At 39.7% G+C, this 144179-nt stretch overlaps 1 protein-coding gene, 1 long non-coding RNA gene and 1 pseudogene across 2 annotated transcripts; 2 read left to right on the top strand and 1 right to left on the bottom strand.

The window, feature by feature from the left end:
• Positions 1-5592: 5592 nt before the first annotated feature.
• Positions 5593-23982, top strand: LOC111172636 (uncharacterized). Its single transcript, XR_016388118.1, has 3 exons — positions 5593-8329; positions 15590-15747; positions 20381-23982. It is a non-coding gene; the product is annotated as an uncharacterized LOC111172636 (long non-coding RNA).
• A 17184-nt stretch (positions 23983-41166) lies between these two features.
• Positions 41167-121184, bottom strand: HECTD2 (HECT domain E3 ubiquitin protein ligase 2). Its single transcript, XM_022569359.3, has 21 exons — positions 120947-121184; positions 108529-108658; positions 81593-81731; positions 80428-80530; positions 79925-80014; positions 76879-76943; positions 74624-74669; positions 72772-72881; positions 71204-71352; positions 70499-70622; positions 68016-68112; positions 64834-64941; positions 64026-64158; positions 63047-63135; positions 59231-59389; positions 55910-55984; positions 55122-55209; positions 54929-55035; positions 46045-46160; positions 45336-45479; positions 41167-43997 (listed from the first exon to the last, which is right to left on the bottom strand). Exons 1-21 carry the CDS (start codon positions 121082-121084, stop codon positions 43877-43879), a joined length of 2331 nt encoding a protein of 776 aa, XP_022425067.1. The 5' UTR covers positions 121085-121184; the 3' UTR covers positions 41167-43876.
• A 131-nt stretch (positions 121185-121315) lies between these two features.
• LOC149747285 (uncharacterized) lies at positions 121316-125264 on the top strand (annotated as a pseudogene).
• Positions 125265-144179: the final 18915 nt, after the last annotated feature.

Below are 144179 nucleotides of genomic sequence, written 5' to 3'. Positions count from 1 at the left end.
GCTCAAGACAAAGCAAATGACCTAGATAAAGACAGGGTTTATTGGCAAATAGTACAACATTTCACAGACTGATGACTGGAAAGGGTGTTCTAGTTGTTACAAGAGTCTTAAAATGAGTCTGTCCTTCGTCCACCAGAAACACCCTGACAGGTGACCAACCAGTAGGTCAAGGGAAGGCCTGGGGCTGTGGTGGCCAAGGGATGCTCAGACACACCCACCCACCCAAGGCAAGGCCAGCCCTTCTTTGTGCAGAACAAAAGCCTCTTTGTTTAATATTCCAAAGGCGTTCCCAGTGTCTCCGGGAGTCCTGTTAATGCCCTGGAGAACTACCAAGGGGTTCTTGGTGGCATGACAGCCTCCTTCCTCTGTAATTTGCCAACCCTTGTGGCACTGGGATGATGAAAAAGCCGCACTTCATGAGGAGAGAAGAGGAAACGGAGCCCGGGTAAGAAACAGAGGGCTTGGGCTTGTGAGATTTCTCACTCACGGGCACGGCTTGCCCTCTCCCTAACAGAGGCAGAAGATGTCAGCGTTGTTGGCAGCTCTGGGCACAGAGCTTTGGAGCTGCAATAATAACGGTTGTCAAGGCCTGGGGAGTGGGCCGGGCCCAGGGACGGTGGCTGTGAGTGCTGGATGTTTCTTTAGATTCCAACCGGGAAGTGCTGGCATCAAAGCTAGATCAACAGAGTCGCAGGAAAGGATCTTAGAGGCTACGTAATCATGGCATTTTAACGTCATGTTCCCTGGAGCGCTAAAAGTTCTACATGAAGTTGGTTCAGGGACTGCCTTTTGCTGAGAGGTCTAAGGGGATGTGGGGCTGGTCCTTCACCCCTTCTTTAGCACCAGTTTGTATCTATTTTATACATTGGGATTCTGACTATGACATTTCTGGAAAGAGTTTTATACTAAAAAATGTTGTTTTCCAACCTCCTCATTTGACAGCTCAGAAAAGGAATGTGGCTTTTCGAGCATTAGAAACTGTTCATGACATAACATTGCGGTATTCACCTCCCCCAGCTGTTGGGGTATCTAGGGTGCTGTAGGTCAAACAGAACCCAAACACTAGGCTGGATTCTTTTCCCTCAGAGTGGCCTATTCATTTTGCTCCATTTCCCCAGTTCCATCCCCACCAAAACCCAAACTAGAGGCCAGATTTACAATATTCCACTTACACCAGGCTCTGGAAAGAGGACTGGCCTGAGGTTTGGTGGGCAAGGTTGCCTGTGGGATGTGACACATGTGGGCCTCAGTCAACCCCCAATAGCTTCCCATCTAACTGAAATTCCCACCATGGGTTAGGCCAGCAGCTTTTAAATAAACTCAGGTGCCAGTGTACCTGGGGAGCCCTGTGAATTATTGACTTAATTCCATCATACAAATGAAAAGCAACTTCACCAGCAGAACAGCTAGCTGTGTTACAAGCATACAGTATAAGATACAGAGACAAACTAGTGGTTGCCAGTGGGCAGGGGCAATATAGGGGTAGGGGAGTTGGAGGTACTAGGTACTGGGCAAAAGATAGAGTCAAGGATGTATTGTACAATGTGGGGAATACAGCCTACATTTTGTAATAATTGTAAGTGGAAAGTAACCTTTAAAAATTGTATAAAAGTTTTTTAAAAAGTTAAGAGTAAATCCAAAGAGTTCTCATCAAAAGGAAAAAAATTTTTTCTTCTTTTACTTTGTGTCTATATGAGATGATGGGTGTTCACTAAACTTACTGTGATAATCATTTCATGATGTATGTAAGTCAAATCGTGATGCTGTACACCTTAAACTTATACAGTGCTGTATTTCAATTATCTCTCAATAAACCTGAAAGAAAGAAAAGCACACAGTTTAACAACATAATCCCACACATTGTGTTAGTTGTTAAGTCTAGTTGCACATATTCTGGTTCTCTTTCCAGGCCCACGGTGAGCTTTTACTTCTCCATTTCTTTTCGTAGGCCTGGCCGTGTACCATATTTTGGCCAAATAAATGTGAATGGAAGCGTTTGAAATCAGTGTATGACTCTCTTTATTCCCTATTCTGTGGTGCAGTCTTTGTGGAAGTCCAAGCTAAGATGGAGCCTCTGTTCACCAGGGTCCTGGGGCTGCTATGAGTCGTATGCCTCTGTCAACCTACGGCCAAGGTGGTGTGAACAAGAAATAGATCTTTGTTTGTTTAAGCCATTAATATGTCGGAGTTTCGTTATCACAGCAAAACCTAGCCTATCGTAACTGATAGAGACACTTATCAAAAATAAACCAATAATCTGTTAAGTGAAACATTGCTGATTTCCTCATAACTTTGCTGTTAATCCAACAGTTCATCTCCAACTTTGGAGGTCTAGTACCAAATAGCCATGTGATTGGAGAATTCATATTAGAAGAATTTAGAACTGTACAGGAAAATTATACTAAATGGACAATGATTATAGATTAGCTGATGAGAGCTTATGAATCACCTTATGTTCATTAAAATAGATCATAAAGACAGCAAAGCAAATGACAGAATCATGATATTTGATATTTAATGATATCAAATACCAAAATCAATGATATGTAATACGTGTTAATTTAGCATCAGTGGGGTGTGAACCATTAATTTCCATTTATCATCCCTTATTCAAGAGGACCTTTTCAGTGTCACTCTTCTTTTTTTTTTTTTTTTTCCTGCGGTACGCGGGCCTCTCACTGTTGTGGCCTCTCCTGTTGCAGAGCACAGGCCCCGGACTGCGCAGGCTCAGCGGCCATGGCTCACAGGCCCAGCCACTCCGCGGCATGTGGGATCCTCCCAGACCAGGTCACGAACCCGTGTTCCCTGAATCGGCAGGCGGACTCTCAACCACTGCGCCACCAGGGCATCTTCTTAACGTGCTAAGAGATTTTTTTCTTGAGTCTGGCTCTCTATTTCAGGCTCCATGCCTTTCTGATTTAATGATAAGTATTGGTTGACATCCATCTCCCTTAATCCTGCCATGGTACCACAGAGCTAAAATAAATTGGATTTTTGTAATTGAAATTATTTTGTGCACCCGTATTGGATTTCCCTCTCAAGCTCTCTTGTTGGTATAAACTCTTAAGTTCTGCTCATGCTAGTGTCACACCAGCTTTTATGTGGCTTTCAAGTAACTTGGTACTAACTTTGGTTTCAATTTCACATAACTGTATGGCTGCAAATAACCAACTCATCCTTTAAGTCTTAATTCCTAATTCCTGAAAGAGAGAGTCTGATTGGCCCAACTGGATTCAGGGGTTTACACTTGGTGCAGTTACTTGGAGTTGGGAGAGGATTATGCGGTACATGGGGTTGCATTTTCCTCTGTGAGGAAGATGGAATTCTAAAGAGAAGGGTGAAGAACATTAAGGGCTCTTTAGCACAGAGAAACTTGTATACTTAGCAGGAAATGCTTGTGGTTACCAAAATACTTCCAAATTACATATTACAGAATTCCATGTGAGGGATTGGAAGAGGTTATTGTTTCATTTCTTACTTGTTTATTTTGTTGATTGCTAGCATTCACTAGTGGGAAGCAGCATTGGGTACCAAAAATATAAGAAAAATTTACTGAAAAACTTAAATTTAAGTAAAGGTTTATCCACCAATTTGTTTTTTGTACAAATTAGGGAGAGCTTAAAAAAGTTTTTTTTTTTATTTTAGTGGCCTGGCCTGACATTTTAGGTTGGCTTGTAGAATATCATAGACGCACTGAGTTAGATAATAAAAGCCCCAAGTGGTCATGAGGGTAGGGATAAAGCAGGGGTTCTGATCCTTTTCTGTCCTTTAGAATCACTGGGGGAACTTAAAAGAATGTAATACCCTCACACACCCAGCAGAATGACCACACAGTAAAACTGATGATACCAAGTATGGGTGAAGATGTGGAACAACTCATACAATTTAGGGAGGGGGGTGTATATTGATAAATCACTTTAGACAATTGTCTCACAGTAACTAAGCTGGACATAGGCATATCCAATGATCCAGCAATTCCATTCTTAAGTATATACTCAAAAGAAATGCACATTCATGTTCACCGAAAGATATGTGCTAGAATGTACATTATTTATAATAGCCCCAAACTGGAAACTACCCAAATGTCCATCAACAGTAGAACGGATCACCACCTGAAGTATATTCACACAATGCAATACTATATTGCATGAGAATGAACAAACTACAACCGTAGCAAGCAATATGGATGAATCTTATAAGCATAATTCCGAGCAAAAGAAATCAGACACAAAAAAGAATATTCTGTATATTTCATTTACACAAAATACAAAAGCTGGCAAAAGTCATCTATGTGTTGGAAATCAGGATAGCAATTATCTTTGGTTGGAGTTTTATGTGCCAGAGAGCTTCCGTTTCTTGGTCTGGGGGTCTGGGTTCATGGGTGTTTGTGAAAATTCATTAACACATACATTTATAATTGGTTCACTTTTCTTTATATATGTTATACTTTGATAAAAATCTTAAAAAAATTAGTGATTGCTGGACCTCACTCCAGACCAATTAAATCTGATTCCCTGGGGGTGGAGCCTGAGTACAGCCCTTTACACAGCCCTCCAGATGATCTCGTCATGTACAGTCAGTGGTGAGATCTACTGTTTAGTGGGATGAGCCCTGGCCTGGGAACTGGGAAAGCTGAGTTTAGCTTCTGGTCTTTGGCAAATCATTCTCATGCTCTGGGCCTTGGTTACCAAGTAGGTTAGTAGGTGCCTGTACGGTCCCTTTCAGCCTGTTAAGCCTGAGGCATTAGCGCAGCTCTGTAGCAGATGAGTTGACAATGATTTGAACAGAACAGTTTCTGTTCACTGGCTTAGCACAATAGTGTCCGAGGGCAGTGACATCAGAATGAGGCTGTGCTGAGGACATGGGAACCTACCTTCATCTCGCTCCCAATTTTATCTGGAGGTGGAACTAAGAAGACACTGAATTTACTTTTTTTCAGTTTGACTTCACCATCCCTTTGGAATAGGCAATGAATAATTCAGGAAATTAAGTTTCAAAAAATGTCAACACTTGATGGAATCCTTATAGATCGTCTGATTTGGTAGTTTGCAACCTTTTAAAAATAAGATCTACCCCCCTTTTTTTTTTTCAAATAAATGTATGCAGAATCCAAATGTACACCCAAATAACAAAAGTGAATGGATTCCTAAGGAGTTAAGATGTTCATTTTTTAGTGAAAAGCTTTTCTTCAGAAACTCGCAGCACACAGAACAACTTATATGGTTTTATAATTGCCCGTGTTATAATTGGGCAAGTGAGGTCCAGCGAGGAGAAATGACTTGTCCTAAGTCACACATTCACTGGTGACACAGCCAGAGCAAATCCTAGTCTCCTGACTCAGGGTTTTTACTCATTCAGCAAAGCATCTGCTGAGCATCTACATGTCCCAACTCCTGTGCCAGGCTCTGGAGAGTTGATGCTGAGCAAGCCACCGTGAGTATGGGGTTATGGGTCCTTCACCTGGGCCTTGTCATTTGGGGTCTGGGCTGGTGTCTGTCACCTTCATCTCTGGTTATTCCATGGGCAGAGCCTGGCTCTCCTGTCACCCTTGTGATGGCATCTATGGCACTTGGCACCGTGGGACTCTGAAGAGGCACTCCTCTCTGAGGATGCTTTGGAGGTAGTTCAAAATGAGCTTGGCTGAGGAGGTGTTAGTGGCGGGAGCCATGCCACCTTAGTTCGCCCATCACTGATGGGAGTTATGCAGCCCGGGAACCAATGCCAAGAAATGGCAGAGCCTTGGAACACTGGCATCAATTAACCCTTGTGGACGTGCTCATACGGACATTAGCAAGCGGCCTGAGAGGGGCACACAGGAGACTTGTGACCCATTACTCTAGTTGCGCCAGTGGTCTCAACCAAGGACAGGGACCCCCTCTTCTATTCTAGGGGTGGCTGTGGTCCAGGATCCTGTGTTAAAAGCCAAGATTCACAAGAAAGAGGGGACTTAGCCTTAGGGTCTATTTCACCAGACCACATCTCCTATCCTAGCAGTTTTTAAACTGTATGTTACACAGTCCTAGTTATTCCTAGGAGACCCCTCAGGACCAACATAGTGGGTGGGGGGGAAGTACAACAGAAGGTCTTGTATTCAAGGCTCAGTGGATCTTGCTGCTGGTTCCCTCCAAACTGCTCATCTTTCTCTAGTCTAAATATTGAGATTCTGTGTAAGCTTTTATTCTAATAAAGATTTCTGTGACTGAAAATGTTTGACAACCACTGCCCTACCCAGTACCTTTCCTGATGACCAGTGAGAATCAGTTCTTCTTCTTATTATATCTTCATGGAATGCAATCTCACAACCTTTCTAGCTAATTTGTGTTAGGAGAGTCTGACTTATATAAAAATTATATTGCTTGTGTGGTAGTTTAGGTCTGCTCTAAGTATCTCTATGACCTTTGCAGTGGAAGATGGGGACAAGCGGAGGCCAGGGCGAGCCCTGGATGTAGACAGAGTGTGTCTTCCGTGGCCCCAGGCTGCTTTCACGCTCCTTCCTGTTGTCCCCACACTGCCCCCCGCCCCTGACACCGGGGTCTCACCTGACGCAGCCTTTGTTGGGTGACCGTTCTCTCAGGGTCCTCCCTCTTCTCCCACATTGCATCGCACCAGCCACCTGCCTCATTGCTGCCGAATGTTGCTGGGGGACACCTTTGCTCATTCCTGGAAAACTGTAATCGTAAAAACTGTAATCACATCTCAACCTCTTTTTTTTCCAGTTAGCTGTTCTAGCTCCTCTGTTCTTAGTAGAAGAAAGTCTGATATCCTCCTCTGAAGCTTATCTCCTTCAAAATTAGCCCCAAATCACAGGTGACTATCAATACTGTTTCCAAATCAGGGCAGAGAGAGGCCTGGAGATCTCTATCATGACATTAGAATCACCAGTTTGTCTGTGGATTCCGTCCTTGCTGTCTGATGCTGCCCAGAGCTCCGATCATAGCAGGACAGTGCTCTGGACTCAAGGCCACAGTACTCAGTTCTCTCATGTGCTCAGTGGATGCTTCCAAAGCATAATACGGGTCAGGAAGGCTGGGGCCCGAGGGACCCGGTATCCTGTGTCTTCATGTGCCACCCTAACTGCTTTAATTTTGTGTTAAACTCAGGACCCCAGCCCAGGGCCCCCTTTACCTTGTGGCAATTTCCTTCTGGGGCCACCAGTGCCCTTCCCTGCTAGCTGGGCCATAGTCAGGTCTATCTACTTCTACCCTTCTGCTCTGGAAGCAGGGGTGTTGTTGTGGTCCCTTTCCTACCGGAAGGGTTCATTTGGGAATGGCCTCGCATCCTTTCCTGGCCCTAGTGCACCAGGGCTCTACAGACAAAGGGGCGGGGAGGAGAAGCCCTGGCTAGAGCACAGGAAAAACTCCCTCTTCCTCCCTTTCTCTGGACAAGGGCTCACTCAAGTGACTTTCACAAAGTCCGCTCCAAGGTGACTTGCCGTCTCCACGTCTGGATGCAGAAGAGGCAGGCATTGCACCAGCCCATCTAGCCAGCCACCGCCTTACAAATCTGCATTCACTCTGGCAGTGACTGGGCTAGCGTGACTCATGGGCCACTGCCCGTGGCGTTCCTGTCCTAGTCAGACAATTTGCTGTTTCTTAAACATACTCAGAACTTTCCTGTTTGCAGGGCTGTGCTCTACCTCCTTCATTTTTTCTCTTTCATAAATGCTCTCTGTTCAATTTCCACCCACACCTGCTGCCTATCCTTCAGAGGCCTGCTCAGAAGCCCCGCTTGCACCCAGCCTTTCATGGATACCTAAACTGAAGGTCACAAAACAACGAATTCTCCCTCTTCTTTGAGTGTCCATCATCGTCTGCTTTTCTCTTTCTCACTGCACTTTGCTCTTTGGTCTGAATCCTGGCTCACCCTTTTTGCCTGTGTGGCCTTAGGAAACGTACTTAACCTTCCTGGCTCTGGTCTATAAAATGAGGATGGTAAATGATTCTTCCCTCATGGAGTGACTGTGAAGCTTAAGTGGGATCAACCTGGCACATAGAAAGTTAGCTATTCATTCAATAAATATTCTTGTGAGCCTACTGTGTGTCAGACCCTGAGGATGCCATGGTGAACAGACCAAGTCTCTGCCTTCATGGAGCTCACATTGTGGGGAAGAAACACAAGAAACAAATAAAAACGATAATAGCTGTCTTGTATTAGGCAGTTTCTACGTGCTGTAATATTTTCATTCATTATTATTCCCTTTGGTCCTCACGAAAACCCTCTGTGCTATGTATAATTACTACCTGCTGACAGACAGGAAATAGAGGTCGGGGAGTCAGCAATTTGTCCCAAGTCACACACCTAGAAGCCAGACAAGACTTCAAACCTGCACGTAAGTATTAGGAAGAAAATAAAGCCAGCAAAATAAAACAGAACGAGGAAGGGGACTGAGGGTGTGTGTGCGGAGGGGACAAGGGAGATCAGGGAAGGACTCTGAGAAAGCGACTTGGAGCTGGGGGAGGTCAGGATAGGCAGAAGGCAAGGCAAACACAGAGACTCTTGGGTGGAGCTGAGCTGGGCCCGTGCGGACCATGAGCTCTAGTGACTGAGGGGAGGAGGGTGCAAGGTGAGACTGAGCTGCTAATATTGACTATTTTAACTGCTATTAGAATATTTTCAGCCATTATAATTACAGGTCTTGCGACTCACATTAGCCTGTGAGGCAGGGACTGTGTGTCTTGTTCACATTTGCATGTGCCCACAGGCCCAGCTCTATGCCTTATTAAATAGTAGGCATTGAACATTGTTGTTGTTGAATTAGATTTTTAGTCTAATTGGGAAAAACATAGGCTCTGCCAATAATAAGAGCCAGGTTTGCATTCTAACCCGGACACTTACTAGCATTTGTAGGCAGTTCACTCTCTTTCTCTCAATCTGTTCCTTCACTTAAACGCAGAGAGGTCACATTTCCTTTATGGCATTTTTTTGGGATGAAGAGAGATACTGCATATAAAACAGCTGGTGCATAGTAGATATTTTATAATCGTTACTTCTTTTTTTTAAAAATAAATTTTATTTATTTATTTTTGGCTGCGTTGGGTCTTCATTGATGCACGCGGGCTTTCTCTAGTTGTGGCGAGCTGGGGCTACTCTTTGTTGTGGTGTGTGAGCTTCTCATTGCGGTGGCTTCTCCTGTTGCGGACCACGGGCTCTAGGTGCACAGGCTTCAGTAGTTGTGGCACACAGGCTTAGTTGCTCCGCAGCATGTGGGATCTTCCCAGGCCAGGGCTCGAACCCATGTCCCCTGCATCGGCAGGTGGATTCTTAACCACTGTGCCACCAGGGAAGCCCCTAATCGTTACTTCTTAACCCTTCCCTTCTAATTCTCTGATCGCTTGCTCTTGAAGCCATTCACCAATCACACGCCAAGAAATTTTTCTTTTAATTCTTCGAATGCTTTGGAAAGCTGCCCTATCCTATACCCCAGCCCTATGGTCTGGGCTCCTGGAAGATTGAGGCATCACCCTGGACAACATGTCCTGGCCAGTCCTTGTTCCACATGTCCTCTGTGGGCATCACCTTGACAATGAGCTAAGATTTCATGACTGTGCATTGCCTCGAAGCTCACCCAGGAAGTGGCCCACCCTCAGCTCACTGATGCTGGCCAGTTGGGGATGGCAAGGGCATCTCTGAGACCCACCACTCAGAGGAGAGCTGGGCTGCAGCTGGGACCCTGCCCAAGTGTGTACACTGTGATTGCCTTCTCCCTGCCAACTGGCCCTTTACGAGACTTCATGGTCTCTCCAGTAGACAAATGATGCTTGTAGCTTGTGGTGAGGTCCTGGATGGTCACATTACCCAGGACACCACCAAATGGGAGGCTACCCCTTTCACCGTTGGTCACTCCTAGCCCTTCAAGGAGCTGAGGCCTTTTGCTTGACTCACCTGTGACCTGAGGCCTAGGACTCCACTCCTTCGTTCCTCCTTCCCCTTTCAACTTCTCTCGTGGTGAATCATCTTAAGAATATGATCCACCCAGAGATAAATTTGACTCCCCTGTGACGAATTTCAGGGTATATGTGTTATGTAGGAAGGCAATTTACAGCTATGCTCTGAAGTCAAGAGTCCAGGTGGGCCCAGCCGTGTGCAATCTACTCGCTGCCCTGTCTGGCCAGCATGTTCGCTCAGCCCAGCGCTTGATAAAGCCCGGTCCTTACCGGCTGGACCTCCAGTCCAGCCCTTTTACAGACACTAAGGGCTATTAGTTCTTTCTCCTGGATTCTACACTCACTTGGAAACCTGTAATATTTCTTCCACCTGGGCCCCCAAACTGGGGGAAAGTTTTATTAACATCCAGGATCTCAATCAAACAGTTATCTTTTTTGTAGGCAGGTACCCACTCACTCCCAGGCCTTCCTTTTTCTTTTACTTCCCCTTCACTCAAAGAGGAATTTACATTTACAAAGCAACTCTATGTATATTAGGATTATTATTTGTCTCAACAAAAACAGGGAAGGTCCAAAATGTTTATTGAACCCGACTATTCATCAGGCCATACATTTGTGGAACTGAATTAGTGTTTTGAGGAGCTATATCCTTTTCAGAAATCCAACCCAATCCTTAGTGGGTACGCTCAGCTAAGATGCTTTCAGCCTTACCACGTCTATACTCGTGTAGGATGGTAGGAGATCCTGTTTCATGGTCCTTCCAAATGGAGCAGGTGCTGATGGGCTGGGGTAAGAAAGATGTTACAGTAATGATCACGGGAAGGCAGAAGCTGGGCTGCAATTTGATCGAAGCTGCAACCTTATCTGTCATCCACCAGATTAACTGTCATAGAGCTAGCAGGCCTTCTGGCATTACAGCTGTGGGCACAGGTCCCTGGCAACTGTCACACTGACAGTGTGACACAGTCCAGTATATTGATAAAATCCAGTGGCTTGGTAGGTTCTGGAGGCAGAGGCTGTGTGGCCCATTTGATGTTGCATCCCTAGTGTCTGGGCCTGGTACATAGTTGGTGCTCAATATATGTTTGCTCGGTAAATGAGTAAATCAAGATATGGACTAGATATAAGCTCTATAGGAATTTTAGAAGAGAGACATTATTTTAGACTTTCTCAGGACCTTGAAAGATGAGATTTGATATGACTGTGTAATAAGTTACTGGGTAGGAGCAATCTAAAAAACAGCTTGGAGTGGGAGGCTGCCAGCATGCCTCCAAGAAGATGGACACGGCTGGTCGCCTTGGTTCACGGAGAGTCCTTCAAATGGCATCTCTCAGTTAAGCAAGTATAAGCAGACCCCTACTGGCCTGAGAGGAAGGTGAAGTGGGGACTTGTTTTCTTTTGTGGCTTAATAGCAGCTGCTCCCCCCCTGGTGTGCAGTGCTCTGAAGAAGGTTGGGTCAGTTGGCATCTGAGGCCCAGGAATCTTCTGGATGGGAAAGGACCAGAGCACCACCTCCTTTTGCAGAGCTTGGAAGTGAGGGGAATCTGATGGGGGTGGCCTGGGGTGGCCAGGACCTTTGACTGACTGGTAGAAAATCACTCCAAGGTCTACAGTGCCTGGCTTTGTGATGTGGGCTCAACACAGGCGGCTGTGGAAAGCCACTGGTATCCAGCTCTGGGGACATGGCTCAGCAGAGAGGTGTGATTATAGGAGCTATAACCTGCGACCTGGGTTGGGACACACAAATGTTCTAAGATGGTTTAGGGGTGATCCTGCAACTGCATGAGGGGACAAGAAGCAAAGGCGGAAGCGAACAGATTCGATTTTCTAGTTGTTGTTTCATTTGTACTTAGAAAGCTCCTGGGGTTCTTAGACAAGTTTTAGGAGAGTATAAAGAGGGAACTACAGTTCTAATAGGAACATACAGGACCTCCAGGGGCTTCACTGAACAAAGAAGTGACAACTCTAGGTTAATGAGGTAGGTTACACCAGTTACAGGTTGAGAAGCAAAGGAAGTTTGTCAGGTGGGATGTACCCAATGAGCAAAGATGTGGAGATGGAAACAAGTCTGCTGCTGTGTGGTTTGTGGTGTGGTGAGAAGTCTTGTCCCAATAGTGAAAAGGGGTGGGTTGCCCAGTGGTCAGATATGAGCCTGTGTGGATAAATGAAGTTAGACGCTGGTTGGGTTACCAGAGTGGCAGCCCAGGAGTGTACACGTTATTCCCACGAGGTCATGACTTTTGGAGCGCTTAGGCTCAAGAAGCCATTCTGATGGTGTCTTGAAGGATGGATGGGAGGGGCAGATGCTGGGATGCAGGGAGGCCAGCAGAGGCTTTGGTCCGGGGGAAGGCTCTCTGATGTCTTGAGCGATTGTGTCTTCTGCATCATGGACGCCCAGCAGAGCATCTGGCACATAGGTATCCAATAAAGATTTGTTGAGTTGAATACAGGAATGCTGTCACACGGTGGGAAGCCGTCTCTAGGTGTCAGGCAGAGCTCCTGATTTCCACAGTCAGGAGAGCCAGCTTCCAAGTTCTGGCTCTTCAGGCCAGTGGGATGTGGTGCAGCTCACTTCACCTTGTCGGATTTCAGTTCCTCAGGTCTGATGACCATCCAGCCGCTCATTCACCAAGCATTTGCTGAGCACTGGTCACGCACCACTTGTGTCAAGTCTCAAAGAGGAAAGACAGGCACTGTTCCACACCCTTGCGGGCATTGGCTCATTCAATCCTGTGAGGTATCTACTTGTAGGATCCCCATTTTCTGGAAAGGGAACTGAGGCACAGAGGTTAAGTAACTTGCCCAAGTTTCCACTGTTAGTAAGCGGCAGAGCCAGGACCCAGTCTGATTGTGGGGTTGGAGGTTGAGGTTCATTGAAGGATTCATAGGGATGTGATGTTTGAACCATGCTTGAAAGCTGAGTAGGCACTTGAAAGATGGAAAGGGGCAACTAGCAGAGAGAATAGCACACGCAAAAGCACGGGAGCCTGAAAGATCATTTGGTTTGCTAGAGAGGAGACTGGTACAGAGACTAGAAAACCCACACCATCATGGGCTTTGAATGCTATATGAGGGAATTTGAACTCTATCCAGGAAAGCTTTCCAGCATTTTCCAAAGTATACAAAGGAGTCTAAGTTCTAAGGGGCATGTCGAAGTGTGTGTTAGGATTCTCCAGAGAAAAAGAGCTAGTAGTAAATGTTTGTGTATAAAGAGATTTATTATAAGGAATGGGAGGCTGAGAAGTCTCAAGATCTGCAGTCAGCAAGCTGGAGACCCAAGAGACAGTATAATTTCCAGTCTGAGAGCCAGCAGGCTCGAGACGCAAGAAGAGATGATGTTTCAGTCTGAGTCCAAAGGAAGGAAAAGACCCATGTCTCAGCTCAGGAAGCCAGGCTGGAGGAGCTCACTTTTTACTCTGCCTTTTCATTCTGTTCGGGTCTTCAATAGACTGGATGAGCTCACCTACACTGAGGCGGTGGAGGGAGCAGCTGCTTTACTCAGTCTACCAGCTCACCCAGAAACACCCTCCCAGACACACCCAGAGTAATGTTTGCCCAAATGTCTGGGCACCCTATGGCCCAGTCAAGTGACACAGAGAATGAACCATGACAGGTGTTGGGTGTAAAAGGGGGTCTGCACTTGGAGTAGATGCTGTGGGCGGCCCACCCCTTCTCCTCTGTCTCCTAACAGAGCTCCAGTTTTGTTCAGAGATGCCTTCCTGCTCCCTGCAGCCACCTGCTTCAGGGGAGCTGACCCACCACCAGCCTGAGGGGGACTGATCAGATGGAAAGGCTGTTCCTTTTGCCAATGGTTGATTCAGGAGTGGACCTGTGACCTAATTCGGGCCAACGAGACCTGAATGGATGCCAGGGTCCTTGTGGGAAAGTTTCTGCTCATGAAGAGATGGTCGTTCTTCCTTCTCTGCCCTGTATCAGGCCTAAATGTGACTCCTGGGACAGCCATCTCATGATTGCCTGAGGTGGAAGCTGACACAGAGGATGCCAGGGTAGAAGAACAAGAGGAAAAGTCTCCAGAGCCTGCTCCACATTTCTAAACAGCTGCTCTGTGAGGCATCAACGTCCTTATTGTTTATCCCAGCTTTGAGTCAGCGTTTCTGTGACTTGCAGCTATGTCCTACCTGATACCATCACAAAATAAGACTAGGGATTTAAAGTGAATGAGGTTTTCTTGATTCCAGGACTTCTCAATGCAGCAGCATTCAGTATGCAGATGTGCATTGCAACTATCCCAGAGTAGCATTTCCCAAACATGTGTGACCAGGCAAATCTTCGCAGGGAGGAATCCCATGAGGTTGATGTTCATGGAAACGCTGCTATAGGCAGTGGAGAGACTTGTGAGACCCGAAAGCAGGAAGATGATAACTCAGTTATCACCCCACCCTTTCCTTTTCCAGCTATGTCTCTGGTGACCATGAAGTTTAAGGAAACTCAGAAGTAGCTCCCCAGAAAAAAGTTACCAGCTCTGGCTTGCTCTACTGATTTCCTCATCTCCCTGCAGTTCTCAAACTCTGTGGGGCTTGTATAATTTGGTACATTCATCTCTGAGCATTGAACAAAGTTTCCTTTCTTTTTTTAGTCACTTGCCAACAACTGTGAATGAAGTTGAAGTTGGTTATATATATCTATCTATATCTATATCTATAGCTATGTATGTATATATATATATATATATATATATATGTACACATTGTACTCAACCAGTCTTTTTCTGGAGTGAATTATTTAAAGTAACCAACTGAATGAATTCCTGCTCCACGGGTCTCTAAAATTCAGTTTCACTCAGGCTCTGACCACATTTTTCATTTCTCTGGTTTTCTATTTTTTTAGTTCAACAGCCCCAGGGAAACAGCTTGAGGTCACAAAGGACAGTGTTAGAATGTTTTCTCTGCAGTTAGTGACAGGGTAGACGAATGGCATAAAATTGAAGCATCTATTCCATCTCAGATGAGAAAAATTGCTTCTGTGGCTCTCCTTGATCTATGTTAAATTCATCATGGTTTTCAAACTGAAACCGATTTGGCCCCAAAAAGCAAAACGAGAAAAGAAAGAGGAACATCTCTGGCAGATGTCTGCGCTAAATGACCGGACGCTGTAAGGATGTGAACTGTGGAACCCTGGGCAGGACAACTACCCTCAGTTTCCTTTTCCACACCATGGGGTGCTGGCCATGAGCTCCCAGGGGATGGCACGACGTCCATGTGAATAAGGGACGTAGCAAACAGCAGAGCGCTCGTGAGGATGAGGTGACGCCGTGTCCCTGCTGTTTTCTGGCCTCATGGGCTGTGATGAAATCACTGCTGAGAACAACCCGGCTCCAGGGTGCAAGCGTGTCTGTGGCAGGAGATGACTTATCATGAGCTGGGAGCCATGGGAAGAAACACTTTCTCTGTCACATCTCTCCTTGTCAGAGGAAAGGCCCTGTCCCTACCCAAAAGCCCAGGACTCAAAGACCTGCACTGGGAATCCTCTTTAATCCTTAGAGGACCGTACCCTGCCGTGGGGGGTCTCATGTTGATCCAGGGCTGCCCAACTCAGCAGAAGTCCCTTACTTCTCTGTTGATTAAGGTCAAATCAATATGGGAGTTGCTTCAAGAAGCCCAGCTAGGGCCAGGAAGGCCAGACAGGTGGGCTTTTATTGTGGGGCAAGGATTGCTTTCTTCTAATAAGGTAATTATCGGTTACAGGACAAGGAGGGAGCCTGATCACCAGTCAACACAGTGAAATTAAAAATTAACATGCTGCTGTTTGCTGAACTGTAATCTTTGAATTAGTCAATGACCAGAGGCTGTGCCAGTTGCTTGATTTGAAGGTGGCCACGGATTCCGCTCACAGACCAGGCCAGGTAAACAGTTACGGCTGAGACCAATTGAGTAAGACCGGGAGTAAGTACTTCTGGGAGGGGGATTCTCACAAAGTGCTTAGGGATTTCTTGCAGGGAGCTGGCATTTGTGGGGCTGGGTATGGGGGGTGGTATGAAAGGACCCAGAGCCCCTGGCTTTCCTGATGGCATTTATTCCAGCCGTCCCTTTCCAAGGAAAGCCAAGGTTACAGGAAACACCTTTCCCTTTTCTCTGCTCTTGTCTGCCCTTTTCTCACTTCCCAGCCCAATATGGCAGCCAGTCGGATGGAGGTATGTGAGCAGCAGGCAGGGAGGGAGCTGGTCAGTGCTGGTGGGAGATTGAGGGGTAACTGTCCCCAACCTGGGGGTGACTCGCTCCCACTCCCTTCTTCATTATGGGGGTGAAAATATCTGTGAAGAAGGGGGTGATGGTGGAAAATTTAGTTATAGTTTAGTATTTTAAACATATCTCTGAGCACAGTTCCTAGAACATAGTAAGTAATCAATAAATGTTGGGTGAATGAAGGAAAGAATGAATGTGTGGACTAGGGCCACAGAAGACTGGGGGTCAGTCACAGGAATTGTAATTTACATTCAACCATTTATATATAGTTCTCTATACCTATGTCTGCCCATCACTATCCCTGCTCTCTTGCTCTCGCTTACTTGTTTCACTCTCTCTCTAGGTGTACAGAACAGTAGTTCTCAACTAGGGGTGATTTTGCCTCCTCCCTCCCATATTTGGCAATGTCTGGCAATATTATTTGGTCGTCACAACTGAGGGGATGCTACTGGCATCTTCTGGGTAGAGGCCAGATACGCTGCTGATCACCCTGCAACAAAGAATTATTTGGCCCCAAATGCCAATAATGCAAGGTTGAAAAGCCCTAGTATAAAAGAATGTTTGCTGCCAAACTGTTAGTAATGGTTACTGGTGGGGAAGGAGGATGGACTTGTGTTTGGGAAAACTTTCTGCTTACTAAGTTTAATCATTTGTGTGTTGTTGGGACTTTATAACAACATGAGTGCTATCACATTTGAAATCAGAATCAATTAGTAAGACATGGAAATATTTACTGTACACTTAGTATATCTCAGGAATTATCTAGACCCTGGGGATGATAGAGATGAGTAAGTAGTAGATGTTGCACTTAATGGACCCACAGTTCAACAGGGATGATCAAAAAGTATCATTTAGCAAGGTAGAAAGTGCTCACAGCTTGCTGAAAATGACGTCTTTTTTTTTTTTGAAAATTAAGAAGAAAAAGTACTTGGGGTCACCAGGTGTAATTACTGTGCAGCACGGTTCTCCAAAGCACCTCGAAGGCACTTCCTGCCTGAGGAGGAAGGTGGTGAGGCTTTGCCCAGGCCTGGAATCCCTAGTCTGGTTCTGGCCTCCAGCGCAGCCTCTCTGATCAGGTTCAGACTCTGCCTCCTGGTATCACCAACTCCCTCCCAGTGCCTCTCAGCCCTGAGGGTGTAGGGAGCAGAGTCCCAGGGGAGTACTGATGTGTGAGGGAGCTCCCGGCACAGAGGGAGTGGCAGGGTTCTCTGACCAAGCCCAGTGTTTGTGCTGGAAGGGGCTGAGGAACATCAGTGCTAAGAGCTCCTCTCCTAACCACCTCAGGGTGCCAGTGTGAGGGTTACGCAGAGACGGAGTGACTGTGTGTGCTCAAGCGTGCACGAGGAACTCGCATCTCCCGGGCAGAAGACCCTGGTCTCTGCGTCTATTCCCTGCGCTTAATCCTGTAGCTCTGCCATTTCTGCCTTCACTTGGGCTTCTCCAATCTGTCCATTTTCTTAGTTCTGGCAGAATTCTCCTCCCTCAGGCCTCCAAACCCAGACCTCCGTTTCTGGGGCAGTGGGGGCGGGAGGCCAGGGTGGGCAGGTCTCCTAGTCATTCTCCTTGTCGCCAGTTTCCTCTGTGCACCTCAGCTGGACCCCGGCCACACCACTGCCCAAGAGCCTGCATCACCTGCCGATGGCCGGCGGCCCTCATCAGCCTCAAACTCTTTGCACTGGTCTGTTTTCAAGATCCCCTCCCCCTTCCCAGCCGCCGGGTTTCCTGCTTTTCTCCCACCAAAGCCACTGGGCTCCCTGGTGAGCCCCCAACAGATTGACTTCATCGCCGTGCTGTGCCTCGCTTTGCTGCAGTTCTTACGCCTCCCATGTTAGTCTAAAGCCCACTCTTCTCTCAAGACCTATTCACGTTCTGGAAGCCTCAGAGAGCCTCCCTGGTCACTTCAGCCCACAATGACAACCCCATTCCCCAAATCCTACTGCATATATGGTTCAGAACACCCACAAGTCTGCTTCTCATTGTTCCTGTCCCCAGCTACATGCAGGCTCCTTTAGGGCATAAACCATGCCTTTTACTTTCTTCTCTCTCTGTCCCAACCCAAGACTGGGATCATTGATTGATTGAAATGGGAGAACGATGGCAAGAGGTCAGAGGAGTCAGAGTGCTTAGATAGCGCAGACTCTTCCACCAAGGTCTTCTTTAGCCATGGCTATGTTCACATGTCTGGGGATCCTAGGTGTCAAACACTGTGGCAAACAGTTGGGTGTTCAGTTGTTTAGAGCCGTTTCTACTTTCTCCTCCTCACATGGACATAGCCCAGAGGGATATACAGAGACAGAAAACACCAGAGTGAAAACAGACTTGGGAGTTATTTCCCCTGCTCATTCTGTGATGAGAGAATCGACCACTGATCTTGCTGCTGACCCAGGTTCTTTTTACCCCACGCGCAGCAAGCCAAAACCCTGAGACACAGAGGTTGGCAGCAAAAAGAGGGGTTATTCGCAAGGCAGCCAGAGGAGACGACAGGAGAAAAAAAAATCTCAAATCCGCCTCCAGGAAGGCAAGGGGCTAGGGTACTTACAGGATAATGAATAAAGCAGCAGGGCGCTCTGAGGCTTGGGGAAAGCTGATTGGAAAAAGTTGTGGTAATCATTCTGCGTAGGCGTAACTAGGCTCCAGGTTTCACGTTCAGAAGGTCACCTAGCGGACACTCGTGCGTGCCCAGTTGGAGGGTCAGTGGTCCCATCCAGTCTTAACCAGCTCAGCTCCAACTAGACACAGCTGATCCCAAGTTCCTGGAAAATAGCTCAGGCAAACATCTTATTGTTTAGGCTACGTCCAGCTTGGAGGACATGCAAGTATTAAAACAACCTTGATTAGTGAAGGCAGGTGAAATGGATTTGACTAATCATTACACGGGGTTTCAGACTGAACCACTGCATCCAATTACAGTGACCAGGAGCTCCCTGGATCTTAAGACCATCTGCTGAATCTCCAATATTTCCGACCGTGGGGACATCCACCCTTATTCAGAGTGCAAAGCTGCCTGCGATGGGGCAATGTGCTGGTCGTCCTGTCCCTGGCATTTGGAATTTTCCCCTATACTTCCTCTCCATGATATTGTGGCTTCTCTTTGACAGAATAAGAGGTCAAAGAGGAGGGTGGATTTGAATGAGATTATCAGTAAGGTTCCTTACAATTTAGATTTCTGTTCCAGTTATGACACACATCTTTATTACCTTTGTAATGAGTCAGGAAACTCTGGTTGCAAGTGACAAAAACCCTACAGATGTTTTCTGGTGTCCATGGCATTCCATTAAGTTAAGTTGGTATGATTAATTGATACTGTCAACGAAGTATCAATATGTCCGGTGGAGTTTTGACATTCCCCACAGCCATTCCACTCATCTTCTCCACTGACAAAGCCCCAGTGTGACCAGCCCCAGGGGGTAAATCTAAGATCCTGGAAGGTATCTGTGTTGGGGGTCCCAAGACCACCCGCATTTCCTGTGATTTGCTAGGAGGACTCACAGGACTTAGTGCAGAGTTGTACTCACGACTAACGTTTATTACAGGGAAAGGATACAAAGCCAAATCACAAAGGGAAAAGGTACATGGAGTAAAGTCCAGAGGAACCCAGGCATAAGCATCCAAGATCTTCTCCCAGTGGGGTCACATAGGACATGCTTAATTCATCCAGCAAGTTATGACAATACATGTGAAATGTTGTCTACCAGTGAGGCTCATTAGAGACTCAGTGCCCAGGTTTGTACAGGAGACTGGTCATATAGGCACTCTTTGCCTAGCAGGTACCAATATTTCAGACTCCCAGAAGGAAAGCAGGTGTTCAACATAAACCATATTATTTTCACACAGTGAGGGCAGGTCTCCATGGGGAGGTCCTGAAGCAGAGAGAAAAGAAAGATTCCTCTTGTGCCACTAGGTCTTGGACGGACCGTAGCTGGTTATGGGCTTTGTCCAGAGACAAGGATCCTCAGGTGGGAATCGAGTGAAAGAAAGTGGTTACCTCTGTGTGGTCTCTGGGTTGTTACTAGGAGAGATGGTCAATTTAGTGAGGGATGCCTGGGGTATGTTCTTCTAGTCAGAATTCATTTGATCCTACTGATACGGGGCCTTCTGAGGATACTGTGTGGCCCAAGATTATTGCCTAAGGTATGAGTGAGTCAGAGTAGCCACAAACCCAACTCAGATTAACTTAAGAAAAAAAGAGGACTTTATTAGCTTATGTAACTGGAGGCTCCAGAGCTGCAAGTGGCTTCAGCTGGATCAAGGGGCTCATGAGGGTTTTCTTTCTCCATCTCCCTGTTCATCTAGTTTCTGTGAAGCTTCATTCCTCCGACTGGTTCTCTCTACATGACTGTCAAGGAAGCTGCTGGCACTCCTGCCAAAAGTGAATCCAATTATGAGGAGATAATCAGACAAACCTAAATTCAGGAACATTCTACAAAGCAACTAGCCTATATTTAAAAAAAATCCAACGTCATGAAAGACAAAGAAAGGCTAAGGAGCTCTTCAAACTAAATGAGACTAAGGAGTCTCACTTTCATTTATGAAAATTAAATGCAATGCACCAACCTGGATCCTGGATTGGATCTTGGAAAAAATTGTTATAAAGAAACGTACTGTATATTAAGCAGTAGTATTGTATCAATGTTAAATTTTCTGAATTTGATCTTTGTATTGTGATTATATAAAAGAACATCCTTGTTCTTAAGAGATAAATGCAAAGTATTTAGGGATAAAGGAGCACGACGTCTGCAACTTACTCTCAAATACTGTAATAATTACAGCGATAACAATATAATATCAGAATAAACTAGACTAGGCTAGACTAGAATAGGATATGCAGGGAAGGGGAAGAGAGAAAGAGAACGATAAAGCAATTTTGGCAAAATGTTAATCTAGGTGAAGGACAAATTAAGTTCATTGTACTATTCTTGCTACTTTTCTGGAAGTTTGAATTTTTTGAAAATTTAAATTTAAAAATTAAAAATAAAATGTTGTTATGGCAGACCTCTGTCTCTCAAAGTCCATGTATCAATCTCATGAAAGAGTCTAACTGATTATTTGCCTGTGTCACATACTCATTTCATGAGGGTCAGACACTGTGACTGACAGCCACGCCAGGGACCTTATGAAATGGGAAGAATTCCACAAAGAATCCAAAGGAAAGAGCATGGGAAGGAATGCTGGATGCACAAAAATGAAAACCATCATATCCATCACAGCTCTCTCTCAGTCTTCTCTCTTCTCACAGCTCCCAGTCTCCCAGATCCTCTTTTGTTGGTCTCCTGAGGTCCACATGTGCACGTGGCTCCATCTTTCCAGACCATCCCGCCCGTCAAAATGGCAGATTCCTCTCAACAAAAAGGTCCACACTTAGGGCTTTTTTTTTTTTTTTTTTGGTATTAGGGCCTCTCACCGCTGTGGCCTCTCCCGTTGCGGAGCACAGGCTCCGGACGCGCAGGCTCAGCGGCCATGGCTCACGGGCCTAGCCGCTCCGTGGCATGTGGGATCCTCCCGGACCGGGGCACGAACCCACGTCCCCTGCATCGGCAGGCGGACTCCCAACCACTGTGCCGCCAGGGAAGCCCTCCACACTTAGGGCTTTTGGGGATTCCTCTCTCCTCTCATCACATCTATCTGGATCGCATTCCTCTTGGTGCTGCTTTCTCTTAGTTCGACGGTAAAGGAGTCTGTGTTCATGTAAAAGTGTTACCAAGGATTAGCTGTGAGCTCTTACTCAGCTTACAGATTCACATTTCTGACTGGGCCTTACTTAATCCAGGCAAGAGAAGCCAATGGCAGGAGTTTCAAGCACAGAAGCAGTCCAGGGAAGATAAGTAATTTGGGGCAGGTGGGCCTCTGGCTTCTTTTGCACCCCACTGCGTGGGTGGCTTCTGCCTTCATCTCAGGCTAGGATTTCTGACAGGGGACTGACTGCTGTCCCTCGCAGTTGGAGGAAGCCAGGGTAGCCAAATGGAGCCAGGCCAACATCACTTCATCTCCCAACAGGCAATTTTGACAATTGATTTATTGCCAAGCAGGAAAGCCGAATTAGCAAAGAGGCTGCTGGGACTCCATCAGTGCAGTCTTGGCGTGGATATCTCTGCATTCAGCCTTCTTGAGAACAAGGCAGGATTTGGGGAACCCATCTGCTGAGGGTGAAACTAGTAAGAAGAAATGAAGAGAATTCATTCATTCATTTATCATGTATTTATTCACTCACTTATTCATTCATGAAAGGCTGAGTAGCAAAGTGGTAAATGTAGCCCCACATGAACCTTCTTAAATGCTGTGCTATGTTCTGCACAACTCCAGGGGGCACTGTTCACAAGGACCATATATGGCAACGCTAGGTTAGGGGCAGTTGCATTGGATTGCATCTCCTGGTTTCCAGCTGTGTGATCTTGGGTAGATTCTTCCCATCTCTGTGACTTAGTGACCTCATGTAAACTAAGGATACCATCTGCCTCAAGGGGTGTTGTGAGGATAAAATGCGTGAATACATTTTTAGTACTCTGAACAGTTTAGACAGCCTCGTAATGATCTGTTCCTGAAGGGTTGGTAGAATTCTCTTGGAAAGTTGCCTGGGTCTGGGGCTTTTCTGTGTGTGTGTGTGTGTGTGTGTGTGTGTGTGTGTGTGTGTGTATGTGTGTGTTTTCCCAGATATTTTGAAAGCAAATCCCAGACAGCATATTATTTCACCCATAAATATTGTATGCGTCTGTAACAGAAAAGGACTAAAGCAAAAAACAAACAACAATGACCACCCACCCATATACAATGCCATTATCACATACACATAGTTAATAATTCCTAAGATCCAGTTCACATTAAAATTTCTCTGATTGTCTCAATTACTTTTTTTTTTCTTTTTGTATTATCCAAAATGTGTTTATTAGGATGGTTTCCCCCTCATCCTGCTGCTTTTAGTGCTGCTTCCATCTGAGGGAGCATCCTTCTGTAAGCCTTGCTTCACCTCCTGCAGGCTGGCAGGGACAGTGCAGTAGCCAACACACAAAACTACCATCTGTGCTTGGCTACAGGCCATGGCAATTCGATAGCATCTGGGCATTTTGAATCCGTGAAGTAGGGTTTGAGGCTCTGAACCAGGCACTTCTTGTGTTTCCTCTCCACATCTGGAGAGGGATGAAGAGATGAAGGAGATCCTTTGAGAGGCATGTTCTTATAGGAAGGTTGTTCCTGCAGGAAAGCTCATAGTTTTCGTAGATGGTTTTCAAATCAGAATCCAAACACAGTTCACAGACAGTATTCATTTGATATTTTACCTGACCTGTGGTATCTGACTACAAATGCCTCAAACCCCTTGCACACACTGTGTCCTGCGCCTTTCCCTGGACAGTACTGCTGGGCGCCTCTTGTTCCAATTTTCCGTTTTGTGAAGGCTCTGTAGACACTTTTCAAGGTTTCTTGCTTTTCTCCTTCCAGCACCCACGCAGACATGGATGGTGGCCCATTTCCCTTCATTTTCTCAAAACACTACTTGCATATAGCTCTCAGGGGATTCGGAGGTGGGGGGGATTGGAAACAGCAGTGGTATGGGAGGAGAACTCATTCAATGGTAGCAACACACAGCACAAAACCCACATCCTGGTTCTTAAATGTCCCTGGTCTTTGCTTCTCTCCAGAATCCTGGCCTCTGCCCGTCTTGCTGGGTCCCCTCTCCATTGCAATTGCCACAACGTCTCTCCATCCCTGGGCTTCCTTTGGGATTGCCCATAGTGACTTCAGCTGCTTCTCACATTATCAGGAAATCAACAGGGCTGCATTATGCTCATATGCAGGTGCCAAGATTCTGCCATTTCGAAAGGGAAAGAGAAAAAAAAGAAAGTGCATCCAAAGCTGCCTAGCTGGTGCTTACAGAAACGTTGCTCTGCAATTTTTCTTTCTTCACGCAGGGGAGAATATGTTTCAAGCCACGTTTCCAGAATTATACAGTTGCATGTGAAATGCCTCAGCTCCTGCTGATGAAGTGATTTCTGCAGAGAACTGGCTGCCTCCCAAGAGGAAGGACGGGCCCCTGAGATGTCTCTGAAAAAGATGAAAGACTATCCGAAAGAGCAGGTTAATGTTGTGCCACGCATGGGATTTTCAGAGTCACGGCTGGTTGGAAAACCATTTCTGGCTTCAAGCCGTTGACTTACTGTCTCCATGACTTGAAGCTCTCAGAGCTTTATTTATTTCCTGGTTACCCAGGGGCGTCTCTCTGCCTTTTTCCTCCCCTGGTCACTCCTTCTTGTTGAGTATTTCCAGTTGTGTGACACTAGCATTTGTCTAAGTGTCCACATAGAATAGAAACTCCACGCAGATGGTACCATATTAGTGCTTTGTCTCTTTGATCCTGCATATAGCTATATCTTCACATGTATTGTTGAGTAAATGAGTCCTCCATCAAAAGGTTGAGTGCCAAACAAAAAAGCATACAGAAGAGAATCCCCTCTCTATATAAAAGAGAACATTGATACCAATCTAAAGCCTCAACTTAAACATGCTTACTCATGCCTGTGTTACGCACAATCCACTTCCTATTGCTGTATGCCAAATTATCGCAAAACTTACTGGCTCAAAACAACAGCCATTTTTATTATGCCCACAGGTTCTCTGGGTCAAGAATTTAGACAGAGCACAAAGGGGATGGCTTGTCACTACTCCGTGACATCTGGGACCTCAGCTGGGAAGACTCAAAGCCTGGGGGTGACTCAACAGGGAGCTGTCGACTGAAAAAAGGCACAACTTAAAAGCTGAGAATTATATTTTACTTGGTGGACGTACTGAGGGCTTAAGCCCAGAAGACAGCCTCTCAGATAACTATGAGGGACGGCTTTGAAGAGGTAAGGGAGGAGCCAGGATACGTAGGAGTTTTTGCAACAAAACCCCAGGTAGTTGGAACATCAAAAGATTACTGTAAATTAAGGAAAAACAGATATTAATAAATTAATTAATTTAATAAAGTTAATACATTTAGTGCTTTTCTATGTATGGGAAGATGCAATAGTCTGGGCTCACTGAAATCATTCCTTTGTTATGAACCTTAGCTATCTAGGGCCAGTATCCTGCTTTTCTCCATCCTGAATCCCCTGAGGGTGCACAGTCTGGGACAGCTAGAGTGGCTGATGACTCGATGGCCACAACATCCTTTGTTTACTGAAAGGCGGGCGACATCCTTCGTCCACAGGGCTGGGATCATCTGCAGTTTCCCTCACTTACGTGTCTGGTACTGGGCTGATTTGACTTCAAGGCCAGGACTACTGACTGAAGCACCTACATGTGGCGTCTGCATGGGGCTTGGGCTTCCTCACAGCATGGCCGCCTCAGGGTAGCTGGACTTCTTACATGACTATGAATTTCCAGTGAGCAAAAGGCAGAAGCTGCATCACTTCTTATGACTCAGCCCCAGAAGTCACAGCATTACTTTCCTGCCTCTCAAGGGGAAGGGAAAGTGATTCTGCCTCCTAATAACATCTTAGCAAGTCTGCATTGTAGAAAAGAATGTGGGACAGGAGAGATTTTTGCAGCCATCTTTGAAAGATTCAATCTGGTACACTCCCCCAAGCTTCCCCTGCTGAGAGGTGGGGAACCAACTTCCAGGCATTGGGTACTGGCGGAAGGACCTGCAGCCAAGGTGATCTCATGTTCACACCAAATCTTTTTTTTTTTTTTGTGGTACGCGGGCCTCTCACGGTTGTGGCCTCTCCTGCTGCGGAGCACATGCTCCGGACGCGCAGGCTCAGCGGCCATGGCTCATGGGCCCAGCCGCTCCGCGGCATGTGGGATCTTCCCGCACCGGGGCACGAACCCGTGTCCCCCGCATCGGCGGGCGGACTCTCAACCACTGCGCCACCGGGGAAGCCTGGGACTTTTTTTTTTTTTTTTTCCAAGAAGAGGTCCCTATCTTTGTCTTCTTAATCAGGATTGATTTTTGGCTTACAAAATGATTTTTGTTTAGATGTAAATAGACAGGCAAGATGAGACCAACCGTTCTCAACTGTGTTCTTTACCATGACGTTGATAAGTGTTTGTTGCGGAAAAAGGACTTAAAGTTTGGAAGAAGTTTAAAAATGATTTTACTCTTAGAAATTAATGCACATTAGAGACTGAGAAGCCCTGCCATAAAGAAACCTTTCAAATTTCAATTTGGGCACCTATTAGGTGGCCAAGAAAATGTTAATTTGGGGAGACCAGAGTCTTATCCCAGGCTCTGCACTGACTGTCTCATGACCCTGGGGAACTTGCTTCCCTTTTTTTGGGCCTCAACTTATCCCATTTGTAGAATGAGAAAGTTAAATTACATGATAATGAAGGTCTGGTGGTCCCCAGGGGCAGCTATCCGTTCCCCAAGCCACCCCCAAATCAACCCACAGCAGTGTGTTCCGTGCACACCAAATTTCAAGATAATCCCCTTTTCAGGTTGCTGACCCAAAGAAATGACAATTTAGAAAACCTAGAGCAGATGCCAAAGGTCCGTCTACTCTTAACCTGCTGGGACAGACTTGCCCCATCAGCCTCATGGGGCTGTTGTGAGATTTGAGTGATGGTGTGTAGCAAAGATGCTGCATATGGTGGACAGATGTTATTCACCATTGTAAATAACATTTATCATAACAGCTCAGAGGCGAGATCAGAGTCCGACCTGACTCGTCTTTAGAGTGGCCAAATTGAGGAGCGGGTGGATGATACATACCATTGATTACTTGAAGCTGAACTTGTAAACCATTCGTCAGGAAGAAAGTTTCAGACAAACAGGTTAGAATTCATGGGATGGAGGTGGGGTGAACAGGAGGGGTGTCGAAACCAGTTGAGCAAACACAAGTTCCCACAAAGCCTTTGTGACTTTGGGCAGAAAGGACCCATTTTGGTGGAAAGACCCATCAGAAGGTTGTGGTTGTGGTTGCTTTCACTGTGGCCCCCGAGAGACCCTTGCCCTGTGTCATTACAGGCCATCTGGGATTTGGGTCGGGGAGTGACATGTACCAGTCAGCCTAGGCTGTATGAGCCCACAAGCTGTGACAGTAGCCAGCATTTATTAAGTGTTTAATAAATGCCAGGGCCTGAGCTAATCGTCTTACAAGCTTGTTGCATTTAGTCCTCCCAACAACCCTCTGAGTTGGGTCTTGTTATCATTCCCATTTTATGGATGAGGAAACTGAAGTTTAGGAAGGCCACATCCTTTACCAGGATTCAAACCCAGGTCTTCTAATTCCACAGGCATGTCCAAATCCTGCTCTGGCCCTTGGCTTCACAGAGTTTACACTATTTGCTCCTTGAAGGGGAAAAAAAATTCCTATTGAGCATCCACAAGGGGGGAAGCACCAAGTACGCAATCTTCAATAAGTCTTCAACAGCCCTGTAAGGGGGGTGTTATCCCCACTTTATAGATGAGACTGTGTACAGAGATATTAACATGGACAAAGAGATACAGCAGGAAGTGGGAGGTTTACACCTGATCTGCCCAACTCAAGAGTCCTTGCTCTTCATCCTTCTATGCTCCTGACCCTCCCTGAGCCATCCCGGATCTGCTCACAGATATGATTGTTCCCTTCTTCGGATTCCATGGCTCTGTGACGATTCTCTCCCACAGTACACCCTGCCATGAGCTCTATGGGACCAGTGCATAGAGATCCCATCTCTACCAGGTGGAGAGCTCTGCCAGGGTGGGGCTAGGTCTTACTTCATCTCTGTTTTCTGTGCCCCGATGCCAAGGGAGCAGAGAAGGCGGTCCAGAGCAGGACTGTATAGAAGCTTGGTTGTAGAGTCCTTGGGCAGAGTTTTGGGGGCTGAGACTAGCAGGAAGGATCCTGAGATCTTATAGGCAGGGAGTAGTAAGTTGGGACAAAGGTCCCATTAATGGAGGGCAGAGGGGTGGAGATCCTAAGTTCTTTGGGGATTAAACACCTGCACAAGGACTTAGGGAGGAGTGGGGAGGTCAGCGAGGGGGTCAGAGATACAAGAGGCTCTGAGAGCTGATGTCAGCCAACAGGCCAGTCCCTAGGGCTTTATAGACACACGTCCCCCACCGCATCCTTGTTGTTTGGAATGCCCTTTAAAAGATGCCAGAGAGACCATTGTGTTTCCCCTGCTGTCACCCCTCTGTCCACACAGTGCTTCATCTGTGTCCTACAGTCGCTCGTTTAGAGGCATCAGGCACAGTGAGCAGAGGCGGACTGGGGACAGGGAGACGGTGAGGGCAGCCCCCAACCCCGCCATGTGTCTCAGCTCTGGGCCAAACAGCACTGAGGAACCAGGGTTACCAAACCCTCTTGCATACTGTCTGGGGCAAGGAATGATGCAACCGCGGGCCTTGCTGCAAGTTGACGTGGCTGCCAGAGCTCCAAGAAATCTTGAAAAGAGGAAGAGCGGCTCAGTAAAGGCTGAGCCACCAGGGGAGCAAGGGCAGAGCCCTGCCAGGACTGTGAGGCGATGGGGCAGATTTTCCCTCCTGCAGCTGCACCCCGAGGGGCTGGATTGGATGGGTGACATTTTCCCCATGGGGTTTTGGAAGCCCTGAGGTTCTGCAAAGAGGCCTCGGGGGAGCTGCAAGACAGAGGCCAGGTGGCCGGAGGCCCGAGTCCCTCACCCCCATGTTACATGAAGCCGCTCTTCTCTTTGGTTTGAGTGCTTGGCTGCAAGCGTCTCTCCCTCCTCCAGCCTGTGCTGTCCAGCGCTCTGCCTTCCTCCCCCGCCTCTGCTGAAGAGCCCATGTGCACATACACATGCACAAGCCATGAAGAAATTCCACTCGGTTCCTTACTGCACGTTCACAGTGACACATTCAAAATTCAGAATCCAGAAGGGGGTGAGGAGATGGCCTCCCCTTAGCGCTGCTCCATACATGCGGGGCCTCGCAGAGCAGGTCCCCGGGATCCCTCATCTCTGCTCACCGCCCTTCTCTCCTCCTAACCTGGACCCTGGCTCCTTCTAGGGGAGTACAGCCCACTCCCGTAGACAGGGAAATCTTGAAGCCTCAGGAAGGGAAGGCGATGCTGTGGTGAGTCATTCGACTCCTGGGAGTGGAGGAGGGAGGGAAGGCTGCCAAGGTGGTCGGGGGCCCAGTGGGGTGCGGGGGAAGCCACCTGCCCTTTCTTGCTTTCTGGCACAGCCTGGAGAGTGAAACTGAAAAGCTGACGTGCAAAGGTGGTTACTCTCCTGAGATGATTCACAGAGCTCTGGGGGCCATATTTGCCATAAGATCATTCATCTCCTTTGTGAACTTGTGTACAAAGTTCCCAATGCTGTGACTCCGTTCCCTCCTAGGTGGTCTCTGAGTTCTGACCCAGCTTAGGAGGTTCCTGGTCCTGTGGGCTCCGACCTCCCTTAAGGTCAGGCTGCCATACTGGCCACGGTAAGGAGGCAAGAAAGAGGCAGGCCTTTAACAAATCAACCCATAGTGATACAGAAAGGACTTCACCATGGTCCCCAGGCATTTGAACAGAGGAACTCAGAAGGAACGAAATGCCTCCATCGGGAGATAGAGCTCCCTGATGTCTCACATCTGCCCTACATGCCCAAGCCTGCTGTCCTGAGTAGGATTCTAGGTGGAAGACCTAGGCATGGGGTGCTTCCTGCTTATCGACACAGGCTTATAAGCTGTGTGTGTGGGTTGGGGGTGGCAGTGGGAGGGAGAATGGCTCCTTTTCCAGGGCCCTCTCTGTGCTCTTGGGTGGGATAGAAGGACCACCCCTCTGGCACAGAGAACAGCTGGTTGTCTTCCCCCACTGGTGAGTCCTTGAAAACTGGGATCAATGAGAACAAAACTGTAGGCGGCTCTGGAGGAGACGCTTCAGTGGTAAAAGAATGCTGATCTGGGGTGGACGCTCCAGTTCTTATTCATCTCACCCCCACAGAACAAAGCACGTGTTTCCGGCTTTCAAGGGCCGGAGGAGGGCAGTAGCTGGACACATGTGGTGTGGCGCTGGGATCCAAGTTCCTTGGAGACAAAGCTTGGTGATTTCCTGGGGTCGGGCTTTGCTCACAGGTGGTGACACCCTGGGGGTGTCACACAGAAGCAGCTCTACCCTGCTCACCAACGTTATGTGTCCCCAGTATCCACCACTGCTTGCCCTGTCCTGGTTGGGGGAGGGGATGGTGGCCACATCAATACCAGCAAAGAGTCTGGGAAGAAAATGCCCGGCAGCATTTCCAAGCTGGTTACCAGCTGGGTACCTTTCTGTCTAGATTCCTGCCCCCTTGTGAGCCCTGGGGCAATTGCCGCTGTGTCCTGTGACCTCCTGTCCTGACCCTCTGGGTGGGTCTCAGGCTTTTCTGTGTGTGAGTCTTCCAGCTCACTTGATGCTTGGTAGGTGATATAAACACCCCTCCCCCCCCCACCCAGTGATGTTTGGAAGCTGCTCCCACTTGTCTGTATTGATAGTCTCAATAGCCAGAACCATCCTGGGATCCATGAGTCATATCATATTTAGGTCAGTCAAGAAAGTGGCCTGGTTGTAAAACTCCACATTTAAGGAGCCAAAATCTACCCAAGAGATCATCGAGACTGCAGTGTTAACCCAGATGGTGCTGGATTGCAGCAGGGGCAGCCCAGCCATTTGTGACATGTTCATCTCTGGGCTGTTTGAGTGACAAATGCTCCCAGTCACTCCCCATGGTCACCAGTGTCCCAGCCCAAGGTGAAGTGGGGCATGAGTGGGGCCATTACTGCACATCTGGGCTCTGCCAGTCTCTGGAGCCCCACGTTGGAATCCCAGGGAGGACCATGTTCAGTGGTTGACCAGGGGCAGTCAAGTGGCAAGGACATGGCTTCAGGAGTCCCATGGACCTGGCTTGCATCCCAGTACTAGTGCTTACTAGCTGGTGACCTAGCTGTGGGCCCCAGGGTACAACGGGGGGCCCTGGCTTTCAGTGACCTCAGCACTCCTCCCCTCGAGAAAGCTCTAGGATTCTGCCATCAAGAATGGGAACTGGCCTATTTTGCCCAAATGTACTGTTTTCCAAAGGAAATAAACCCTGGTTACTAATTACCTGACCTACATGCCCTGTGATTGCAATGGCTGGGGGCAGAGCTAAGATTTCTAAGGAAGAATTGGAAAGGAGGGAATGGACAGCACTCAGGTGAGGCTGAGGCTCACATCAGTTGGGCAGAATACTGAAACTCAGGTTGATGCTATTCTCCAGAAAAAGCTGTATTTTAGAAGCGCCCGTTAGTCTTTAAACACAAATAAGCACTGTTCTATTTTTTCATAGTTACAAAAGGTAAGATGAGTTTATTATATCTATCATATTATGTAATTATACTATTTATGATATGTTATATGTATTATGTCATATTGTTATATTGATATAATATACAGTAACTATATATTATATACGTAAACTTACGATTTTAAGTACACTATAATATATATAATACATATAACTATAATTAAATGTTACAGACATGATGATTTAGAAAGTGAAAATCTCCTGTAGTTCTATGGCTGCCTCCTTCCTGCTGGCCCCAGTGCCCGGGCGAACACACACAGTTGACAGTTTGGTTTATATTCTTGTGGGTATTTTCTATGTGAAAACAAAACTAAATCTTATGACTTTTATGGAAATTGGATCACACTAAACATGCTGCTCTGAAGGCTGTTTTTCATACTTAACCACCTGTTTTAGATATCTGTCCACATTAACACATGTTGATTTGTTTCATTCCTTTTAACAGGAAGAGGTCTTCTTAATGCATTAGGGAATCTAGAAAAAGGAGGTAACCATGAAGTATATAAAGCTTGTTTTTTGTTGTTGTTGTTTTTCTTTCATTTTCAGTATTGTTTCTGCTGTATTTAGGAAATGGAGAATATCTGAAATTAGTTTTTAAATACTTCAGTTATAGTTAAAAAAAAAGAACACAGGAACGATAGGGATTACTGTAGGAAATCAGTGAATAAATGGAAGACGCACTTCCCTATTCTAACCATTCCTTATTTTGTTTTTGTCCATTTTGCCTTCAACTGGACTGTTTGGACAATGGAAAACTTCCTGTGGTGGGCAGAATAGTGGCTTCCAAACATGTCCATGTCTTAATCCCAGGAACCTGTGAATTTGTTACCTCACATAACGTAGCAAGTGGGACTTTGCAGATATGATTAAATTAGGGATCTTGAGATGGGCAGATTATCCTGGATTACCTGGGTGGGCCTAATGTAATCACAGGGGCTCTCATAAGTGAAAGAGGAAGCAGGAGGGTCGGAGTGCTACACTGCTGGCTTTGAGGATGAAGAAGGAAGGGGCCACGAGCCAAGGAATGCGGGCAGCCTCTAGCAGCTTACCAAGGTAAGGAAACAAATTCTTCCCTAGAGCCTCCGGAAGGAATGCAGCCCTTTTGACACCTCGGCTTTAGCCTAGTAAGATCCATTTCACACATCTGATCTCCAGAACTGTAAGATGATAAATATGTACTGTTTTGAGCCTTTAAGTTTGTGGTAATTTGTTACAGCAGCAATAGGAAACGAGGACACCTCCATTCATTTGTTTGTCTCTAGCATGCTGACACTGGGTCCTCCCTTGGATCCAAACACAAATGCTGTGTCTTACTTAAATCATGACGCATCTGTGGTTCCAGATGACCAGGAACTAGCCAGTCGGCTTGTGGGAATCATTTTAGGTTATCAAGATAAAAAAGAAAAATGACAGAGGAGAGCCCACTGGCCTCCAGAGAATGCACATGGACCTCCTGGTTTACAAGGCCACCAGAGAGGTAGGGGGACTTAGTATTCTGGCTCCATTTAATGGTTGGATCACGGAGGCTCTGTCACTTGCCCAAGGTCACGGAGTGGGCTAGGGCCTGAGCAGGGCTGAGATGGTCTCTTCCACCTGGTTCTGTGATGGTTCCTGGGCTCCCTAAGGGGAAGGCCAGCTTTGGGCACCACTGAAGGGTGGCAGGAGGAGGGGAGGGCCCACATTTGCCCATCCAGCCAGGCCCTTCCTCACCCACCTCAGCTGGTAGCCAGCCAGGTTCCCTGCTTGGGGAGGTGCCGTGGTACCCAATCCTGATTCCAGATGACCAGGAGCTAACCCTCAGCCTCCTTGGATGGTCAGGACTTGTGTTTGGCTAGAATTTCCTAATGTTCTCATGTGAAGGGTCAAAGAGGAGTGCTTGGCATCTGTGACCTGCACAGAGAACTGCCCAACTTTTCCTCTGACCACGGGAACCTCAGAAGTGACAGTCAAAAGGGAAAAGTTAGTTACTTGGTACAAAGTGGGGGATTTATTTCTAGGTCTCCAGATTTTTCTCTTGGACCTGAAAGTGATTTGTAGGCCCTCGGTATCTCGGAGGTCAAGGCTGACAGGTCTACACATAAACAAGGGCAGTTGTGTAACCCAGAGGCCATTTTCATCTCCCCCTTTTACTTAATAAATCACTCCGAGCAGTGATGAGCGGGGCTCCAGTGGGGCTGGTCATGCTCTCGGAAGAAGCCCATCCAGCTGTGAAAGCTGGAGACGGAAGCCGCGTTGATCGGGCACCTCCTGTCCAGGCACTTTACAGACATTATTGCTAGGGTTAGGTCCCGTGCTTGCCACCCCGTTCCCTTTAGGGTCCTAGCAGGTGGCGTAAACCAGCGGCTAAATGGAGATCATACTGCCTGCTGTTATCAGGTAACTCCCAAGCACAGGCTCCTTTGGAAAGTCGGTTTGGAGAACGTGCTGAGATCTCGTCTGGTTGCCAGATGCCACCACACTTGGCTCTCCCTCTTCTTAGGCAGCGGGACCACATTTCTCCGACTCGCTGGCAGTCAGGTGTGGCCATGAGAGGTAGACTGCAGGCCTCCAGAACCACGCCCCCGAGGAAGGCCTTGCTGCCCAGGGCCAGGAAGTATGGTCAGCAGAGAGTCCTGGCTGTCAGCTCCTTCGGGGTCGGCTTCAGCTGCGGAGAGCTGCCTCGCCCCGTGTCAAACCCTTCCAAGGGGCTGCCTGATTGCCTGAGGCCTGACAGAAAGGCTGGCCATTTCGGCCCAAGAGAGGACAACTCTGACCAGCAGTATTGGCTCCACTGCTTTGTCAGGACTGTGTTACAGCTTGACCTCTCCCACTGCCCAATTCTGCTTCCTCTCCTTTTCCTTTCACAGGTATTGATTCCCAATGACCTTCGTGTGCCCCCAAACTTCATGTCAGCACCTGCGTCCGGAGAATCCAGCCTGCGACTGTGTGTGACCGAGCATTCTCCAGGGTGGTGTGAGCAGAGTGGAGGTCAGAGGAGAGGGTGGGTCAGGGACAGAGCAGACCTGGAAGGAGAGCCTGAGTGGGGTGAATGTCTGCTAAGTAGGATCAACGCGCTCCATGGCACACCCCTGCTTATTTGCAACAGCTTACTGTTTCTAATCTAGTGTGTTTTTCCTTTTTACCTGATTAATATTTGCTAGAAGTTTATAGATTTTATCAGCTTTTTCAAGCTCAAATCTCCTTTTGAGTTTATGCCGCAATTATACTGTTTTTATGTTTTCTAATTGAATTATTTATTGATGCTTTTATCTTCTTCTCTTTGTTCCCTCTCCATTGCCCCTTTCCCTGAAAGTTTATTTGTTGAATTTATTAATTTTATCTTTTAGTAATAAAAACATTTAGAGCTATAAATTTCCTCACGAATACCCTTTGCCTATATCCCAGGTGATCAAATATATAGTGTTGTCACCGTCATGGTTTCCTAAGTAGTCCTTATTATAGACTTAATTTCTTCCTTGACCCAGAGCAAATTCTAATCAGTACTACATTTTAAAATTCTAAGGATATCTATCACTTTTTTGGAAGACAAAAAGGGAAGCAAAAAAATCATTTAAGGTTATACAGCCATTAAGTGTCACACTCAGGACTAGAGTTCACATTGACTGACTCCTGGTCCGAACAGGGAGAACGTGTTTTATCCATACCTAGCAGAATAGTTCAAGCTTGGGAGTTTCTGGAAAGCCTCACTAGCTGAGGGAGCCTATGAAATGGGAAATCGTGATGTTTAGAGTCAGAGAGACATGAGTTCAAATTCTACCTTGGCTCCTTGACGCCTGTGTGACCTTGGGCAAGCTTCTAGGTCTCTCTGAGTTTCAATTCCTTACCTACAGCATGGTGATGATAACATCAATTTTATGCTGTTGTAAAGATTAAATGAAACGTGAAATAGTGTACCTCATACACCACAGGTGATCAATAAACATCCATCTCTGCTCCTTCAAGTAATATTCTATAGATGCTTGAGGTACTGGATAACTGGTTTAAAAAATTAAACAAAATGGTTTCTTTTCTTATTACAAAGTGTTCATTGCAGAGAAATTAAAAAACACAAAACAAACAAGGCAAAAAGACAAAAATAAAATCATGTATAATCCCAGTGATAGCTACTATTAACAAAGTGTGATATGATCTTTCAGAACACACACACATTCATATATATTCACCCTCAGTCACACACACACCCTCAAAAGTTGGATGATACCTCAGAGCTATTCTGCAACCACCTTTTTCCCCTTACACAGTTAATGCACGATGGCACCACTGCTCACTGGTTTTGTTTCGTCTGGTGAACGAGCACTTGGTAACTGGAGGTGGGCAGGCTAAGGCTCTGTGAGTTGGGAGTGGAAAGGCCGGCCTAGACTGATGGGAACATGGTCGTAGACGGGGGTTCAGAGGCGTTTCCCTGAGGCTGACACACTGAAGCCTGGACAACCAGGATGACAGCAGGTTTGTAAGAGTCAGGGCAAGAGGCTACAAATGAAAGATGAAACCCAGGCGGGTTTCTGGTTTGCTCCACTGATTTGATGAGTGTTTCACCTGCCCAGTCAAGTCAACAAGTCAGGTAGGATTTTATCTGAGTTGACTGACCCTGCTCTGTGCTAGGTGGGGACACAGGAGATGCCTCTGTTCTCAAGTCGCTGATATGCACACAATGAACCACAGCAAGTTTGAAAATACTAAGAGCCACCTGAGCAATGAAGACGGGTAGGATGGGTGTGAAAAAGAGGGAGAGACGCCTTCCAGCTAGCTTTTTTGTTTGGGGGTTGGTGGTAGTTCAGGACAAGGTTTGGCAGGGGAGAGAAAATTCTATTCTGGGGAAGTTTGGAGTGCAGGACACCTGAGCACCTCAGAAGCACAGGGCTGAGGAGTGATGTGACAGTGCAGGCTGTGCTCGGGAAACAGTAAAGGAGCGATCCTTTTGGAAGTCAGTACTGGGGAATATGCAAAATGAAAGTGGAACACACGCTAGGCTTGGGAGTTGGGAGGTCAGATAAGCACTTGATACCAAGGTACGCGGTAAGAACAGAATTTTATAAAGATTAACAGTAGAGACCTTAGGATAAATGGGGAAGAGTAAGCCTATAGTCAGAGAAGCCAGTCAGCTATGAAGGATTGAGGGTCTAAACTAAGAAGGGGTCTGTAGGAATGTAGTAGAAAGAAGGGTCAAACCTGAGAAACAGCATAAAGATGAGCCTTGCAGACATGAGGTTAAAGAGAATGAAAAGTCAAAACGAGGCCAATGTTTACAAGCCAAGCGAATCAGGAGAATAAGATTGCCAGTGACAGAAATAGACACCTAAGGAAGGCATATTGAAGGCCTCATAAGCAGAGCTGGTCTATTTGCAGGTGGAAACACAGCACAAGATTATGCTCCTTGAGGAACCCTACTGAAGTAAGTCTGTATTTTTTTCTATCACAACGTGTGTGTGTGTGCGTATGTGTGTGCGTACATAGAAAATGTCAAGTTGGGTTGCCAAAAAAATCTAGCAGCTTAACTCAGTGGTGACTAATGCTTCTATGGTATGTATATCAGAGTTGTAATATCTAAATGGCAGGAAAACATTGATTTGTATAATTGTCATGTAAGTCCTGGAGAAATTTTCTTGCTATGATACACATTTTAATGCTTTACAAGGTAAGTATTCAGAACTACATTCGCTTCTTATGTTTGTAAAGAATAAGCAAATGACGTATGGAGCTGAAGATCAGCCTCCAGCTGAAATATAATAGGCACTAAATACACAAATGTCAAATTAACAAATAAATAAACATTGGTGCAAATAATCTACAGAGAACAATGTATTTAAAAGTTGTATGCATTGGATAGGGTAAAAAAAAAAACCAAGGGGCAGGCCTTATAGGCTGAGATGAAAGGGAAGAGGCCATTTACTACTATAAACTTTTATAAATTTTGGGCAACATATAGCTACAAAAATATTAAAATATAAATGCCCAAGATTAAAAGGAAGGGAAGAAGGGAAGTCATCAGTTATAGGAAATGAGGAAGAAATGAAAAGTCAGAAGAAGTAAGCAGGATTAGGTGACTCACGGGGGTCATGAACTCTCTAATGGATTTTAATGCCCACATGAATTCAACAGATATGCCTTAAGCCTATTCAAGGTAAGGAGCCATAGCTGATCCCACTTCATAAAGCCTAGAATTTAAAAGGGTTACTTCGTCTATGAAAAGGGGATAGAAAAACTTTACTCATAACCCCCAACCTGTACCACTTAGGTGAGGGGGTCCAAATTTACACAAGTGGGGAAGAAACCCTAATCCAAGGAAAAAAAATTGGTGTGGGAAACCCATAGGGCCTTGGTTGAGAACAACACGAAACTACTCTGCTAGGGGCACTTGCGCTATTCAGGGCACAAAATGAAATAAAAAATGCAAAAATAAAAAATTATAAATCACTCAAGGAACCAAATCACTATGAGAGCCAGTGTATGAACAAAACAAGAAGTAGTACTTCGAGAACTGAGAAGAGTAAAACAATCTAAAAGAGAGTATCAAATAATTATGCTGAAAATTATTTTTAAAAAAACACATGAAAGAAAGAACAGTATGTAAAAAGAGCAGGTGGACTTGGAAAGCAACAAAAAGAATTCCTAGAAATAAAAAATACAACCACTGAAATAAACATTGGTTAAACAACAGTTTAGGCACCGAGAGGGATTTAATGGTTGAGTGAGATGGTCCAACCTATGTTTAACAGGAGAGATTAGAGAGAAGAGGGAAGAGCAATATTCAAAGAGGAAATGGCTGAAGAGTTTTCTAAAATTGAAAGAAATTCCTAGTTTCAAGAACCATAACAAATCCTAAGAGGGATAAAAAACTACACAATATACACATTGTCTTTGATGTTTTGCAGTTTCAGGAAAAAAAAAAATATCTTAAAAGTAGCCAGAGTAAAAGAGATTATCAACCAAGGAATGACAATTATACTGACAGCTAACTTCCTATCAACAATGAAACTCAAAGACAGTGGATTATACATTAAAAGTCCTAAGAGGGCTTCCCTGGTGGTGCACTGGTTGAGAGTCCGCCTGCCGATGCAGGGGATGCAGGTTCGTGCCCCGGTCCGGGAAGATCCCACATGCCGCAGAGCGGCTGGGCCCGTGAGCCATGGCCACCAAGCCTGCGTGTCCGGAGCCTGTGCTCCCCAACGGGAGAGGCCACAACAGTGAGAGGCCTGCGTACCACAAAAAGAAGAAGAAAAAAAAAAAGGCCTAAGAAAACAATAAGCACCACAATAGAAATGCATGCTTGATGAATCTATCTTTCATGAATAAAGGTGAAATAAAGTCATTTTCAGACAAGTGGAAAAAGAATTTACTACCAACAAACTGTCATTAAAACAGCTTCTAATACATGTAATTTAGGAGGAAAAAAATTGATCCCAGAGGTGGCTGTGAAGAACAATAGAAGAGGGAATGGTGTGCAAAGAAACTATAAATACGTGGTTAAATCTAAACAAACTATTAATATATAGAATAATATTTTATGGAGTGTATTAAAAATTCATATTATAAAAGATAAAAGTCTGGCCACAACTTGATCTCTGCAATGCATGAGCTATAATAATAAGGTAATAGTAATAATACCAAATGCATAATGCTTATTATAGGTTAGGCATGATATAAGCACTTCTTTATTTATATACATTTATATGTTAAATATGTCTCATATAAGTATATATATGTTTTATGTATAAGCATATATCTATATATCTAATTCATATATATGCACACATTACTTATATTTATATAAAAGATATGTGCATATATATACACACACATATATACTTCTGTTCTACCTAGGCTTATTTAACAATTCTATGAGCTATGTATTATTATTTTCTTTATTTTGCAGACAGGTAAACTGAGGTCAAGAGATGTTAAGTAATTTGTCCAAAGTCACATAGTCATTGACAGATCTGGGATTCAAACTGAAGCAATGTAGCTCATAACCGTTAACAAAGGATCAATGTCCAGAATAAAGAAATAACTCCTGAAAATCAATGAGGAAAAGAATAGAAGTTAGGCAAAAAATATTGAACTGGCCATTCACAGAAGACATCTGAATGGCCTGTAAACATACAAAAATGTGCAACATCATTATCAATTTTGGAACGACAAATTAAAACACACTGGTCAGATTAGCAAAAAAAAAAAAATCTACTAAAACCTGGTGTTGGGAGAACGTGGAGAATTACAACGCCTATAATGTGGAAATTCATGCTGGAAGCACCACTCTGGAGAGCAGCTGGATGATACCTGGTAGAGCTGAAGATATGCAGCCTGTGATCCCGCCACTCCACACCTGGGCTGCAACCTTGGGGGACTGTGCATGCATACTTAGTATAGGCAAGGTGCTCATCACAGCCTGGGCCACGGTGGAGAAAACATGGAAACATTAATTCTTAGGAGGATGGATCAACAAACTGTGGTATATTCATTTAACAGGATTCTATTCTGCATTAAAATGGGTGAATTAATGTATAATCAGGGATAAATCTAGAAAAGACAATACTGAGTGTAAAAAGTTGTGTGAAGATAGGGAGAGTATGATATATGGTATATGCAACTACAACAATACTATATAGTTGACCCTTGAACAACATGGGTTTGAGCTGTGAGGGTCCACTTATACACGGAGTTTTTCAACAGTAAATACTACAGCATTACATGACCTGCAGTTGGTTGAATCTGAGGATGGCAAATTGTGGATACAGAGGAACCACGTAAGTTATATGCAGATTATGGATTTTTTGACTGCACGATGGTCGTGACCCCAACCCCTGCATTGTTCAAGGGTCAACTGTGTTTAGAGAGACACATGTATAGTACAAATGTAAGACAGTGTGGGAAGGATTCACACCAACTGCAGCTTAATGGGGAAAAGAGTGAGTATATTGGGTTTGGAGAGGAGCACAAAAAGGGGCTGCCACTGCATCTTTAATTTTTAATTTTTTAAAGAAAATCTGGCAGAATGTTAACATTTGTTAGATCTGAGTGTGGGGACGTGGTGTTTTATTAAGTTAACCTCTGAAATTTTTCTCTATATTTGAAATGTTTCATTAAAAATAAACTACTCAAAACTAACACAACATGGTAAAGCAATTATACTCAAAAATGCTAAAAAAATAAACTGCTCATTTAGTTTTGAATTTTAACATCTTGTTACACATCTGCAAAACAGTATTAAAAGCCCTTGCCTACTGAGACATCTATGAGGATAAACCCTAAAGCATTGTTTCTAGAATAAGAATATTCTCCTAACACAATTTTAATGCCTCAGAAACACTTTGAGTTCTTTAATCTGCGGTCGCACCTGATGTCTGAGAGTCAAAAACCTCCAGAAGGCTTCAGAAGCAGTGGTTGTCAGATGTAATCCCATTGGCACCATGGTTCCTCTGGCACCACATTATCTGGTTTACTATATGCCAGGCACTGTGTAAGTGCTTTACACATCTTAATTCATTTTCTCTTCCCTAGAACCCTATCAGAGAGATAGATAGGTTTATTATTTCCATTTTATAAATTATTTTCACTTGATAATTGAGGCATGGGCAGATTAGGTAACCTGCCCAAGGAAACACAACTATTGAACAGTAAACTCAAACCCAGGTAGTCTGGCTCCAAAGCACAGTTCTTAACCACTCACTGGACTAAAGGCTGTGTGTGGTCTGGGTGAATTGATCTTGTACCCTCCCCTGTGAAAACTCACCTTAGTCTTCCACCCAGCTACCTTCTTCTTCCATCCATCACCCGTGACATTCTCTCCTACTTTCTCATAATCTCCTCTCTTCTTCCATTAAGCATAGAAAATGCAGGAAAAAAGGGCCAAATTAATGGTTTTGGAGGGGAATACTTAAGATCTGAAGTTGTCTATCGATGGCCAATGAAATGTCATACTTAGTTCATTTCTAGGTGGCCTTGATGGTGGTATAACGTTCATTTGGTGGAATATCTGTGTGATCATGCAGCCATTGGCTATACATTGTTTTGTACTGAAAAATAATGCTAGAAGTTAGTTATATTTGGTGTCAACAACACATATCTTTTGAAGGTGTATGTATTAGCAATTTTCCTAAGCACGAGTTTAAGAGACAGTGTAACAAAGAGAGTAGTTTACATTTATATTGTGGTTTTAAAACTTGTGGTTTTAATTCATTGCCTAATGTTCAAAAAATGAACTGAAGCCTGGCTGATTATATAACTTTAATATTTGAAAAAAATTTATCCAGAAATTAACAACGTAATACAATACACATTTGTACAAAAAAGAGGGACTGTTAAAACTTCTGATCATACAGACAAAAATATGATTAATTAAGGAAAGATTAAAAAAGGACAGGACATTTTGTAAATACTGATAAATACTGTGCAATGCTTTAATTTACTGTGGCAGATACAAAAATCAAGAATTCATTAACAGATTATATATAAAAAAAAGCAACTATATGAATTTTCTAGCTGTTTAAATTAACGAAATGTAACAGTAGTGGCTCTTTTAAAAAATGAGGTATTAATTACACTGTAAACCAAAACCAGAGCATAAATAAATAAAGGCAATGTGCAATTCAGTGATAAATGATTATAAATTTCAACAACAGACAACAAAAATTTTCCAGTTATTCATGGACTCTGTCATTTAAAAATTTGGCTTGCTTGTGTACTTCTTATTTAAAAATGACATAGCTATTGATATACAAAGCACATCATTAAACATGCAGACCAAACCAACACAATTTTTCCGTCTCTACCAAATAAAAACTTTGTTTACATTTTATTTAAAACACTTAAATCTGGTTTCTTACGCATGATTCTTTTGTGCTTATTAGTTAGTAGTAACCTATGTTAAACATCTTACTTTCTAGTTCAAGCAGTGTAAGAGAGAAGCAGTTTTATTTGCATATGGATTAAAAACAGAGCAAACAAAACAAAACCAACATGCCTTTAAATCTTAGGTGTTCCAAAAATTGTAAGAAGAAAAATCCTTTAAATAGTATGTCCAAGTGGAAAAGCGGAGTCACTTCTGTCTCTAGAGAACAGTAAACTAACTAACTCCTTTTCCTCTAAGATTCACAAGTTGGCTTCAGAAAAGCAGAACAAGCTGATTAGTTCCTCCACCCTAAAAGAATTCTGCTGGTGGGGTGTAGGAAGCATAGCAGTAAGACAGTAGTGTAACTCAGAAAAAATTTTGGGAAAGTATTATTTGCATGTGAACCATGTGCTGGTACTAAGTGCTGGCTTCATTATTATTGCAAATATATATTCAGAGTTTTCTGAAGGAAAGCTATCCAAGTATAATAGAGAATTCTTGATTTGGAAATATCTATAACATGCTAATAAAACTGCTTCATTTGCTGTAAATTAAAGAGAAAACCATTTACTGTCTGACTTAAAAAATGCAGTTTCCTTTTACATGCTACTTTATTAAGAAACTCCAAAAAGGGTACTTTTGAATTCGCTATATTCAGAATCCAGTGGAAAACAAACATGTCGGCCAAAATGTTGAACTTTATTTTTACACCAAGCTACGTCATTTGGACACAAATATTATTGTATTCACTTTTGTCAAATATCTTATCCTACTTTTTTCCAAAAATTAGTGTTTCAGTACAACTGGTGATCAAAAAATATTAGAAATAAGTCTTGTACATCAATCAAAGTATATATAAAAACAGTTCTCTTTTTTTGTGCTTGTAATTGACTTAATTTATCAGTGACTAGTCAGTTCTACTTCCTTTCTATATAATATTCTGACCCTTAAGAAGAAATGATTATACAAATATTACAGAGTGCTCAAAGTAACTAGCTTACTGCGCATATGCATGCAGACTAACAATAGGTAAAAGAATATAACCTTGAATCCAATTAGTCTGAAAATAGTTACACTCTTGTACAATCATCTTTATTGATTTGTAAAAGCTGTATACACATCTAAAACCCTGAATTTACTTTGTAAAAATAAATCTTTAGCAATAAATGGCACTATCAAAATCCCATTATTCTCAGGCTATTATGTAGTTATTTACACGCTTTTCAGCAATGGTTGAAAAGGATCTTAGAGGACCAAAGCCAGTATATCAAAAAACCCTGTAAATTGCATTTGCAATTATACTGTTGTTTAACCGCTATATGAAAATATGGCTACATGCCTTACATTAATGATAATGTAGCTATCTGTGTTGCTACTGTGTGCTAGCAGCGCACAAGGTGCCACTGGTCTCCACTCTGTCATCTGTGCGTTCTTTACCGCACGATGCTTTCCCAGTGGAACACCTGTGACAACTACTTATGGAGAATGATAAAGTGCTATAAAAAAGAGGGACTGGACCCACACCTGTCTCTGCCATCTGGTCTTTTTCTCACTCAAGCAGTGTTGTGTTTTTAGAAAACCATGCCTCTACTGAACATACTTCATATTTGATTTTAAAAAAATCAGTATTTTAAAGTTGGTGAGCTTTGTCAAGGTGTTTTGAGACAGAAACATGAAAAGGTTAAAGGCACAGTAAGAGGGAAGTGAATGCTACATATAAAATATATTTCAAGTCTTCTAGGTTACTCAAGTCCAAAACCTTCTGAATTTGAAATTCCAATAATCAATTTCTGTTTCAGGTCCTTTTTGCTCTTGTAGGGGGGAAGGCAAAGTTGATTGAAGCAGGTGTGGGCCACAGGCAACCTAGAGAAAAAAATTTTTTTTAAAGATACCAAGTCCTAAAACAAACACAGAATGACTGGTAAGCAACTTTCAAAGTACCTGGATACACACATTCAAATCTATTTTACTATAATGAGATGACTCATCCACTCCTTTACTGAACAAATACTTTTGGAGTACCTGCTATGCATTAGGCACCATTCTAGACACTGGGGCTGGGTTTACCAACAAGACAATGTCCCTGCTCTCACAAAACTTATATTCTATAGGCATTATTTTTGGAGTCAGACAAATCTGAATTTGAATACAATCTCCTGCACTTTCTGGCTGGGAGACCTTGTTCAAGCGGCTTCATGTCTCCAAATCTCAGTTGCCTCATCACCATCATAAGGCAAACTATTTGAATGGGTGGGAAGATGAAAAGAGCTATCTACATAAAACACCCAGCAGAATAGTAGATAATATAACTGTTACTACTGTTTTAGTCTTGACTGTCAAAAAATAATAAAAAGAACATTTCTGGGACACTTGATACCCATGCTTCTCATGTTGCTGCCCTCAAGGTACAAGCAACATTCATCCTCTGAGTCTTTTTGTTCAGCTCTCCCAACCCTCTACCCCATGACACTGTTATCGTTATTCAAAATTCCTACAGATTTCTTAGACCCTTTTCCTCAGTCTTTAGGAACTCCACAGCATCAGAACAGCTGTCGGTGGTGGCGGTGAGAAAGGAAAGGACAGATTTCAGTTCTAATTTATGAAAGGAAGAACTGACAAAGCTCAGGGAATATATGGGGCAGGAGAAAAAAATGATTATAAGCAAAGTAGTGTCTACTCAAATTAGCTTTAGAAATTACAAGGAGATTGGGAAAATAAGTAAGTAGATTAGCATTAACCCATCAACACTATAGAAAATAATTTAAAGCCATGATCGGCATCACTTTCATATGCAAAGAGCACTAGATAAAGAAAACAAGACTAGCACTAGAGGTATTCCAGCACAAGAACTAATTATAACAGCCAAAAAACTCACCTTAGTATTTTAAATAAAAAACACCTTTAAGTAAAAATGAAGGTTAGATAATCTACTATGAAAAGCAAGCTAGATTCTGGAAGCAACTACAAAGCAGTTGACTTATCAAAGTAAAAAGTTGATGCACAGGAATTATTATCAGTTTGTACTGGTAGTTCTCAAAATTCATACAGAACCTTAAGCCATAGTCTCTCTTATTTCAAAGCCATGCTTACTCCCAAGATTTTTCTATGAAAACAACTTCAGAATCAAAGAATCCTCTAATTCCAAACATATTATTATTAGCCAAACCTACAGATTAAAAAAATTACAATTTGGAAATTTACCAGTTAGTAGAAGTTTCATTCTTTGAGATTTTAAAGTTCAAATCAGCCATTCCTCCTACAGGTACTCTGTCACTTCCTGTGGTAAAATGTAGCAACTTTTTTTGAAGATCAAGAGGAAATCCAAGCACAACATCCCAAAAGTATCTAGAGAACACCAAAGGATATTTATATAAAATGTCTTGACAAAAATCCTGAAGATCAGAATAAAGTAATATAAAGTAAACTCTAGGGAAACAACTTCCCTTAAAGGTACATAATACCCTTAATGTGAAATGGAGGAATGACAGGCTTCTGATATAAATTAGATTTTTGACTAACATCATTATAAAAATGGTCCAACAGTAGAGAGTACAAAAGCCATTTTTCTCCTATATAATTTTCCTTATTTTTCAACACAGTGCTATTAAAAGGCTATTTATAAGCATGGCATCCCTGCAATTCTAGAACCAAAGTAATTTAAAAAAAAAAGTCAGATCTCTATACTTTTGTAGAAACTTACTTATATTACTTTCTCCTAAGGGGACTGCTAAGTGATTTCATATTTAATATTCTCACATTATTTTCAAGAGATAAAATAAAGCAGTGTGGGCTGTACAGTATTTCAGTTGACTCCACTTGATTCAAAGATTGTTAAGTTATGCAAATAAACGAACCACACTCTCTTTCATTCTCTCTTCAGCACCCTCACTCAGAAGTAAAAAAAGCTCACCGTATAGTCAGGTCGGTTTTCGCATAGCCATCATACTGAGTACTTCTCTGCAGGGCGTGCATATCCAGTTCAGGACTTCCACACACCAGAATTTCAACCTCTTCTGGACGAAGCAGCTGCCAATAATTATTTATCAAAAATGATAAGAAAAAGTGATGATTAAAAAAAGTGAAATTGGAACTATTTTCACTGAACCAAATAACAAAAGTCATGACGTTCTTATAGTAAATCAAACCATTTTTGCTAAAGAAAAATCTCCATTTATATTTTTCCTACTAAGGTAAGGTATTTTTGCTTCTGAAAGTTTATAAATCTTGTCAAACTGTTAGGTTCCCCGTTTTGCAAATAATAGCAATTAGCAGTTTGCTAGAAAAACAAGCAGATGACTAAGCATAAATCCAAATTACAACTCTTCCCTGAAACTCAGCCTGAAACTCTTTCAGCTATCAGTACTCTAGCATCTATTGACATGCCTGGTTCCAACATCCATAAAGCCTCCTGTGTATACTGTAGAGTTGAGTAGTAGGTTAGTCTGTCTTGTGTTGTTCACTTGTTTTTTTTTCACTTACATAGGTTGTCTCCCACCTAAAGAGATTACAATTTAAAAACAGAGACCTGCTATGCTATTTATTTATTTTCCCTCCCTCCACACCCATAACTACAGTGCGTCACAGACAAAACTCAATTCGAAATCAACAGGTGCTCCATTTCCAAAGGTACTTTCAATAAACATGTGACAAAGATCACTCTAAAACAAGCTCTCTCCTACGCAAAATAATTCACATTGAAGACCTTGCTCCCAACCCCCCCTTATAAAACTGCATGGAGGTGCAAATGGCTTGATGGAGTGTGCCCAGGGGAGCAGCAGTGAAGAGAAAACTACGCTTTTATCTTACGACATTTCCGACACAGTGTTCTCAATAGCAACTGACCCATGCTCACAAGGCTAAGAAAAAGTCAAACCAACTGGAGTCCACCATGACTCTGGTGACAAACTACATCCTGTGGGTAAAAGGCAACTCAAGAGTTGCTGGGGGGACCCCTGAAGAGGCAGGAAGCAGTTATAAACCTGTTCCTTAAACAGTAAGAAGGTGTGGCTTTTGCCCTGGAGCTCACTGTTGACTATTTTCTGTGCTTTGCCCCTCAGTATTAAAGACCTGGAGCCCTTGGGATCTCTTCATCCACTCTGCTTGAGGAAATTTTTTAAAGCCTTAAAATCCATAGTATAAGACATAGTGTAAGGTGGAGTGGGGTGGGGAGGGAATGGAGTTGACTGGTCTTTTTTCCCTTTAGAAAATTAAGGCTGAAATGAGAGAACTATTTTTATTTCTAGCTCTGACTTTAAAAACTAGAAAACTGACTAGGGACTCTGTTGTGAAGTGCCTGGCATGAGTCTTCCCCACGCGGCACCCTATAAGCAAGTGAAACAAGACTAAGCACAAAGGAAAAGAAAAGAAGAAAAGAGTCTTCACAGGCTGGTAGCCGAAGAGGAAGCCAGAGAGTTTCCAAGTACATGTTGCTGCTGGCTTTGAAATGGAGGGGAGCATGTGAGAGAATCGGAGAGAGCTGGGAGTCACCCCATCCAAGTCTTCAAGGAAATGGGAATTTTAGTCCACAACCACAAGGGACTGAATTCTGCCATTAATCTAAATGAGCTTGGAGGTTTGTATCCAGGCTGTGAGAGAAGAGGACAATACAAGTTGATGATCAATGATTTGTCTATAGACTTCAAGCCATATCTGTGGAACTCTTTATATATATATATATATATATATATTTTTTTTTTTTTTGCGGTACACGGGCCTCTCACTGTTGTAGCCTCTCCCATTGCGGAGCACAGGCTCCGGATGCGCAGGCTCAGCAGCCATGGCTCACAGGCCTAGCCGCTCCGCGGCATGTGGAATCTTCCCGGACCGGGGCACGAACCTGCGTCCCCTGCATTGGCAGGTGGACTCTCAACCACTGCGCCACCAGGGAAACCCTGTGGAACTCTTTATAACCATGCGGCTGACAGGGTCTTGGTGCTCCGGTCGGGTGTCAGGTCTGAGTCTCTGAGGTGGAAGAGCTGAGCTCAGGACACTGGTCCACCAGACACCTCCTGGCTCCACGCAATATCAAATGGCAAAAGCTCTCCCAGAGATCTCCATCTCAACGCTAAGACCCAGCTCCACTCAATGACCAGCAAGCTACAGTGCTGGACACCCTATGCCAAACAACTAGCAAGACAGGAGCACAACCCCACCCATTAGCAGAGAGGCTGCCTAAAATCATAATAAAGTCACAGACACCCCAAAACACACCACCAGACGTGGTCCTGCCCACCAGAAAGAAGATCCAGCCTCAACCACCAGAACACAGGCACCAGTTCCCTCCACCAGGAAGCCTACACAACCCACTGAACCAACCTCAGCCACTGGGGGCAGACACCAAAAACAATGGGAACTACGAATGTGCAGACTGCGAAAAGGAGACGCGAAACACAGGAAGTTAAGCAAAATGAGAAGACAGAGAAATACACAGCAGATGAAGGAGAAAGTTAAAAACCCACCGGAAGAGGGTTTAAATGAAGAGGAAATAGGCAGTCTACCTGAAAAAGAATTCAGAGTAATGATAGTAAAGATGATCCAAAATCTTGGAAACAGAATGGAGAAAATACAAGAAATGTTTAACAAGGAACTAGAAGAACTAAAAAGCAAACAAACAATGATGAACAACACAATAAGTGAAATTACAAATTCTCTAGAAGGAAGCAACAGGAGAATAACTGAGGCAGAAGAATGGATAAGTGACCTGGAAGATAAAATAGTGGAAATAACTACTGCAGAGCAGAATAAAGAAAAAAGAATGAAAAGAATTGAGGATGGTCTCAGAGACCTCTGGGACAACATTAAGTGCACCAACATTTGAATTACAGGGGCCCCAGAAGAAGAAGAGAAAAAGAAAGGGTCTGAGAAACTATTTGAAGAGATTATAGGTGAAAACTTCCCTAACACGGGAAAGGAAACAGTCAATCAAATCCAGGAAGCGCAAAAAGTCCCAACAGGATAAATCCAAGGAGAAACATGCCAAGACACATATTAATCAAACTAACAAAAATTAAATACAAAGAAAAAATATTAAGAGAAGCAAGGGAAAAGCAACAAATAACATACAAGGGAATCCCAATAAGGTTAACAGCTGATCTTTCAGCAGAAACTTTGCAAGCCAGAAGGGAGTGGCAGGACATATTTAAAGTGATGAAAGGGAAAAACCTACAACCAAGATTACTCTACCCAGCAAGGATCTCATTCAGATTTGACAGAGAAATTAAAAGCTTTACAGACAAGTAGAAGCTAAGAGAATTCAGCACCACCAAACCAGCTCAACAACAAATGATAAAGGAACTTCTCTAAGTGGGAAACACAAGAGAAGGAAAAGACCTACAATAACAAACCCAAAACAAATAAGAAAATGGTAATAGGAACATACATATCGATAATTACCTTAACTGTAAATGGATTAAATGCTCCAACCAAAAGACATAGACTGGCTGAATGGATACAAAAACAAGACCTGTATATATGTTGTCTACAAGAGACCCACTTCACACCTAGGGACACATACAGACTAAAGTGAGGGGCTGGAAAAAGATATTCCATGCAAATGGAAATCAAATGAAAGCTGGAGTAGCAATTTTCATATCAGACAAAATAGACATTAAAATAAAGACTATTACAAGAGACGAAGAAGGACACTACATAACGATCAAGGGATGAATCCAAGGAGAAGATATAACACTTGTAAATATTTATGCACCCAACATAGGAGCACCTCAATACATAAGGCAAATGTTAACTGCCATAAAAGGGAAATCAACAGTAACACAATAATAGTAGGGAACTTTAACACCCCACTTTCACAATGGACAGATCATCCAAAATGAAAATAAATAAGGAAACACAAGCTTTAAATGATACATTAAACAAGATGGACTTAATTGATATAGTACATTCCATCCAAAAACAAGAGAATACACTTTCTTCTCAAGTGCTCATGGAACATTCTCCAGGATAGATCATATCTTGGGTCACAAATCAAGCTTTGGTAAATTTAAGAAAATTGAAATCGTATCAAGTATCTTTTCCAACCACAATGCTATCTATATCAATTACAGGAAAAAAACTGTAAAAAATACAAACACATGGAGGCTAAACAATACACTACTAAATAACCAAGAGATCACTGAAGAAATCAAGGAGGAAATACAAAAATACCTAGAACCAAATGACAATGAAAACACGATGACCCCAAACATATGGGATGCAGCAAAAGCAGTTCTAAGAGGGAAGTTTATAGCAATACAATCCTACGTCAAGAAATAAGAAACATCTCAAATAAACAACCTAACCTTACACCAAAGCAATTAGAGAAACAAGAACAAAAAACCCCCAAAGTTAGCAGAAGGAAACAAATCATAAACGTCAGATCAGAAATAAATGAAAAAGAAATGAAGGAAATGATAGCAAAGATCAATAAAACTAAAAGCTGGTTCTTTGAGAAGATAAACAAAATTGATAAACCATTAGCCAGACTCATCAAGAAAAAAGGGGAGAAGACTCAAATCAATAGAATTAGAAATGAAAAAGGAGAAGTAACAACTGACACTGCAGAAATAAAAGGATCATGAGAGATTACTACAAGCAACTATATGCCAATAAAATGGACAACCTGGAAGAAATGGACAAATTCTTAGAAAAGCACAACCTTCCGAGACTGAATGAGGAAGAAATAGAAAATATAAACAGACCAATCACAAGCACTGAAATTGAAACTGTGATTAAAAATCTTCCAACAAACAAAAGCCCAGGACCAGATGGCTTCACAGGCGAATTCTATCAAACATTTAGAGAAGAGCTAACACCTATCCCTCTCAAACTCTTCCATAGTACGGCAGAGGGAGGAACACTCCCAAACTCATACTACAAGGCCACCAACACCCTGATACCAAAACTAAACAAAGATATCACAGAAAAAGAAAACTACAGGCCAATATCACTGATGAACATAGATGCAAAAATCCTCAACAAAATACTAGCAAACAGAATCCAACAGCACATTGATAGGATCATACACCATGATCAAGTGGTGTTTATTCCAGGAATGCAAGGATTCTTCAATATATGCAAATCAAACAATGTGATAAACCGTATTAACAAACCGAAGGACAAAAACCATATGATCATCTCAATAGATGCGGAAAAAGCTTTCAACAAAATTCAACACCTCTTTTTTTTTTTTTTTACATTGCAAAATACTTCATGCATTGATTTATTTGAACAGCTTTACGGAGATATAATGCACATACTTTAGAAGGCATCCATTAAGTGTACATTTTAATGGTTTCAGTATATTTGCAGATACACACAATTATCACCACAATTTGTGACGATTTTTGTTACTTCAAAAAGAAACTCCTCTGCCCTTTAGCTATCATTGCTAATCTTCTTATCCTCCTCCAATCCCCCAGCCTAGAAAACCACTACTCTACTTTCTATTTCCATATTCTGCTCTTTCATATTAAAAGAATTATACATGGCCTCTTGAAGGACTTCATTCACTCAGCATAAATTCTTCAAGAGACAACTATGTGTGAATATTTCCTTTGTTTTATGTCAGAATAATATTCTACTGATTGGATAAAACATGTTGTTTATCTATTCATCTGTTAATGGACATTTGGATGTTTCTCCCTTTTGCTTACTATGAATCACATTATTATAAAATTCATATATAAGTTTTCATCAAACATGTGGTTTCATTTACTTGAGCGTGTACCTAGGCGGGATTGATGGGTCATATGATAATTCTAGGTCTAATATTTGAGGATCTCCCAGAGCTTTATCCAGAGCAGCTTTGCCATTTTATCTTCATTCCACCCCATATGAGAGATCAAATTTCTCCGTGTATCCTCGATAAAACTTATTGCCTCACTTTTTGATTTTAGTCATCCTAATTGTTGTCAAGTGGAATCTCACTGTGGTTTTGATTTCCATCTCCTTGGTGACTAATGATATCCAGAACCTTTTCATATGCCCTTGAATATTTGTGTATTTTACTTGGAAAAATGTGTATTCAGATCCTTTGTCATATTTAAATCGACATCTCTTTATGATAAAAACCCTCCAGAAAGTAGGCATAGAGGGAACTTACCTCAACATACTAAAGGCCATACATGACAAACCCACAGCCAACATCGTTCTCAATGGTGAAAAACTGAAACCATTTCCACTAAGATCAGGAACAAGACAAGGTTGCCCACTCTCACCACTATTATTCAACATAGTTTTGGAAGTTTTAGCCACAGCAATCAGGGAAGAAAAAGAAATAAAAGGAACCCAAATCGGAAAAGAAGATGTAAAACTGTCACTGTTTGCAGATGACATGATACTATACATAGAGAATCCTAAAGATGCTACCAGAAAACTACTAGAGCTAATCAATGAATTTGGTAAAGTAGCAGGATACAAAATTAATGCACAGAAGTCTCTTGCATTCCTATACACTAATGATGAAAAAGTCTGAAAGAGAAATTAAGGAAACACTCCCATTTACCATTGCAACAAAAAGAATAAAATACCTAGCAATAAACCTACCTAAGGACACAAAAGACCTGTATGAAGAAAACTATAAGACACTGATGAAAGAAATTAAAGATGATACAAACAGATGGAGAGATGGAGAGATGGAGACATGTTCCTCCATGTTCTTGGATTGGAAGAATCAACATTGTGAAAATGACTATATCCCCCAAAGCAATCTACAGATTCAGTGGAATCCCTATCAAACTACCAATGGCATTTTTTCCAGAAGTAGAACAAAAAATTTCACAGTTTGTATGGAAACACAAAAGACCCCGAATAGCCAAAGTAATCTTGAGAAAGAAAAATGGAGCTGGAGGAATCAGGCTCCCTGACTTCAGACTATACTACAAAGCCACAGTAATCAAGACAGTATGGTACTGGCACAAAAACAGAAACATAGATCAATGGACCAGGATAGAAAGACCAGAGATACACCCACGCACATATGATTGCCTTATCTTTGATAAAGGAGGAAAGAATATATCATGGAAAAAAGACAGCCTCTTCAATAAGTCGTGCTGGGAAAACTGGACAGCTACATGTAAAAGAATGAAATTAGAACACTCTCTAACACCATACACAAAAATAAACTCAAAATGGATTAAAGGACTTCCCTGGTGGCGCAGTGGTTGAGAGTCCGCCTGCCAATGCAGGGGACACGGGTTCGTGCCCCAGTGTGGGAAGATCCCACATGGCACGGAGCGGCTGGGCCCGTGAGCCATGGCTGCTGAGCCTGCGCGTCTGGAGCCTGTGCTCCCCAACGGGAGAGGCCACAACAGTGAGAGGCCCGCGTACCACACACACACACACAAAAAAGCATTAAAGACGTAAATGTAAGGCCAGAAACTATCAAACTCTTAGAGGAAAACACAGACAGAACACTCTATGACATAAATCACAGCAAGATCCTTTTTGAGCCAGCTCCTACAGAAACGGAAATAAAAACAAAAATAAACAATTGGGACCTAATGAAACTTCAAAGCTTTTGCACAGCAAAGGAAACCATAAACAAGACCAAAAGACAACCCTCAGAATGGGAGAAAATATTTGCAAATGAAGCAACTGACAAAGGATTAATCTCCAAAATATACAAGCAGCTCATGCAGCTCAATACCAAAAAAACAAACAACCCAATCCAAAAATGGGCAGGAGAACTAAATAGACATTTCTCCCAAGAAGATATACAGATTGCCAACAAACACATGAAAGGATGCTGAACATCACTAAGCATTAGAGAAATGCAAATCAAAACTACAGTGAAGTATCACCTCACACCAGTCAGAATGGCCATCATCAAAAAATCTACAAACAATAAATGCTGGAGAGGGTGTGGAGAAAATGGAACCCTCTTGCACTGTTGGTATGAATGTAAATTGATACAGCCACTATGGAGAACAGTATGGAGGTTCCTTAAAAAACTACAAATAGAACTACCATATGACCCAGGAATCCCACTACTGGGCATATACCCTGAGAAAACCGTAATTCAAAAAGAGTCATTTACCACAATGTTCATTGCAGCTCTATTTACAATAGTTAGGACATGGAAGCAACCTAAGTGTCCATCGACAGATGAATGGATAAAGAAGATGTGGCACATATATACAATGGAATGTTACTCAGCCATAAAAAGAAACGAAATTGTTATTTGTAGTGAGGTGGATGGACTTACAGACTGTCATACAGAGTGAAGTAAGTCAGAAAGAGAAAAACAAATACCGTATGCTAACACATATATATATGGAATCTAAAAAAAGAAAAAAAATGGTTCTGAAGAACCTAGAGGCAGAGCAGGAATAAAGACGCAGACGTAGAGAATGGACTCGAGGACGTGGGGAGGGGGAAGGGTAAACTGGGACAAAGTGGGAGTGTGGCGTGGACATATATACACTACCAAACGTAAAATAGGTAGCTAGTGGGAAGCAGCGGCATAGCACAGGATCAGCTCGTTGCTTTGTGACCACCTAGAGGGGTGGGATAGGGAGGGTGGGAGGGAGACGCAAGAGGGAGGAGATATGGGGATATATGTATATGTGTAGCTGATTCACTTTGTTATAAAGCAAAAACTAACACAACTTTGTAAAGTAATTATACTCCAATAAAGATGTTAAAAAAAACTTTATTATTTTCCTCTAGACAAAAAAAAAACCTAGAAATCTTTTTTTTTTAATTTTAAAAGCCTATCTACTAAAATATTTAAGGAATTATTTGTCAATATCATACTATTACAAAACCTAACTGAAAGCATGAAGTTTTAAACTCACCATTAGGGCATTTGAAGCACACACACTATGAAATCCATAATAAAATGCAGCAAACTGCTTATAGATGGATTTGTTGAGAAGAAAGTCAATATAAAGCTGTACATATTCTGGAAAACAATTTTATATCTGTTAAGTAGTAAAAGTAAATGGCAAATACTAATGCGCTTTAATTATAAATCGTGTTTTAACTTACCTTTCCTATTTTGATTGGTAACTGCAATTTTATCACCACCTGGCTTTAAATTATAGGACTTAATTATTCCGAATTCTTCTTGAAACACCTGATGGGAGATTCCAACACAGCGTATTTATTGGTATGGCTGATATATTAACAGACTTCAGTGAACAGGTTTGTAAAATTTAAAAAGAAAACTTTTCCCCCCTCTTCTAAATATACAAACTACAGAATGGCTAGGCTTTTGTGATATTTGTATTAAGAATAGAGTCATGGAAGCATTTTGGGGTAAAAAAGTAGGGACTTAACCCTCCTGAATACAGTTAAATACTTTACTGATGTTAACAAAATTTGCGCGGGCATTTAGGGAAGCACTCAGGTCTTTGGAGCCATGTGGATTACTATAATTCCCACCTCCTGATTATTGTCAGGGGAGTGGAAGTGAGAGAGTTTTGGTCTGGTCGACTAGCTTCTGCTTCTAACTTCTTGCATTGAAGCGACAGAAGGGGCTTGTTGTTAGAAGCTGAAAAGCTCTGAGAAAGTAACTGAGTCAAGGGCATAGGCCAGGTGCCTGGCAGAGTGCCCTCACCCTTGCTGATGTTCTTTAAGCACTTTCCTTGACTGCTCACCTATATGTGTCTGCTTCTTTATCTCTACTTTATCAGGTTAAGATCCTTTAAGATAGGGGGTGGTATGTACTGATCAGTCCTTGTTCATCTTTTCTAATGGTGGGTGTATGGTAACAAAGGGTATTTTTCACATATGAAATACCTCGTTAACGGAAAGCTATTTGCCCTTAAGGATACCTGAAATGTTGAATAGAAATCTTCTTCAACATTGCCTTCATATGACAGGAGTTCACTTAATCCATGGGCCAACTCCTATAAAGAGAAATCTGTTATCTGTGTTTTTAAATCAAATAGTACTACCCAAAATAGTTAAGCAGATCTACTACAGTTCAGTTACATGTGAGATAGAGTAGATAAACGCAGACTTTGAAATAATGATAATATTTGATATATTTTTTTCCAGGGCACAAAATGCTGGTTAATGATTTCTACCATGTAAAAGGCTTGGAAAAATTTATTGGAAAAGGTCACATAAAGGAACATACCCAATTATACCCACAGAGGCATAATTCTGGGGTCTATTCTTATTCAGTGAGCTAAGAGCACAGTTTCCATCATAATTCACTGCTATCTGTAACATCACTGTTTATGAATTTGCAGTATTTCTCACTTTCAGTTTATATTCTTAAAAAACTCTGTTAATGTTTTAGGATTCATCTTTTAGACATAAAAATACACAGTTCATACATGTTAAGTGGTTTTTACATTTCAGTTATGGTGCCTTCCTCTCCCAAGAACAACTTGAGAACACTGGAGGAAATATTTTCCTACATTGTAACTCATGATTTCCCTGAACAGAGATTGAAAAATCGAAAAACTAAGCCAGTATTTTTCAAAATTTCAGGTTTTATGAAAAAAAGTTTTAATTTATTTTAAATATTAGTAGAAAATATAAGGAACAGCATGATTAGAATGATCTTACACACTTTACATATTAAAATTTCCATTCCATTAAAATAAGAAAATTTTAAACAAAGCTAGGCTGGCATAGGTTCCAATATGATTTTCATCATTTGTTTCAATTATTAATAAAATTATGGATGCTGAAAGTTATAATTGGGAGATTTGCAGTTTTTTAAACAATTCAAGGGACTAGTAGATGAATCTAATGGAAAGTATTTACCATCTTCTTTCAAAGATTAAATTTTTAATGATAAAATACAAAGTCAATTAGGTAGTAAAATTATATACTCAGATCTGCTTTATTCAGGACTGTAGCGCCTTTTATTCCCAGCCTTTGTATTTTCAAAACCCAATTTCTGTTGATTTGTTGTTGTTGTTTATCTGTTCTTAGACTCTTAACTGTAATACGTTCTCTCTAAAATATTAATTACCCATATAGTTCAACATCTTTATAATTTTGTAAATGTAAAATTAAGAGTGTGTGAAGATACAGACTACTGGTTTTACACACTGTTTGAATACCCTGGTATTATTTAATAGAGCATATTTGAGAGTGACTTAAGCAAAATGAAAAGAGCTATTGCAGTTCCTGATTCAAGGTTACACTTAGCCTCTCCTCCATTCTCAACTAAAACCCTCAAGGGTAATTTTCACAAGGCTGTGTGGGGAAGATTTGTTGCTGCTGCTGGACAGTTCTGATGCTTTGAGTCATGGATCCGTCTCTATAAAACCAATGGAGTTTTCATTAACATGGTCATCGAAAAGCACTGGCCTATTAACACTGTATTTATTGAAGGCTCCACCATTGAGTATTTTGCTTACTTTCTGTATTTTTTGTCCTTATTCACAGATACTGTGCTTAAATTAAGAAATGTATCACTATAGGTTTCTCTTTGCTTTCCTGTTCACTCTTCTTAAAACACATAGTGTACAAATACAAACGGTAAACAAAGTACTGAATAAAAAAGCACTTAAAACTCTTTTATCGATATATTTTACCATATATGAAATGGGAATTAGGTGTTAATTTTTAATAGATGCCATTAATAAATCGATAATCCATTTTTAAATTTAAAAAAAATTCCCCACATTCCACTACCCTAACATGGCTGTCTTCTTGCTTCCTTTCAATCTTTATTCATGCATGCATAGAGACTCAGTTTTTTCTACAGTTGATCTCATAGCATATGCACAATCTTGATTCACTATTAAAGAGGCAATATAAGAACATGAAATTAACTCAGTATCACCTTCAGCTCCATAATATAAAACAACGTATTGGTATAGTCATTCATAAAATGTCCATTATTATTAACTAAAAACACCTGGATCTAAATGAGTCAAATTCAAATAGCTTTAATCATAAAATTAGACAATTTATTGGTAAAAACCAATAATAAAGTTAGGAAATTTATTGGTAAAAGATCTGACAAAAACTGCATATATGGGACTAAAAAATCACAGAAATCTAAATGAGAAGGTAGCTCATCCGTTAGTGTATATATATATATATATATTATATATACTAACTAGTATATATATCAGTGTATGGATATAACAATAACTCCCACTGTTACACAAATAAGGAAATTAATTGAATCGTCCAGGGCTCATAGGTAGTGTGTGGCCAAAATACAAGACTATAAAGGGCAAATCTTTCAGTTTCTTAAGTAGTCTGCTCTATACCTTTTGCAATTTTTTCCAACTACTGAGTCTTATAAAAACATAGATTTAGGCTCTTAATCTGAAAGAATCCAAACCAACTTCCAAAAATGTATCTGATATCACATGAAGAATGGTTTTCTAATTAGTCACATGTTCTGGAGAGGTTTCTCAACTTTGATAGGAAGGTTCCAACCCTACACCAAACTCCTTTGACCATCCAGACACAGAGATATTTAAACAGGCCCTTAATCCACATCCAGGTACTTACTAAGAATATTATGGGGAATTCTCTGCTGACCAATGGCTACCAAAACCCAGCTGTAAAAAAGCATTATTACTGTAGGGGATTTTCAGGATGATGTGTATACTATCCATTCTTCTACTACGTTTTTGCACTGGATTAAACTTGATGATTGGAAATCTAATTTCTGAATTGAGGAATGTTATCAGAGACAGGCCTGTGAAATTCATTAATTTTATTCAGGGACGGTGTTGCAGATGTTGTTAACGATATTGCATAGTGACACGTTAATAAGAATCCACAGTAGCAATCAGGTACTAAGCACTTTATTATCTCATGTAATCTTCCCAGTATGAAAGTTTTACTATCCCATTGTTCACATAAGGAAATTAGAGCTCAGAAACAAACAACTTATCCAAATTCACAGAGCTAATATGTGGCAGAGGCTGGATTCAAATCTCTGTCCCTGACTCAAAGCCTGTTCTACTGTTAGAGGAACTTAGAAGTGCTGCAAAGCGGGTTATGTGTCTCTATAAGGAAGGAGAAAATTAGACAAAAAAGGAGATGGGTTACAAAGGTAGAGGGAAACCATATTTAAACATAAGAATAGCGTTAGGAGGAGAGAGACTGCAGTAGAAGAGAGATGATCTAGAATTACGGGATAAGATGCTAAACGACTTTATACTTACAGGCATAATTTGACACAGGTCATCAGTGGTAACACTGCAGATGCCTACTGGCATACTTTGGTCATTAGGAACGATGGGAGGGCTCAATAATTTCTTGTAGCAGCAGGGGGGGAAACGAATATCCAAAGTAATGCTGTTATAAACAGCTAGTCCCATAAGCTATGCATACTAAATGTTAAGCATTAACATAAAATCCATGACAACAAATGAGTTCTGAATTATGCATCAGTCTATTTCTTGCATACTTCTTTCAGATCTAACACTGACTTTCTCATTAATCCCACATACTTCCTCTTTCCTCTCATTTAATTTCCCTTTATTTTACATAATATATTGATAATTACCAAAAATCATGTAAAAAGGAGAGGATCAGGTGAGAGTATTTAATGATTTCCCTAGAAGAGTTTATCTAAGATCACAATAGATAGCAATTTCATACATTTCTATAAAGTATTTAACATATAAGAAAACTTTCTAAATTTAAACAAACATGTAGGTGATTTCATAAGCAGCAACAATTTATTCAGAACTCACTGCAGAACAACACCATTGATTTTGGTGATCATTTTGGCTACTTTAAAACTAAATACAGGGCTTCCCTGGTGGCGCAGTGGTTGAGAGTCCGCTTGCCGATGCAGGGGACACGGGTTCGTGTCCCGGTCCGAGAATATCCCACATGCCACGGAGTGGCTGGGCCCGTGAGCCATGGCCGCTGAGCCTGCACGTCCGGAGCCTGTGCTCCGCAACGGGAGAGGCCACAACAGTGAGAGGCCCGCGTACCGCAAGAAAAAAACAACCAAAAAAACCAAAAACAAAAACAAAAAAAAACCCAACTAAATACAGGCTATGTAGAGAGAGCTGTATTAAGTAGTCCTATGGATACACACACCCTGACATCTACATACACATGCACTACTGATATGTTAATAGGACAATTATTCTGCCACAGTAATACTTGAAAGACTTATTACTTGGAGTTTACTTAAAGTGTTAAAGTTAAAAAGCTACAGATGTTATATTTATAAACTTTGCCCGACTGTATTTTGTTTATCAGTTATACAGCAGAATGTAATGTATCCATTTTCTAAAAACGGTGTTTTAGATCAAATTTCATAATATTTCAACTGTCAAATAAACATTATAGTATCAAGTGCTTAAGGAAGTCAAGTTTATTGACTTAAAAGGAAATCTAAATATATGGGCTGGATAAATTATTGAAAGCAATTTAAAAGATTAGAAGACAGCCAATATTTCAATTTGCTAAGGCAGAATGAAGGCTAATAATAATTTAAGGAACAGATATGTGATTTTACAGGTAACCATATCAACAGAGACTGAGCAATGTGTTCTAGGGTAAAGATACTGAAATTAAGTTCTAATATATGCCTGTAATTGTGATAATAGCAATAACAGTAATAAGCATGATACTACTGTAGTTACCATTTATGATCATCTACTATAGTGACAAGTTCTAAGCATTTTTCATTAAAAATTACAAAAAAAAATTATAATCCTGAAGGAAGGTTTTTAACAGATGAGGAAGTAGGTTCATAGGATCTGCTTCAGGGCACTTCCATACCCAGAAGAATCATGCTGCATTTCGCACTAAATCAAGTTGCTCTGGTTGAAGCAGAGGTGGGGATGTGGGAATTCTGCTGGAGACACTGAAGTGTCATGTGGTGCAAACAGAGCAGGCTTTGAAAACCCTGCACTATATTATGTCGCCCCCTACCCTTAGTTCCAGTGCCCCTTTGGTAATTCTACTCCTAAAAAACTGTTAGATTATGGCTCTTCATGCAATCTTCAAAACATTTTATAATTATTTCTATAGGTTTTACTATAACACTTCTTGTAAACTCTAAGGCCTTAATATTTAAAAATAACTATATTAGAAATACAATACTGTGAGAACTACTAGAACAATAAATCTTTGGTCCTGAAATTTAGAAACTGGAACTATGTATGGAACCAACTCTATTTTCTAAATCATCATACCTGTTACTTCTCAATTTTTTGTTCTCCTCATCTTTGACAGATCTCTCAACCACTTACGTGATCACAATCCACTGTCATCCCACATGTTTGTATATATTATCATGCTGTCTAGGGCATCAATCTTACTTTCTGTAGTTTCTTTTGTGTGTGTGACATAAATACACATAATAATGAGATAATAGTGGCTATAATTTAATTTTAGATTAATTGTTTAACTTGTAATATACAACATGTAAATACACTTAATATGCTCTTTTGGGTAATGATTGAATAGAAACTAATGCCTACTGCAAAAAAAAAACCCACACACAAAAACCAAATTCACAATATTACATATACCACTCTAAAAATGTGGTATAAGAGCTGATACTTTATTACAAATATTAGAAAGTCAAAGTATCAGCCAAATCTAAGCCATGATAAGAATGTAAAGTAATGACAAACATATTTATCAGGAAATTCAAATAGCTCCTAGTGTGGTGAGAAGCATCAATGACTCAGCCCTTCAATGAAGTCGAAATATTCAACAAGTGACTACTGGAGATAAGAGAGTAAAAACAGGAGTCTAATAATTGTTAAACATTCCTTACTGTGGGCTTAGCACTTTGGACCTTTAGATACGACAACACATACAAAATTTCAGATTAAGTTTACCATCACAAGGTGTGGTTTTCCTCACTACCTTTTCTTCCATCCAGCCTCTCAATTTTCATATACATTCTTCAGGATTTACTCCAACAAATGCAAGAAAGACAGACATTCAAAGCTCTCCATTCAGATGGCTCTTAATTCTTATTTTGCCAGCACCTTCCATAACTCTCGGAGCACCCTCTGCTCCCATCAAGTGGACCTCCACATTGCTCTGTAACAGGGCCAGCACAACGCTGACTTGTCCCCAGCCTTTATCCCAGTCTATGTCCTACTCTCTCCAGTCCTGTGTTAATCAAATATATTGGTTCCATTTTAAAATTTGGGAGGAACACACTGAATCATTTCCTTCTCAGAACTCTTCAGCACTTAATGCCAAATGGTCATTTGACTCTGAGAACAGACTACCCTGAACTGGTGGTCATCTGTCTGTCTAGATGGTAAGCTTCTTAAAGGTAGTTTTCTTTTCCTTCTTTTAACCTATGTATCCCCAGTGTTTGCTTATTTATTTATTCTTCCCTCCTTTCTTCCACAATTATATTTTTTAGAATTTAAAAGTGAATGCAGAAGTCATCCTGTCCAATCTCCCACCCAATGCAGGAATGCCCTCTCCAACACACCTGATAGGGATCAGAGGATGGCATAGAAATTTATATAATTTTAAAAAACACTATAAAATAATGCCATATGCTTTAAATGTTCCCATTCCATTCAACTTTTAATTTTTTATGAATGTCCCAGGATTTGAGGCCACATTAAGAGTTAGACTTAATTTCCATACTTTCAATTTAGAAAACTGGGTGAAATAAACACAAAGTGAAAGAACTAACAGAAAAATAGTTCACTATGAATAGGAAAGACACTATGACTTTTAAAAAATGTCTTAAATTTCTGTTAATTTAGGTTATATATGAAATAGGAAATAATATTTTGAGATAAGGTTTTCAGAGAAAAGTGTGAATAATTCAGTCACTCCTTCCAATTAACTAAATCTGCTGATATTACATAGCTGTGATATTACAAAATAATAAAGATTACTGAAAAATCTACTAGTAATTTGACAAGAATGTTTAATCTGAATAAAATGCTTATTAACAGTTTTCCAAAATTCAGATAAAATTCTTAAAACTCTCTAGTCTACTAGCACCTCCTAGTGGAAAGTTTAAAGGATACAATTCCAACCAATCGGAATTCAGAATAGTTATCACATTTAAAGCTGCTAAACCAATGGCAGTATGAATCCTTATGATACGTAAACATGCCTGGAAAATAGAAGCATAATTTCATCAATATGATTGATTAAAAAAACCCAGAGCAGTAAACATGTACATGGCATCTCTTCTATTAGAAGCAAAACATTTCAGCAACAGTTCTGTTAGAAACTACCTTTCATGTTAAAATGTATCAAATACACGTCCAACGAATTTGCAAGAGCACTTTATTGTTCACTGGTATCCTGAACCAAGGGTAGAAACAGGGTAAAAAGACAGAAACTAAATTAATCAGTTGATTTATAAAAACTATACTTTTATACTTTATAAGTTATGATCAAAATTAATTTTGAGGATTATCTGGCGATTTCAATTTACCTCTGTCTTCTCTATTTCCCATTACCAGAGAGATGCTGTATATACATATATACCAAATTAAGAAAAATAAAGAATAAGAAAAACACTTAAAACTCTCTTTTGAAGAAAAACATTTAATGATACTAAGGATTATATAGGTGTTTTCTCTAAATAAAATCTAATTAAATTTCAAAGGTTTATTTAATGATTCTTATTTATTAAAATGGCTCATATTTTAATGAAAGAGACTTTGAATATTAGTGAAGAGCAAACTATAGTTCTGTTTTTAAATTTCGAATGTTCTTTTTATTTCAGTGACAAATTTTCATGCATTTGGCTTAGTCAGAAAACATGTGGATGCTTCCTTGCAAAGACATCTTGTGTAGGATTCCCAGTAAGATAATGAATATTATGTTCATCAATTTGGTCAGTTTAAAAAATGTAACTAACAGTCTTTAAAAAATCATTCAACATTTATGGTTGACAAAAAAATCTGTAAAATCATAGGCTAAATTAAAAATAAGAGTGACTACTTGAATCTAACAATTAGGGAGAAAACACTTTCATAAAAATTAACTACTCACCATAATCTGGATGAAAAATTTGGCGAATTAAAAGAAGGAACCATTCTTTAGTCAAGCCGCCCATATCCAAACCAGCTTCCCCTACAAACGTAACTTTCAACTTCTTTTTCAAGTCTGCTCTTTTCCGGGTTAACTATTTGAAGAAATTATAAAGTAGAGGAGAACAAATGGCAGTAAAAAGGAAATTAATTTTTAAAATTTTGCAATATGTATTATCTTATTTACAATGTCACAAAACTCCATCCATCCATCCGTCTCCCAACACTGTATTAGTCAGGTATGGTAATGTTTGTTGTAGAGATCAAGGAACAGAATTAGAGAGCTCAGGTAGCTTGCCCAAGGTTACTGTCTCCCAGCACCATATTGTCTCCAAGATTTTAATTTAGCAGAATACAGTACAAAGTAGTTCATTGCCTTTTAACTTGCCCTCAACGCTAAACTTTAAAAAAATCACATAACTAAATCAAATATTATCTTAGGGCTTCCCTGGTGGCGCAGTGGTTGAGAGTCCGCCTGCCGATGCAGGGGACACGGGTTCGTGCCCCGGTCCGGGAAGATCCCACATGCCGCGGAGCGGCTAGGCCTGTGAGCCATGGCCGCTGAGCCTGCGTGTCCGGAGCCTGTGCTCCGCAACGGGAGAGGCCACAACAGTGAGAGGCCCGTGTACCACACACACACACAAAAGCAAGCACACTACTGGCATACAGAAACAAAAGATAGCTTACTAAGATTTTAGTAGTAAGCCATATTATCAAATTTATTTAAAGCTTTAATCAAATAATACTATTCTGGAATAAATGATCAATACCTCATCAAGAGAATCGCTGACCAGATGTGTCCGCCTTACTTTCATATTTAGAAATAACATATTCATATCAGGTCTCTGTCTTCGAGATACTTTATCCACCAGACTTTGCTAATTAAAAAAGAAAGCAAACATTTTCATTTATGCTTAAACTATAATCTCATTTAAAACATTTAAACACTTTAGTAAAAATCACTTATATTCTTCTCTTTGCCATCTCTCATAAACAATTTCATAAACTCAATTATACAAATTTTGATTTATGAAAATGCCCTACAATTATTTCATTTGGGGACAATGATAACCAAAGGGGATCCAAAATGGAGGACCTAAAATAATTCATCTTCTTTAGTAAAATAATGTTGCATTACTGTTTCCATATGTCTCATCTCTTAAATAGCTAAGTTTTCTGTTTAGTAAATACAAACAAAGTGGGAACATTGGAAACAAGGTACATACTTCTGACGATAAACTTGGCTTACGCTTTTTTAGATACTGGATTTACTCTAAAAGCACAACTAGTCTACTTTTAGAAAGTAATTTTCAACATATTTCAGAAACCATTAACAATGCTCATATCCTTTGTCCCAGTAATTCCACTTCTGGAAATTCTAAACACAGAAAATATTTTATACAGTGAGATGTTCCTCACAGCATTATCTATAAGAGCAAAACTTTAGAAATATCTTAAGTATGTATCTCTCTAATGGAATATAATACAGCTATCAAAAATGATGTTCATAAAAACTATGTAAATAACATGGAAAATGTTTAGGGAATATACAACTGAAAAAAACGCGGAGAAACAAAATTGTATACACAATATTGTTTAAACCCTGCTGCCTTTTAAAGACAATATAGGTAAAAACTATCAAAAGAAAATTTCCTAAAATGTTAACAATAGTTATGCTTGAGTGATGGAAATATGATTTTAAAAATATAAGGAATATATAAATATCATGCTTGTATATTTACTTTATCTAAATCTTTTTCAGACTACCTCATCCTCTTTGGTAACAAAGAAAATGAATTATTGTACAGATTAAAGATGAACACTTCAGACATTTTAAATACATGCAGCAATTTGCTTACTAGGTAAAATTTTAACACCCCAAATCTATATAAGGCTACTTTCATGATTTTGTAGATTACTATAATAATACACTAATTCAGAGCCCTTCCTCATCTCTCCAATATTCAATTCTAAAGGCTTTTAGTAGTTTTTATTCCTTCTCTGTGTCCTCTCTTTTGTGCTCAAAGAGATCTATATTTCTGGGATAGTATGCTGTGTCATGGACCTGTTTTCCAACCCTTTACTATCTTCTGTTCCCAGTCTAGCTCCTGGGAAGCTGTCACATTGGAAATATCCAACACACAAATTTAAATTAGGATGCTAATGGAAGACAAGGCTTAGTGGCTACTCCTCCCATCAGGAATTCATGTTGAATAGAAAGTGTTTCAAATGAAAGAAATAACTAACAATGGTAGAATTTTAGACATAGTCTGATGAGGAAGTTATTTTTAGGCTGGGGAATGTCTTTTGCAACTTTAAAGTATACTATATAAGCTCTTGCTTGCATTAACTACTTATAAGGCTGTCCTTGTGCCAAAATAGTTACCAGTCGTTAATTCCAAGCGGTATGGCAGTTTACAAGTTAAAATGCTGGGAAACACCCATAACCGACAATGCTACTTGACACTTCAATTGCTACTCATTTGTGCCCATGCCCTGTGGAAGATAGCCTGGGACACAGTCTACAGCTGTCACTCTCCTTTTAATTGGAAGAAAAGTTAAAAGAAGATTATTTAATATTTTAAGTGTGAGTGACACAGCAGAAGACTGCTCAGAGGAACTCAGATAAACTTCTAGCTCTTTGGATTTTTCCCTTATAAATATAAAAAAATCGTAACCCAAGGTTAAAAAAAAAAAAGCACTAAAAAGGCACGTGAAATTGCATAAATGCAACTAACCGAAAACGTCAAAATGACAAGCTATGTAGACTAATCTTTGAGCCAATATCTACCCAAGATTAGGTAATAATTCTGGTGCTAAATATGCCTGTTGAAATCTACTTTTCAGCAGGGTAATGTGGCTATGTTACTCCTTTGGTACACACAGGCAATAACATTTCTTGTAATATTCCAATACTCAGTGTAAACTGACTCTGGGATGTCACTAGTCACTCGAATCTTTTGTCCCGCTCTGTGACAGGAAAAAATACTCACCTTCTGGTGAATTACTGAAGAATAAACAATTCTTATTTTTATGGTATTTTGAAGTATTACAAGTTATGCATTAGGGTTCTTTTTATATTCTTGGACAAGACACAGAAATCATTTCCTTTTACTCTATGGGTCTGTCTTGGGTCTCTTTATTTTAAGAAGACTACAGCCAAACCTTCCCTCTAAGTTTTAAAGTTGCAAGTAATCATGTCACAAAAGCAGATACTCAAAATATATGAGCATTTAAATGTATAGTCTAGAGCTCTAACCTAAAACAAAAAAGCTCAGTCAATCTGATACATATTAAAGTACCTAACTTTACTGTGCTGTGCGGAAACCATGGTAGGCTGTGGACAGGACAGGCCCAGAGGTGAACTTCATCCTACTCCATTAATCTGTCTAAAGCCAGCCTGACTGCGACCCCAGTTTCAATGGGCCTCCATGCATTTTGGTTCCCTAAGGATCATTAAACATCTCTCGCCTTCTTTGGACATATTTTCTCAGTTTTTCAAGACTATACTTTTTGTTACATTTTCTAATTTTTCAGTTGTTTCTATTTGACTGTCATAAAATCTAGAAAATGTGTCAGTGGTTTGAGTAGTTTGCTCTTAAGGACACTCCTTTCCTTGTCCTCACTGTAGTTCTTTCTCACCAGTGCTCTGCTAGTGACCCTGGAGGATGTTATCTACAAAATGATGTCCAACAAGTTCCGAGTACTTTGGATCTGTGAGAGGCATTTAATCTCCATGCTATATTTATAATATAATGAGAAGTTGATAAGGGGTATCTTTTCCCCATATCATGAACAGGTTTAAGTACTTTCTGAGGGAGTATGATATGAATTTTACTTTTAACATTTCCTGATTAATGCTAGAACAATTCACAAGACATTTGACTTATTTGTTAAATTATTTACTATATATTGATTATAGTCAGCATAAATGTTTTCATAGCTGGCTTACCCTTGCGATGCTTATCATCTGTTGCTCTGAGTCTCTTTGAATAATGATTTTTTTTGCAGCTATAGAAATAACGAATGGGTACTGACAGAAGGAAAACCTGCTCAACAAGTGAAAACAGAAAAAGCAAAATGGTGTATTTTTAGCAAAATTATACTAAGGGAATCTAAGGTACCCCTTCTAACAATATTAAACATTACTTTTGTATTGTGTTTTACCATTCACAGAATGATTTTATGTGCATCACTTCTTTGAATCCCCACAGCCCTGTGAAGTATGCTTCATTATTAGATGTGCAGTGCCTTTATTCTCTAGAGGAAGCTACATCTAATGTTCTGAAATATGTGCTAACTGCTTATATTGTTTGTACAAATAATTTCAGTTTAGATAGTCACTTGTATATCATTACCTGGGAAAAATATGGGCAACAGCAGAACCAGGAGGCAGAAGTGTTGATGAAGGATTTAGGACAGAAAATTCATGTGCAGAAATTAATATAAGAATCCATTACTATATGGATATTTCTGATGCGTGAGCTTCAGAAATGAGGAAATCTAGCAATAACTATGGTAGGAAAAGTAGTAAATTTAAGAGCAATAAAATAAAAGTTAGAAAAAGGTGTGTTGCTTTAGCACTGTATTTAATGATGTAGTAAGATGAAATGGTATGTATTTGTAAAAATACAACATATGATCAAAAGTTATGAAAATAACTTCTTTCCTGGTCAGAGCTCATTCTATGTTATATAAAAGGGCCACAAACCACACAGAGAAATGCACTTAAAGAGAACTAGTATCGTAGCAATGACACTTTAGGAGTTAGACTCCCACCAGAAGTGGCTGTAATGCATCCATCAGTTACAGTTGGAATGCACTGAGGACAGTCAAGCAGTGCATCTGTGACCACTGTGCAATACAGGGATTACGAGGAAAAAGGAAATAGCCCTAGTGTGAACTGAAAATGAAATGGCTTTCCCCTTGGGACGAAACTGTTAAAAAGCAGTAAGAAAACTGTTCAGTATTAATGTGTAATAATTTTGAATCACTAAGTGCTAACTAGAAATTTGGAAATAAAAAGAAGTGCAATGAACTTAGTAGGATAATGTTGGTCTTATGTACTTTAAAACAGTGCATCTCAGCCTTTCCCTAGTCACGGCACGTAGACAAACCATACTATGTGTATGACACACTGAGATAAACAGATGAGGCTGCCCATGGCCAGACATGTGACTTGCCCTGGGGCTCCGGTCCCCCTCTAGGTCCAGGGTGGCTTCCCAAGGGCTGAAGGGATCATAGAATCAAACCTCTGTTAACTCCTTTTTGGTACAACAATGCTATGGCACAGTGTTTAGAGGAGCTCTGCATTAAAAGATGTCACTGAAATATGCACAATAACTCTCGCAACTGTATTGTGGTTTTGTCTACAACATTACAATTACATTAAAGTGTAAAATAAACTTTGTCAAGAAAATATCCATCAGACTGACCTAGGTCCCCACAAACGGAATTCTTAGGTCAGGTGTGGACTGAGATACGTCCAGAAAGCTAGTCTATGTTTTAGGCCAATTCTGGTAGAAAGGGTCCCTGGGAGCTCGAACCAATTTATGAAGTAACCTGACGTTTTAGATTACTTATATCCACATCCTATTTCTTAGTCAGTCTCCTTTAGAATAATGCATTCTGCAGGATATCTTGTGGTCTGGGAATAAATTAAGTCTGGGATAGTCTTGCTGGTTTAATCCAAAATGTAAGTGTGGATATAAGGTGCAGGGTAATAAAGAATTCGGCCAAGTGTTGCCAAAATCTATTATACTACTGTGATAAATCATTTCTAGTAAAGCCATTTCTCTGTAACATCCATTCTTTTAATACTGTGTATAAAGGACAAACACTTCATCCACAGAAAAAGGGAGAAAAAGAGTGAATGTATGTGTGTATGTGCACACATGTGTGATCATTGTGTTAGATCAGGCACCGGCACACTATGGCCCATGGGACAAATACAGCCTACAACCTAGGCTTGTGAATAAAGCTTTTGGGACACAGACATACCCCTTCAATTACATATTTTCTAAGGCTGTTTTTCGTGCTATAATGGTAGACCAGAGACTGTATAGCCCAAAGAGCCAGAAACATTTATAATCCTGTACTTTGCAGAAAAAGTTTGTCGAACTCTGTGCTAGGTGATGGCACATAGAATAAGAAGATATAAGAAACTGCATACTAAGATAGAACTTTTCCCTTCTTAAAAAGATGCTACTAATCAAGCCAAAACCATATTAACATAACTATAAATTCAAAATGTAATAGAAAAAGAAAATGCTTTAAGAAATATGATATTTCAAGGCTGGATATCTAAACTACATTTATAAGTTTATATGCAAAGGTATGTGTATATTTAAATTTATTTACACAAACTTAAAAGCCAGTCATTATTTTGAATAGCATTTTATTTAGGTGAGTAATCAGATGAGCTTTTGATCATACCTGTGAGAATTTCCAAAGCTCTGCCAGGTGTGGTATTCTTCCATGAGATCAATATGATCCAATGTAGAATTATAGAAATCAGTATAAGGAATAAGGGGAGGATGAACCAAATTGTTTGCAGTATCTGTAAAGATAAATTCTAACATAATGATCTTTCCTAACATGTACATGATTCATTCTAATAATAAGAAGAACATTTTAATGCCCACCAGAAAGCTTTATCTAGAAATTCCTATTTTAAGCAATTGTAGTGCCAAATGAAAAGGTAGTTTTAAAATTGTGGTCAAAATGCAGCCAATAATTTCTTGCTTTAAAAAAAAAAACTTGAATCGTGGGGATTATAATCGTATAGTAAAGGGAGTACGCAGATGGCCAGCTATGCATCCTATTTCCCCATCAGGGTGTTCTCAGGGTCCGCAGGAATGAATGGAAGTTCTTGTATTCTTAGGAATCACTACTTAGCAGGTAGTATGCAGCTGAGAGCCATAAAACAGAATATTGCCCAATAAAATGCATAAAGCTTTTTCATGCTTATACATTAATTGTGAAATCCATTAGCAAAATAGAAAATAAATCACTACAGCTCTTCTCCTCAAAGGAATGGTTTAAGATGTAAGAATGCCTCTATAGTATTTTGAGATCCTTATGGAAATGTTCTTATATTTAACAAAAGAAAAGTAAAGATGATTGAATAATAAAACCTACTAAGTAAAGCCAACACTTTAGATGCTGATGGGATCCACCAGGAACACTTTGATATAGGTGGAAATTCTTCAGGCTTTGCAGGAAACAGGCGTAAAGAAATAAACTGCAGCAATCTCTCTACCAATTGTTTGAACCTCTTCTGGGATAATCTGGTAAAGATTTTGAAATAATTCCAATCAAAATTCACATTTTCTACTTTGGCAATATATTTGTTAGAGATCAAAGTTCATCCTTTATACATAAAATTTTAGACTATTCCCCCAAATTCTATTTCTTAAATTGCCAAAATTTTGAAAAGATGCAAAATCTTACCTCGAATATCATTTCTTAAATAAGAAATAAACACCAAAATTACTATAAAGTTAGCATTAAACATTTCACTTTTAAAGCCTTTTAGTATTCAGTCAATCCTCATTCACAGACTTTGTATTTGCAAATTCACCCATTCCCTACAATTTAATTCTAATCCCCAAATCAATAATTGTGGCGCTTTCGTGGTCATTTCATGGCTGTGCAAAGAGTGGCAAAACATGGGAGTTGCTTATGCCGAGGCTGAACAAGGCCATGCTCTGCCTTCTTGTTTTAGCTCTCATACTGCAAACAAGTGTCCTTTATGCAGTCTACTTAGGGTCATGTTTTTCAAATTCTTGTGCTTTCTGTTAGTGATTCGGCTGTTTTAAAACGGCCCTTAACTATAGTGCTAAAGTTCTGTCTAGTGTTCCTAAGTAAAGAAGGATGTGATGTGCCTTATGGAGAAGGTACTTATGTCAGATAAAATTTGCTCAGACATGAGTTATGGTGCTGTTGGCCGTGAGTTCAATGTTAATAAAACAAAAATTTATATCAAATAGGTGTCTTTAAATAGAAATACAGATAAAGCAAGGTTATGTACTGATTGGTTGATAAAAATGTTGTGACCAAAGGCTCGCAGGAAGCTAACCCTGTATTTCACTGTTCACCAATTCAGTGTTCCCAGTAGCTTTATAGAACATAACTATTGTTAATAATAAGAATTAACCGTATTTAAGATTAATTTTGGGAATATTTAGCTTCTTTAGCTTTTATTAGTCATGGGGAAATGTAAATGTTAATGTAAGTATTGTTCTGTGGAAAAAAAGTACTGTACTTTTATAAATTGATATTGATGGCTAGTATGTTTTACAATGATGTTTTAGGTAAGGAAAAGGCATTGTGTAAATAATGGTAAAATTTATTGATAGGAAATAAAAAGACACAAATTAAAATAGTAATGTATGAGCAAATCCAGTCACCATCTTTGAGATATATGAAAAATCAATGATAGGAATGTGCTGTATAAAATGCAAAAGCAGTGGACAGAAATCTCAACAGCTGGCACAAGCAAAACGATTACTTACATACAAAACAGATCTTTAATGTATCCTCTATGTAGTACTAAAGAATATGCTTATAATTGGCTTCTGAAGCACTGTGAATTATAAGTATCATTTCTCAAGACCTGAAAACATTTAATATATTTTCTTATAAAGTTACTAACAAACTTAAAACTTTAAGATTATAAAAGTTCTTAATATCATAGAATAATTTACTTTTTAAACCAGTGAACTAGGAAATGATGGTCAGCTTCCACTAAGGTAGCTATCTGTCGTAGCAAGTGAGCATAGATGACATATGTAGATGTGTTATTAAATTGAGGATTCTGAAAAAGATATTAAAGATAATTGCGTTAAAATTTTGTTAACATGTAAAAGGAAAGACACTATGCTTAATGAGCTAAGTGGCGAATTCAGAAAACTAAACTTGAGATTATGAAATACTAGGTGAAATCCTTGAAAACAAGAATCTATTTGTTTAATTATTTAATTAACAGAGACTTGGATTTCCACTATGGTCCAGTGGCTTTGGAATTAAGACAGATCTGGGTCTGAGGGCTAATTCTACCACTTACTACTCTATATGCCCTTAGGAATGTTCCTTAAACTTTGATTCTCAACTTCCTCATCTGAAAAGTGGGAATGATAGCATCTATCTTGGAGGTTGTTTTGAGTATTAAAAAAAACTGTATGTAAAGCACGTAGCTCACTGCCTGGTATAAATGGTGGCAATCACTACTATCCAACTAAACAAAAACCTGGCTCTTCTTTGATTAAAAAAAAAAAGGGGAGAGAGAATGCTAGAAAAATAAAAGCTGGTAATGAAACGTTTGCCATTGTGAAATGAGTTATTTGCATATTTCACAAAGAACAAGGGGAGAACCACATAATAGCTTCAGAGAACTTTTAAGCGTTAGAGTAGAGCTTGTAAACCAAGCAAAACCTCTAGTTATATTTCCAAAATCTAAAACTCCATCACAGTGTACATTTCAGAGCTCCACGGGAAAAATGAGTATTAGTGAACAATAAACCAAAATTGTAAAAAATAAAAGAGCACCATGTGTTTTTCAAAATTGACTTATGGTCAGGATGGTTCAAAATGAGGGAGTGACCCCAGATGATAAACTCATCAAGTGATAGCTCATAAGAACAAGATGTCATGAGCAGAGCTTACTGTTGACCAATACACTCACTTAAAAATTTGAGCTTCATGTTGTCACTTTCTAGCTTTTACTATTCTCCAGGTATATTTCCTCTTTTTTCTAGTTTTGTCTTTCTCCTCTTACCTCTTTACTTCCCTTCCTCTCCTTACATCCCTCAACCACCTCTTATCTATTTCCCCTTTTTTTGTTTCCTCTCTCCTCCTTCTTCTACCCCTATCTTCCATATTTCCTTTTATTGGACATAATATTGAACTAAATATCCTATCTTATTTAATATAATTTTTTCTTATCTTTAAATGAGATAATAATTTATATGAACATCTTTGGTAAATTGTAAAGAATAATACAAACATAGTATGCTAGCTATGGGAATAACGTACTTCTCAAAAAATTATAAAAACTAAAATTGCTTTTCATTTGTTTGGACCTTATTTTTTTTTGTATCAATGAATCTGTATTTCTCAAGAGGAAAAAATTCATCATATTTGCTTTAGCAAATATAAACAACCACTTTGATTTTTCCATTAGAATTCTAGTTTAAACATTTATTGAAAATACACAGAAAAGTTGGAAACCCACTAATTGGGAAATAAAAGAAAGTTTTGGAGTCCCTTAAAAAACTAGTTACAAGAAAGGAAGTTGACTGGAGGAGGAAAAGTGCTTCCATTCTGTTTGTTCCAGAATCCCATAGCAGGAAGGCAAGTTAAAATATTAATCCTGGAGATAATTTAGCCTTCCACTGTTTATTTGTTATAGCTTTAATTCTCTGGTTACAAGTAATTATAATCTAAAAAAGTATCAAAAATGTTGCTCAAAATAATACTTAGTATTTGATATCATTTCACTTACACATGCATAGATTGAGATATGAATTACACCCTTCAACTATGTTTTTGCTTTCTTACCTGTAAAAGTATAAAATATGCTCTAAGATCATCTTTTGTTCGTGGACTGAAACAGAAATAATTGTAATTGATTAGAGATGAATGTTTAATCTTACAGTATCTAATAAAAAATTATCAATGTTTCTGTGAGAATTGACTTGATAAAAGCCAAAAACTAGACTTAAACCTGAAAACATAAATCATTGCCCAAAGTGTACTAGATGATCTTTACAAGATATAAAGCCACATCATCTGAAATATAAATATATAACATATGTATCACATTTTGAAATTGATATATATACACATGTATATATATAATTTTTAAATTAGCAGTAATATTTCTCTGTGGAAGAATTATCTTGACTGAATAATGATTTAAATTATTTAGGTTTAAATAAAATCTAAACTATTTCTTTCTATACTATTCTACATAATTGTCAGATTACTTTCTCAATAGGACTATTGTTTTGTTTTAGAAATTATATTTGAAAACATTTTAAAAAGCTCAAAGCAATTCATAAATATTAAAATTCCTGGTGATAGGAGAGTCCATTTTTTGTTTTCCCATTTTATAGCTGTACCATGAAAACTTCCATTTTCCTGTTCTATGCACTAGTATTTTAGTACAGTATACAGTTTTGGGTACAGAAATTGTAGTTAAGATCACAGGCTCTTTTTTTTTTGCGGTACGCAGGCCTCTCACTGTGTGGCCTCTCCCGTTGCGAAGCACAGGCTCTGGACGTGCAGGCTCAGCGGCCATGGCTCACAGGACCAGCTGCTCCGCGGCATGTGGGATCTTCCCGGACCGGGGCACAAACTCGTGTCCCCTGCATCGGCAGGCGGACTCTCGACCACTGCGCCACCAGGGAAGCCCCACAGGCTCTTTTGCTAGACAGCCTGGGTTCTAATTCTGACTCAGGCACTTACTGTGTTAACTTGGGCAATTTCTCTGTAAATTAGTTTCCTCAAGTGTGAAATGAAACTAATCATATTACCTATTTCACAGGATTGTAGTGAAGATTCAATGAGAAATAATACAAAATCGTTTGAAAGGTGCCTAGCCCATAGTAAATAGTCAATAAACTGTAGATCTTGTTGTCGTTATTATAAATCCAAAATAAAACAAGATTTTGGGGTAAAGACCACATGATCCTTTGATAAGTAAGTTGCATCAAATTATTTTAATCTGTCTCCGGCACACATTTGAGGAGCAGGGGTTAGAAAGCTGTGTGAGCATGCTTGGAGGGGATTGAGGTCCCAGCAGTTTCGGACCACTGGACTTCCCCACTCTCCTAAGTGTTCACTTTACATTCCAAATTTTCCCCTTCATTTTCAACGAAGCATTATGTATTCAACCAGAAACATAAAATTCAAGGAAAATGCAAAAGTGTTACTAGAATGATAAACTAGGAAAATACTGTTAAGTTAAAAATCACATGAAAAATACAGTATGATTTCAATTGTTTTAAAAAGATGACTAGAAAAAAACTGCAAAATGTTACATTTTTACTTTTTTATACTACCTTGACTTTTCTCAATTTTCTATAAAAACCACAATTTTCTCTGAAAATTGGAACAATGTTATTAAAATATATAGGGTACATTTAACATTACAGTTAAGAACTCTAGTTTGGTATTTTCAAATTGGGCTTAATATAAACATTTAAATTATAATTTAATGGTATTATTTGGCTTTAATAGAAGCTATCATTTAAATTATAATGTTAAGTAATACCAATTTAAATCATATGTACTTTTAAAAGTATATTTTTGTGTTCTGCATATTCACAGTTCAAAACATTATCAATTACACTGTCCATCATTCCTTACATAACAATTCAATATTTAGTTCCAGGAAAAAATATTTCAGTAGCTAAATTTACTTCTCTTATATTAGAAATAAGAAAAATTTTGCTCTGCTACCAGAAAGCCCAAGGCTAAATTTAACGCCCATATTATTTCATTCTAGGTGACTGATTTAAATACCCATCCTATTTTTGTAAAGCACATATATCTGTACATGACAGATCTTATATACAATTTTAAAGAATTCACAGATCCTCTGAAGCTCACCTGTGGACCATCCTGAGAAGTCATAAGTCTCAAGTTAAAAAGCTTTGTTATAAATGGTTTATAATTTCATTCTGATCTATGTTTTTATTGTAGCAACTAAAATCTTTTCTGAGAGTAAAACACATACGTATATATTAAAGATGGGTGAGCTGTGTATATTAACCATCTATACTGATTAGCCAAATATTAGTTTCAGTTACCCTTTCCATTCTCGTAACAGGCTGTTAATGATTCCCTTTAATACTGTCTTCTGAATGTCTTGAGGCTGTAGGCAAAAGAAAATCATGAAATAATTAGGATTAGCTATTTAGGTGACTTTTATATGTTAATTATATTTACAGATCTGTTTCAATAGTTAAAACCAGACTTGACCAAGGACTACCACTTAACGGTAGTCTCAATTTCACATCTGAGAGATTATAATGAGAATGCTCCCTGGGATGTGCACTGTACAACCTGCACAAGCATACATGGTGGCTGTTTGATGACTACCATCAGTTTTATATAACACTGAAAACAGAAAAAGAAAAACAATTTCACTTTCTCTGGATTGACAGGATAAAATCATGAACATAAGTCTAAGAATAGCATGTCTAACAATATAAAATGACTGTATACGTTTTGGACATATTTAGTCCTACCAATTAAGCCCACAATTCATTATTAAGTACAACCAAATTATGTTCAATAAAAAAATAACAAGATAAAGATTTTTTGTTATAGGATCCAAAAAAGGTACTAAATAACATTTTTTATAGTTTAATAATTCAAATACTAAAAAAAGTTAATTACTACCAAACATGTCCCATAAGAATGAATGAAAACACATCTAGATGGTGCTTTTAGTTTATAAGAAGTAACGACTAAAACCTTCATTAACTAGAAGCTCCAAACAGTCATTAAAACTTCTCTGTCATATTGTTATATGAAAGGGGCAAACGTCAAGAAAACAAGCATATATCATGGATTTATTTAAAAAAAAAACATAATCATCACTTCTAAGACATGTCTGTCAGCACTCATTCAGCCTAGCACCTTTCTTAATATACTTATTTAATACATCATTCCTTTCTCCTCCTCTGCTTGCAGTGACCCTTCACACCCAGCAGGCAAACAGCACCCCAGAGCAATGGAAGGCTGCAGGAGAAAAATCACACAAATGTGCTGACTAGACACACTGAGTTTATGTCACAAATCTCAAAAGGACACTCAACACCACTGACAGTCCTTCAACATTTCCCTAGTTCATCTACTTCCCTGCTCTCCAAGACAACTATTTCAAACCTTTTTCTCATTCCTCAAACCTCCAACACCTCCTTCCCATCAACACTCTCGGCTCTGATCTTGCCACACACTTTAGAGAGAAAACAGATGCACCCAAATGAGAACAGATTCATCTTGCCACTATTATTCTAATCATTTACCTGCACTACAACTGACCAAGCCCAACCCCCTCACTTGAGCCCTATGCTCCATCCTCTCTCACCTTGTCAAGGACCTGGTTATTCAGTTTTCTTCTATCTCCCCCATACCATCCATTTCTTCCACACTACGAGGTCGTTCCCATCAGTAGAACACTACATCCTAATACCATCTGCACGGATGTGTCTCTGCATTTTCACTCTTCTCCACCCTGATCTATGCCCTAAGAGGCTGACTACTAAGGACTGCATCAACCAGACTCCTTTGCCTTTTTTTGCCTTCTGGTTGGATTCAGCCATAGGGAACACTGACAGAAGAGGGAAGAGAGGAAAGTTGGGGTATTTATTCCCCCAACGCCCTCCCTTCAAGGTCACCATGGGCTGGCTATGCCCCTCATCTCCTGTAAGGCAGCCCTCTCCCCGACAGCTCATCTCCAGATTCACTCTACTGTACTACTCCTGAGGGCCTCCCTTGTTCTGCTAATACTTTTGTAAACAGTCCTCTCCAGGTTACCAGTTAGTGTGTGTCATCTGTTTCCTGCCAGGACCCTGGCTAATATATTGCTCATGCTAAAAACCTTTCATCTGGACCCATGTACTCTTTCAGCTAACCCTTAATTTCTCTGCTTCCCTTCACAGCAAAACTCTCCAAGAGCTGTCTGTATTCACTATCTCTACTTCCTCTCCTCTCATGGTCCCTTCAACCCATTCCAAGTAGGCTTTGTTTCCACAACTTCACGGAAACGGCTCTTATTAAACTCAGTCATCAATTATTCACCTTATCAAAGACAGTGCTCAATTCTCTGTCCAAATCTTACTAAATCTCTCAGCAGCATTTGACAGGATTAATTATTACCTCTTTGAAACACCTTTTTTCTCTCTGCTGATGGCTGAGCCCTATCCATCTAATTAAATGGCAATACCATCCACTCAGTTTCCTTCTTCCCTCAAGTCCCACGTCCAGTCTACAGAAGTATGTTTAGCTCTGTTCCATAATATACTCAGAGTCTGAATATGTCTCACTAGTTGCACTGCCAAAACCCTAGTCCAAACACTGACCCTCGTTTAGGTTTCAGCAATGCCTTCCTAACTCCTTTCTCTTGCCCCACTATAGACCATCCTCCACATAACATCCAGAGAGATCTTTCTAAACTATAAATCATGTCCGTCATCCCTTTGTTCCCAGCTTAAAATCTTTCAATGACTTTCAATTATAATTACAATGAAATTCAAACTCACATGGCCATAGAGAGCCCCCGGATCAGAAGAATCAACATATCCTGGAACTTGTTAGAAACACAAACCTTTCAATGACTTTCAATTATAATTACAATGAAATTCAAACTCACATGGCCACAGAGAGCCCCCCGGATCAGGAGAATCAACATATCCTGGAGCTTGTTAGAAACAATAATTTGGGGGCTCTATGCTAGACCTACTGAATACTGAGAAGCCTTTTCTGTGATTCTGATACATGCTAAAATTTGAGAACCACTGATCTACAGATTCAATGTAATTCCAATACAACCAAATAATTTACCTCCTTTTGCTGAGTCAGTAAAGCATGATTTTTTATCTTAGCAAGCCTTTAAATAAGGACTGAACGTAAAAGTATTTTCTACTGAATTTTCATTTAATTAGAAAAATATAAGAATAAAATAATCTAACTCTCTGAGAATTTCAACTAAATTTACCAAAAATTATATCAGAGTTTCTCATGTAATTATGTTACAAGGTGAGTTTTACAATATTTGTCTGGCTGCTTTTAAAATACAGAAGAGTCAAACAATTATGCTATTTGCATGTGTTCATAAATAATACTTACAGTATTAAGTAAGGCATCATATACAGCATTCACAAATTTAGCATTAATCCCAGAGTCTTCGATAGTATTAAACGAGGCAGAGGCATCTTTCTGCAAATTCAATTAAAGAACCAAGTGTATATAACATTTTAAGAACTAATCTAAGTAATATCTGAACCATAACTATTCCTACATAATTTCTAATATGCCTAGTATGATGATAAAAAAGGACTGTCAGGGCAAGATTGCTAAAAATAAATATATAAGGGTTATTTTAATAACTTTCTGTTTTAAAACTGAAAGAATGGAGTCAAACATTAACATTAGTACAAATAAAAACAATCTTTAAGATATCACTTAAGTAATACTTATTTGTGATACATACAATTTCAGAATTAATACCTATTTATGTTTGCTTAAACAGCTACTTAAGCCAATACTGGGTAGAAAAAGAAGTTAATTTATAGTATCTTTTTTTGGAAAATTTAAACTAAAAGTGAAAAATGTGCTTTACGTATCATTACCTTAAATGCAGCATTTAGTTCCGGGAAAGAATCAAACATTGTGAGATAAAAATCATGTACTGTTTTCCAATCTCCTGATGACTTAGCTTTTTCTACATCTTCCCTAAAATAAAAACATTTATTAGCCATAACAGATAAAAATGTTATTCAGATAAAATAGCATTAATTCTTTATAGATAAATGTCACCCAACATGCAACTTGAAATAATGAAGCTGAATACAGAAATATGTTCTAGTTAATGTAAAGGTAGCTTATGAATTTATAATTCTTAATTGCATTAAGATATTAATCCAGCTTCAACTTCCCCATTTATTTGCTTTTTAAAAAGCTAATTTTTGACATTCTCCTTACAATTATCACTCTTCCGTTCCTTCACTTCATAGCCAAATTTCTTGACAGATTTTGTTTACATTCTGTCCCTACCTTCTCTTTCCCACTTAGTCCTTCAAGTGTCCATTTGGGTTTTTTTAGTAGCTTTTACTACTAACATGGTTTTTATGATTTATATGTCACGTTCTATTATTTTATTACCACCTTTACCTCCTCTTGACTGTTTTTCTTTTTTAAAATTAATTAATTTATTTATTTTTGGCTGTGTTGGGTCTTCGTTGCTGCACGTGGGCCTTCTCTAGTTGCGGCGAGTGGGGGCTACTCTTCGTTGTGGTGTGCGGGCTTCTCACTGTGGTGGCTTCTCTTGTTGTGGAGCATGGGCTTTAGGAGCGTGGGGTTCAGTAGTTGTGGCATGTGGGCTCAGTAGTTGTGGCATGTGGGCTCTAAAGTGCAGGCTCAGTAGCTGTGGCACACGGGCTTTGTTGTTCCACGGCATGTGGGATCTTCCCGGACCAGGGCTCAAACCCGTGTCCCCTGCATTGGCAGGCAGATTCTTAACCAATGTGCCACCAGGGAAGTCTCTCTTGCCTGTTTTGACTCATTTTCTCTTATTTAGTGTCTTCTGCTGTAACATTATCTATCTCTTACTGGTTAATTATATGTTTGTTTTCACCTTCAACTTGAGACATGTAGTGTTTTGTGTCTTCACTCTTGGCTAATACTTTATAATGAGCCACAAGTTCAATTAATTTCTCACACAAAAATATTAAATTATGTAAAGTGCTGACATGCAGATGACTATGTGTCTACATGTAACAGTGAGCCGAAACTTACAGAAAATCTTTCATAGTTTTCGGCTGAACAGGAAGGACGGGTTCTGGAAGAACTGGGGTCTTCATTTCAGATGATAAAGCATCTATAGAGGTGCGCTGTTTCTGTCTAACATCAAGGCAAATTGGTGGTAGGTCTCTCACTGTGAAGGATAAAAAAGCTTTCAATGTAATTGATCATAAAATCTTTCCAAATTATAAAATGCCAGGCTAACTCAACACGAACAGAAAACAACGGATTATTTTGTATTGCATTCCCTTGGGATCATATAACAGAAAAACCCAGCACACTGAACGGCACTTACTGGAGGGTCTGTTGCCACCTACCCAACTTCACCCATAGCAGATAAATTAGGCTGTATCTGACATTAAAAGTTATCTGTAGATACAATACAGAGTTTTTCTTTCATCGCCTCCCTTCCCATAAATTTTCTTTCAGGGATTATTTCAGTGAGACTAGATGTTTTTAGTGTTTATTAGCTTTTGAATACACTTGCCCCTTTAATGATGTGGAGTTTGGGCACCGATCCCCCATGTAACTTTACAGTTGGCCCTCCACATCTGTGGTTCAGCACCTGCGGATTCAACCAAACACAGATTCTGTAGTACTGTACTATGTATTTATTGAAATTTATTGAAAAAGTCAGCACATTAAGTGGACCCACCCAATTCAAAACCATGTTGTTCAAGGGTCAATTGTGTATGTACATCATTTATTGACATCCTCTGCAATTCTTTATTGGAGTTTTAGCATTTTATCATCAATTTGCATGAACATTTTATGTATGTTTCTTTTTTTCCAAATATCCGCCAGTTCATCGTTTGCCTTTTTGTTGCATTTTATAACCTTATAATTGTAAAATAAAACAAACACAGAAAAATCTCACAAAACAAATGTATGGCTTAATGAATTACTATAAGGCAAACACCTCTGAAACCACTAACCAGTCAAGGAATAGTGCTACCAACCCTTTCTTGTTCTGCCTATTCTAATTTTAATTTCTCTCAGTTTCTTTTTATCTCTTTCCTCATTTCTTTTTAAAATTTTAAATACTTCCTTCTTCTCATCTTCTAGTTCTCTTAAGGCATTATCTGTTACATTTGTCTGCTTTTGTGTTCCTTCTAGTTTATTTCTAAAATTTAAAAACAATCTAATTATTTCCTTTATTGCCACCTCACTTTTCATTTTTTGCAATTCTGATTTATGGCATTCTTTCAAGTGTCATATCATTTTCTTAATGAGCTTTAGCTCATTTTGAAATAGTATTTTATCTATTTTTGTGGGCATGTGTTTCTGATGTGCTCCCATTGTTCAAGTGGCTGTTATTCTGTTTCTTATTCTTTTATATTATAATACAATTTTGTAATTAAAAATTATAGAATTTGACCTTGTTTCTTTTCTGTAGCCAATTTTATTTGAAATTAATCTTCCCAAACTTTCAGAAGGAGGTGTAGCACCCCCTTTTTTTGTTTTTATGTAGAACTCAAATACATGGTAGCTTCTTTCTGGGATTTCCAGGCCCTGTTTCCCTCTTCCACTTTTGTTCAGGTGATCTCTGTCTTTAATCTTTATTGTCCCAGTGATGCTCAAATTTGATTCTAATTTCAGAATGCGCCCCTCTGCCCCCCTTCCTGGAAGGGATCCCTAGTTTGGAGAATTCACAGGGGTTACCTGCTCCCTTCAGATCTCAGCATGGGCCCTCTGTATTCACCTGTTCTTGGCAAAACCCCTCCCAGTTTCAGCTTTTGTTCTCAAACTGGGCTCCTGAGCTTTCCAATGAATACCTGTTGCTTATTCATTTCTTTTCTTTCTTTTTAACATCTTTATCGGAGTATAATTGCTTTACAATGGTGTGTTAGTTTCTGGTTTATAACAAAGTGAATCAGTTATACATATACATATGTTCCCATATCTCTTCCCTCTTGCGTCTCCCTCCCTCCCACCCTCCCTATCCCACCCCTCTAGGTGGTCACAAAGCACTGAGCTGATCTCCCTGTGCTATGCGGCTGCTTCCCACTAGCTATCTGTTTTACGTTTGGTAGTGTATATATGTCCATGCCTCTCTTTCACTTTGTCACAGCTTACCCTTCTCCCTCCCCATATCCTCAAGTCCATTCTCTAGTAGGTCTGTGTCTTTATTCCTGTCTTACCACTAGGTTCTTCATGACCTTTTTTTTTTTTTTTATTTCTTAGATTCCGTATATATGTGTTAGCATACGGTATTTGCTTTTCTCTTTCTGACTTACTTCACTCTGTATGACAGACTCTAGGTCCATCCCCCTCAGTACAAATAACTCAATTTCATTTCCTTTTATGGCTGAGTAATATTCCATTGTATATATGTGCCACATCTTCTTTATCCATTCATCCGATGATGGACACTTAGACTGCTTCCATGTCCTGGCTATTGTAAATAGAGCTGCAATGAACATTTTGGTACATGGCTCTTTTTGAATTATGGTTTTCTCAGGGTATATGCCCAGTAGTGGGATTGCTGGGTCGTATGGTAGTTCTATTTGTAGTTGTTGTTTTTTTTTTTGCGGTACGCGGGCCTCTCACTGTTGTGGCCTCTCCCCTTGCGGAGCACAGGCTCCGGACGCGCAGGCTCAGTGGCCATGGCTCACGGGCCCAGCCGCTCCGTGGCATGTGGGATCTTCCCGGACCGGGGCACGAACCCGTGTCCCCTGCAGCGGCAGGCGGACTCTCAACCACTGCGCCACCAGGGAAGCCCTATTTGTAGTTTTTTAAGGGATCTCCATACTGTTCTCCATAGTGGATGTATCAATTTACATTCCCGCCAGCAGTGCAAGAGTGTTCCCTTTTCTCCACACCCTCTCCAGCATTTATTGTTTCTAGATTTTTTGATGATGGCAATTCTGACCGGTGTGAGATGGTATCTCATTGTAGTTTTGATTTGCATTTCTCTAATGATTAATGATGTTGAGCATTCTTTCATGTGTTTCTTGGCAATCTGTATATCTTCTTTGGAGAAATGTCTATTTAGGTCTTCTGCCCATTTTTGGATTGGGTTGCTTGTTTTTTTTGTTATTGAGCTGCATGAGCTGCTTGTAAATTTTGGAGATTAATCCTTTGTCAGTTGCTTCCTTTGCAAATATTTTCTCCCATTCTGAGGGTTGTCTTTTCGTCTTATTTATGGTTTCCTTTGCTGTGCAAAAGCTTTTAAGTTTCATTAAGTCCCATTTGTTTATTTTTGTTTTATTTCCATTTCTCTAGGAGGTGGGTCAAAAAGGATCTTGCTGTGATTTATGTCATAGAGTGTTCTGCCTATGTTTTCCTCTAAGAGTTTGATAGTTTCTGGCTTACATTTAGGTCTTTAATCCATTTTGAGCTTATTTTTGTGTATGGTGTTAGGGAGTGTTTTAATCTCATACTTTTAAATGTACCTGTCCGGTTTTCCCAGCACCACTTACTGAAGAGGCTGTCGCAGATGACATGATACTCTACATAGAGAATCCTAAAGATGCTACCAGAAAACTACTAGAGCTAATCAATGAATTTGGTAAAGTAGCAGGATACAAAATTAACGCACAGAAATCTCTGGCATTCCTATACACTAATGATGAAAAATCTGACAGTGAAATTAAGAAAACACTCCCATTTACCATTGCAACAAAAAGAATAAAATATCTAGGAATAAACCTACCTAAGCAGACAAAAGACCTGTATGCAGAAAACTATAAGACACTGATGAAAGAAATTAAAGACGATACAAATAGATGGAGAGATATACCACGCTCTTGGATTGGAAGAATCAATATTGTGAAAATGACTCTACTACCCAAAGCAATCTACAGATTCAGTGCAATCTCTATCAAACTACCACTGGCATTTTTCACAAAACTAGAACAAAAAATTTCACAATTTGTATGGAAACACAGAAGACCCCGAAGAGCCAAAGCAATCTTGAGAACAATAAATGGAGCTGGAGGAATCAGGCTCCCTGACTTCAGACTATACTACAAAGCTACAGTAATCAAGACAGTATGGTACTGGCACAAAAACAGAAATATAGATCAATGGAGCAGGATAGAAAGCCCAGAGATAAACCCACGCACATATGGTCACCTTATCTTTGATAAAGGAGGCAAGAATATACAGTGGAGAAAAGACAGCCTCTTCAATAAGTGGTGCTGGGAAAACTGGACAGGTACATGTTGCTTATTCTTAAGCTCTCTTGTTCTCAGGTCCATCAAACAGCCCAGATGCTTTCTTCTGCTTACACCATAGAGATCTTCTGATTTTGGTGATCTGTCCTGCTATCTTTTAGGGCTTATGGGAATACCTTATGAGCTAATTTTATGGTAAATGATGTCCATGATGTTTAATTCTGCTATATAAGTGGTATGCATGTTTCTTTGGGGAGTCAGGGAGATTAAAAAACAATGCCGCTTCTGCTGCTACCTTCACAAAATCTTTTTGCCTTTTAATTTTATTTCTGAAAACAGAAAAGTATTTAAATAATACTTTTATTAGTTTAATGTTATCAACCTATTCCTTTATTATTTTTTATGATTAATAAGCCAAGCCTTCTCTCTCTAGAGATCAGATAACCTTGTATCTATTTTAATTTGTTTTCTTCATTATAGTACTTGTGAAGGATACACTTACCACATTGCCTGGCAAAGAGTAAATGATCAATAAATGTTCTCTATCATTTCTAGAATTTATTTTATTATATAAGAGGTAATACAATATAAAATATAAGTATTTTTTCCTAAATGGCCCATTTCAGAATATCGTTTACGAAAGTATGTCATTACACAATGTTTTTTGATACTCTTATCATATATTAAGTTCTTTTATATATGGGGCTCTATTATTGGGCTATGTATATGATTCCACTGACCTGTTTATTATTATACCAAACAATTTCAATTACTATAGTTTAATAATATCTATCAATACCTGGTAAGGCAGTAGGCTTGGTGAGAGATGGTTGGTGGCTGGGGCCAGAGCGGTGGTAGTAGAACTGATGAGAAATGGTTGGATTTGTGACATATTCTGCATATAGAATTAATAGGATATGCTGTTGGAAGGTATATTGGCAGAAAGGTAGAAATGCCAGAATCTGTTAAAAGAAAGATGAGCCAAAGATGACTGATAATTTAGCCTCACCAACTGGGTGAACGGTGAGACCATTTACTGAAATGGAGAACACTAGAACACTAGAGAAAGTTTTTTGGCATGGGGGAGTGGGGTTGGGGGAGGAGTCAAAAGTTTTCTTTTGGCCCCATTAAAGGTAAGATGCTCATGAGACATCTAAATGCAGATGTTGAGTAGATATGAATCTTGAGTTCAGGGAAGTGTGAAGGTTTATAGCTCAGTTAAAATGCTCCATTAATGAGATTCCTAAGGAGAGTGTAAATAGAGAAGAAGCCTGAGAACTGAGTTCTGGGGACTGAGCCCTGGAGCAATCCAACACTGGAAGCTAATTAATTCTCCCTCTTTTATTTCAGAGTGAAAATATTAAAGGCTTGACTTTTATTTTGAATATAGCTCTAGTCTTATAATTCATCATGCAGTATTCTCATAGTTGCTATTTTCTAAACCTATAAGTTCAGTTTTAATTTTTTTAATGTCGAAATTAAAGAATCTACTTAAAAATTTTTTTCACTCAGTATGCTTAAATTTCTATTATTAATTCTAGTTTTGTGCCATTGCGGTCAAGGAATATAAACTTAACAATTCCTCATATGAATAATTTACTGAAAACAACTCTGTCCATGTATTATGAAATTTTGTTTTTTAAAAGATTTATATTCTATTTGAAGGGGACAAAGTGAGTTAACTACAGCAAACATCATAATTAATGGAGAAATATTACAAACATTCTCTTTTAAATAAGGACTGGAATAACATGGGAATAAAGGTACTATCAGCACATTTATTCAACACTGTACTGGAGGTCCTAGCATGTATAAAGACAGAAAAGAGATTTTAAAGACTCAGGATTAGAAAGGAAGATAAAACACTGTCGTTTTCAAATGATTTGATTATAAACACAGACAAATCCAAAAGAATCAACAATTAGAAATAATAGAGGAGTTTAGCAAGGTGGATGGATTAAAAAAAATCAATATATAACAGTCAACTGCATTTGTAAACACCAGCAACAAACAACTAGAAAATACAATTTTTAAAAATTTGTAGAACTATTAAAAATTAAGTACTAATAAATAAATTATAAATCTCTGTAGAGAAAATACTAAAACTTTGTTGAGAGATTGAAAAAAACATCTAAACAAATAGAAAGCAATACCATGTTATGGCTAGAAATGCTGACTATCATAAAGAAGACAATTTTTCTGAACTGTTCTTCAGATTCAGTGCAATTCAATAAAAATCCCAGCAATATTTTGGAACTTGCTGATTCTAAAAGTCATAGAACTGATTCTAAAAGTCATATGGAAGACGAAGTGCACAAGAATAGCTAAAGCATTTCTAAAGCAACACGAGTAAGAAGTGGGGACCTTGCTCTACCAGATATCAAAAATTTTGAGCTTAGAGTAACTAAAGCAGTGTTTTACTGACACAGGATTAGATAAGTTGACCAGTGGACTAGAGAACCCAGAATCATATCCATCCACACATGAAAGTTCAATATATGAAATATATGGCAGATCATTGGAAGAAAGAAAGGATTTGAAAATATGGTTAACCACATGGGGAAAAAATGAAGTTGGATTCCTATCTCATACCTTAAAAACTAGGAATAGGAAAATCCTTCTGATTTGGGGACAGAGAAATGTTTCTTTAAGAGAAACTAAAAAGTGCAACTATAAAAAACAGACATTTTTGACTATGTTAAAATTAAAAACTTCTGATCATCAAAGATATCTTGAATTAAAAATATAACTTACAAGTTGGAGGGAAAATCTGAAACACATACAACAAAGGATGAGCACCAAGAATAGAGAGATATTTCCTAAAAATCATCGAGAAAAAGAGAAATAATCCAATAGAATAATGTGCAGAAGAATCAAACAGGCATTCTAGAGAAAGAAACACATATACCATACACACATCAAAAGACATTCAGTCTCATTAGTGATTAAGAAAATGCAAATAAAGAACATGAGACACAATCTTATATCCACTCAACTGGCAAGGATTAAAAAGTATGATAATGTTAGAGAGGATGTAGATTAATTTGATATTTCACGTATTGTTGGTAGGTGTATTAACTTCCACAAACACTTTAAAAAACTGAAAAGCAGGGCTTCTCTGGTGGCGCAGTGGTTGAGAGTCCGCCTGCCGACGCAGGGGACGTGGGTTCGTGCCCCGGTCCGGGAAGATCCCACATGGCGCGGAGCGGCTGGGCCCGTGAGCCATGGCTGCTGAGCCTGCGCGTCCGGAGCCTGTGCTCCGCAACGGGAGAGGCCACAACAGTGAGAGGCCCGCGTACCGCAAAAAAAAAAGTAATCATTTCCAGCAATTCAGTCCTAAACACATGTCCAAGAGAAATTTTGCATAAGTACATCAGAAGACATATACAAGAATATTCACAAAAGTATTGTTTCAGGAAAAAAAAATCTGAAAATAATCCAGTTATCCATTACTCAGAGAATTGAATACATTGTGGTATATTTAGACAACACAGTATTTACACAGCATGCAGTGGAAATAAACTATGACACTGTAATATGTTATATTATACTATATTGTACTATTTCATATCCCTATTATTAAAATAAAGCAACCAATAGAACTCTGCACGGACCAAGGTCAGTGTCACGAACCAGAATTGTGATTAATCAAATTCTGTACATCTGAGGATCAAAAAACTGTTTTTCCCTAAACTTCTAGAGTTGCCATACTTAATTTTATAATTAAACTTTTTAAATTTTGAGATAGCTGTAGAATCCCATGTAGTTGTAAGAAATAATACAGAGACATCCCATGTACCCCTGACACAGACAGTCAGATATAGAACATTTCATCACCGTGTTGCCCTCATGGTGCCCTTTATAGCCACACCTACTTCCCCCTGTCTCCACCTTGCTTAATCCCTGGCAACCACTAATCTGTTCTTTCATGACTATAATGTTGCCATTTCAAAAGTGCTATATAAACAGAATCACATATATGTAACCTTTTGGGATTGGCTTTCTTTTACTCAGCATAATTCTCCAGAGATTCATCCAGGTTGTTGCATGTATGAACAGTTTATTCCTTTTCATTGCTGAGCAGTAATCCATGGTTGTACTACAGTTTATTTAACCATTCACCCACTGAAGGACATCTGTTTGGAGTTACTATGAGTAAAGCTGCTATAAACATTTGTGTATAGGTTCTTGGGTGAACTTTCATTTCTCTGAGATAAATGCCCAGGAGGGCAATTGCTGGGTTAAATGGTCATTGCATGTTTAGTTTTTTAAGAAGAGCTGGAGGAATCATGTTCCCTGACTTCAGACTATACTACAAAGTTACAGTAATAACAGTATGGTACTGGCACAAAAACAGACACACAGATCAATGGAACAGGATAGAAAGCCCAGAAATAAACCCACACACTTACGGTCAATTAATCTACAACAAAGGAGGTAAGAATATACAATGGAGAAAAGACAGTCTCTTCACTAAGTGGTGATGGGAAAACTGGGAAAGCTAAAGTAGAAGAATGAAATTGGAACATTCTCTAACACCATATACAAAAATAAACTCAAAATGGATTAAAGACCTAAGTATAAGACTGGATACTGTAAAACTCCTAGAGGAGAACATAGGCAGAACACTCTGACATAAATCACAGCAATATTTCTTTGGGTCTGTCTCCTAGAGTAATGGAAATAAAAACAAAAATAAACAAATGGGACCTAAAAGCTTAAACACTTTTGCACAGCAAAGGAAACCATAATATGAAAAGACAACCTATGAAATGGGAGAAAATATTTGCAAGCAATGCGACTGACAAGGGATTAATTTCCAAAATATACAAACAGCTCACACAGTTTAATATCGAAAAAAACAAACAACCCAATGAAAAAATGGGCAGAAGACCTAAATAGACATTTCTCCAAAGAAGCCATACAGATGGGGGCAGCAGGCACATGAAAAGATGCTCAGTATCACTAATTACTAGAGAAACGTAAATCAAAACCACAATGAGGTATCACCTCACACCACTCAGAATGGCCATCACCAAAAAGTCAGATTTTACAATTTTTTCCTTTTATGAATTGTGCTTTTGGTGTCAAGACTAAGAACTCTTTTCTAGCCCTAGATCCTGAAGATTGTCTCCTATTGTTGTTTTTTTTCCCTAAGTGTTTTATAGTTTTACATTTAAGTCAGTTATCCATTTTCAGTTAATATTTGTATAAGGTGTGAGATCTGGGTCGATATTTATACATGTTCAATTACTCCAGTACCAACTGTTGAAAAGGCTATCTTTCTTCTATTGAATTGCTTTTGCTCCTTTGTCAAATTGTAACTGGGCATATTTACATGGGTTTATTTCTGGGCTCTCTATTCTATTCCACTGATCCCTGTATTTATCCCTCCACTAATACCTCACAGTTTTGATTACTTGTAGCTATATGGTAAATCTTGAAATCAGGTAGACTGATTTCTCCCACTTTATTCTTTTTCAAAATTGTTTTTCTAGTTCCTCTGCCCTTCCACATAAATTTGAGAATAATTTTGTCTATAGCTGCTAAAAAAAGAAAAGAAAAGGTTTATGGGATTTTGATACAAATTATATTAAATTTGTATATCAATTTGGGGAGAATTGGCATCTTTACTGCATCGAGTCTTCCCATCCCTGAACACAGTATGTCTCTCCACTTATTTAAGTCTTTTAAAATTTCTTTCATTAGCAATGTGTAATTCTTAGCATATAAGTCTTGTAATGCTTGCTAGATTTATACTTAAGTATTTTATTTTTAATGTGATTATAAATGATATATATTTTAAATTTCAGTGTACATGTATTTATTGCTAACATAAACACAATTGGTTTTTGTATGTTATATCCTTCAACTTACTAAACTCGTCTATTAGTCCTAGGAGTTTTGTTGTTGATTTCTGGGGATTTTTTTATGTAGATAATTATGTCATCTGCAAATAGGGACAGTTTTATTTCTTACTTTCTGATCTGGATGGCTCTTCTTTGTCTTGCCTTATTTTGCTGACTAGAACTTCCAATGCTATGTTGAATAAGGGTGGTGAGAACAGACATCTTTTTGCATTGTTCCCAATCTTAAAAGGAGAAAGCATTTAGTCTTTCACCATTAAGTAAAATGTTAGCTGTACATTTTTTATAGATGCTCTTTACCAAGTTAAGGAAGATCTCCTCTATTCCTATTTTTTGAGACTTTCTTTTTGTTTTATGTTTTGTTTATTTTTATTTTTTTACCATGAATGGGTGTTGAATTTTGTCAAATGCTTTTGATATAATCACATGATTTGTATTATTGGACTGCTAATATAGTAAATTACATTGATTGATTTTCAAATATGGAAACAGTTTGCATTTCTGGAATAAACTCCACTTGATTATGGTGTATAATTGTTTTTATATATTGCTGAATTCTATTTGCTAATATTTTGTTAAAGATTGGTCTATAATTTTTTTTTTACTATACTTGTTTGGTTTTGGTGTTGGAGTAACATTAGTTTCATAAAATGAAATGGGAAATGTTCTCTCCTTACCTACTTTGGGAAGAGACTGGATAAAATTGGTGTTAATTCTTTTCTAAACATTTGGTAGAATTCTCCAGTAAAACTGTCTGGACTGATTTCTTTTTTAAGAGTTTTAAAATTATGAATTCAATTTCTTTAATATTTATAGGGCTATTCAAACTATAAACTTCATACTGGATGAGCTGTGGTAGTTTGTATTTTTTTGAGGAATTGGTCAATTTCATGTAGGTTGTCAAATTTATGCAGAGTTGTTTGTGGCATCCCCCGCCCACCCTTTTTACTGCCTGTAGGGTCTGTTGTGATATCCCATTTCATTTGTGATATTGATGAGCTACGTCTTCTTTTTGTCAATTTTATGACAGAAGTTTGTCAATTTTATTCATTTGTTAAAAAAAAGCCCAGCTCTTTGCTTCACTGATTTTTCTCTTTTCTCTTTGTTACTGATTTTTTGTTCTTATCTTTATATTTCCTCCCTTCTGTTTGCTTTGGGTTTCTTTTGATCTTCTTTTTCTAGGTTCTTAAAGTGGGAGCTTAGATGTTGGTTTTGAAACTTTCCCTTTTACCTAATGCATGCATTGATTGCTATACATTTCCCCTTTCCAAACTGCTTTAGAAGTATTTTGATATGCTGTATTTTAATCTTCATTCAGTTCCATTCATTTTTTAAAATTTCCCTAGAGGCTTCCTCTTTAACCCATGGGTTATTTAGAAGTATGTTGTTTGGTTTCCAGGTGTTTGGAGATTTTCCTTTTATTTTCTGTTATTGATTTCTAATTTGATGCAACTGTGGTCAGAGAACATATTCTGCATTATTTCAATTTTTAAAAATTACTGAGATTTGTTTTATGGTCCAGGATGTGGTCAGTGTTGGTACACATTCTGTGGGCACTTGAAAGGCATGTGTATTCTACTGTTGTTGGGTGGAACACAAATGTCTATTAGATCTTGTTGGTTGATGATGTTGTTGAGTTCTTCTATATTCTATACCTTTGCTGATTTTTCTGTCTAGGTCTATCAAACCCACAGTTACAGTTAGAGACTTCAACACCCAACTGTGGATTTTTCTGTTTCTCCTTTCACTTCTACCAGTTTTTGCTCTACATATTTTATAACACATTTATGTACACATTTATGATTGCTATATCTTCTTGATGATCATCCTTTTTATCACTACATAATATCCCTCTCTGCCTCCAGTAATTTTCTTTGTTCTAAGTCTACTTTATCTGATATTAATATAGCCATTACTGTATACCTTTTTCCATCCTTTCACTTTCAACCTGCCTATATTGCTACATTTGAATTGAGTTTCTCGTAGACAGCATATAGTTGGGGCATGTTTTTAACCTACTCTGCCAATCTCTGTCTTTTAATTGATGTATTTAGACCATTTACATTTAATATAATTATTGATATGTTAGGGCTTAAGTTCTACCATTTAATATTTTTGTTTTCTATTTGGTCGTTCTTATTTTTCCTGCCTCCCTGTGAGTTACTTGAACATTTTTTAGAATTCCATTTTGATTTATCTGTAGCGTTACTGAAAGGTTGCTCTAGATGTTACATTACATACACATAACTTATTTTAGTCTACGGTGTCATCGTTTTACCAGCTGGAGTAAAGTGTAGAAATTGTACCTGCTTTTACATCTCATTACACTTCTCTGTTTATAATTATCTTAAGTATTTACTGACATACATTTAGAACCATACCAGTGTTATAATGTTTGTTTCCAGTGTCAACCATAATTTACAAAACACAAAAGGAAAAGGAAAGTCTATTGTACTACCTAGTTTTTGCTTATCATGTTATTTCTTTTTCTTGATGTTCAAGGTTCCTTCTTTTATTGTTTCTTTTCTGTTTAGGGAACCTCTTAATGCACTCTTTTAGACCATCCACTGGCAACAAATTCTGTTTGTTTTCTTCCATCTGAGAATGTCTTGATATCCTCTCCATTCCTGAAAAACATTTTCATCAGGTGTAGGATTCTGTGCTGGGAGTTCTCCCAGCAACTTCATTCTGGCCTCCGTGGTTACTGATAAGAAATCTGCTGTTATTTGAAAGGTTTTCCCCTAGCAGTAAAGGTATCCTGTTTCTCTGGCTGCTTTTAAACATTTTGTTGCTGTTGTCTTTAGTTTTCAGAGGTCTAATTATGATATGACTTGATGAGGATTTCTTTAGGTTTACCCTGTATGGGATTTGCTCAGCTTCTTGAACCTATAGGTTCATGTCTCTTGCCAAGTATGGGAAGCTTTCAATTACTTTTTGAGTACTTTTTCAGCCTACCCTCTTCTTCCTCTCCTTCTAAGACTCCAATGACAAGAATGTAATGTCTTTTATATATACTACCAAATGTAAAATAGATAGCTAGTGGGAAGCAGCTGCATAGCACAGGGAGATCAGCTCGGTGCTTTGTGACCACCTAGAGGGGTGGGATACGGAGGGTGGGAGGGAGACACAAGAGGGAGGAGATATGGGGATATATGTATATGTATAGCTGATTCACTTTGTTATAAACCAGAAACTAACACACCATTGTAAAGCAATTATACTCCAATAAAGATGTTAAAAAAAAAGAATGTAATGTCTTTTGTTATAGTCCCACAGGTCTCTGAGATGATTCTCTTTTTCTTTCCAGTCTATTTTCTCTTTATTGTTCAGACTGGGTAATTTCCATTGTTCTATATTCCAGCTCTTTAATTCCTGTCTCTTCCATTCTGCTGCTGAGTCTATCCACTAAGCATTTTACTTTGGTTACTGTATTTTGTCAAGTATTAATACTTCCACACCAATAGAATAGATGAATATTCTATAGATTCTAAATTCTACAATAATGAAATGTAATTCCATTCTAATGTAATCAGAATATATTTTCTACTAAGCAAACAGAATCATCAACCATCACAGCAGTAACACAGCTATAAGGTCCTCCTTCCTTCCTTATTCACTCTCCCAATTAAGCAGCTAACTTTGGATCTATCACTGACTTCAAATTTTATTAGTGTTAAGAGTATCTTTTTTTTTAATTTAATTTAATTTTTGGCTGCATTGGGTCTTCGTTGCTGTGTGCAGGCTTTCTCTAGTTGTGGCGAGCCGGGGCTACTCTTTTGTTGCGGTGCACAGGCCTCTCATTATGGTGGCTTCTCTTGTTGTGGAGCATGGGCTCTAGGTGCACGGGTTTCAGTAGTTGTGGCATGCAGGCTCAGTAGTTGTGGCTCGTGGGCTCTACAGCACAGGCTCAGTAGTTGTGGTGCATGGGCTTAGTTCCTCGTGGCATGTGGGTTCTTCCCGGACCAGGGATCAAATCCGTGTCCCCTGCATTGGCAGGCGGATTCTTAACCACTGTGCCACCAGGGAAGTCCCAAGAGTATCTTTTAAAATAACCTTTCACATTAGAAGATAGTACAGAGATGCCAATTTCTTATACTCAACAGCAACGGTTTTCAAACTTTACTGTTTATCAGAATCACCTGAAGACCTTGTTGAACTAAAACAAAGACTACTAGGCCCTCTCAAAGTTTGTGATTCAGTAGGTCTGGGGTGGGGCCCAAGAATCTGCATTTCTAACATGCAAGTCTGAGGATCACACTGAGAAATGTTGTTCAGTGGTTTAAGGAGAGAACAGTGATGCCAACAACATAAAACAGATGATTAAATTTCTTTAATTTAGTTCTATAACTGAGTTTTAAACCCTTTATTAAATGTGGAAATAACTAATTTCTAGCAATTTGTACTTTAAGCACAAATTGGACAGAAGTTCAATTTATTAGTGAGTAAAATTTGGTATCTCTGTAAATTATTTGTTATGGGTTATGTTTGGCAATCATTATTAAAGGGAAAGAATGTTGCAGAAAAGAACCTCTCTCCAACACCAGTCTTTTATTATTATATTTTGAGGCTCCTCTACAGTTTCTCTTCCTCTTCACCAGGCTTACCCTTTCCTATCTCTTCCTGCACACCTTTCTCAACCTGGCTATAAACACCCACTATTAGAAACAAACAAACTCATTCATATATAAATTAACTTATTCACTCATAGAGCATATATACACATTTTTATACCCACTCATTTTTATTAATACCATACTGAGGTGGAAGAGTGAAATTTTATTTAGTAAGAGAACTGGATTTTGGCAAAGACTGAGTAGTGGGGAGATTCTTACATAAGAGAAATCGCAATGCCAAAGCCGAGAGGATTATAGGGTGAGGTTAGAATTAGAGGCCTAGATGGAATTTATTTTTAGTTTGGAAGGTAACTTGGACTGAAGAGTAATGCAGAATGCTAACGTACGATGTTAATGGGACTTGAGTCAGAAAGAAAGGCAGAGTCCTTTGCTCACATTAGTGAATGAAAGCCAATCTACAGGATGTGACATTCAGCTATTAAGAAAGGAAGAATAACAGCTCACAGCTGCTCTCACGTCCCCGAATATCAAGGCATTGTTTCCAGAGACAGGCTTTCAGCCTGTTCTTGCAGATGGTTATTAAAATCTAATTCAAAAGAGAAAATCAATAACTGTGGTGATGAAGGATTAATTAAATCTCAAATCGATATTATAAATAGAACAGGCAAATCTTTGTTCTATCATATGCAGCTTTCTTTGCAATACAGAATATCGTAATACACTGAGAAAAGTCAAAATATATTTACCAGTGAACCTGTCATTTAGGTTTCATTCAGCCAATACTTGGGACTACTCTGAGCTAAATTGATAAACGGTAATCATTCTCCCTTTCTTTTAATATAGTGTTGCCAATTTTACTTGGTTGCTTAGAAACATTAAGTAAAACACTTAATGCCATGCAAGAAGAATAAGGGTTATGGTGGGGGCTGGCAGTGTATTTTTAAAAATGTGAAGATCATAATATAACGATATATATGGGTGTGAGATTATTAGCCAAATTTTACCAGCTCACTGTTTTCAAGAAGCTAGTGCAGGTTGACTCTGGTTGGAGACGAGTAATATGTAGCTTTCCACAGCTGCACCACCAGGATGAAGACTGACACTGTAAACTGGTCATATGATTAGGAGACTGAAGACAGTTCCTGGTCGGCCAGCACAGGTAGCAAGAGCAGCATCAAAGGTAACAAGAGTCTCTATGTAGGTTAGGTGTCCAATAGGAGGAAACTGGGTCTCTGTTCCTTAACCCCCTACTGCTGGAGAGGAAACACTGATATAAAGGTTTGCTGCTGGTGACACACTGTTGCAAAATGCTATACCCTAAATGTCATCCCAAATAATTTGCAATTAAATAAGTAAGAAGTAATGGAGAAAGCACCAGCCTTGGAAGTAACGCCCTAGGTCCTGTTGCTGGCTAGGTTACTAACTTTCATAACCGTGGACAAGTCAATGAAACTCCTTGGGCCTCAGCTGTGACATTATAAAATGAGACAGATGGCCTAAGTCTGTTGTTCCCAAGGCTCCTAAGAAGAACTTCAAGGGCCACCTCAGGGGAATGGTGCTGTGTCGACGTGTCTACTCAGGGAAGCTCAGCTCTTCTCTGCTTAATATACTGATGGTCTGAGAAAAATTGTTTTTCAAAAAGTATTTTGCTCTGAAAATAAAAGTAACAAAAATATGTTTGAAAACCACTGGTTCAATAATTTCTAACTTCCATCTCTAAAACTTTTAAGAACAAAATGGACAGGACTTATAAACCGACCAAAAAAGGTAAAAATTCTCTATTATACAATATAATATAATGACCTATAATAGAAAAATTGAAGGAGCCTGGAAACTTAACATGAATATGTCATTTAAACACCTGATTTTAGTTACAACCTCCTGCCCTACAACAGGGTAAAGGAAAAAGTTCTGAAATAAGCCTCAGAAGACCTGGCTTCTCTTTCTGGATCTGCATCTTACAATTCACATGATGTGGTACTTTTAAAATATGTCCATAAATTCTTTGATATTCCTCCCATCAAAAGATTGAGTCTAATTCTTTTCCCTTTGAACCTGGGCCAGCTTTAGTGGCTCTCTACGGATGAAAAATGTGGCAGAATGCTGTATGACTAGATTACAGAATAAAGCTGAACTTTCTATCATGTATAAAAACAAGTAGCAAAACTGAATCCTAAATTTACATGGAAGTAGGTGCTAGTAAACTATGAAATGTCAAACAAAACTCAACAAGGATCAAACAAAATCAGTATGTTGGAAAATTAACCCTTTAAATCAAAAAACTCAGGTGTAGAAGATATTTTACAACTCATAATTCTCCATTTTCTCAGTCTATAGATGAGTAAACGAAGGGTCTCGAGGGCTAGGTTTAACGTCTAAGGTCCCAATGACAGCTACTAGTAGTAGTAAACTCAAAGACGCAGTTCTTATTTAGTATCATAATTGACAACCTGCGAGTGCTGGGCAGGCAATAAGCGAGCTACAATCTGAAGGATCCCTCTAGCAGTTCAGTACTCTGTACTGCTTCTGACTACTTCAGTAGTGGCAAGCCGTGGAAACAGGGAGAGACCAGAGTGGATTACTCATAACAGGTGGTGTTTACATCCTTGTCTATAGGATGACTTTTCTGAACATTTGGCAAAAAATAAAATTGAAGGTGGGAGAGAGAAAGGAAGAAAGAAGGGAAAAAAAAACCCCACTCTGACTCGCAGGACTTTAGCCATCAGAGCCAAATAAAGTGACACATTCATTAGTGTTTGGAGATGTACTTTTTACTAAGTTCAATGGTATGTGTGTTTGTAAAACTACAATGAAAGCATACATAAAATGTTCTTTTATGGGTCTAGTTATAAAAATATTCAAAAGTCCTTTTTATACAAGGTTATCTCTAATAGAATAGATGCCCTATACTGGACATATCTTAGAGAACTTATTGTAGCCTTGAGATAGGTTACAGGGTGAACTGGCCAGAAACCCAGAAAAAGTACCTCCCATATATTTCCTCATTCAGTAAATTATTTACTGAGTAAAGACTCTGTGTACCATGGACACTGGATCCTGGAGATACACAGAAATTGCAAAGGCACTTACTGTTGGACTCAACAATTCCACTTCTAAGAAATCCTACAGATAAACCTGCACAGGAACAAAATGACATATGTACAGAGCCATTCATTGTGGCATTGTTTACAATAGCAAAAGACAAAAAAACAACTAAGTTATTTTAATAGGATCTTAGTAAGCCCAACACAATGGAATATAACTATAAAAAAAGAGTAAGGAAGCTCTTTATGTACTGACATAGAAAGATATCCAGGGTACATTAAGAAAAAAACCCAATGTGCTGGATAATGTGTAGGTAGTTACTTTATTTTAAGATAAAGTGGAAAATCAGAATGAATATTTATATTTGTTTTCATTTACATAATGAAACACAGGAAAGAATACAGAAGACAGCAGGGAAGAGTGTGAAAGTGAGACATCTGAAACATACCTCATTTTATAGTTTTGATTTTTGAAACACAGAAGTGTGCTATCCATTCAAAAAATTAACTTTAATATTAAAAAAATTAGACTAGGCTTTTCCCCTCTCCAAAAAGAAGCTTAAGGAGTTTATAGACTAGTCAAGAGACAGACGAATCAACAAATCAATGCAGCAAGGTACTCTAAGTTCTTGACAGATATATCGCTCCCATAGGCATGGTTAAGAAAAGCTAAGTCCAAGATTACTGACGGACCTACAAAAGGATCTTGGAGATTTAGTCCAAAATCAATTCATTCTCCCAGGAATCCTGGAAATGGGGTCATTTGAGGCCTTGGAGATACTTTTTCTAAGATGGAAATCCTACAGCAGTTATTGTGAGTACTTTTCTCTCCCCAGATGGCAAGTCCTGTGCTGGGTTTCTTCTCACAGTTTGTTTCCCTGTCTGCCTCTAAAGCTGCTTTTGGAGAAACTGTGAAAACTCTGTGGCACTTCACCTGCGAATAGATCACAGCATCCCACCACACACAGATCCAGCACCATCTGAGCTGAAGACCACTCTGTTCTCTTGGCTCTTTCAGAGCAGCAAAGAGCATGGGATGCATTTCTCCAGAGCGTGTAAAAATTGCACAGTTCATTATGTCACCTCAGGGCTCTTCTAGAGTAAACTCATAAAACAGACTGAGCTGGGAGAGGAACAGTGCCCCGGAGCACTGTCAGAGTTAATGTCAACTCTTTCTGAATTACCAAGAGCGCAAAGATATTTTAAAAGGTTTGGAGAGGAATTATTTCCTTTCTTTTAAAGATGGTCTGTGCTGTTTAAAGATGTTTTAAATAATCTGACAGGAGCATAATCACTGTAGAAAGGAAGGTACAAAAGAGTAAGAGAGGATGTAGTGCTTACCACCCCACACCATTACTTACCATTTACATTGTTTTTCTGAAGATGTATCATCTCCAGCAGCTGTTATAGTAGGTAAAACTCCCACACTTGTCTGATCTTTAAAAGGACAGCCAACTCGAGAGGCATACCTAGTCATGTGATCTACAGGGAGGAAAGGCATCCCTCAGCTGTTAGGTAAACCCACGCTGGGCTTTTGCAGCTTCTCTAATACCATTTGAAGATCAGACGGGGAGACAAGCTGTTAGAGAATACCAGCACAGGTCCCGCTAGAGGGAGGGAAGTTGTAATAAATGCCAAGAATGAGGCATCTTTGAGGAAACAAACTTATTGGCAAGAGAGGCTTCGCAAAAGATCATGGAATTATAAACACGCTTACATTTGGAAGACTTTGTCTAACTTCCAACTCAATAAAAGACTTCTTTTGCAGCAGTCTTGACATATGAACTCCATGCCGAATTCAAGCAGCATCCAGACAGAACAGCTAGGAGAAGTCAGCACTAGGAGTTCCAACATGGTAAAGGAAGTCTGCTAACAGGCCTATTCCTATAGAGTGACATATATACAAATACTCCAAGTTTAGGGTCGGGCTGACTGCAGATTCCACAATAATGGAACAGATGAGAGGGAAGCAGAGAAGTGGCGGGAGCCCAAGTAGGTGGACCACATTCTGAATCAATACATGCACCCAGGGAGGAGACAGGCAGGTGTGGGCAACACGCTGGTGAGCTGGGCTCAGAGATTAAGATAGTAGCAGTGTAGAAAGAATGGAGTATAGTGTCAGTGGGAATCAAAAGCTAAGGAATCTGAACAAACAGCCCAAACGAAGAAGGTTATGCATCCTTTCCTTTTGATTCCCTATCATTCTCCTTAGCAGACAATTTAGTGTTCATAAGGTTTCTAACCCTCTGCTGTAGGCTGAACTGTGTCAGCCAGAAAGATATGTTGAAGTCCTAAACCCCCAGGACCTGTTAATGTGACTTTATTTGGAAATAAGGTCTTTGTAGTTGTAACTGAATTAAGATGAGGTCATACTGGATTGGGATGGGCCCTAATCCAGTGACTGGTGTCCTTACAAGAAGAGAGAAATTTGGGCACAGAAAGACATACAGGAGAGAAGGCCATGTAAAGATAGAGGCAGAGATTGCAGTGAGGCATCTACAAGCCAAGGGACACCAAGAATTGCTGGCAACCAGCAGAAGCTAGGAGAGAGGCATGGAACAGATTCTCCCTCAGAAGCTTCAAAAGGAACCAACCCGGCCAATACCTGCAGTTTAGACTTATAGCCTCCAGAACCAGGAGAGAACAAATTTCTATTGTTTTAAGCCACCAAGTTTGTGGTGCTTTATTGCAGAAGCCCTAGGAAACTAACACATTCTCCAAGTAGATGACTAAATTCATGGCAAGAAAAACTTCCATTTCCTTCTCCTACTCCCTCTCTTCCCTCAAATCCATAGTCTGAGCAAGAAGTGCCCTTCTTTCCTTGCTGGAGCCAACACCTCAACCCCTGTGCTTGTCTTCATCCTGGATCCTATTCTCTCTGTTCATTTTATTATTTTACGTTCCTACTGCAACTTTAACCTCTCCCTGTGCCAGATCTTTTTGCTTGACCACACTACCCTGCAAGATTCCACTGTTCTAGTTTGTGCTTTATAACACACCATTGTAAAGCAATTATACTCCAATAAAGATGTTAAAAAAATATTTTTTTGACTTGGCTTAAAAAAAAAAAAATTCCACTGTTCTTTCTTTCTTCCTTCCAGTTCAAGCTACTCTAAAGGCTGTCTACACTGCCCCTAGATTCTTACCAGATTAGTGGTAACACCATTTATCACCTCACAGCTCTTTAAGTCAGAGGTCTTGGTGGGTGTGGCTGGGTTTTCTACTTGGGGGTCTCTCAAGGTGGAACCTGGGCTGGACTCTGGGGAAGAATCCTCCTCCAAGGTCCTCAGGTTGCTGGCGGAATTCACTGTTTGCAGTTGAGGCTGAGGTCCCGTCTCCTTGCTGACTGTCAGCCAGGGCTGCTCTCAGCTTCCAGGGACCCTCATAGGTTGCCACGGGCTGCCCTCAGGCCCTTTGGCAGTATCCCAGCCTACTGTTTCAGGGCTGGCAGCAGGATCCCTTGTGTCGAATCCCCTTAGTGCTTCCAGTGCCTCTGCCTTTGTCTTCTGCAACCAGTGGGAGAAAGCTCTCTGCTTGTAAAGGCCTCATGTTACAAGGTTTTGCCTACCTGGATAATCTCCCTATTTTAAGGTCAACCAATTAGTAGCCTTAATTAGATCTACCCTTAACATTTTACAATTTGAATTCTCCTCATCCCATCCTACTGAAACTGTTCTCAAAGTCACCATAAACACATTAACCAACAAATCCTTGGCTCTGCCGCAGTGCTTACTCATCTTGTCCTCTCTTACCAATGGCGTTATCGACTAAATCCTCTTCTTTAAATTTTCTTTTCCCTTGAATTTCCAAGTCATAGCACAACCTGGGTCTCTTAGCTCCTTCAGGGCTCATTTCCTTTTCTTTTTACCAACTCTCCTTCTTTTAAACTACCTTTGACTCTCTTTTCCTTTTTCTGTCTCTGCCATTCATTAGCTACATAAATTCATGCAAGGCAAGCACTTACAACTCTCTGTGGCTTAAGTTTCCTTACCCTTGGACTAGGAAAATAATTCCTATCTCAGGCTGCTGTAGGTACTACTGGAGTCTATATCTGTACAGTGCTTGGAATTGTGCCCGACACGCAGTGGGCACTATATGAAGTCGCTGGTGTGGCTGCTGGTGTTACTGCTCTGGTGTGCCCACTCGCACAGCTCCTTCCAGTCCCGAGTTCTCTCTTGTTTCATCCTATGCGATAAATACTTGCTAAGATCCCCTGATGAATAAGGGGACTGTCCTAGGCTCTGCAGGGGTTACAAAGGTATTTATTCCCTCATGAAACATACAGTCTAGGAGATTAAAGTACACAAGTGATACTACACAAGGTTGAGAGACTAAAAGAGGTGAGAAAAAAACCCCTAAATTGTAAGAAGGGAAGAATTACATCTGGTTAGGGAGAATCAGTAAAGGTTTAGTAAAAAGGTAGCTTTGAAGAACAGACAGGATCTGACAGGTAGAGAAGAGGGGACAGAGTGTTCCAGGCAGTGGGAAAAAATTGCAAAAACTCTGTGGTAAAAAGGTGTGAGGCATCCCGGAGAATAGTTGAAATGTAAGTATGTAGGAGAAAGACGGGAGATAAAGTTGAAAAGCTGTCATATTACGAATATCCTTGCGTGTCAAGGTAAAAAATTTTTATTTAATTTTGGAAGCTAGGGAGTATGGAGATGATGTAATTAGAGTTGTGTGATTAATGTGATATGATTAATCAGCCAAGAGAAACAAGTCAATCAGGAGTTTCCTCTGTCTCTCAGAACAAGAGTTCTGTTGTCAGAAAATGTGGGATTGAACTGTGGTTCTGTCACTTAGCAGCATGACCATGGCCAAGTCACTTACCCTGTCTCAGCCAATTCTCTTATGGGTGTGAGAAGCAGAATTTTAAGATGGCTGGACGATTCTCAGCCTCCTGGTGTTCCATCCTGATCACCTTGCATAACATGACAAAAGGGGTTGTGCAGATCTAATTAAGGCTACTAACTGGTTGACCTTAAAATAGGGAGATTATCCAGGTAGGCAAAACCTTGTAACATGAAGCCTTTATAAGTAGAGAGCTTTCTCCCACTGGTTGCAGAAGACAAAGGCAGAGGCACTGGAAGTACTAAGGGGATTCGACACAAGGGATCCTGCTGCCAGCCCTGAAACAGTAGGCTGGGATACAGCCAAAGGGCCTAGGGGCAGCCCGTGGCAACCTGTGAGGGTCCCTGGAAGCTGAGAGCAGCGCTGGCTGACAATCAGCAAGGAGACGGGACCTCAGTCTCAACTGCATACAGTGAGTTCTGCCAGCAACCTGAGGACCTCGGAGAAGGATTCTTCCCCAGAGTCCAGCCCAGCTTCCACCTTGAGAGACTCCCAAGTAGAAAACCCAGCCACACCCACCAAGACCTCTGACTTAAAGAGCTGTGAGCTAATAAATTGTGTTGCTTTTAAGACATTACGTTTGTGATAATTCGTTAAGCAGCAACAGAAAACTATATGGCAATGATTCTAATACCTATTCTATTTTATGTGATTGCTCAAAGAAAATTACATGAAAGGTTTCCCTAAATTGTAAATATTATACAAATAAGGGTTACAGTTAGTATCTAGTTCATGCCTAAAATAGAAATCATCTCTCTCAACTCCTCTCCCCCATCAAATAGGCTCACTTTATTTATTTATGGTATAATGGTATCACAATTATAAGTTTGTTTTGTTGTGGGTTGCAGGACTGTGACATACGGGCACTGGTGCCTCCTTAGAATAAGACTGAGGTAATGAAATATGCTTGTGTGTGTGTATGTAAATAAAAGAAGAAAGACCCCGAATAGCCAAAGCAATCTTGAGGGAAAAAAACGGGCCTGGAGGAATCAGACTCCCTGACTTCAGACTATACTACAAAGCTACAGTAATCAAGACAACATGGTACTGGCACAAAAACAGAAATGTTGATCAATGGAACAGGATAGAAAGCCCAGAGATAAACCTACACACCTATGGCCAACTAATCTATGACAAAGGAGGCAAGGATATACAATGGAGAAAAGACAGTCTCTTCAATAAGTGGTGCTGGAAAACTGGACAGCTACATGTAAAAGAATGAAATTAGGACACTCCCTAACACCATACACAAAAATAAACTCAAAACAGATTAAAGACCTAAATGTAAGGCCAGACACTATAAAACTCTTAGAGGAAAACATAGGCAGAACACTCCATGACATAAATCACAGCAAGGTCATTTTTGACCCACCTCCTAGAGTAATGGAAATAAAAACAAAAATAAACAAATGGGATCTAAAGAAACTTAAAAGCTTTTGCACAGCAAAGGAAACTATAAACAAGACAAAAAGACAACCCTCAGAATGGGAGAAAATATTTGCAAACGAATCAATGGACAAAGTATTAATCTCCAAAATATACAAACAGCTCATGCAGCTCAGTATTAAAAAAACCAACAACCCAGTCAAAAAATGGGCAGAAGACCTAAATAGACGTTTCTCCAAAGAAGACTACAGATGGCCAAGAGGCACATGAAAAGATGCTCAACATCACTAATTATTAGAGAAATGCAAATCAAAACTACAATGAGGTATCACCTCACACAGGTTAGAATGGGCATCATCAGAAAATCTATGAGCAACAAATGCTGGAGAGGGTGTGGAGAAAAGAGAACCCTCTTGCACTGCTGGTGGGAATGTAAATTGATAGAGCCATTATGGAGAATAGTATGGAGGTTCCTTAAAAACTAAAAATAGAATCACCATATGACCCAGCAATCCCACTACTAGGCATATACCCAGAGAAAACCATAATTCAAAAAGACACATGCATCCCAATGTTCACTGCAGCACTATTTACAATAGCCAGGTCATGGAAGCAACCTAAATGCCCACTGACAGATGAATGGATAAAGAAGATGTGGTACATATATACAATGGAATATTACTCAGCCATTAAAAGAAACAAAATTGGGTCATTTGTAGAGACGTGGATGGACCAAGAGACTGTCATACAGAGTGAAGTAAGTCCGAAAGAGAAAAACAAATATCGTACATTAACGCATATATGTGGAATCTAGAAAAATGGTACAGATGAACTGGTTTGCAAGGCAGAAATAGAGACACAGATGTAGAGAACAAATGTATGGACACCAAGGGGGGAAAGTGGGGCAGGGGTGGGGGTGGGGATGGGGGTGGGATGAATTGGGAGATTGGGGTTGACATATATACACTAATATGTATAAAACAGATAACTAATAAGAACCTGCTGTATAAAAAAATAAATAAAATCTAAAAAAAATAAAAATAAATAAAAGAAGAAAGAAATCATCAAAGGCAAAGGTTGATAAATGAGACAATATAAATACTAACTTGCAAGAGTGTAGAATAGGTCTAGCAATCCTTTGGAGTGTCAACAGAAAATATGTGCAAGAATAATTTATGCTATGTGCAGCGTATGGACACAGCAATTTACCAGGAACAAGGTCCTTAAACATTCTGAGGTTTGTTGTTTTTTGTCCAGGTGTGAGGGATATCTAAACCTTTGCAGATTTGTTTTGTTTCATTACAGGGCAAGGGGCACTTAAAATTATGCAAGTAGTATATGTTCCCTGTGATAAAACAATATAGAGTTGTATAAAGAAATCGAGCATATTAATAATATCCACCCAATCCTACTTTCCTGAGGAAACCATTAACAGGTTGGTGGGCATCCTTCCATACTTCTTTATTCTGCTCAAAGAAGTATAAAAGGTTTCCCCACACTTAAAAAAATTGGAGTCATATTCTACCTATTACTGTGTAACTTGCATTTTTCATTTTACAATGTATTATAAGTATTTCTCCTAGAAAATTTATATACCTGTCATCTCTTAATAAAAGCATGGTACTTACAATATGGATTACCATAATTTAGTCAACCAATTCATTTAGATTGCTTCAAATACCACTATTATAAACAATGTACATTCTTTCCACAGGTCTTTCAACATACGTTATTTCCTTAGAATAAATTCCTAGAAATGTAACACTGGATCAGCGAGTATATGAACATTTAAAAAATTGAATGTATGTCAAATAATTTGCTTTCCAGAAAAGTTGTATCAATTTCCAAGCCCTCTACTCATAAAAGTGCCCATTTTCACACTCCCTAGACAACCCCAGATACACATGTCTTCATTCTCCGCCACTGAGTAGGGAAATGTTAACTACTTGTTTAATCTGTACTTCCTTTAATACTAGTGAGACTGAGCATCCTTTCACGTGTATTAATTATTCATATTTCCTTTTTTGATGGGTCTGTTCATACACTTTGTCTTTTTTCCTAATGAAATGTTCATTTTACTGATTTATTAATGATCTCTATGATTCAAGGATTTGTTTTCACTGACTATGACATCTTACTTTAACTTTATGACCTTCTAAAATTCCTATAGAACTTTTAAATTTTCTTATGTCTTCAAACTTTGCAATTTTTTTGTTTTATGGCTGTTCACATTGCTATCATTCCAAGAATTTTATTATAAAAACAATTTCCTGTGTTTTCTTCTAGTACTTTTGTAGTTTTTAAAAATCTAAAGTTACCATTTTCAAAAAGTTGGCTAGTTGGCCTAATTCCATCTTTTGAATAATTTAATATCATTTATATACACTATGTTTTCCTGATCCATCTCCATGTATTTGGCTACTTTGGTGGTAGTCCTACCATTGGTACAGCTTTATAATATATAGTAATACGAAGGAATGGGTTCCCTCATTACTTTTCCTTGCATTCTCTCATTTATTCTTATAAATCAAATAGAGCATCATTTTCTTAAGTTTCCCCCCAAAAAACTGTTGAAAAATTCATTAAATGTTAGAGAGTAAATCGGGTGTATCTGAGATCTCTATGATATTTAAGTTTTTCCATTCAAACCACCTTTTAGTCTTTTGATAAAGTTTCATAGTTTTTCTTCATATAGGTTTTGCTCACTTTCTCCTTGGTTTATTTCTAACTATTTCATATGTTTTCCATCAACTCTTCTGATTGATTACTGCTCAAATAAAGGAAATCTACTGAATTTTTGTATGTTTATATTGTGTCAGGCTCCCTAACCAAACTTTCTTATTCATGAGCTTTGTATGTGATTCTCTTACTCTAGGTAACAATTACCTAAAAATAATGATTTTGCTCCTTTCTGTAAATATTTATAGCTTATTTTTTATTGTATTAACTAACTAGACCTAGTAGAACAACACTGAATAATTAAAATCTACTTTTTAATAGTTCAATAATATACTTGCGCCAAGATACACATACTACATATACTTTTAATAATTGTAACTACATTAATTTTTAAAATTAAAAATTTTTTACCATTCTTGATGTTAGGGAAAACAAGATGTGTAGGTGAACTTCTGTTTTCAGCGGCTTCTTTCTTCTGGTTAACAGTTGAAATAAAACTGCTGGAAGTAGAAATCTGGCCTTTGGATCCCCTGTCCAAACCCTAAAAACAGAAAAGTTAACATTGCAGCATAATTCCTAGTCACTGTATTTAAATTATTTTACTGCAAAAATCATAAACATTTAAAACAGAGATTTTAATCTGATGATAGATGCACAATAGATAGATAGATAAAACCTGTATATATTATTGACTTACCTTTTCCAGGACCAAATTGTTTTAAGTATAAAAGGAAAACAGTCATGCCATCTAACTGCTTACAGGTTGATAAAGTTTGGAAATGGGGATAATAACAGTACCTTCCTCACAGGGTTACTGTGAGGTTTAACTGAGATAATGCATGTAAAACAATGAGCAGAGTTCCTTGCCCACAGTACACGTTTCATTCATGTTATCTGCTATTTTAACTTGGTATTTAGGTAACACTGTTTTTGTGACCTCCACAAATATTTTTTCAGTAGTTAACATGCATATGATACTTCGCAGGTTGATTGATTAAAGGTTTTCTAGTCTTGATGCAACTTCAAAAGCTCAGGTCAAAAGATAAATCTTTTAGAGTTCATTTATTTCTCTAAACACGAGATTGGACTTTGGGTGTAAGGGGACTTAAGAAAAATATGGCTAGGCATTCTTTGCTTTCAGAGTAGAGAGTTTTTCATTTCCTCCTTCCTCATTTACCAGACTGACTTCCACTTAGCTTTTTAGAATCAACTCAGATGCCATGTTGCAAAAACATTTACACTCACCAAATATTCACTTTCCCACATCGCCCACTCTCTTACAGCTAAATGGAGCCATCTGATTAATTCTAACAGGCCAGAAGCAGAAGTGATGTCTGCCATTTTGGGACCAGAAAGTACTGATGCATTTAAGGCTGGTGGGACAATCTCCAGTTCCTCTCTCTTTTCTTCCACTGTAATAATTCCAGAGGCTACAAGCTGAGACGCTAGAGCATTCGTTGGCTTGGGTCCCCGAATCACTATGTGAGGCAGAGCCACTGCTGACCAACATTAGATTATACCACCAGCAATAAATGCACCTTTACAATTTTCAAACACTGAAACTTGGGACTACCTTGTAAATGCAGCCTAAACCATTCTATCATAACTTCTCTGCAAAGCTTTTTCTGGTGGTCACCATTTCCACAAAAATCAATCACTCTTATTTATACTTGTGATTTACTTAAATTATTCCACTGAAATTATAATTGGTGTCATACTGGTCCTTCATGCTGGACTAGAAATTCCTTATTCATCACAGAGCTTGACGTCCAGGGAATCCTGTGCATAGATCCTACACTTCAGAGTAAATTTATTGTTTTTTCTTTTTAAGAGATTAGTATAGAAAAATAACCCATAAAAATTCAGATGCTATACACATAGAATTTAAAAGCTTCTGGATTTGAGATTTCTAGAAATTAGTTATTTAACTCCTTTATTTCATAGATGAGGAAAATGGAATTGAGACTCACCTAAAGTCATTCAGCTAACAAAGCAACAGAGATGTGAGGGGCACTAAATGAGAACTTGAGGAATGCTTCCATAAGAAAAGTACATATGCGATTTTGTGTGTGTGACATCTTTGGCTGCTCAAAGAATTTGGGTTTGTTTGTTTGTTCGTTTGTTTGTTTGTTTGCTTTGTTTGTTTTTGCTTGCTTTTTGGCTAGATTTAGGCTCAGTGAAGTCTGAATCAATATTTCTGTGTTAGGATTAGGCTACATGATCCAGCCTAAAAAAAGTTAAACATATTGTCCAACTGAAATAAAGTCATCTTCTAACAGATGTAGGATATGAATCTGAAGTTTCAGAATCACAGACAACGTCATCTAGGGTCTTGTACAGAACATATGACACGCTGAGTGTTTCACAAATGGTTACTCCTATGATAATAACACACTAAAACAAGTCATGTATTGAGTACTAGGTATATGCCTACTATTGTATTAGGTGCTTTAATACAACATTCCTATGAGTTGCATATTTACACTTCATTTTACAGATGAGGAAACTGAAGTACCATGCCGAAGTTCACAGAGCTGGGAAGTGGGAATTCAAACTCTAGTCTGAATAACCTTAATGTCTGTATTCTTAAACCACTATAGCTCAGAGTTTCTCACTACAGTAGCTATCACTTATTAAGGATTTATCATGTGATAGGAAGTATGTTACATATATCAGCCTGTTTTCACAACTCTTGTGGTTGATGTTATCTTCTCTACTTTTATAGATATATGCTGAATGAAATATAATAGCTTCAGGAGCAACTCACCTAACCAGAGGAAATTAACATAAGCAGAAAAACTAACTGTACTTTAGGAAAATCTTTGATATTCTAGCAATCTGGGAAAGACTCAATATTTTATTTTATTTTTCTCCCCCTTCCTCTACTCCTTCTTAATAAAAGGAGATCCCAAAGAACATTGCTTGGTTCACTTGTGGAATCTTCAAATAATTAAAAAAAAACAACCCACAAGTAACTGATTCAATCAATAAAGCCATTTAACAACTATCAGTTCTAATCTCTAACAGATTTATAATGTAGATTCCCAAGGAGGACAGAGAAAATTGGAGAAAGAGGTTAATAAAATAGTGATATGCAATACTTTTCTATAAAAGTCTTTGTAAATTACATAATTTGCATAATCTTGGTAAATTAAAACAATATGCTCAAGTTCACAGACCTAGCTAATTAGAAAAATAAAATTAAAATAGCCTATACATTTGAAAAAGTATATCATTCCTTGTTATAACTGCCCCCTGCAGTGGAAGCCGTGGAGTCCTAACCAATGCACGCCAGGGAAGTCCCTAAACCAATCTTTGATAAAAGAATAATTGCTGGCTCTGTTCCATCCTGAAACACTTTGTAAAGTCATAATATCTCACTATATTAGAGTATCTGAAGTAAAATTTTTTTAACTGTTTACAAAATTCATTATTTTGTAATGTTTACAAAATTCATTATTCACAACATATTTTAAACTACTAGCTTTGCAACCAGCTGGAAATGCTAGCATTTTAAATCATATCAAGTAAAAATTAATGTTGCATTCTAGCTATTAGATAAGTGAGACTGGCAGAAGTTTTATTTACTATGGAGACAACACACACAAATGCACAGGTAGATGGATTCTCCATAGAGCTCTTTGGTTTAGTTGGCTGTGCAAAGTTGTCATAGGGGATCCAGTCACCAGGATTAAAATTATGTTCAGTATCTTCTATTTGAGAAGAGATGTACATAATGTTATTTCAGAAAATGTTCCATACAATAAATGACTGGGTATTCTAAAATGTCCAACAACACTTGGCTAGTTGGAAAATTCACTTAGGTAGAATATCTGTCATCAGTAATACCAAATAAAAAGCATTAATGGTAATAATACAAAGGAAATTCTACATACACTAGCATAGTGGTTCTCAAACTTTCTAGTTTCAGGACCTCTCTGCATTCTTAAAAATTATTGTATGTATGTACAATTCCTTTTAAAATAGAATAAACCCATTTATGGACAATTAACTATTTTCCCAAACAAAAATCAGTGAGAAGAGTGGCATGGTTTACATTTTGCAAATCTATTTTTATATCTGTTTCTGCATTCAATTTGTTGCAATATCATGTGTCACACAGAAAACTACACCGTACACTCGAGAGAATGAGAGAGAACAAGGCAACACAAATAACATCCCAGTATCGTTACAAAGGTAGTTTTGACCTCATGGACATCTAAAAGGATGTTGAGGACCACATGTTGAGGACTGCTGCAGTAGGAATAAACAGTAATTAGAACGAAGAATGAATCTAAGAAATCTTGGGAGAACAAGAAGACAACATTTAAATCTGCACTAATATAACCATTTGCTACTGAGCACTTGAAATGTGCTAGTAAGTGTAAAATACACAGTGTTCAAAGGCTTAGTATGAAGAAGAGATAAAATATCTCATTAAGCGTCTATATTGATTAAATGTTGAAATGGTAAATTTCTTGATATACTGTATTAAATAAAATACATTATTAAAATTTATTTTACATCTTTATTTTTATTCTTTTTAATGTGGCTATTAGAAAACTTTAAATTATGTATGTGGTTCACATTCTATTTCTATTGGACAGAGCTGATATAGATGAAAGAATACTTTCTTAAACTAGATCCAATCCAACATACAATCTTAGGAATTAGGACAGAATTATTATTATAATTTCATCATTTCCCTGCATCATTCTGGAAGAAAAGATTTGCTGGACAGGTAGCAAATTTAAATACGGTATAAAATATAGACGAAGAATCAAAGATATCTGAAGTAATAAAAACTGAGTTTCTTGCTTTGGTCATTTCAGATATGTATATAGGGACAATGGCAATCTGTACACTTTGGTCACACCTCAATGGAATTTATTTTTCAAACCCAAAGGTGAATAGTTCAGCAATACATTAAGTGCTCTTAATATAAAGCAGGGATCCTTCAGTCTCAATGAGTCCAGGGAATACCTATGGTGCATAGAAAAACTACTTTACAAAAGACTTGAGTGGCTTCCTGAGATACTGAGCAAATGTTACTATGTCAAAAGATTGGTGAACAAATGTACATTTATATGTTTTAAGTTAAAATAAAAAGCACTGAATATACTTTGCTTTACCAACTTTTAAAATAAACTGACCTAAACTACGAGTTAGGGCCATACCAGATGAGAGGCCTTAACTGTATTTAGAGTCTACAAAGGAGACTATTTTAGGCCCTGTTCCTGGGTAAAGGTATTTTGTTTTTCTTTTTTGTATGTTTTTTCACGGTTCCTTATTAGGATACTAGGTTATAAAATCAGTGCTCTATAAACTTCTACTAAGATGTGAAAAGTTGGCTACTTTCAAGGTGTGAAGAATCTCCCTCCCCAACTAAATAGCACCGGCCCAAGTGAAATTGCTTTCTTTAAGTGATATAAACCACATCTTTCAAAGGAGACTAGGAAGGATGTGGATTCTGAAACAAAACTTTAACACTCAAAAAAAAAAAATCACAATGCGATTGACCTTATAGATAACTGAAAACTAACTCTACTTAATACAAAGGAAATGTTAGTCCTGATGCTCAGAAATTTCAATGTTTGCTTATCAGAAAGGCAAACTGGCTTGGGTGATTTTATTCACTTATTTCACAAGATGGGAAAAAAAGAAATTGCATCAACAGATTACCCTTATAGGATAAAATACTACTTTTAAAATGTGTGATTTGAGGTAGTCACAATTCTCAACCAATTTACCGTTCTTTAATAAAAATGTCTGGATCAAAACCAAGTTAATTTGAAACACAGCTTTCTTTAATGACTACGTTCAAACTTCACAATGACTTTTCAATTAAGATGAATTAGTAAAATTTTAATAGTTTCTATTTTTAAAAGGCACAGACATTTATTATAATTATTCCCTGCAAAATGTTTTTTGACTGCTTACTAAACTGTCACCAAGTTATAAATATCAACTTAAGAACAACTAGTTATTCATATAAGGCTTAGCAGTCTAACATTTTTATAGTGCAAGAAGGGATCCTTATCACAGGAGAAAAAGTAGAAAAATCCAAACTTTCCAGAGCTTTCTCAGCTCCACCTCCTTCTTCATTCATCTTCTGTTGATCTTTCGCTACTCTCTCTTCCTCAATTCAAGTAAATATAAGCAAGTTAATTTCCGTACACTATGCCAGACTAAGCTGCTACACTGGAACAGTGAGCAGTACCCCTTTCTGAAGCCATTACTTTTCCCTTTCAGAAAAATTCATATGTACCATACCCCAGCCCTGAAGAGTTCAGAGAGCGCATGACATCCCTTAATTCAGAGAGGGCCCGTGTGTGTGTGTGTGTGTGTGTGTGTGTGTGTGTGTGTGTGTGTGTGGAGGGGGGTGGTGCAGGTAGGTTGATAAAGGTAGTATCTGTAGAGCTTGAGGCTTGATATAGAAGGTTGTAAAGCAGTTCCCTGTGGTCTAGTGGTTAGGATTCGGGGCTTTCACTGCTGTGGCCCGGGTCCGACCCCTAGTCAGGGAACCAAGATTCTGCAAGATGTGTACAAGTCGCAGCCAAAAAAAAAAAACCAAGAAAGCTTGTAAAGGAAAGTACTGAAGCCACAGGACAGGATGGGAAAGGGCTGGCTGGCTTACGTGAATGCTTACTTTGTCAAGTCTCTTTCTTAAATACTTTATGTGTATTAACTAAGTTAGTCTTCTTATCTACCCTGTGAGGTAAGTTCTATTACTATTTTCCCCATTTTACAGAAAGGGAGCTACAAATAGCAAGGCAGTATCATACTGGACACTTCTAGAGGTTCTCTGGTTCATAAGTTATGTTTTTTTTGAAATAAGTAAATAAATTTATTTATTTATTTTTGGCTGCGTTGGGTCTTCATTGCTGTGCGCGGGCTTCTCATTACGGTGGCTTCTCTTGTTGAGGAGCACGGGCTCTAGGCGCGCAGGCTTCAGTAGTTGTGGCTCGCGGGCTCAGTAGTTGTGGCTTGCGGGCTCTAGAGCGCAGGCTCAGTAGCTGTAGTGCATGGGCTTAGTGGCTCCACAGCATGTGGGATCTTCCCAGACCAAGGCTCAAACCCGTGTCCCCTGCATTGGCAGGCGGATTCTTTTTTTTTAATTAATTAATTTATTTATTTATTTATTTATTTATGGCTGTGTTGGGTCTTCGTTTCTGTGCAAGGTCTTTTTCTAGTTGCGGCGAGCAGAGGCCACTCTTCATCACAGTGCGCAGGCCTCTCACTGTCGCGGCCTCTCTTGTTGCGGAACACAAGCTCCAGACGCGCAGGCTCAGTAGTTGTGGCTCACGGGCCTAGATGCTCCACGGCATGTGGGATTTTCCCAGAACAGGGCTCAAACCCATGTCTCCCACATTGGCAGGCATATTCTCAACCACTGCACCACCAGGGAAGCCCCTGGTTTGTAACTTATAATGACCATTTTTCTTCAACTGTAAATATAGTCAAATTATTCATGTCCTAACATCCTGAGTTAATTTTGAATGGGAGGATAAGTAGGCAACTACAATATGGCTTTGCAATTTAAAAAAAAGTTGGCAGACGACTTTACAACCCACTCAAAATTAGACACACCTTGGTTATGTATTTATGTAGCGACAGCCTTCCCTTTTTGTGTCTTATGAATCTCTGATCACTCTTCTTTAATGAGATTGCTTTATTTTACATAGAATTTAATGATACATTCATACCATAATTAAAACTGATATTATCAGATATTCTAGAATACATATTTCTCTCCCGTAACAGTTCTATCTCTAGTAACAAAGTTTTGAACAAATTTGTCCCTGGGCCACATCCTTTCTTCTAAACTAGGAAATACGGCTATAGGTACGGGTTCTTTGAACCCCATGGTCTCTGACCACAGATACAGAGTACATGGAATAAGGCAAAGAGCGTGGCATTTTTTTGAGCCAGAGAAGTCTCAACTGAAACGGAGCTCTGCCCCTTACTACCCATTTTACCCTCTGGCAAGGTATACTACACATAACCTGACTCTCAGATTCCTGTCTGTTAAGTGGGAAGAGTATCTTCCTCACGGTCACAGCAGTTAGGTGATTGGCTTTGGTTGCACTAACTGACTAGATGAAAGATACATGGAAAATGCCTGGCACACAGTAGGTACTGAAGTAAATGGTGGCAATCACTTGTATTATTTATATGTATTACACATATGCATAAATGATGCATTTTTGTAATATCTGTGGTTTATTAAATTGCTTAAGACACTTTTACCACCATAGCCTTCATTCTTTCCCATCTCATCTCGTTTGAAAAGGGTACAAAATTTTCCAAAAATAAGTTTGTTCCAAACACCTAGATGGGCAAGTTTTATCGAAGTTCACACATACACGTTTATTTGGAATGCTGTTGGCTGGATTGCCTTTTTACGTAAATGTTTTTCTCTGAGAGAACTCATCTGCAAACTTTAGAATCCTCTTTCTTTATTAATCTTCCTTCTCTTTCATCCCTGTTATCTAGGTTCCACTAGATTCCACTTCGTGTGGATTCTTCCATCCCTTATACCTTATCACATGGCCACAACTCTAGTGGATGCCCCATGACCTCCAGTATGAACTGCAGAGCTCCTTCCTCGCCCTCTTTCTCCTTCCTCCTCCAGTCTAACTACCTCTAATTACTACCACTAATTTCATTATGTTGTTCCTCTATTTAAGAAACTCCAATGGTTTCCTGCTAAGAACAGGAAAAAAAAAGTCCCAACTTCCCCACCTGCTGATTTGTCCAGCCCCCATGCAATCACACTTACCTCCCACAAGTTGCCAGCATGCTCCCATTGGGCTTACTTTATTGCTCCCTAATTCTTCCCTTTAAGCCTCGTTCACATTGTTTTCCCCACTGGATTACTTTTCCCACTTGCTTTTGCCCATCCAAATCCTATCATCCTTCAATGGCCAGCCAGCCTAAATAATTACCTTTACTTTAAGCCCTTTCTTTACAGTTCTGCACCCACTGATATCCTTTCTCTGATCTCCTATAGAGCAAATTGTTTCTATGGCGCATGGTGGCTTTTACACATTGCTTTGCTTTGCTGTGTTTTCATGTGTCAGCCCTGCCTACCCTGAGGCAGGAATCTTTATTTTTTTTTTAAACTTTGTGTTTTCTGTAGCATCTAGCCCAAAGCTCAACATAATAGATGTTCAATAATTGGTAGTTACATTTTGGCCCAGAGGTTCCATCAAGCCCATTTACACACTCCTGACACAACATGTACAAACTTCTCACTCTTGTTACCGACTTCCTACCAAATCCTCTCCACATACCTTAAGCTTTGCTCTCACCTTCCCCCTGCTTGACAAGTCTCCTGACCTTCATTGTGGGCAAACTTCCCTTTACCATCCTAAAATGGTTTCCTCCGTTTCCTTTCACCTCTCTGACCTAAGTAAAGTCTAGCTCTTTCTTGAACCCTATGCCATGGAGAATCTCCCTTTCTCTTCTCACCTGATTTAAATGATGAAGTAGACAAACTCATCCTCACTCATCACTGTTATCTGCTCCTCCTTTGACCCTTTTTTTCTTCCCCATTCACCAATTTTTTCTAACTTCCGTATTACAGCAGCAACTACTTTATAATATTCTTCTCCACTCTAATCTGTCAACTTCAGTAAATATTCACATCGTTAGCCCTTCATATTCCTTATTCCCCTTAGCTCTGTAGGCCTACATCACCTCTCCACAGCAGCAAGGCCAAACCCCGAACACTGAGAGGCCTCTGAGGGCTCTATCTTGGACCTGTGAGCATCTCTAACTAGAACCACCTTTACTGCCATTTCTCTCAATTCCCCACTAAATCTGATTTCTGCTGTGCCTCATTCACTTAATCCATACCTTTCACTACTCCATTTCAAATGCTGCTCCATTAACTAAGCAGACTCGGGGCAGTGTACTTAAAATACAGACTCCAAGGAGCTTTTAATTCACTACACAGGGCGTCAATTTTCAATCTTAGCTACACCTGAGAATTTAAAAAAAGAAGATGCCTGAGCCCCACTCCCAGAAATTGATTTAACTGGCCTGCATTTGGGCCTGGGCAATGATGGCCAGGTTTGAGACCACCGTGTTAGGCACTTGCTGGCTAGAATGGACTTCTGCACACTTAGGCAGTCTTAGGATCAATCATGTTAGGCCTGTTCTTTCCTGCACCCTCAATCCCACCCCTGCACCTTTTTAAAAAATTTTGGGATACAATCCCAACTCTTTAAGCTTAATTGGGGTCATCATAACCTGACCTTCTACTTATTTCAGGGAACCGTCACTCTAAACTATTTCCAAACTCTCACAGAAATGTGATACAATGATGATTGGAAAAAGCTAGTACTGTAGGGCTACAGTAATTGAGTCATAAACTCAATCTACATAGAAAGAAAGAGCTGTTAACCTGAGGCAAAAAGGAAGAATCACTAAAATGGTTCAAAGAGATAAGTTATTGATGGCAATCAGGTACCTAAGCAAACCTCCAGAAGCTCTATTTGATCCACATGGAGGCTGGAAAACAACCAAGCAGGCCACAAGCTGTCTTTCCCTGCCCCCCACACCAAGGCATTCTCCACCTACAGATGAATTCGGACATTGTGCCAGCTCCCTGCTTTTCTCGCCCTCTGGAGGACCAAGCACAGATTTTCTTGACTAAGGCTTTACATTGCTATAGCTCAGAATTCCAGCTCTAGAAATCTCTGACAAATACATACCACATATCATCATCGATAAGTTGCTCATCTCTCCCTTGCTCTCCTAACTTTTGCTGCAAAACCTAAGTCCTTTTCTCTCCTGATGTGACTCAGAACATCAGTGCTAATGATAAACCTCTGTCATTTCTAAGAGGCTTAAATTCTGAATGTCACTTAAAAAAACAAAAAAACAATGCTACCAACCCTGCTTGTAAGGCACCAGAAACTGCCTTCAGAAATCTCAAGTGTTGCTATTCATTCGTATCCTCTTCTGATTTAACCTGTCTTTTCAAGGTTTTATTCAAGATCTTAAAAAACTTCTTGCACTCTATTCTTCTGTTTGTCTAGTAGTACAAGTCCATATTCCTTTATTACACTTCCAAAATCCTCTAAGCTCTTAAAACTGAAAGAGCTTATTTGGTGATAAAACATGTACCTGATCTGAACTCTCCGACAATCCAACCTGAGCTGAACTGACAGGAAGCTACTTATAGAACTTACCTCATTTGGTGTGAACAACACATACATTTCACTGCAGAGCTGTTAATATGCTTGATTATGGGGAAACGGCCTGGACCCCACTGTGGATATTATACATGATATATGTACTGAATTACCTTTCTAAAATCCGAAGAACTCTGAATTTCAAAGCCCCAAGGTTTCAGATAACAGTCTGTAGACCTGTATCCACACTGTATCAATTTCTCCAAGTTTTTACTTCAAGCCTTCAGTTTTTCAATTACACAGAAATAAATAAGTTTGGGGGAGCGTGCTTACTTGAGGACCTATATTCATTCACATAACTGTTCCTATAAGCATGTATGCATTCACTGTTTTAAACTGACTTAGAAATGAACTGTTGAAACACTGCCTATTTGTCAGTTAAGAACTTCCCAGATAAGCTCTGAAAGCCCAGGAAACCAACAGCAAGAACTGGGTCTACAAGCAGTTGGGTGACAAATTCCTTCAAAGCATTTCCCAAGGTAATTTCTACCCGCAACTCCAACTTATCAATCAACTGTACTAATTTTTTAAAGTGTCATTTTATCACTGTCTACACTCTGCTGTGCTCATTTAACGTAAAGAGCTTGTTCTAACAATTTCCAGTTCACAGTCCTTAGACATTTTCGAAAAACCTACCAAATCAAAACATTATTCCTATAATACTTTAAATTAGAGTGAGCTATTTTAGTAAGTTCTTAGTCATTTAAGAGGGAGGTTTTAAGAAATGAATTGCAAGCAGGAATAAACAAAATGTACCATGGTCTCTAAACTTTTACCATTTTGTCACGCACGGCTGCATGACAAGTCATGCGCTTTAAATGTACTAAAGTTTCAAGAAGTATTTAAATATGATGTCAAATAAAAATCTCAAAAATCAGAGGTTAATTTTGTGTGTGTGCTCCAAAGTAAACAGTCAAAACCACCAGTAGAAACGGGGAAGAGAGGCTGTCCCATTACATCATCTGGCAATATGTAGTTTGAAGCCTGAGAGCGCTCTCCAAATAATGCTTAAAAAAATCCATCTGGGAAATCATCCCCGTGAAGCTTAGATCACTTGAGTTTAAATAAAAGGTTAAAAAAGCTTCCCCACCTTACGTCACACGCCTGTATCATATGAAAAATAAAACCACCATCGAGGCTGACAGTAACGGAAAGGTCACAATTAGGTGGAAACTCGCCGCAGACTGTTCAATCTGAAGGGGGAAAGGAAAGAAAAGCGAGGAAAAGGGGGAAATATTCGCTCTCCCAAGACAGGCAGATAGCTCAGCGGAAAACCCACTCCCGCCTGCCTGACACCTTATCCTTATCCAACAGATGATGCCGACTCCAAGATGCTGGTCATTTCCTTAGAGAAAGTGGGAACCCCCCAAGCCAGAAAATAACCGAAAACAGCCAGCGTATCCAGCCACCCCGACATTTCCCGAGGGTGGAAGGTGCAGATCAAGAAGTGATCACGGCTGCCCACAAGGCACAACTCTTTGATTTCGGCCCGAGAAAGGGGAGCCTGAGCGCTTCTACCCGGACGGGTCCGGGGCTCCCCGGAGGATACGCGGGCCCCCGGGCACCCCTCTCCCCCCGTCCCGACCTGCCGTCGGGGCGCCCCGAGGACCCCGCCCGGCACCTACCGCAGTCGCACCGGCGCCAGCCGACACGATGGGCGGCAGCTTCTCGCGCTCCGGTTCCTTCCCTTTCTTCTCCTCGGGCGCAGTCGCCGCCACAGCCGGCGGCGCGGCGGGCGAGGGCACCCGATCCACCTCACTCATGTCAGGCTGAGCAGCGGGAGCGCTAGGCGGCGGCGGCAGCGGCAGCGGCGGCGGCGGCGGCGGCCGGGCTGCTGCTGGGGCTGGCGCTGCTGCCGCCGCGGCCGCGAGAGGGCTCTGCGCCGTCGCGTCCAACCTCAGCCGCCGCTCCGCCCCCGCCCGCGCCCGCGCCCGCGCCCGCGCCCGCGCACCCGCCGCGCACCCGCCGCGCACCCGCACCGCGCGCGCGCCCGGATGCCCCGCCCCCGCCCCCGCTCCCTCCACCCGCCAGCCGCTCCCGCCTGCTGCTCTCCTCAATCGCCCCCGCCCCGCCCCCAGCTGGGCTCGCGGGTCGCGCGTCCGGGACGCCAGCCGCGGCCGCCCTTGCTAACCCCTGGGGCCGGGAGACGAGGCGCCGCCGCCGCCGCCGCTGCGCCGCCATGTTGTTTGCGGACTGTCGCCCCAGATGGCAAGGAGGGGGTTCGGACTAGAGGCTCCGGACTGGGGGGGACAAGGCGAAGCCTGCAAAGGGTCGCGCAGGGATAGAGCGTTCCCGAGTGGCGCCTGTGGGGCGGGGCGAGCGCGGCAGCCTCCTCTGCAAGGACGGCCCTGACTTGGGGCGCGTAGACCCGCGGGATCTAGGCTGGTGGCCTTTTCCTCCCCAGCGCCCGCAAAGCCGTCGCCTTGGGGCCAGTGCTTGTCCCTGCCACCCCTACCCGCCCACACGCCCGCTTGCCCCAGGAGAGAGGTCTCGAGCCTGCGCATCCTGTTTTAGTCGACCGACCCTTTCTAGATGCCCAGAGATCCCCTACCTACAAAGGAAAAGCCTAGGGTGGGGGGAAGGGAAGTGAGACGTCGTGGGCCCCACCTTCCGCACCGCAGGGTGGGACGACCAGGCCACACTTTCCATTCCTGTTCCTCTCGTCCCCACTTGGACTGCCAAATCCGCCTCTCCCTTCCCGTCCCCACGCGCCTACATCTCTCTCTCTCCCTGCATCCCTTTGCTGCCTCCGATCCCTTCCTTTTATAAGTTACAGATGGACAGACCCAAGCTCTGCCGCATTAATGTCATCATTAATATGGGAACGAACTTTAAAACCGAGGAGGAAAGCTTTTAATCTGATACTAAACCACCCCCAGCCCCGCCTCCATCCCCACCCCCACGATGAAGCCACATAGACATTTCCTTTCCTTTCCGCCCCTCCTTTTGCTTTTCTCAGTCTGCTGGAGCTGCGGAGACACCTGCTGATTTAAGGGAAGGGAGAGAGCAAGAATGCGCTGCGTCGCCTATTAAAAATAGGGAATTTCTTGACATTCACATCTTCAGATTTTTCGGTTGCGGCTTTGTTATTTTACTTGAGATTGAGTGAATTTTCAGATCAAGGATACCGAGATCCAAATAACCAAAAATATCTCTGAAACATGTTTGGGACGATGTTTGGGTTATCTATTATTTTACATAATTCAGAGTTATTAGCATAACTAATTACTAGTTACAGCGCATCGTGAAATGAGGTTGCATGTTTTTCAAACCCAGACTTTGTAACAAGCAGATCTGAAGCAAACCATGTAATGAATATAATAATTAGTATTCCAGATTACCTTCTAAATTGTAAATTCTGACGTTCATTTGTAGAAAGGCTTTCTAGTTTTACTATAGTTGCTGTCATCACCTATTTAAATGTTAGTTAGGAAAAGGTTTGAAGTGCCATATAGTCGGCAAAAAGTATTTCATTGCTAATTAGCCTTGGAGGGAAATGATGTGGACACATTACTTTGAAGCATTCTCCTTTCTATTTTTCTTGAATTCTTTTTCAGAATTTTCTTTCCTTCTTAGACCTCTGAAATACTCATTCTATAGGGAGGAACATACAGTTATTTCCTACTTTTAGCAGGTCAGTGTGCTGATCTTTTGATACAGCCACAACTGAAATGTTATTTTATAAACGGAAGACTTTACAGTTCAAGATAGTCTATACTGCGAAGCTAGGTTAATAGAACAAATAGTAGGGAAAATAGCACAATCAGCCCTCCACACCCACAGGCTCTGCCTCCACCGATCGAAAATATTAGAAAAAAATTCCAGAAGTTCCATAAAGCAAAACTTGAATTTGCCATCATTTGTATAGCATTTACATTGTATTAGGAATTATAAGTAATCTAGAGATGATTTAAAGTATGTGGGGGGCTTCCCTGGTGGCACAGTGGTTAAGAATCCGCCTGCCAATGCAGGGGTCACGGGTTCGAACCCTGGTCTGGGAAGATCCCACATGCCGCGGAGCAGCTAACCCCGGGCGCCACAACTACTGAGCCTGCGTTCTAGAGCCTGCGAGCCACAACTACTGAGACTGTGCTCCAAAACTACTGAATCCCGCGCGCCTAAATCCTGTGCTCCACAACAAGAGAAGCCACCGCAATGGGAAGCCCACGCACTGCAAAGAAGAGTAGCCCCCGCTCGACACAACTAGAGGAAAGCCCGCATGCAGCAATGAAGACCCAATGCCGCCAAAGATAAATTTATAAAAAATAAATGAATAAAGTATGTGGGACCATATGTGTAGGTTATATGCAAAGACTATAACATTTTATAAGGGACTTGAGCATCCTTGGATTTTGGTATCCACAGGGGCCCTGGAAACAATCCCCCTTGGTTGGAGGGACAACTGTATCCTTTTTCCTAGTGTTTTCAACTAGATTTAGTAATCGGTGATTAAAATGATTGGATGAGAAACCATGTGAATTACATGCCTTATGCCTTCTCTTTTCATGTGTGAGACTAAATAAAAGTTTGTACATGTCACATTCAATAGAACAAAATGCTTTAATACTGGCAAAACAAGGCAAGTCGGAAATTTTAATTTCTGCTACTGCACCAGAATAGATAATCCACTTCTACACAAGTCCACTGATTAATTCACCTGTGAGTTACGTACAAAAAAATGATAATTCGTTGATGTTCTCTTCTACTTCCTGTTAAATACCTTGCTCTCAATGCACCACCGCATCCCTTCTTCATCCTCATGGGCTCCAGGATGGAGGCTGGAGAGTGGGAAAGGGGCTGCTGGAAAGCTGCAGAGTGATGGCTCCAGTGGGCTTGAGAAACATACTCCTACCTGCCACCAACATGCTTCTGAAGGCCCAGGTAGGAGTGAGAGGGTTGTGGTACAGGACATACAGAGAGCTCTGGTCATTCTGTACAGAGGTGTGCAGAAGAAGCCTTTCAGCTCTGCTAAGTGTCAGCAAAAAGTGCAACAGTGATGGCATCTAAGTACAAACCCGTTAGCCCAGGAAAACGTGGGAGTGAGGCAGAAGAATCATTTCACCTTCCTAAGTCCAGGAGGAAAACGTGAGCTCATTCATATACCTATGGGGTATAGGAGTTTGGGGGCAGGGTGGGGAAGCTACAGATCTGGTTATTTCCGTGAAAGAAAAGCAAAGACCAAATTACAAGGTAATGAAAGGTATAAATTATAGATAACATTCTACTGTAATTATATACAGTGATACTACAGTGAACAGTAGCAAAGTAAGTTCTGACAGGTTGGTTAAAAGTGGTTTATAAATAACACCTTAATTATATAAGGTAAAGCTATGAATTAGTGAACTTTTTTTTTTATACAGCAGGTTCTTATTAGTCATCCATTTTATACACATCAGTGTATACACGTCAATCCCAATCGCTCAATTCATCGCACCACCACCACCACCACCGCCACGGCTTTCCCCCCTTGGTGTCCACACATTTGTTCTCTACATCTGTGTCTCATTTTCTGCCCTGCAAACCGGTTCATCTGTACCATTTTTCTAGGTTCCACGTATATGCATTAATATACGATATTTGTTGTTCTCTTTCTGACTTACTTCACTCTGTATGACAGTCTCTAGATCCATCCACGTCTCAACAAATGACCCAATTTCATTCCTTTTTATGGCTGAGTAATATTCCATTGTAGAAATGTACCACATCTTTTTTATCCATTCGTCTGTCGTTGGGTTTCTCTGGGTATATGCCCAGTAGTGGGATTGCTAGGTCGTATGGTAATTCTATTTTTAGTTTTTTAAGGAACCTCCATACTGTTCTCCATAGTGGTTGTATCAATTTACATTCCCACCAACAGTGCAAGAGGTTTCCCTTTTCTCCACACTCTCTCCACCATTTGTTGTTTGTAGATTTTCTGATGATGCCCATTCTAACTGGTGTGAGGTGATACCTAATTGAACTTTTGATTTGCATTTCTCTAATTATTAGTGATGTTGAGCAGCTTTTCATGTGCTTCTTGGCCATCTGTATGTCTTCTTCGGAGAAATGCCTATTTAGGTCTTCTGTCCATTTTTGGATGGGGTTGTTTGTTTTTTTAATATTGAGCTGTATGAGCTGTTTATATATTTTGGAGATTAATCCTTTGTCCATCGATTCGTTTGCAAATATTTTCTCCCATTCTGAGGGTTGTCTTTTCATCTTGTTTATGGTTTCCTTTGCTGTGCAAAAGCTTTGAAGTTCATTAGGTCCCATTTGTTTATTTTTGTTTTTATTTCCATTACTGTAGGAGGTGGATCAAAAACGATCTTGCTGTGATTTATGTCAAAGAGTGTTCTTCCTATGTTTTCCTCTAAGAGTTTTATAGTGTCCGGTCTTACATTCAGGTCTTGAATCCATTTTGAGTTTATTTTTGTGTATGGTGTTAGGGAATGTTCTAATTTCATTCTTTTACATGTAGGTGTCCAGTTTTCCCAGCACAACTTATTGAAGAGACTGTCTTTTCTCCATTGTATATCCTTGCCTCCTTTGTCATACATTAGTTGACCATAGGTGTGTGGGTTTATCTCTGGGGTTTCTATCTTGTTCCATTGATCTATATTTCTGCTTTTGTGCCAGTACCATATTGTCTTGATTACTGTAGCTTTGTAGTATAGTCTGAAGTCAGGGAGTCAGATTCCTCCAGCTCCGCTTTTTACCCTCAGGACTGCTTTGGCTATTCGGGGTCTTTTGTGTCTCCATACAAATTTTAAGATTTTTTGTTCTAGTTCTGTAAAAAATTGCCATTGGTAATTTGATACAGACTGCATTGAATCTGTAGATTGCTTTGGGTAGTATAGTCATTTTCACAATATTGATTCTTCCAATCCAAGAACATGGTATATCTCTCCATCTGTTGGCCTCATCTTTAATTTCTTTCATCAGTGTCTTATAGTTTTCTGCATACAGGTCTTTTGTCTCCCTAAGTAGGTTTATTCCTAGGTATTTTATTCATTCTATTGCAATGGTAAATGGGAGTGTTTCCTTCATTTCTCTTTCAGGTTTTTCATCATTAGTATATAAGAATGCAAGAGATTTCTGTGCATTAATTTTGTATCCTGCAACTTTACCAAATTCATTGATTATCTCTAGTAGTTTTCTGGTGGCATCTTTAAGATTCTCTGTGTATAGTATCATGTCATCTGCAAACAGTGACAGTTTTACTTCTTCTTTTCCAATTTGTATTCCTTTTATTTCTTTTTCTTCTCTGATTGCCATGGCTAGGACTTCCAAAACTATGTTGAATAATAGTGGTGAGAGTGGACATGCTTGTCTTGTTCCTGATCTTAGAGGAAATGCTTTCAATTTTTCACCATTGAGAATGGTGTTTCTGTGGGTTTGTCTTATACGGCCTTTATTATGTTGAGGTAGGTTCCTTCTATGCCCACTTCCTGGAAAGTTTTTATCATAAATGGGGGTTGAATTTTGTTGAAAGTCTTTTCTGCATCTATTGAGATGATCATATGGTTTTTATTCTTCATTTTGTTAGTATGGTATATCACATTGATTGATTTGCGTATATTGAAGAATCCTTGCATCCCTGGGATAAATCCCACTTGATCATGGTGTATGATCCTTTTAATGTGTTGCTGCATTCTGTTTGCTAGTATTATGTTGAGGAATTTTGCATCTATATTCATCAGTGATATTGGTCTGTAATTTTCTTTTTGTGTAGTATCTTTTTCTGGTTTTGGCATCAGGGTGATGGTGGCCTCATAGAATGAGTATGGGAGTGTTCCTTCCTCTGCAATTTTTTGGAAGAGTTTGAGAAGGATGGGTGTTTGCTCTTCTCTAAATGTTTGATAGAATTCACCTGTGAAGCCATCTGGTCCCAGGCTTTTGTTTGTTGGAAGATTTTTAAACACAGTTTCAATTTCATTACTTGTTATTGTCTGTTCATATTTTCTATTTCTTCCTGGTTCAGTCTTGGAAGGTAATACCTTTTTAAGAATTTGTCCATTTCTTCCAGGTTGTCAATTTATTGGCATAGAGTTGCTTGTAGTAGTCTCTTAGGATGCTTTGTATTTCTGCAGTGTCTGTCATAACTTCTCCTTTTTCATTTCTAATTTTATTGATTTGAGTCCTCTCCCTCTTTTATCTTGATGAGTCTGGCTAATAGTTTATCAATCTTGTTTATCTTCTCAAAGAACCAGCTTTTAGTTTTACTGACCTTTGCAATTGTTTTCTTTGTTTCTATTTCATTTATTTCTGCTCTGATCTTTATGATTTCTTTCCTTCTGCTAACGTTGGGTTTTGTTTGTTCTTTCTCTAGTTCCTTTAGTTGTAAGGTTAGATTGTTTATTTGAGATTTTTCTTGTTTCTTGAGGTAGGCTGGTATAGCTATAAACTTCCCTCTTAGAACTGCTTTTGCTGCATCCCATAGGTTTTGGATCGTCGTGTTTTCATTGTCATTTTTCTTTAGGTATTTTTTGATTTCCTCTTTGATTTCTTCCATGATCTCTTGGTTACTTAGTAACGTATTGTTTAGCCTCCATGTGTTTGTGTTTTTTACGTTATTTTCCCTGTAATTAATTTCTAATCTCATAGTGTTGTGGTCAGAAAAGATGCTTGATATGATTTCAATTTTCCTAAATTTACTGAGGCTTGATTTGTGACCCAAGATGTGATCTATCCTGGAGAATGTTCCATGCGCACTTGAGAGGAAAGTGTAATCTGCTGTTTTTGGATGGAATGTCCTATAAATATCAATTAAATCTATCTGGTCTATTGTGTCATTTAAAGCTTCTCTTTCATTATTTATTTTCACTTTGGATGATCTGTCCATTGGTGTAGGTGAGCTGTTAGCAGTTGCCTTATGTATTGAGGTGCTCCTATGTTGGGTGCATATATATTTATAATTGTTATATCTTCTTCTTGGATTGATCCCTTGATCATTATGTAGTGTCCTTCCTTGTCTCTTGTAACATTCTTTATTTTAAAGTCTATTTTATCTGATATGAGTATTGCTACTCTAGCTTTCTTTTGATTTCCATTTGCATGGAATATCTTTTTCCATCCCCTCACTTTCAGTCTGTATGTGCCCCTAAGTCTGAAATGGGTCTCTTGTAGACAGCATATATATGGGTCTTGTTTTTGTATCCATTCAGCAAGCCTGTGTCTTTTGGTTGGAACATTGAATCCATTCACGTTTGAAGTATTTATCGATATGTATGTTCCTCTGACCATTTTCTTAATTGTTTTGGGTTTGTTTTTGTAGGTCCTTTTCGTCTCTTGTGTTTCCCACTGAGAGAAGTTCCTTTATCATTTGCTGTAGAGCTGGTTTGGTGGTGCTGAATTCTCTTAGCTTTTGCTTGTCTGTAAAGCTTTTGATTTCTCCATCGAATCTGAATGAGATCCTTACCGGGTATAGTAATCTTGGTTGTAATTTCTCCCCTTTCATCACTTTAAGTATATCATGCTACTCCCTTCTGGCTTGTAGAGTTTCTGCTGAGAAATCAGCTGTTAACCTTATGGGAGTTCCCTTGTATGTTTTTTGTCGTTTTTCCCTTGCTGCTTTCAATAATTTTTCTTTGTCTTTAATTTTTGCCAATTTGATTACTATGTGTCTGGGCGTGTTTCTCCTTGGATTTATCCTGTATGGGACTCGCTAAGCTTCCTGGACTTGGGTCGCTATTTCCTTTCCCATGTTAGGGAAGTTTTCGACTATAATCTCTTCAAATATTTTCTCTGGTCCTTTCTCTCTCTCTTCTCCTTCTGGGACCCCTATAATGTGAATGTTTTTCCATTTAATGTTGTCAAGAGGTCTCTTAGGCTGTCTTCATTTCTTTTCATTCTCTTTTCTTTATTCTGTTCCACAGCAGTGAATTCCACCATTCTGTTTTCCAGGTCACTTATCCGTTCTTCTGCCTCACTTATTCTGCCATTGATTCCTTCTAGTGTAGTTTTCATTTCAGTTATTGTATTGTTCATCTCTGTTTGTTTGTTCTTTAATTCTTCTAGGTCTTTGTTAAACATTTCTTGCATCTTCACGATCTTTGCCTCCATTGTTTTTCTGAGGTCCTGGATCATGTTCACTATCATTATTCTGAATTCTTTTTCTGGAAGGTTGTCTATCTCCACTTCATTTAGTTGTTTTTCTGGGGTTTTGTCTTGTTCATTCATGTGGTACATAGCCCTCTGCCTTTTCATCTTGTCTATCTTTCCGTGAATGAGGTTTTTGTTCCACAGGCTGCAGAATTGTAGTTCTTCTTGCTTCTGCTGTCTGCCCTCTGGTGGATGAGGCTATCTAAGAGGCTTGTGCAAGTTTACTGATGGGAGGGACTGGTGGTGGGTAGAGCTGGGTGTTGCTCTGGTGGGCAGAGCTCAGTAAAACTTTAATCTGCTTGACTGCTGATGGGTGGGGCTAGATTCCCTCCCTATTGGTTGTTTGGCCTGAGGCAACCCAACACTGGAGGCTGCCCCGGCTCTTTGATGGGGCTAATGTTGGACTCTGGGAGGGCTCACACCAAGGAGTGCTTCCCATAACTTCTGCTGCCTGTGTCCTTGTCCTCACGGTGAGCCACTGCTGCCCCCCACCTCTGCAGGAGAACCTCCAACACTAGCAGGTAGGTCTCTTTCAGTCTCCCTTGGGGTCACTGCTCCTTCCCCTGGGTCCCAATTTGCACACTACTTTGTCTGTGCCCTACAAGAGTGGAGTCTCTTTTTCCCCCAGTCCCGTCAGAGTCCTGCAATCAAATCCCGCTAGCCTTCAAAGTCTGATTCTCTAGGAATTCCTTCTCCCATTCCTGGACCCCCAGGTTGGGAAGCCTGACGTGGGGCTCAGAACCTTCACTCCAGTGCGTGGACTTATGTGGTATAACTGTTCTCCAGTCTGTGAGTCACCCACCCAGCTGTTTTGGGATTTGATTTTATTGTGATTGCACCCCCCTACCGTCTCATTGTGGCTTCTCCTTTGTCTTTGGATGTGGGGTATCTTTTTTGGTGAGTTCCAGTGTCTTCCTGTTGATGATTGTCCAGCATTTAGTTGTGATTCTGGTGTTCTCGCAAGAGGGAGTGAGAGCACCTCCTTCTACTATGCCATCTTGGTTCAGGGCCGTGAACTTTTTTTTTTTAAAGAAAACATCTTTTTCACATTTCGACTGAGTGTTGTTCTAAAGTAGTAAACTTGGAGAAATGAACTTTAGCCATGTTGACACTGTTGAAAAACATTGTTAGAACTCTTCCTTAGATTTAATTGCTGTGGCTTTTAAAAACTACTGTTAAAAAAAATAGCTTGTCTTTATTACATGAACAATACATTTCCATTACAGAAAAAGTTATAAAATACAGATTAGCAAAATGAAGAAAATAAACTCTGGATCCTTCCCAACTTCAGGTAATCACTAAGACCTTGGTCTGTATGTTTACAAAATCTCCCATCTGTCTGTCTGTCTACCTATCTATCTAAACACACACATAGTGTTTCTTGCTTTGTTTTTATAAAACAGAACATCCTGAAATACTGTTTTGTATCTGTGCAACTCATTCTTGAGAATACCCTCAGTGGTGCGGTAAATATATCTTTTGAGGATGAATTTTTAAAAATTACTCAATGTAAAAAAAAAAAAAAATTACTCAATGTTATGGAGGGCCAAGACTGAGGAATAGAGTGGATGATGATCAAACTTTATATTTTGAATCAGACCTCTCTTGAATCTGTTCTTTCTCTGTGGATTCCCATGGCCGTTAACCTAGTCAATCCCTTAACATCTCTAACCCAAATTATTTCCATGGCTTTCCAACAGGTCTTGCCTTCAGTGTTTTACCTGCTCCTATTGCTACCAGAATGCCCTTTTCAAAATACATAACTTCTTGTCAGACCTTTCTTTAACAATTCTTCAATGATGTCTCAAAGCAAAACTCTGAAACCCCTAGTGTAACATTCACCTGAATTCTTTATAAAGAGCTCCTTTTCTTAATGTCCTAACTAGAATCAATTGTTTCTTTGTTTCTGCTCCCAGAGTGTTGTACACACATATTTATGCACCTATTACACTACATTGTAGTTATTTGTTCCCCCAGTAGGTCATGGCAGAGAGGGGAAAGGCCATGTCTAATTGCACCTTGAATCCCCACATGTAGCATACTATCTGGAGTGTGCTGTTGAAAAGGCACTCAGTAAACTCAGAGTAAAGGAAAATAAGATGTTTTCTTAATGTGGCTTTTAAGGGGCTCTGAAAACTGTTTCCAAAGAGGAATGACAAAATGCTTCAAGTGATGAGATGCACTTTTTTCTTTTTTTTTTTAACTGAATTTGATTTACAATGTTTCAGGTGTACAGCAAAATGATTCAGTTTTATATATATATATGTATATATATATATATTCTTTTTAAGATTCTTTTCCATTAGAAAAGAATACGTTTTTACAAGATATTGAATATAGTTCCCTGTGATGTACAAGAGGTCCTTGCTGTTTATCTATTTTATATATGATAGTGTGTATCTGCTAATCCCAAATTCCTAATTTATCCCTCCCATCCCCTTTCCCCTTTGGTAACCATAAGTTTGTTTTCTATGTCTATGAGTCTATTTCTGTTTAATAGATAAGTTCATTTGTATCATTATTTTTAGATTCCACATATAAGTGATATCATATGATATTTCTCTTTCTCTTTCTGACTTACTTCTCTTAGTATGATAATCTCTAGGTCCATCCTTTTTGCTGCAAATGACATTATTTCATTCTTTTTTATGGCTGAGTAATATTCCACTGTGTGTGTATATATATATATATATATATATATATACATACATACATACATCTATATATATATATCACATCTTCTTTATTGAGCTGCACTAATTTAGATGATTTGTTCTGGTATTGCTTCTTAAAAAAGTCTTGATCTTCTAGCACAGTGCTGTCCAATAGAACTTGCTGCAACGGTGGAAATGTTCTCTATCTGTACTGTCGTATATGTAGCCACTAGCCACACGTGGCTACTGAGTACTTGAAATGTGACTATCGTGACTGAGGAACTGAATTTTAAATTGTAGTTAATTTTAGTTAACTTGTATTTGAGTAGCCGGGTGTGACTAGTGGCCAGCATATTGGATAGCACAGCTCTAGAGTGTGAACTTGAAAAGAATAGCCCCAAATTAGTGGCACCCTTATTAATAAACTTTAATGTATCTTTAATGTATCTTAACTTCATGCTTCAGAATATATGTAAGCAAACATTTCCCAAATGATGGGGGCAGGTCTAAACGAGCTCTAAATGGCTAAGCCTAAAAGACTAAATAGCTTCTTTCTTTTTCTGAGGGGGACGGTCCTTTTCTTTACTATTTTCACAGAAATTTGCATTTTCAGAAGCGGATGAGATTAACTACATTTGACTGCATCTTGCCTTAGCCCAGTGCTATGTAGAAATGACCTTAATCTGGCGCTACGGAAAAGAAAGTGTTAATGGCAGTAAAGTTGAAATGTTTGTATATGTTTTCAAGTTGGTTTCGGATGCCCTTTTTAGACATTTCCAAAGAAATAACAATATCCAAAGAGATAAATATATCTACATATATTTATACCTCATCTAAATCTTAATCCCAATTTTACATTTGCTTTCTACACACGAGACAAAAATAAATAAAACAATAAATGTCACAATAAAAGCATGCATTTATTTATAATTTTAATTAATTAATTAATTTATAATTCCATGCATGATGCACCTATTTCAAATTTTCATGAGTCTAAGTTAACAGAAACTCTATATGTCCTAAGGTTGCTGAAGATGGCAAAACAAGTCAGAATGGCAGACACTGTTATTCATTCTTTCTTTTTGTGTTGCTAGCAGAACACTGATTTAATTTGGCATGGCAATATGCCCAGTTAAAAGTGGTTTCTTTTCTGGACTTCCTTGCAGCTAGAGGTGGGCACGTGACATAATTCTGACGAATGAGGTGTAAGCTGAATGGTTTAGGGGAAGTTTTTGCTACCTTTGTCCTGCCTGAAATGAGGGTATGATGTGTGTATATGGTGCTACAATCTTATAACCATGAGGCTGCAAGCATGAGGATGAATGTCAAAGGACTCAGGACAGTGTAGTGGGAAGACAGAAGGATTTTGGAACATTCATGAAATTGGGGAACTGATATACCAGCTTGGATTGTCTATATCTGGTTTTTCTGTCATTTGTAGCTAAACACATTTCTTTTACACTCAGCTTGCACACATACTAACCCACAATTTTTTTTTCTTAGTTGATCCCAAAACTAGTTAATTGGTTGGATTTCTACTGGTTTAACCTGTTGTTTCAGTTATAAAGACACAACCCTAATCAAGTAAAATGTCTCATCTTAATTCTAAGATTTTCAGAAATTGTAGTAACCTTTATAAAAGCATGAACTTTATTGTTCAGAGTTAGAAAAGATGCCTCTAAATTTCAACTCAAGGTACTGGAAAGAGTTAAATTAGGAGTTATGAAAACTGGCTTTTAGTTTTGGTTCTTCCAGTTTTTAACTAATTAAACTAACTAACTTTGAGTTAGCTTCCTGATCCTTACATGGGTGTTGTGAAGCAAAATGAGAAAACAAACAAAAGTGCCTTTTGAATTACAATGCATTTTAATAAATCTAACTTAATGAGCTCTTACTAGGTAAGAGAATCTGCTAAGCACTTTCCAAGGATAGGTTCATGTATTCTCCTTAGGAATCTACTTTTAATATTGCCATAGAATAGGAACTCATCCCCATTTTATAGATGGGGAAATTAAGGAATCATCTAGTAGACTGTGCAGATTCATCTCTTTACTTCCCACAAAGCACAATATAGTTGCTCAAAAAAACCCCAAAAACTTCAGGCAGGAACAGATGTGCATTTTATTCCTTTTGAGATCCTGTAATTGTATACCATTTAGGATGTTGTAAACTCATAGATTTGGCCATGATAAAGGATGGCTACTGAAGGCTTACCCAGCACCTCCCTCTTTCCTGACTTCCTAATGTAACATTTTCTACTACAGATACCGAAATAATCATCCTTTATTAAGGTGGCAATCCAAGTTCAGCATCTCTGGCTAACAATTTCTCTTGCCTCTAGATGTTTTTGAGGACAGATACAGAGGATCTCCAGCCTTTTGTAACCTCCTGGCCCACAGGCTCAACAAACATTTTTGAATGGATGAATGTTAAATGTTTCACCAAGGCGCTGCTTTTGGAGGCTCTGCAAATGTTACTATGTTACAGTCATGTTTTGATCAGGAGAGCAACAGAGAATATTCTGGAAAGATCTGAGTAAATCTTACATTATTTAAATATATTAGGTATTAGAGTTTATTTCTGAAGGGCAGGCGAATATGAAATTGGGATTCCCAGTATCACTGTTTAGGTGGAGGCATTAGCACTTGGGGGATACACTCACATGGTAAATTTCCTCCAAAAACAAAAGAGATGCATTAAACCTTCCTGGGATGACTCTATTTCTATCAGATTTGTCTTCATAGGAAGCTGAAGCCCTGAGTCACTTCATCAGTGGCAGGATAAAGGTACCCTGTGATGTGAGGATTGCCAACATGAGGACACCTTCCAGAATGTCAAGGAGTTCCTTGCTTAAGGGTCTGTGCTAATGCATTCTGATGATTATGGACCATTGTTTCTTATCTCTGAGCCTTCTTTTCACCACGCAGGGCTTTGCTTTGTGACAGAACGCTATATGGCACTAAAACATCTACTTGAAAAAAAAAGTGCTGTCAACGTAGAAGTATTAATACATGGTAAAAAACTCATGGTGAAAGTCAAGAAGTTCCATGACTACCTTGATACTCAAATGCTTTTATAATTATATTGATTACAAACCTCTTTTGGAAATCTATTTCTAACGACAAATTTGTACTCTTCGTGATGGCCCTATCATAGCGTTAGTTTCTTTTGTCCATCGCTGCAGATGGGACACTAGTCTATAAGCCCAGAAAAGCCAGGATGAATGTCAATGCCCTCGGCTATCTCCCACTGTAGATAATGTGCCGCTGCAAGTTTTAATTTTAGAAGGCCTTCCTGACTGTTGCCAAAATTTGGCCTCTGTACCCCGGTGCTGCATTAAATCTTGGAGACAGAGTTTTGGGTGAGGTAGAAAAGAATAGCTTTATTGCAGGGTGCCAAGCAAGGAGTCCAGGGCATCTAGTGCCGAGACCCGAACTTCCTGAAGTCTTTCAGGGAAAGGTTTATAAGATAGGGTGAGGAAGGGGGTTTGTGGGGTGTGTGATCAGCTCGTGGGCATTCTTTTATTTTATTTAATGTATTTATTTATTGGCTGTGCTGTGTCTTTGTTGCTGCGCGTGGGCTTTCTCTAGTTGTGGCGAGCGGGGGCTACTCTTCCTTGCGGTGCAAGGGCTTCTCGTTGCGGTGGCTTCTGTTGTTGCAGAGCACAGGCTCTAGGTGTGCAGGCTTCAGTAGCTGTGGCACGTGGGCTCAGTAGTTGTGGCTCGCAGGCTCTAGAGCGCAGTCTCAGTAGTTGTGGTGCACAGGCTTAGTTGCTCTGTGGCACGTAGGATCTTCCTGGACCAGGGCTCAAACCCACATCCCCTGCATTGGCAGGCAGATTCTTAACCACTGCGCCACCAGAGAAGCCCCATGGGCATTCTTCTGATTGGTTGGTGGTGATGTAATTGGGAGTCAGCATCATCAACCTTATGGTTCTAACTGGTCTGGGGTCTACGTGCTTGTGGGCAGCATACAATTAACTTCTTCCACCTGGTGGGGGGTTTCAGTATCTGCAAAACAGCTCCAAGGACATGGCTCAGAATGGTATCTGTAGTCCTTGAGGAAGAACTAAAGGTTCTTGACTTTGTTTAATGGCTAAAGTATTATTATTTTGTCTTGCTTTACTGTTTTCCTTTCTTTCTGCATTTTCTCACTTCTCTGATTATATTCTTTTACTAAAGTTTTTCTACAGACAAAAGGCAGCCAGACGACATGCATGGGGGCGTATTCTGGGAAGGCCTCATAGGGTCCTGCTTGGTTACATGACCACCTTTATCTGGTTGATAAAATTAATAATTCAATCACCAATTAGCCAACATTACTGATCGCTTACTATACAGCAGGCAACATATTGGACTGGGTGCTTAGGATACAAGATTATGAAGCTATCCCCAGAAGTTTACAGTGTAGTGCCATGGTCCCCAAAATTTTGTGTAGCAGACTCTCTTGGTAGCTTTTTAAAATGCAGACTTTCAGACTTCACCCAGAGATTAAGACTGTCAAATTCCAAAATCCTCAGATGGGAATGGGAGAAGGGTAGGCCTTCATGCTGTAGTCAACAGAATGGTAATCTCTAGAATGTGAATGTACCACCTTTGTGCCTGTAGAGTCTTGGAAGTAGAGTGGGTGTTGTAGAGTCTTCCTAGTAACCATTTCCACATCTTTTGGTAAATACACATTCCTCATATACACATTCCCTATCCCCACCCAGTGTGCTTCAGGAGACCGTGTCACCATGTCTGGTTGTCCGGGTCCATACGTTGCTCGGAGTTCATCAGCACGATCCCATCTCTCCATCACAGTATTTGGCTTGGGAATGGGCACCTGACCCAATAAGAGGTGAAGTGTTTTATGGCAACTTTTAGGGGAGGATGTGTTCTTACATAGACCACGTACAGGAACAACCTCCTCTCTTCCAAGATGTGGTAGAATAAGCAAGTTCCCAGGGAGTTAAGGACACTGCTCTTCAGAATAAAGCTGACCCCATGGAGGACAGAGAAGGAAAAAAAGGGACCAAATATTTAATGACATTGACAAGCCACTCAATTTCTTTGGCTCATTAACTCCTGTTTCTTTTGAGAAACAGTGTATGTGTGTGTATGTATGTGTGTTTGTGGTGTTTTTTGTTTGTTTGTTGTTCAGTTGTTGTCATTACTTGCAGTGAAATAAGTCCTAGCTGTTGTGGTAACTGTGAGGTTGCCCCAGGAATCCTCATTGTAAACAAGCTACTCCAGGTGATTTTAAACTAGGTGGCCATGAACCTAGTCTAATACATTTGGATAGGTATCATTTTCAGAGAGTAGAGGTGTTTGCCTCATAAGCTTATTTTTGAAAACTAAGGAAAATATGTAGGTTAATAAAAAATGTTTAATTAAATCATATTTAGTGAGTTGTGTTTTGAAGCTTTGACTCATTTGTCCATAATGCATCCATCAAGGATAAATGATTTTTGAAACTTAAAATCATACATTTTCTGCTCTGCTAGTATAAGAAATGATTTCACTGCAACCACAATGACAACAATTGTTATGTCTCATGTGGCAAATTGGAGAAAATGAGTTTTAAGTAATCATTACTTAGGGAAAATTGAACTGTCACCTTAAATAGTCAACAGATCAGAAAATTTAAACAAAGCTAAGAGTTCCTTTACTCTTCAACTCCATTAAAGTAAAAAATGCTGCATAAAATTGCTATGCACCATTATTGCCATGTTGCCCTTTCAGATATTGTTACCAGTCCAATCTCATACTGCTCACCACATGATAGGCCAATAAATCGAGAGGCGGGTTGCTGGGGCAAGGAGTAGCAACTTTATTCGGAAAGCCAGCAGACAAAGAAGATGGCAGACTCCTGTCGCAAAGAAACATCTTGCCTGAGTTAGAATTCAGGCTTCTTTCATACTGAAAGGGGAGGGAGTGAAGTCAAACATTTCCAGGGTCTGGTCAGCCTCCAGAGGGGATGTGTTAATTTCGTCCTCCCTGAAGGCCTTCACAGGTGGGCCTGGTCAGGATGTTTCCTGTAAGCTAAGCAAAGGTATTTTAGCTTAACATCCATTACCTGGGAGGCAGGGTTCCCAAAGATGGGCGATTATGTATAATTTAAGCTTATAGGCAACATCCCTTTAGTGATTAATTTGTAATAGAATACAAAGTTTCTTCCCTATTACAATATATCTCACTGTTGATGAGATAGTGAAATACTAAAATTTAATGAATCATAGATCAAAATGGACAAAAGAAAATTGTATTGATTATTAACTCATACCTTGGAGGATTAGGTATAAAAAGATTTCCATAAATGACAACTCATTAATATTAATATTCTTTTTACTTGAAGGTACTCATTGTATCTGTGATTAACCTGTTACTTTCCCAAAAAGATATTTTCTAAGGAAAAGACCTGAAGGAAAAGGGACCAAAACAATCTTAAAAAGTTTTCTATAAAATTCCAACATGCACTATTAAAAGACCTCTATTTGATTAAATAAAATAACCTCATATGATTCTAAAAACCTTATCTGTGGCACAGGTCTGAAATCTTTCTGTCTGGCAACCGAGGTCTCTGAAAGGCTGATTACTTGAGGCAGAAGTTCCATTGGTCAGTATGGTAGGCAGAATTTCTGAAATGCTCCCCCAAAATGTCCCACCCTAATCCCAGCCCCTGTGAATGTGAAGCTCTCTCCCTCCTGTGATCGTGTTATGGGACACAGCTGACCCTAGGAGAGGGAGATTCTCCAGGTGGACCTCATCGAATCATACAGGTCTTGAAAAGCGGAGTGCTTGCGCTGGCTAGCAGCAGAAGTTGGAGAGATTCAAGGTGTGAGTACGCTGCTGTGTGCCATTGCTGGCTTTGACTCTGGAGGAGACCACGAGAAGGAATGTGTAGCCTTAAGGAGCTGAGAGAGGGGCCCCAGTGACTGCTAGCCAGGAAACAGTGACCTCAGCCCTACAACTGCAAGGAACTGAATTCTGCCAACAGCTTGAATTCGTTTAAAAGTGAGATCGTCCCAGAGCTTCCCCAGGAGAGCCTCCACGCAAGGCCGACACCCTGACCTCAGCCTTGTGAGACCCTAAGAAGAGAACCCAGCCAAGCCCACCTGGACTTCTGACCTAAAGAACTGTGAGTTCATAAGTGGGTGTTGTCTTACACCCCTAAATTTGTGCTATTTTTTTATATTGCAATAGAAAACTGATATAGTCAGGAAAAATGCGACCAGAATATTTAAGGTAGAAGGAACCTCAGAATGCATCTAGTGCCCTAGTTCCCTGGACAAAGGAGGTCTCTAGACCTAGGAAACAGTGTAAAACCCCAGGCTATTTCAAATATTTAGAAGTCTACATTGTCATACATTTATTATCAAATACTGCTGTACAGATTTACTTGATAACCATCGTCTCTCTGTTTCTAGCCCCACTAGAATACAAGTACCACTAGGGCAGGGATGCTTTCTCTTTTGTTCACCATTATCCCTAAGAACAGAACCTGATACCCAATGGGCACTTAATAAACATTTTTCAAAAAAACAAATAAATGACTTGGGCCAGGATTATATCAAGTCAGTATTATAACAACAATTATTCAGCTGTTGCCAATTACTTGTTTTGACCTCATTAGAGAGGTAATAATAAACTTATTTGTATTGTAAATGAAGTTAGATTGGCCAGATGATTCCAATCATAGGCTTCATGGGCAGGGGAAGGTAGTAAAAAAAAAGGGGAATTAGTTAGGTTAAATGAGTCTGTAACTGTTAGCTAAATTGTGGTACTGGCTCTAAATATTTATACCAAGAAGTTTTTTAATCAAACAAAAATCTTTCCAAATTTAAAACTGATAAGTGCTACTGCTAAATCAGCTGTGTGAAGGGAAAGTGGAAACAGACTAAAAAAAGCAGCTTCAGATTCACAGTTATTGGAACAGGAACTCAATTCCATTCAATTTAATTAAATGAAATTTACTGAACACCGACTATATGTAAGATATTAATAGACACTCTTTGGATCATGAGGATGAGCAAATATGCTTTGATCCCGGAGGAACTGCGGTGTAGGAGGGGAGCTAAGGCTTGTACCCACATACAAACAACACGAGGTAGAATGTGAGGGGAGCTATCAGGGAGTTATAAAGAGCTGTGGGAGGGAAGTGGGTGGAGGGCTCACTTGAAGCTGGAAGGGGCAAAAATGTTTCATGGAGGAAGCATCATCTCGCACCATGACAACGACCACTGAGTGGAGTTTTCTCCAAAGTTTATTTACATGTTCCAGAAGAGATGTCTCATTAGAAACTTGCCCCTTGAGTTCTTGCCTTATCTATGGCCTGATATGTAAACAGAAGGAAAACCAGCTGTAGAGTTGCTATGCCTCAGAAATAAATAGGTGGGAACTTTTTAGACTGAAAGTTGCACTCCATTTGTATTTTCTCAGCACTCGCTTATTCCCCTGTCCCTCAGTTTTCACTTACACGCAGTGATGCTTAACTTTACCCTGGGATTAATGTGGAGGATCAAGCATTTTAAAATGTGAAAAGATACAGCACTAATATCAAATAGCTGCTTCCTATCTGAGAGGAAGTAAGAGCATCTCCAGTCACACTTGCAGCTGGTAGTTTCTTCTCCCCGGGTCAGGGAACTAATCCCTAGACTCCGCACTCTGGCACTTAGCCCATTTCAAGGGTTCTTTTTACATTTGTGGAATGTTTCCTCAAAGTTAAATACAGAATTGATGAAAAGACGTGGCAAAAAATTACAAAGAACATTTGAGAAATAATATACACTTTTTAAAAGCTACTTTCCTTTTTCATCTTGGAACTGCATCAGTGGTGTTTAGAACTCTTGATTACATTGCCCTCTAGTGGTATTATGAGGGTATAAGTGCAATAAACATTTCCTTTTAGTCTTATTCAACATTTATTGAACATCTATTGTATACTTAGCACTGAGGTAGGCTCTGAGAATACTGAGATGTTGAGACACAGTTTCTACTCTTATTGACCTGTTGGTCTAGCAGTAGGGGTATTTAACAATAGCATAGTGTGAAAAGGAACTACAGGAGAAGTACGTACTGTGAGTGCGCAGAGAAGGTAACCAATTCCCCTTAAGTGTGTCTGGACGGGCTTTTCAAACAAATTACACTTAAGAAGCACCTTGAAAAATGCATAGGAGTTTTCCAGACCTCTGTGTGTGTGTGTGCGTGTGTGCGTGCGCGCGTGTGGCTTCATGATTGAAGAAGCAGCCTGAATAAAGGAAGCTGGTCCTTTATTAACTATTAAAATGCATAATGTGTTCAGGTGATAGCTAGGTGCCTTTCATGTGAGATTCAAACGTGCTTCATCCTGTTGTTATAATCCTGCATACTCACATATACTCACAAAACACTTCACAAACTTCCTGCAGGTGGTGTATTAGAGAGGTTGGGATAAACTAAATCAAATAGACATCTATATTAAAGTCAAGATTTTGCTCTACCATGATTATACCTATCATGATTCTAACAATAATATATCACACATATAATACAATTTTATAATAAATTATAAGTGATGTGTTCTTAATAATGTAGATCACTGTTCTAGCGCACACTATAGTTCCCATCCCCCCCTTCCTGGATGTATAATACTTTCTTTTACCATCCCTTTTAAAATTCCTATGTCCTTAATTTGTGGGGGAAAAAAAATCTAGAGCTTGAAAAAATACAGTTACTTAACTATTAGACTCCAGTGTTTTGTGGATTGGCTGATTGACTTTGTGGGTATATCTTTTGTTGGGCAGAAAATGCAGCACTTTTCTGGCTTCTGGACATCTAGTCAACACTTGTGCAGATTCTTGGGCCATCCCCAGCTCTGCCACCATTGAGATACATGCCTTAGGCAGCTTCTCCTGGTGCCCATTCCCCGCACCCCACCCCCCCACCCCCCCCACCCCCCGCTCAGGTCTGTGGAATGGGGGAGGGATGGAGGTGTGATTATCTATAATCTATGACCCAAGATTCTTTCCTCTGCAAAAGCAGCATCCTGTAGGGGGCAAACTTGGGTTCTGAAGGCAGACAGATTGGGACCAAATCCTGGCTCTGCCATTTACTAGCTGTGTGATACTGGCAAGTACCTTGGTCTTTCTGAGCTCCAGTTTCCTCATCTGTAAAATTGAGATATTAACGTCTACCTCCAGGATTACTGGAGGGATTAATAAGAATACATGAAAAGTGCCTGGCACAGAGAAAGTGATCAGTAGAGATTCATTCCCTTCCCGACGCCCTTCATTCGCTGCAATAAGCATAAGCTGTTCCAAACTTCTGCTTAAACGTGAGCACTGTAGATCACGTTTTACATGTATTCCGTTTTGCCAAAACTACCTAACATCCAGAAAGGGCCTTACCGTTTGAAACTCAATCTCAAATGCCTCATCTCATTGAATCCTCAGCCAGCCCTGTGAGGGAGGGCATCTCAACATCTCTCAACCACCATTGACTGAGAATCTGCTCTGTGCCAAATAAAATGCTGGGAGTAAAGCACTAAATCCCTGCCCTCCCAAAGCCCCCTCAGTCAGGTGGGAAGAGGCAGATGAGAAAACCAGCTGCAATTCAGTTTAACAGGTGCTGTGATACAGTTGGAAGGTGCTAAAGAAGCACAGAAGAAGGGCACTTAATTTAAATTGATCCTTGGGGTGAGGTGGGCAGGTAAAGTGAATCAGGAAGAATACATAAGAGTTTTTCTTGTGAATAATGAGAAATATGCATGGGGGTTGCGGGGAAGGGAAAGTGCGAAGGTGACGGAGAGGGTGGTGGAGGTGGGTGCTGGAGGGGGACTTTTCCAGGAAGAGAAAGCACAAATTATTGAGGCTAGAAGCTGAAGTCCACACTTGTGGTCAAAATAAATCTTCTAGGTCGTCACATTTTGGTCATTTACTTATGTGTACGTTGGACATGGTACTGTGAGATGAATGGGCTGTGTAGCCCAGCTAATTGAAGTTTCTTAGAAGAACCATTACCTCTCTCTGCAATAACTTAGCCATATTCCAATGAAAGATGAAACAAAACTATTAAGTCACCGGTCTCTCTCACCCTAATCAGAGTAGGGATAATCGTCCACGGAGTCATGGTGCCAATACTATTATATACACAGATATTCCTGTGATGGATTTTTCCTTAAAGAAACCCATACATCTTCTAGATGACAAAAACTACCTTAAAAAGTGGCATAAGTTGCTTAGATAACAATATGGCTTATTTATTCACTCTGCCTTTGCCCATCCCATCCATATAACCCAGCTCTTCAGTGGATGTGGACATCTTAGATTCACTTCTCCTTTTGCTTAGCTGAAAAGGGAGCGCTCACAAATTAGAATGCCAGTTGTGAGGTAAATGAGCACCACAGCAGCATGACGAACAGGCTTCCAAGCCACAGCGGTGATGGAGTTGTGCTGTAAGAGACATAGCAGATTTTTTTCCCTCCCTAACTTGGGCAGGGATGAATTCACTTCTTCTCCAGCCTTGATTCCTGGCATGAACAACCGAGCACTTGCATTTTTAGAGTCCTTTTTTGGGGTGAACGCTTGGTGTGTAGAACTTTTCCTCCAAGGATAATTTTAGCATTAAATTATTTCAAATCCTGGCGAATTTCAAAATATGAGTGGGTGACTTAGGAAGGATATATTCTCAAGAAATAACAATGGTGTCAGTACAATCCAAGAGACTTGGAAAAGGGTTTACATACACACATGTACATACACTCCTTCACTTCCCAGAAATTGAAATTGATTTAACACATTGAGATTAAATTACGTGGGTGTTTCTTTTAAATGCCAAAGAATGAATTTACTTTGTCATTAAGGACAAACATTTCTAACCCACAGAAAGAGGGCAGAGAGTTTGGGCTTAACAAGTATTTTAGGAGAATTACTGTTGCAAATGCAACCCCCATCCCCAATACACCACTCCCCTCTCTCTCCTGGGGTTTTCCTTCGTGGAACACCAAAATCAATAAGGCAATTAAGGTAGAGATTCAGGGTATATACTAATCATCCTGTATGGTTCCAGGATATACATTTGCAAGGGCAAAATGAAATGCCCCCAAAGAATAAGTAACTACACATTCACACATGTAATTACCTCTATTTTCTTGCATTCCGCATTCC

This window comes from Delphinapterus leucas, chromosome 16, assembly GCF_059928025.1.
Source record: "Delphinapterus leucas isolate spDelLeu-1000000601 "Yukka" chromosome 16, BTC_Dleu_Yukka2, whole genome shotgun sequence".
NCBI classification, from domain to species: domain Eukaryota; kingdom Metazoa; phylum Chordata; class Mammalia; order Artiodactyla; family Monodontidae; genus Delphinapterus; species Delphinapterus leucas.
Note: the sequence above shows the minus strand (reverse complement) of the source record. Positions and strands in the feature narration are given on the sequence as shown.

Coding starts and splice junctions, on each gene's coding strand:
- HECTD2 (XM_022569359.3), bottom strand. CDS start 121,084: ATGAGTGAGGTGGATCGGGTGCCCTCGCCCGCCGCGCCGCCGGCTGTG. Junction 108,659..120,946: donor CTGGCGCCGGTGCGACTGCG/GTAGGTGCCGGG, acceptor TTCTGTTTTTAG/GGTTTGGACAGGGGATCCAA. Junction 72,882..74,623: donor CATATTTTATACTTTTACAG/GTAAGAAAGCAA, acceptor TATCTTTTTCAG/AATCCTCAATTTAATAACAC.